The 118,864-nt window shown below is 37.7% G+C and overlaps 1 protein-coding gene, 1 long non-coding RNA gene and 1 pseudogene across 2 annotated transcripts; 2 read left to right on the forward strand and 1 right to left on the reverse strand.

Annotated features, from left to right (window-relative positions):
* Positions 1-23,670: 23,670 nt before the first annotated feature.
* LOC150016820 (uncharacterized) lies at positions 23,671-43,888 on the reverse strand. Its single transcript, XR_016510070.1, has 3 exons — positions 43,842-43,888; positions 43,039-43,149; positions 23,671-23,729 (listed from the first exon to the last, which is right to left on the reverse strand). It is a non-coding gene; the product is annotated as an uncharacterized LOC150016820 (long non-coding RNA).
* LOC150016821 (large ribosomal subunit protein eL36 pseudogene) lies at positions 24,899-25,141 on the forward strand (annotated as a pseudogene).
* An 18,198-nt stretch (positions 43,889-62,086) lies between the features above and the next one.
* NAA30 (N-alpha-acetyltransferase 30, NatC catalytic subunit) lies at positions 62,087-86,515 on the forward strand. The gene is made up of 5 exons (XM_090270918.1): positions 62,087-62,251; positions 62,523-63,273; positions 67,949-68,072; positions 70,038-70,093; positions 83,130-86,515. The coding sequence occupies exons 2-5, from the start codon at positions 62,524-62,526 to the stop codon at positions 83,265-83,267; spliced, it is 1,068 nt and encodes a 355-aa protein (XP_090127044.1). The 5' UTR covers positions 62,087-62,251; position 62,523; the 3' UTR covers positions 83,268-86,515.
* Positions 86,516-118,864: the final 32,349 nt, after the last annotated feature.

Below are 118,864 nucleotides of genomic sequence, written 5' to 3' on the forward strand. Positions count from 1 at the left end.
CTGACATCGGGTGTATTCTGTATTTTGGGTGATAGGGCCTCCGTACTACCTCTCAGATTACACCACGTCAAGGATTCCTTATTCATGTGGTCCACGCTGATAAAGTGACTTAGCCCAAATGATTACCTCATGGTTAAAAATGAGGAATTAGGGCTCATGAGCTTATGGGAGCTTCTATCCTGATGAGGACGGGTTTTCAAATTTTTATAAAGTCACAAGACTTCTATCCTACAACTAAAGACCCCCCCCCCCCGCCCCCTGGCCGCAGATTCTGGCAGTGTTTGTAGCTATGCAATCACAGCTACTACATTGTTTATTGTCAGTTTCCTCAGCTGAAAAATGTGGGAATAAGGGAAGATGCTTGGATGATCTCTAAGGTCCCATTCACCTTCTTTGCTTCTATTATGTATATATAAACCAAATGTTACATAAACTAAATTTTGTCATATGTAGCCATGTAATTTTGGGAAAGAGAGAAGACGAATTATTAATAACAGGAAAAAAGGATGGTGGTGAGAATGATTTTGGTGCTCATGGTTAGGAAGTCGTGGAAGTATAAAAATCTTTGCCTTATAGAACTTTCCTGGTTGAGTCACACGTACACACACACACAGATTTCGATAAATTTTCTGCCCACAGATTCTTCTTTAATTTAACACCTATTGACTAAGCATCTGCTATGTTTGGCATTATTCTAGGGATGGGGGATTCAGCAATGAATAAAATAAAACTCTCTGTCCCTATAGAGCTTATACTTTGTACAGGGAGATAAAAAATAAAGACGTAATAAATTAATGTTGAGTGTTTAGCTCAACTACTCCATATTGATGCTGAGGCATCCGTTTTGTTTGGCCAAGCAGCCTGCGGAGGACTTGACGGACACTAGCCCCTCCCCTTAAGTGCACACTCTACTTAACAGCCCAGAGTCACAAGTAAATCCAAATTCTTTATATGACTCCCTTAACAACCCTATGAAGCTTACCAAAACCCCACTCTTTTGGGTTTCAATCAACCTATCAGACCTTAGCCCAGGAACCCCAAAGCGCTCCACCCATGGACCCTAGTAAAGATGAGCTCCAGGTTCTGCCGCTCACTCTACCTGCCTTGCCCCTCACCCCTGTGGCCCCTCAAGGCTCTCTGTGTACCTCCTCCAGGACCTGTGAGTAATAAACTTCTCTATTTCACGTTTCCTTGTGGGCTTTTGTTGCACCTTCCGCTCACCATCTGACATCCTGGGGCTCTACTTAACAAATGCTAATTTAACAAAGTCGTAACAGTAAAAGATATAGTCTTCCAGGTAGTGATAAATTCTTAGGAGTTTTTTTGAAAAGAAGAAGAAAGAGAAGGATGAAGGATGAGGTCTTTGGGAGGGTGGAAGCGGATACAATTTTTACAACAGAATTCATAACTGTCACAGAAAGGGGGCATGGCAGGGGCAAGACAAAACCTTCTGGTAATCAGGAAAAGAGCACCAAGTGCTGTGAAAAGGAACATCCACACCATTGAGGTAAGAGAACTGGTCCCTGCTTGTCACAAGGACAGCAGGTGTCAGAAGAACTGGTGAAAGTGTAACTGAGAAGTGCTTCTGCTTCTCACACTCCTTATCTGGATACAAACTAAATGATATAAAAACAACTGCAGTAATTCCATAAAACATCTAAAGCCCAATTGCAGTTGCAAACTAACCTCTGACACACCAGCAAAATCAGACACTAAGCATTCTAATACTTGAAACACTATTCCACGGAATCCTCTTTCTCAATAAATTACAGTCTGCTATTGCACTTGTCATTTTTCTTTTTCAGCTTTCTATCAATAATGTATTGGATGTCAGAGACTGGAAATTTGCAATACAGGAAACCCCTCTGAGGGTGTTTTGAGGGTTTAAACTGAGAAGTTGCTGAGTTCCTGGAGGTGTGAACTCCAGGGAACGGCAGAGAGGGTTCTTAGCTGAACCAGTCCTGAACGAGAGGTACTGGGACGACTTGGTGCACAGGAGCAGACTGGTGTGATTAAGACCAGTGGTATTTTGCTTCATTGGGTGAAACTGAACTAAACAAAAGCCCCTTGTGCTCCGAATAATGGGGGTGGGAGGCGGGGCGGGGGCCTTATAGGCCCACATTTATCCATGTATTTATGGATAATTTGTAGAGCAATTCAGACATCTTCAAATTGCACAAATATCTTTTATTTGTTAAAAAGAGATGAAAGCAAGTGACTTTTCACTGTCTACCACCTAAGTAAAATTTAAATCCTAGTCTCCAGAAGAAAATTGTAAGAGTATTCATTATCCCATAAATATTTACTTAAATCAGACAAATTCATAATGTTCTAGGACTGATTCTGAATGTAGGTAATAATAATTAACAGTTGTTAAGCACTTGCCATTTTCTCTTTAATCCTCACAATAACCCATGGAGGTTTGGTACCTCCATTTTGCAGAAGAGGAAAATTGGAGCTTGACAAGATTAAGTGGTGGGGCCAGGAACTGAGCACAGGGCCCAATCTCAGGAAATCTCTTCTCCTTCTAACACAATGCCTCCCAGGAGGCAAACCTCATGCTGTGGCAGTTGGAGTGAGAGCCCTCACGTGTACTTTTTTTTTCTCTTGTAGTGTCCTTCCTAGCATAGGTTCATGGAAGCTAGATCAAGCACATTAACCCAATTACTCTTTTCCCTAATTAGGTTGGTGCAGACATTTCTCTGCGGTCATCTTAGCCCTCCCTTTTACTCACAATGCCATTCAGTTGACGTGTGCTCTCTAGCAAGTCTGCCAACAATACTTTAGAGTTATGTGTAAAATAAACTTTTGGTTCTGACTCACTTTGTTTCCACAAGCAAAGGACTCACTCAAATTTCATAGGGAAGAAGGGAAGAAAATATTAATGTGTTTCTTTGAAATATCTCCTTCAGGTTCAGGAAACGTACATTGTCAGGGCTAATTATTAGTAAGTTTAATTGTTAGCCTGCGTCGCAAGCTTCCCTTGTGCACATGGGTGCGTCACAGGTGCTAACAGTGAGAAAATTCGACTGGGTCTCCGCTGTGCTCTCTTCATTAAGCTAATGGAACATTTTCCTCTTATTTTCACCCTAGGGTGGCTGCAGAAGTGCAACCTTATAATTGTTGCTCTTGCTGTAATTGGTGGTAGTAGGAGCATATATAGTCTTATTGTTTTTCCTATGTGGTGGTAGTTTATTTATGACCTATTGATAATTCCCAGCCAGCAGCAGAAAACTCAGTATTACATTAGCATTCCCTCTTAGGGAAATGACTACTAAACAAAGACTATTAATTAACCACAAAGAACACATACTAGGGATGGCCCATCACACCAAATACAAACTTCATTACTACAAAGACTGACTCCTCTGGCTACCATGGGTGTTGATTTTTGTCACTAAAATTAGTGGAGCCTTAATCTTTACCATTCTTGAGATACAGGAACTGAGCTTCATGAATCTTTTAGAGAGGCCCTTGAAGGCTGCCATACACCTTTTTCAAAGTGATGGGGAGTCTTGCTTGGCCACTGTGAAGTCCTTGGAGTATAATGAGCAAGGAGAAAAACATTAAAATTCAGCATCCGCCATTCTGATTCAGGGCCACTAGGCTGTGCTGAGTACAGTTTGGATCCAGCAGGAGCCTCCCCAGGGCTAGTGGGTCACCCTGGGAACCTGGGAAGTACAAATGAGGAGATCTGTTGAGGCACAAACATCTGTATTGTCAGATCTTGACCTCCTACCACACCTTTTACAAGATGTAACACTCTTTAGGACACTGTGTATTCTCTGAAAATTCTCCACAACCTATGTGTTGCATTTAATCTTCATTAAAGAGTAACTGAAGAGAACTCGGATGTTGACTATTTTGCTGTTTAAAGTTGTACCATTCAAGGACAGTCATCTGAACTGTTAAAAGTTAAAAACTTCCAATTGGCTTTGGTCAAGTATCTATTATGTGGCAAGTACAATGCTAAGAACTTCACAGATATTCTTTCACTTTATACTACTGTAGTAGGCAGAATAATGGTCTCCCAAAGATGTCCATGTCTTAGTCTCTGAAAACTGTATGTTATTTTATAAAGCAAAAGGGACCTTTCAGGTGTAATTAAGTTAAGGGTCTTGATTATTCTGGATGATCTGGTTGGGCCAATATAATCACTATGGTCTTTATGAGGGTCAGAGTCAGAAAAGAAGATATGACAGGAAGCAGGAGTCACAGTGATGAGGCCATGAGTCAAGGAATGTGGGCAGCATCTAGAAGCTGGAAAAGACAAGAAAATAGATTATCTCTCTAGAGACTCCAAAAAAGAATGCATCTCTGCCAACCCATTTTCAACTTCTGACCACCAGAATTGGAGGTAATATATTAGTGTTTTTTTAAGCCACTAAATTTGTGGTAATTTGTTATAGCAGCAAGAAGGCACTAATTCAACTCCCAACAATTTTGCAAAACAAACCTATCATCTCCATTTACAGATGAGGAAATTGATATTTCAAGGGGATCGAGGGGCTTAGCTTACCTGAACTCCTCTCACAATGCATAGTGTATAGCTGTTTGTGAGTGTACCTGTATTCTCTCTTGAAGAAGATGGGTTCTCTCAAGGTTCTGAAAAAGTTGCAAGATGCATGAGTTAGGTAACTTGCTAACTGGACACCCTTTTTTGCCTTCAGTCATCAGGTCAGATGACTTTTTAATAAGCTTAGCTAAGGTTTTTATTTTCTAAAATATGGCAGGTTTGTGGAGATTAATTTAGCATTTATGATAGCTGAGCTTCTTGTATTACTCCTTCTTTGCCAACATTTTCCTTTGTGTCACAGTTAATTTTATGCTCAATAACTACTAATTCCAGGAAGGAATAAACAGTCTATGATGGGAAGGTGCTTGATGTGTTTCCCAGTTTGCAACAACCATAATCAGGTATAATTTTTTAAAAAAATGTTATATTCCAGTTTCGACTTCACTACCCATATAAATGGACAATGTCCAGAGCTGTTGTATAGTTAATGGTTATTTTCAATGTCTCTAGCATCTTGTCATTCACTGAGTTCTTCAGCAAGTCTAGACATGATGATCTGAGCCACAGGGATTTAAGTCTTTTCTGGTTTTAAGAATATTTGGCTTTATAGTACATAGGTGTTCGTTGCCCATCACTCCTGGCTTGGAAAAATGTTCCTCCCCTTTCTCTGTGGTACAAGTGAGAGCAATTTCACCATCCCTATGTTACCTAGGCCTGGGCCACCAGTTTTCTACCTCCTAACCACAATGAGCTTCAGGAATCAAGAAGGATACGTGACCCAGGCTGGTCCCGAGTTCTTCTTGGGACTTCACTGCCAGGGAAGGAAAGATGTTTTCCCTTCCTCTTTGGCAAGCTATCAAAATAATATAAGCCTATGACTCATGACTCTTGTGGCCATTTTCCCTGAACGTTGTGGTGGGGGCCAGCCATCTGCTGCAAAAGAGAATGCAGCCAACACCCAGGAGCTGAGAGTTAGAGACAGAAAACAAAAGGAAGTTCTGATTTACCCAGCCATGCCTTTCCAGCTATACCCTGCCACTGGGCTCTTCTAACACATAGCCAGCAAACCACTCTTTTCAAACTTCAGTTAATTGGATATGGATTTGTGATTAAAATAAATTTTTAAATTTTATTTTTCAAAAAGGTGATATTATTCCTGAAATAAAAGGTATATAGTGAAAGCTTCCTCTCTGGATTGTCCCATTTGCCCAGTTTCCACCCTGTAAGTTAATATTCTTAATTTTTTTAATGTGATCTTATAGATTTTCTTCATGCATATACAAGCAACTATAAAACTACATCTCTATTTCCCTCTATTTTAATACAAAAAGCATCACATTAAACATATCATTTTCCACCTTGCTTTTTTCACCTAACAGTGTAGCTTGTCAATCTTCTACAATGTGTAGGGAGTTTCTTTACTCCTTTTAGCAACTAGATAGTATTACAGGATTCATTTTGATCAGAACTTGGAAACACAGGTTGGTTGTAAGGAGTTGGGTTCACTCCATGAGGAAAGTTTCACTCCATAGCAAAGAACATACAGAATTTCTAGACCCATTTTTAAGTAAATCCAAATCTCATTTTTTTTACATCTTAACAAGTTTACTATTCCTCAGAGATTAACATCAAACTTTAAGGTCACATTTACCATGAAAAATTTTAATAACCCTTATATGATCTTGAAAAATGAACCCAGTCCAAATAGGTTGCAAACTGAAGACCTGCAATTCAATTGGTTTACAAATATGTTTTCTTTGTACATTATTTTTTAAAAAAATTTAAATTACTTGAAAATGTTAAAATTTTTAAATTGGGTTATTTCATATTAATATTTTAAAATTTCATTTTATGGTATCTTATTTTCATATTTTACATTAAAATATAGATTTCCCATTTCCCTGGATAACTTAGATTACTCATTTCCACAAGGCAACAACAGGCTGAAGTTCTGTAGCAAGGATTCACTTCAATAGGACATTTCCTTTAGAGTTCTCCACAGTTCCTACTAGTCCCCCAGGCTATAAGGTCAAAGGCTTCTTGCCATATATTTTTTTATTATATACTATTATTTCTCTGTAATGTGACTCAATAAGCACTTGTGTGGCTTCTATGGAAATTTGATTGTGTGGCTTTCATTTTAATATATTTGAATCCTGAGGAACTTCAAGAAGACCACTTCAAAGAAGAGTTATTTTTCCAAGACTGTGTTAGATATGTTCAGTGGATGGGGTGGAGGGTAGGGGGATGGGGAACAAGTCATACTTTTTTCCATCTTCTTCATTAATTTCCTTTCATCTAATAGTGAAAGAAATAAAAATGGAAAAAATACTACCATATAGAGAAATATCAATGCATAAAGTATTTACATAAAGGTTTTCTTGCTCATCCTAACTGGCACAATTATTGCATCAATCAGCTTTCTTTTCACCTTTGATTTGGCTCTTGGTCATGAAAAAATCATCATCTTGAATTACTCAGTCCTTCCTAAGGTCAAGCCTAGATTTCAGGTAAAAACTGAGACCAAAGAGAATATCTGCATATTCCCCACAATCTAGTACAGGGCAAGTACTCAATAAAGGCATGTTGAACTTCCACTTAAAGATGACAAGTTAAACATAAACATTTCCTCTGACACCCTTATAAACACAGACACACACACATAACAAGGATTTTTTTTTAAAAGAGGCATAAGTATCAAAGACAATGGGAAAGGAGATGACAGCAATAAAATATTGGAAGCTGGAAAGGAGGAGAACAGGTATCTTATTAATAAACCAAAGGAAGTTGAATCCTAAGACAAAAAACCAGCATCCATTCCTTCTTTTACCTGGCAGAGAACTGGGGCCTGATACCCTCAGACAGCTAAAAAATAATAAAGAGGGCCTATGGACTGGGGGCTTTAGAAATAGTTAATGGTGAGGACACCACACTGAAAAGAAGAGAATTAATTAAAATATGCATGCATACTCAATGTTGAAATCACCACCAGCACTGTTCCCCGATTTGGCTCCCAGTAAGCAGACAGTGAGGTTCATACCACCCACACAGGAGTGAAAAAGTTCCTTCTCTATAAATCTGACCCCACCAAGAAAAATGGCCTAGAAATACTGATGTGAGGTGGAAATCTTCATCAACAGAGCAGACCAACCATGGTATAGTGAATCCCACAGTCACCAGGCCTCCTTGGCTAACTATAGACTTGTCACTAAGCTTTTAAGTGATCCACTCCTAATTATTACCAAACAGGTAAGAATCCCTAGATATCTGAGGAAAACCTCCAACATAAAAGACAAAGTCCAAATATACAGAAGAAATAGAGATGAATTGCAACTTGGAAAAAACAAAGTCTATAGGAGATGAAAACTTTTTTTTTAAAGCTATCATTAAAATGTTTAGAGAAATAAGAGATGATATTGCAACCATGAAACTGGAGATTCTATTACAAAGAAACACTCAGAAAGATGTAAAAAAAATAGTTCTTGGAAATTAAAAGTATAATAACAGAAATTAGAAATTGAATAAATAAGTTAGAAGAAAAATTGAAAAACTCAGAAATCAGATTAAAAATAGTAAATATGAGTAGTCATAAGAAAATTAGAAAAATACAGGAGATTCAACACCTGAATAATAAGGTGACAGGGAAAATGAAAATTTCCCAAAATTAAATAAGGAATATGAGTTTCCACATCGGAAAGGTCCAGTACAATTAATAAAAAAATAAACTTATAATAGGTTTATAAATATGAGGTTTCAGAACTCAGAGGACAATGAGAAGATCCATGATGTTTCCAAAGGGAGAAAATAGATTAGATGTAAACAATCAAGTTTGAGAATCAGATGAGACCTCTCAGGAAAACACAAGAAGCTAGAAGAAAATGGAGTATTGCCTACAAAACTCTGATCGAAAATAACTTCCATTTTATAATTCTAGGTTCAGTCAAAATATCTTTCAAATGAGACATTTTTAGAGATTCAAGGTCCCACAGATTTGTTTCCTATGAATCCTTTTTCATAACTTTTGGAAGAGATCATTCCTCTATCATACACCCCAAAAATGAGGGGGAAGGACATGAGGAGAGAAAGCCAATTAAGAAAAAATCTGGAGTTCAATAAACTGAGGATCCTAAACACTTGAGAGGCAAAGGGAGTCCTCAGAACAAAAGTAATCGGATGCCAGTCTAGGTTATGTCAGAATGACAGTTCTACCTATATTTCACATGATAGGCATAGTCATAATGTTAACCATTAGCTTAATACAAAACATAAACTTCAAATCCAATTTACATTATGATCGCTAATATACAGATGGGAAAAATGGATGTGGGATGGGAACATTTTTTTACAAGTTACATATGCTTTTCAAAGGAAGGATTCGTTTTTAAGTCACATTTTCCTATTTCGCCACCCCCAACTTCCCCCAAATCTATAAAGACCTATGTAGCAGAAATAAAATCTTAAATACCTTTTGTTTTTAACAATTTTTTAATTTTAGAATACTTTTAGACTACCCTGGGGGACTTACGGAAAAGTTGCAATAATAGTGTAGAGAGTTCTCTTACACACTTCACTTAGTTTCCCCATTATTAGCATCTTACAGCAATTTGTTTGGAAGAACTATGGAGTCATCATCAGTACTTTACTCTTACGTAAACCTCACAATCTATTCTGTTTCATTAATTTTTCCCTGTCCTAGACCTCTTCTGGTCTGTGACAATGTCTCAGATTCTCCTTGTTTTGATGACTTTGGCCATTTTGAAGAGTACTGACTGGGTATTTTGTAAAATGTCCCTCAACTTGTGTTTGTCTGATGTTATTATCATGGTTAGACTGGGCCATGGAGGTGACATACCATTCTCTTCAATCATATCAGAGCTGCATGCTATCAATATGCCTTGTCATTGATGATATTCACCCTGATCCCCTGGCCCACATAGTTTTTTGCCACATTTCTCCATTGTAAAATCACTTATTTCCCTTCCCAGAAGCAAGTCACTAAGCACAGCCCATACTCAAGGAATGAAGAGTTCAGTTCCACCTCTTTGAGAGGCTATGTTGAATACCTACATAAATTATTTGAATTCTTCCTTAGAAAACATTGTTCAGTTACGGATTCCTGGATATTTACTTAATACTTTGGATTATAATCTATCTTATTTATTTTGTTGCCCAAATTGTTCTAGGTTTGTCCACTGGTAGTTCTTTTACGTTGATTCCTATTTCCCTTTAACACCCCTAATTTTTTGTTTGTTTGTTTGTTTTGGGGTTTTTTAAGCACTTCCTTACTCTTGGGATATAGGATGCTCCAGGTTCATAAGCAAGTCACTGCCTCAGCCCCATAATCAGCCATTATCTCGAGGAGCCTGCTTCCTTTTATTAGAAAATGTCACATACCCCTAATTTATTGTAAGTTTTTTAAGGACGCTTCCCCAAATCTTAAAAGCTCTTTGGAATACCAGGGAAAGGGAAAGATATTGATAACTTACCTCAGGACTAATGTAAATTTTATTTTAATAACTTATTACTAGACAGAGACTATATTAGTTGTTCCTTATACAGAAAAACAGTGCTAGAAATTGAAATTTTCAGTCTTAACCTTATACCCTTAGAATGTTACTTAACTAATATTTTATAATCCATCTAAAGAAGGCTAAACAGGTATTCCAAGAATGAGGTTTAGTGATATTAAGTACTTTAAGAGCAGGAATCCCATAAGTATATAGGATAGGTAGTCCTCTTACTTAGTCTTCGCATTTTTATTAGGAATAACTAACAGATTTTAAATCCTATACATATTCTGAGTCATTCAGTGTGTGCATAGCCAGTGTCATTTTTTAAAAACCTATACATAAAATGAATAACCAACACCAGTAATAAAAATCTTCTTCAGAAAGGGGCAGTTAGGTGGAATTAATCTGAAACCTATACTACATAAATGTGAATTCAAAGTTAATTGTATTTTCTTCCTAAAAGCTACATTTGTACTTAACACATACAAGGCTCAACTCAACTGTCTGTGTCAAATGACATAACATGATTATTAGACTTATGATGAGATTTAAACATTTTAGAAAAGGGGAAATAAAATATTTTTTTGTTAAAAGTAAGTTTTGCAATTCAGAGGGTTTGTTCATTTGGGTCTTCAAGTTCCTCCTTTCAGCATAAGAGAGTCTCTTGAAGGTAGTATCTTTGCTTCGAAGGATTTTGCTTTCAAATCTAACTTTTACTTTGAAATCAGTCAAAAAGAAACTGTAGGAGTCAGCACTGCATCAAGTTTATTAAAATTAAGCACTTCTTCTTTTTTCCTCCTCCCCAAATAGGCATCCGGTAATAAAGGCAAATCAGCTAGGTTAGGATAAAGGAGGCAATGTTTTTCCTTCACTAGTTCATTTGGAAAAGTTGCTTTGCTAATTGAGGAAAATTTAATGAATTTTACTTGTATTAAAAGAAAGGTGATTGCTTCATGGCACCAATGTACTCATTTGAGAAAGTCATTACATTTATGTATTGTGTTTTCATGTAAATACTTTTGCTAAAATATATTAGCAAGGAATATAATACTATGGTTCATGGTCCATGTAATATCTGAAAAGAATGATTGCCTAACTAATCAGTGAAAACAAAGTAAATGTTCCTCTTGGGTTTGTGCAATAAAATAGAATTAGAATTATTCAGGCTCAAAAATGTAAATATAAAGCATCTCTACCAGCAGAAAAATGAAAACTTAAACGCAAAACTTGTATATTAAGGTCAGTGCTTCAGTGCCTCTGAAAGTCTTAGTTTGAGTTCAGAGCCAATCTCACCAAAATTTACTTCATGCATTTTTATAAAGTAATCAAATATTTCACTCTTTTTAAAACAATGAAATTATCATTTATTCTCCTGAACAAGCTCACTAATATTCTGAACATATTTTGTTGGAAATTAATGCTAATCGATGCAGTGGCAGCAACCAAAATAGCACTTTCATGTATTAAACAGTAACATAAGATTAAATTCACAGTTAACTCAAGAGCAAATAACCAATATCAATTTAAACAGATTAAATCCTGGGAAAGGGCAAAGGTTAGAAATGATCTGAAGAGAGAACCAAATTCTAGCAAGAACAATAGGCCTTGTATTAGACAACAGCAGCCCCTACCGGAAGCTCGAGGCCACCTGGACAGGCATTCTTGGAGGCTGCAGGGAAGGATGGACAGGAGGACCAACATCTATGAGGATGCTCAGACCTCCATCTGGCAGGTGAAGCCCCCATGGAATTCAAGTGCATCATCAGTTCCAGAATAATTCTTCTCTATTGTGTGATCATAAACCTCGGGTTCATTGCCTAGATTTTTAAATTATTCTTCAACTATAAGGGAGTAAAAAATTGTTTCAGATGGTTTTATTAGTAAACATTTAGAGTGCCCTTTTTAAAAAAAAATAACTTAGTTATTTATTTGTTTTTTGTATACTTTATTTTTAGAGAGAGGGAAAAGGAGAAAGGAAGAGAAATATCACTGTGTAGTTGCCTCTCACTCACGCCCCCAACTGGGGACCTGACGTACAACATAATCATGTGCCCTGACTGGGAATCGAACCAGCGACACTTGGCTCACAGGCCGACGTTCAATCCACTGAGCCACAGCAGCTAGGGCTAGAGTGCCCTTTTTAAAGAAAGCTAAAATGCTGTGATAAATACTTGACATGAAAGAGTACTATCGGTTCATGCAATATTTTTATTTAGGTTTACTAAGAATTTCCCCAGAGCTCAAAATTGTTCCTGCTGTTAGTCAAGAATGTTTCTAAAGGTGTTTTGATCTGACACCTCAACAAGCATGTATGGTGGCTATCATTTGTATACAAATACATATGTACACATGTATATGTATATGTGTACATGAATATATACATATCACGCAATCTAAAGTAGAACAAAGAAAAGCCTTGCTAACTGGAAAATTCATCATCAGTCTGCTGTTTAGTGTTCTGGCTTAGAGTATTTTTTTCTATTTTCGTTTTGGGGGGGAGAATAATTAAACACCGTGACAGTCACTTATAAAGAGAGACATGAAAACATCTGAGAAATTATAAAAGGCAATAATTTGACAGACTAACCATCTATAAAACATCTTCATTTAAAAATTAATGTAAAATGCCCTGGCATGTGTGGTGAGTTGATTGGAGCATCCTCCCTTAACTGAAGGGCTGTGAGTTCGATTCCCAGGGCACATACCTAGGTTGTGGGCTGGATCCCCAGTTGGGATGCATGTGAGAAGGCAACTGATTGATGTTTCTCTCCCATGTTGATGCTTCTCTGTCCCATTAGTGTTTCTCTCTCTTCCTTCCTCTCTCTCTAAAAAATTCAGTAAAAAAAAATTGTCTTCAGTTGAGGATTTAAAAATACTAATGTAAAATGTCCAACAATATTTTGAATGTAGAAGTTCAAATAAATCAAATATTTAAACTACTATTGCTATGTAACTAAAGAAAACTTCAGTCAAGCTGACTTGCTAAATGTGTGTAAAATCCACAGGCAATAAGTATAGTGATCAGAGAACCAAGCTGAAAAAATTAAAAAATCAGGAGAGATCATTTTAACAGATGGGGACAGTGAGAGAGAAAGAATGGAAGAAAGAAGGAAAATAAAACAGGCACTAAAACCAGATTTGTCTTGAAAATTTTTTAAAAGCCTCAATTATTATGAAAAATGATCATGGAAACATCTCTCAGCTTTCCTTTTTACTTTCTGAACACCCACGCTACCACCTCCAGCACCAAATGCTTTTGTTTCATGACTTACTGGTGAATGGTTTTTATAAAAAGCTACCAGGAAGGCACATTACCCAGCCAAGTCAATCCTGTCTCAGACCCCAGACAGATGAGAGAAGTTGACTTTCCTCCCTCAGAGTTTCAGAACTGTATGGAGGAGGCCAGGGGCAGACAAATTTTCAGGTGCCCCATTTACCTCTCCTGCTTGAAATTCAGAGTAAAATCATTTCAGAAAGGAGTTCACTATTTACTGAGAGTTGTCTGAGGGTGGAAATGTTCATTTCCTGAGGCTAGAAGCACCCGAACACATTCCTCAAAGAAGTAAGATCAAAGTATTTGAAATTACAGTTGCTCTAGGGAGGCAGCTTAATAGTTGGGGGGAAAACACCAGGCCCCCAGGACAGAGCCAGGATCCTCTGTCAGCTTGGCCCAGCCATGTGCGCCTTTGAGCACCATTGTACCTTAGTTTCTTCATCTGTAAAAATGAAGACATTTGACTATTTTTCCAGTTTGATGGCAAAGTAAATTTTAACGAGGATATAGTATTCATATAAGACATGATTTAACAGTGTTTCATAGAACCATTATTACTCAGAAAGAGAATGGGTTCACAGAATCAGAGAACTGAAGTTAACTCGCATCATCCCTAGATTCACTCATTCACTTATTCATTCTCTGATAGGTATTTATTAAATAGGTCTACTGTGTATCAAAATCCAAGCCAGGAAATGGAATACAAGCCTAAATAAGATTTAATCTTTTCCCTAAAGAACTTGCAGCTCAGTGAGGAATAAGGACAAGAAGCTCTGTTTTCACAACACAGGGCAGTGAGTGCCCTGCTAACATGCCACCATACTGTGAGAAACATCCGGAAGGATCTCAGCCAGGTAGGCATTGGTGAAAATGTCAACAAAGGATGCCCAAAGAGGCAACACTCAAGTCCCATTTTAAAGCATAAACAGGAGTTAGCCACAAACAAAAAAGGGTACTTGATGCAAAGTGAGCAGCCTTTGCACTAAAGCCTAGAGCAAGGAAAAGTACACGAATGGTTCAGGCCCCTGTAAGCTGCTCAGTGTGACTGAAGGGCAGGGCTGTGTCCAGGGAAAGGGCTGCAGAAGGAGCAGGAGTGAGTCCTGAAGGGCTAAAGGGAAAAGCTCTTTCTACCCAGGGTGAGGGTGGGGTGGGAACAGGAAGAAACAGATTAGAGATTTTTAGGACTGGTGGCAAGACCAGTTATGAGCTTATGGTAGAGCTCTGTACTAAGGCCACAGCAGTGGAAATAGAGAGAAGGGAAGAAATTTGTAAATATTGATAATGCAGAATTAACAGGTTTTAGTGATTATGTCTGAAGGTGAGGGTGAGGGAGAGGCAGATATTAAGGATGACTTATAGCTCCGATGGCTGGTGCCATAGACAACAATGAAGGATGGAGGAGACTTCCGGTCAAGATGGAGGTGTAGACAGGCATGCTGCATCTCCCTCCACAACCAAGAAGGAATAGAACTACCTCAAAACTAGAAAAAACCAGAAGTTCCAGAAAATCAAACTGCATGAAAGTCCAGCAAACAAAGATATAAAGAAGAAATACTCATCCAGGTAGGAGGGACGGAGCCGGGGCAGAGAAGACGAGGTGTGGTGGTGGTAGCAGCAGCAGCGGCAGTGGGAGGCCAGCAAAAAGCACAGTCACATGTTTTAAAAAGTCAGGAGGGACACCTGGGGAGTGTTCCCAGCTCCTCACCGGACCTAGCAGCTCACGATCCCAGCACCAGGGAAAATCAAGCCTCATTGCTTCTGACTGTACAGACCAGTGGGGGTTGGGGTGGAGGCAGAAACAACTGGTCTCTCAGTAGAATCTGCTTGTTTAAAGGGCCCCCATGGTCCTAGAACATTCGCAGACCCACCCACTCTGGGAACGACAGCCAGGGCAGCAGCTAGAGGGGCGCCAGTCCAGTGCAGAAGTGGGAGAGGTGCCTGGAAAAGGGGCGAGTGCTGGGCTAGTGGCATTGTACCCTCTCGGACCCCTCCCCTACATACAGTGCCACAACGTGGTGAAATGGGTCGCCCTATACTAACAAATCCCTAAGGCTCCACCCCTTACAACGTAACAGAAGCAACACCTCTACCTGGGATGCAGAGGCAAACAAACACAGGAGCCTGCCAAAATGAGGAGACAGAGAAGTATGGCCCAAAAGGGGGAATGGATCAAGGTTCCAGTGGGAGAACTAAGTGACGAGGAGATAGCCAACCTCACAGATGAGGAGCTAGACAACCTAACAGATGAAGAATTCAAAACACTGGTGATAAAGATGCTCACAGGCTTGATAGATATGCTTGAGTATGGCAAACACATAAGAGAAGAAGTGAAGGCTATGCTAAGTGAAATGAAGGAAAATCCACACAAAACCAGTGGTGAAGGGAAGGAAACCAGGGTTCAAATCAATAATTTGGAACATAAGGAAGAAAAACACAGTCAACCAGTGTAGAATGAGGAAGCAAGAATTGAAAAAAATGAGGAAAACATCCCAAATTTTGCCAAGGAGGTGGACATACTGTTCCGGGAAGCAAAGAGGGTCCCGGGCAAGCTGGACCCAGAGGAGACCACACCAGGATGCATCATGACTGAGATGCCAAAGGTGAAAGATAAAGATAGAGTCCTGGAGGCAGCAAGAGAGAGGCAGAGAGTTGCCTACAGGGGGGTACCTATAGGATTGTCAGTTGATTTCTCAGAGGACACTTTGCAGGCAGGAAGGGACTAGCAAGCAGTATTCAATGTGATGAAAGGCAACATGCAACCAGGATTACCCTATCCAGCAAAGCTATCATTTAGAATGGAAGGGCAGATGAAGTGCTTCCCAGACAAGGTAGAGCTAAAAGAGTTCACCAACACCAAGTCATTATTATATGAAATGTCAAAGGGACTTACTTAAGAAAAAAAAGATCAAAACTGTGAACACTAAAATGACAGCAAACTCACAGCTATCAACAACTGAATCTAAAAAATAAAAACCAAATCCAACTAAGCAAACCAGAACAGGAACAGAATCATAGGTATGGGGATCATTTGGAGGGTTATCAGCTGGGAGTGGGGAGAGGGAGAAATAGGGATATGGTGCAGGGATTAAGAAGCATAATTGGTTGGTACAAAATAGACAAGGGGAAGTTAAGAATAATATAGGAAAGTGTGAAGCTGAAGAACTTATATGCACGACCCATGGACATGAACTAAGGGGGATGCAATTGCTGGAGGGAAGGGGAATACTGGGTAGAGGGGAGCAAAGGGGAAAAAAATTGCAACTACTGTAACAACCTAATCAATAAAATATACTTAAAAAAAAAAAAAAAAAGGATGGAGACCCATCTGGGTTGGGAAGAACGAAGAATTCTCTCTGGGCCATGGGTTAATGAGACATTCAGATGGAGACATTTAAAGGGATTCTAGAGAACTAAGGAAAGATTAGAGCCAGAGACATAGATTTGGCAGTGAATTGAAGCAATGTTCCAGGATCATATCTTCACTGTTCAATGCCCAAGAAAGAAACTCTCTTCTCTCGGTAGAAGAATTCTGATTGGCTTGGATGATAGGCCCAACTCTGTGGCCAAACGAGTGGGCTACATAGATTGGCAGCTTCTACCAGGACCATTTACATGGGAGGATTATATCCCAAAGGATGTGACGGTGCAAAGCCACAAATGTCCCTAGCACCCCTTCATCTATTATCCTCTGAATAAGAACTCATTCTCATGACCACATCCTGAAAATGTATACTTCTGGAATTCCTCCACCTCAGAAATTCCATTCTCCCATCACAGCCTTCTCTCCACATTTGCCTCCATTACTCTGTCTCGCACATGCGCTTAACCTAATCTTCAGCTTCATCCAGAACACCAGTCTGCAGTCCCTTGCTCATTTGTGCATTGTACAAGCCTCCTGCCAACTTTACTTCCTTCCTTTTCTAGTCTAGACCACAAGGGTCATCATATTTCGTCTGATTGCGGGTCTGTATAGAATTACAAGAAATTCACAGGTGACACTGACCAGCCTGAGGGTGAGCCATAGCCATCTTGATTGATCCCTTGAACTGAGACCTGAATATTCACGCAGTCCCTGACATGTCCTAATTCAGACGATACTCAGCTGACTTGTCCACAAGCACTCTGCATAGTCCCAAACCAAGTACATAGCTTTAAAGTGGCCCAAGGTTGTGTTTCCGGGCCAAAGCTTTTCCTCTCCGCTTAGGAAAGTCAGAAGATGCCAGTAAATTTTACCATAATTTTAAAATGACAGTTCCTCCAGGCCATTAGAGAAATCTACAGTTCCTGGACTTGATCAGTTACTGCACTTGTTTTCCAGGAAGTATTCAATAATATTTGTCTACAAAATAACATTCTCAAGTTATATTTGTTTCCTTTAAATTTTTATTCTATAAGTATTTTAATAGATAGGCTGAAACCTTTTAATTCTCTCTGCTAAACTGCCCCATCCGGCAGGGAGCACTGATAAATATGGCGATAATGTGAAATATGGTTACTCAGTAACCCCTAGAGTTAACCTAGTGATACCTACATATAATGAACATAAACAACCATCTGAGGAAGTAAACCAAGACTTTGTTGACAGGTGACTTAACACTCCCCCAATTAGGAACCCCCCAATTCCAATCAAGGGAATCTTGGAAGTGTGTATAGCAAGGAAAACATGTAGTGAATTATATGGTAGCAAAACTGAAGATAGACTGTATTACCTGTCTGGCAAAGAGAGTGATCTACCTAAATGGTAAGGCTGCATACACATTTAAATCTTATTGATTTTGTTTTTTAATAACCCTCTGATTTTCTTTTTGGTAGGTTGATTACATGAAGAGAATAGATTGCTTGTGCAGATGGAATGCACCATCTTTCTGGCAGTTATATTTATCATTGCCAATTAAAATTTAATTCAGCCATCTCTACTGGGTTTAGTAATCTGAGTTGGCATCTCCAAATTCTGACTATGTAGGTGGATGCAGGTTCTGTAAAACCTCAGGTTTGAAAACTTTAGAAAAGTAAATGCCACCTACAGAAAGAACCCTCTGGCAGAAGGCTTGCTAAACCCCCCAGCCATACTCTTAAACAGGACCACTGCAAGGCACCTTTTGTAACATTTGAAGAGCAACCCAGTTGATAAATCAACAAATAATTATTGATCCACTAAACTTAGGTGTGGTTGTTAGTGAAAATGATAATTCCTATCTGTTGAACAACTGCAATGTGTCGAGAGTAGTTCAAGGTACTTTCAAAGGGTATGCAAAAAAGTATGTAAATTTTTCCCTTAAAATCTTATTTATAACAGAGTGTTATGTACTGAATATTTGTGTCCTTCTAAAATTCAAATGTTGAAGCCCCAATCCCCAGTATAATAGTATTTGGAGATGGGGATGGAAATCTCATGAATGGGATTAGTGCCCTTTAAGAAGAGACAAGAAAGCTCTCTCTGTCTCTTTCTCTGCTCTCCACCATGTGAGGATGCAATCAGAAGGTGGCGATCTGTAACCCAAAGAGAAAGCTCTCGTCAGACACTGGATATACTGACATCTGATTTTGGACTTCCCAACCTCCTGAAATGCGAGAAATAATAAATATTTCTTATTTAAGCCACCCATTTTATGGCAATTGGTTATAGCAGCCCAAGTTAAGACAATGGAAAGCTGGAATTAACCTAAACATTCAATTTACATAAAGCACAATCCCAGTTGGTAAAAAACATATAAATGAAAAGACTGAAGAGCCACACATCAAAAAATTAATGTACAGGTTCAGGTATCTTCTTCTTTTTTTAATCATCTGCTTTGTTCTTTTATGTATTTACATTTTTTTCTACAGTGAATATATATTTTGTAACAGAAGTTTTAATTCAAAGTTAATTCACAAAACACTTAAAAATTATTGTATATCTTCACAATCTTCTGTAGATGTTATTTTAATGCAATGTAGAAGTTCTTATAAAAATCATATTGAATTTTTAGATGAAATACAGTCTCTTTGGTTTACTAAAGACTTAATTTGTAATTCTACTTGCACATATTTGGTCCCTCATTCAAAACAAAACCAACAAGAGCAATATCAGCCTAATTTTGCTTCATTACCATAGCAACATAATGGTGACAAAATCACACAGCTTCTTCCCTCCCCCTCACATACATGCCTGTTACTGTTTATTTTCACCTACTTTCATTCATCATCATTTTCTTCCATCTAATTTTTTCACCCTTTTTCATATGCTGGCTTCCTTCCTTCCCAAAATATTTGTGTATGGCAAGGAAAGAGTGGAGGTGACTAATAAAAACACCCTAAGTTCTAAATGCCCATTAATTTATTTGCCCTATTTTATTCTATTTAGGGATCTTCCTAGTCAACCATAAGTAAGGGACACATTTTTCTGAGACATTTATCTAATCCATACTTCTGAATAAAAATAACTTTAACATTCAGAACTTAATTCAAATGACCTCTTAGGTAGAATGAGAGAATGCCTGTTGGGGGAGCCACTAGCAGTAACTGAATTTTTTTTTAAAATTTTTTTAGATTTTATTTATTTATTTTCAGAGAAGGGAGGGAGAAAGAGTGGGAGAGAAACATAAATGTGTGGTTGCCTCCCACTCATCCCCAACTGGGAACCTGGCCTGCAACCCAGGCATGTGCCCTGACTGGGAATTGAATCAGTGACCTTTCAGTTCACAGGCCAGTGCTCAATCCACTGAGCCACACTGGCCAGGGCCAACAAATGAATTTTACTGGGCTTTGTTCCACTCCTTTCTCTCATCCCCCACATAAGCAGCTGTGAAGAAATGGAACAGAGGCAAGAGCCATCACAGATAAACATTTCAATGACACTAAAAATGAAATCAGGGGCATGGACACTGTTGTGCTCCATACAATACAAAAAGTGTGCAAGTGATCTTGCCGACCCATTCCACTCTGGGCTTTTTTATCTTTCAGCTTTGACTGGAGGGTGGCCCAGATCGATGAACTGCTCCATAGGTGCAGACAACAGAAACTTTCTGACCAGAGCACTGGGAACAGGAATCACTGCATGTCTTTCCTTGATTGACCTTTGAATCTACTTACTTGCAAATATTAGGTGCCTCATTGGCCCTCTTAAAACTGTGTTCCTTAAAACCAGAGATTTTCCCCCTCATTTTAAATAAAACAAATAGCAATGTCCTAACACCCAAGAAGTGTCCTCAATTCACTTATTGGAAACCTTAAATTTCATCAGTCATTCTCCCATGTTGCTAGCAACCACCACAAAGATTTCCAGTTTTAGCTAACCAAACATCCAGCCAATTTGGTCTCACAACCAGCAAGAATATCCAATCCATTGCTTCCTTCTGTCTACAAGGAAAGGACAGAAACGCTTGGGTTTTAAATATATAGGTGGAAGCAAGGCCCAGAGTGAACCTGTCTGAGTTTGGCCATTTCTGGTCTGTTTTCTTCCATCTCATGAACTAAAGGATTCCTGAGACTAGATGCCAGGCCATGGCTGATAATGATGGTCTCACTCTCACTGCCAACTGGCAAAAGAATGTGAGGAGGAAAAGAAACTGAGAAGCCAACACTGGACAAGAAAGAAGGCTGGTGTCATCTTCGCAGCAAAATGCTCATCAATCCCAAAAAGGAGCTCTACATCAGTGAGAAGATCGGCTACTCCTTGTGGTGCCCTCTCCTTCCTGAAATAAATTTCCTAATAATCATAACCCAGAAAAGGTATTCCTTTTCAAGTCACAGCCGTTGGGTGCTTTTCTTTAATAAATTCTAAGTGATGCTTATTTTCAGATCGCATGCTAAGATTGAAAATAACATTTAAAATATTTTCTATGTTTATGCCCTGGCTAGTGTGGCTCAGTTGGTTGAAACGTCATCCTGTGGACTGAAAGATTGTGGGTTCAATGCCCAGTCAAGGCACATACCCAGGTTGCAGGTTGGGTCCCCAGTAGGGGCATGTAGGAGAAGGCAACCAGTATATGTTTCTCTGTCTCTCTGTCTCTCCCTTTCTCCCTTCCTTTCTCTCTTAGAGCAATGAAAAAAATTTCCTCAGATGAAGATTAAAATAAAATAACCTGATTAAAAAAATACTTTCTATGTTTCAAGTGTATACATGATTGGTTTTTGTAAGTTTGGTGTTCATATTGTTTTAAAAATAGTCATTTTATCTGTAATGAGGGAATTTTTTTTTTTTTTAAGATTTTACTTATTTATTTTCAGAGAGAGGGATAGAAACATTCATTGGTTGCCTCTCGCACGCAACTGGGGACCTGGCTAAAACCCAAGCATGTGCCCAAACCAGGAATGGAACTGGTGATATTTTGCTTTGGTGGACAATTTGCCTGACCAACTGAACCACACCAGTCAAGGCTGTAATAATGAAATTCTGACTTCTGACACTTAAATAATTCATGCTTCTTTATGTTTTATTGCTTGTAAAGCAACAATATTCTGTCAAAAGCTCAAAACATTTTTGTAGACATAAAGAACAATTTTTTTTAAGGCAGTTGTTTCAGAAAATATCTGTTTGAACAAATCTTAAACTGGATTTGTACAGTATAGCAATGTGCACATTGATATTTGAACTACTTATAAAATTCAAACACAGAAAACTGAAGATTATTAAAGTTTTAAAAAATTATCTTTGGCCCGACAGTTTGTCAGGTGATTACATTTTGTCTAGTATACACATTGCTCCTAGTTTTCTGGAACAGAGGGGCTAGAAAATGTTCACAAATTAATAAAAATCAAGACCAATTTCAGGCACAAATAAGAACTGAAAAAGACTGGAGTTGTTAAAAAAAAAAACTTTCCAATGCATTCATGCTGACGACACTAAAACAAAATGATTACAATGTTTGTTGTGATGAAGAAATTGCAAATCAGTGAAAAGCAAGGCAAGTACGTGGAGAGAGCTGAGGTGCACTACCTAAGACTGAGTCTGCCATTCTGTGGGGAGAGGCATCGCCCAGGGCAGAAGGGCAGGGAGCCCAGGGGAGTCTGCTCTCAGGAACATCAGGTTGTCACCTAGAAAAACATCCATCTCTCTTATTACCCCACTGTCCTTTTCTGCCCCACATCAAACACCAGATGGACAGCCAGCTGTCAGAAAACACTGTGTGCTTGCCTCTTCAGTGAGAGTACAGTGTGTGGAAGGTACTGTTTTTTGAGTCTTGTACTTTCATGTGAGAAGTGCTGGTAAAGGCAGCGGGAGCTCGGGGTAGGGGTTATGTGTTACAAAAATGTCCAGAAACATCAAACATTACTCTCTCTGCAGAAAGGTAGGCTCCAGCTTTAGCAGCTGATTCTTTTGGCTCAAGCTGAGTCAAGCACTACACAAAGAACAGACAAAAGCCTACAAATGACTGGCAGTCACCGTGGGGTACGCCAAACCAATGACCTCTAACTCCCGACATTTTTTTTTCTCTGTGGAAGAGTAGCTGCACCTGCGTCCTCCTGAAGCTTGGACACATCTCCTCTCTAGACCTCTGGAAAACTCTCCACAGCAAGAAGACAGCACTCTGGTCATTGAAAGCCCTTATTTCCGTATGTGTTTGAATGCTTATTCATATGGAGATTTTATTCCTCAGGCTTCACCGATTTTAAGCTTGAGCTTTTTTTTATTAAATGAACTATAAAATGAGGTGTGACACAACTATTAAAAATAATTCCTTCTGCAATAACTGAACCCAAATGCAGTTTTCTTTTTCTGGAGGCATATGGAATTAGCCACATGCCTCCATTATTAGCACTTACATCTCCCGCATCACCCTTTGACAATCCAAACTCTTTCAATTATCCATTTACTGTTTATTGTAATACTAATCCTCACAGACCATTCTTTTGAGTGTTTCTTGCCAGTTGGTATATCAAAATTTTTTTAAAAATCACTATTTTCTTTCTTTAATAAGAAATAAATGAAAAACATTTTCTTTCATCTAGTATTATGGATATCAAGGATAATAAGATACTATGGATCTTAAGAACTGTCTGCCTGTAGGATTCATTTCTTAAACAAGTATAAAACATCCTATTGTGTAAGAAAGAGGCACCCATTACTCTCTCCATTTTATAAAAAAGAAATAAAGGCCAGTTGCATGATTTCTGCAGATCCCGATTATGTATTGGAGACGTGAAAAATTTCAGGAAAATCACTTATAAAATGGTTTAATAGCTATTCTATTGTTATTTTTCAATGCAGGAACAACATCAAGAAATATGCACATTTCAGTACTTTACAGAATGTAAAATTGTAGAAAGAAAAAAACACGTTTTTCACCACTGTCCTTTTTGGATTTCCTCCTGTGTCAGCTGTAGGATAGGATTGCTGACCACTGTTCTCCATCCCAGTGTGATGCTGGGCATCTCTGAAACAGGGCATCTCTGAAACAAGTCCTCTCTGAACGGGAAATGTCCACGGGTCTGGGAGGCCCTCAGCACGCTGAAAAAGCAGACACAAAGTAAACTGGTCTATCGTGTTAGGCTTTCTTTCTTATTTATAGTTATGTGGTTAGAATATCCTTATTCCAAGTCAGGTATCTGTCTATTTTTATGTTCACAAAACACTCTCTTTGAAGGTCGACCTTCAAATATCCTTGAAGTTAGAAAGGTAAACAAGTGTGCTATTGTTCACTTAGATGACATGGCACCTCCCAATGTTTGCTCTAATCTGTTAATAGCTGGTGGCAGGTGGAAACAGTCAAAAGAATCCCCATGAGAGCCACTTTCTTACTTGAACAAGATGGAAATGGCGCTGGATTAACTTCAAATATTTTCTGTGACTCTAGCATACAAAGACATTAAGTAGTTTATAATAACTGTGATGACTATACTTGCAACTAATGCTATCTCTTAAAATGTACCCCAATTGCTTATTCCCACAACTTGCTAAGAATATAGTGAAAGGTTCAACAACATACCTGTGTCGCAGTAGATTTAGTAATCCACATATGTTTAGTAAGTCATTCATAGAGTCCAATTTAAAAATTATAAAAATAGGTGAAAAATGACAGTGATTGTTTCAGGCATGGTCAATCACACAGTTCTTTAGTATGGGCCATGACAGTCATCATGAGACATGCACAGGGAACCAATGGCAGTGATGGAAGCAAAGGCTCTGGAAGATACAAGTCAATCACCTGCCACAAATGATTTCTTTGAAAAATCACAACTGGGTAATTGACACACAAATGACTTCAGGAACAAAGTAGTAGGTAATATGGTTTCCGAGTATGACTAGACAACTGCACATATAGAATAGAAAATGCACAAATCTTGAACAGTAGGTATTATAATACTGATGAGATTATAAATTCATATGACTTGTACAGTCATAAACCAACAGACCCCAACACATGTTCTAAGATTTTATAAAACCAATAATTTTGAAGAAGTAGCTGATATCACTGTCTTTGTAAAAACCTCACAAAAATAAACAAGGCAAAGGAAAAATTATATGAAGAAGCACAAAAGTAAGACAAGATATCATGTTGGCAACTGTCTGGTTTCATACAGACATTTTAATGACAATTCAGCAGATAGTATCTAAAGAATAGTTTTTGCTTGCTTCCTTTCGGCTGTGGCAGCTACTGAGGAACAGCAAGCTACCCTATGGCTGTGGGCCTCAACAAGGGCCACAAGGTGATCAAGAACATGAGCAAGCCCAGGTACAGCCACAGTAGGAGTCTCACTGAGCACACCAAGTTTGTGCGGGACATGATCCACGCCACGTGTGGCTTTCCCACTGAGTCGTGCCCCATGGGGCTGCTCAAGGTCTCTAAGGACAAGAGGGCCCTGAAATCCTTCAAGAAAAGGTTGGGGACACACATCCATGCCAAGGAGAAGAGAGATTAGATGAGCAATGTCCTTGCAGCCATGAGGAAGGCAGCAACCAAGAAGGACAAAGCCTCATCCTCTCTGTGCGTAATAAAAACTGTACAGAAAAAATAAAAGAATATTTTTTGGTTACAACAGCAGTCATTAAGTATATACTTTTATACACTTACAGTTGTTTCAACTAAAGAGCAACTGTAATAAAAACATGAAAATATGAAATATGGTATTTCTAATATCCTAAATGAAAATAGAACATATAGATACAGCCTTTGTTATAGAGCAGACACAACTAATTTTAGACTTAATTCCTTTTTAAATCTTTATTATCTTTCCTCCATGTTCTGAATGAAAAGTACAAATTGGAAAAATATGGAAAATAATCTGAATATTATAATACATCTTGCTGCAAAACACTATGGTGTTATAATACAAAGAAGAATACTCCTTAGGTACCAAGAAAGATGTTAATTGGTGCTAGTCAATGGGAAAAGGGAAGAAAAAAATAAAATAATTCTGATCATGAGGATAAAGATTTTCCTGAGGTAGCAGTATTCCAGAGAATAAAACAAGGGAAAATAGAGACTGTGAAATAGGAGTTAATAGCAAACAACACTTGATTATCAACTTAGATTTTAAAATAATTGGTAGAAGAGTATGTGAATATTTGGTTAGTTTTTCGTCAATGGAAACAGATTTTTGAAAAGACATTTTTAATTATGTGAATACACAGAAGGTATAATATGTCATCATTTTAAAATTGAGACTAAAAGGATATAATAAATGTGAAAACACTTTGATAAAAGAACTATGCAACTGCAAAGTGTATTTCCATGATGTTTTGTGCTTGTACTGCCCTGTCTGGTGTGACTCAGTGGACTGAACACATCCTGCAAACCAAAAGGTCACCAGTTAGATTCCTAGTCAGGGCATATGCCTGGGTTACAGGCCAGGTCCCTAGTTGCGAGTGTGCAAGAGGCAACTGATTAATGTATCTCTCACACATTGATGTTTCTTTCCCTCTTCTTTTCCCTCTCTTCACCTCTCTCTGAAAAGTAAAATAAATAAAATCTTTTTTAAAAAGATGCTTATTATTTATGATTGTCAATAATGTAATGTTGGGTGTTTTGCCAATAATAAGCTATGCATATTTAAACATATACTTGACATTAATGGTAAGACCAATATAAATATAACAGTGTTCTATTAGAATTTTTGAATAAGGTATTATTTGTTTGTATATGCTTAATTATGCAATTGTTTTCAGTTTTTGCTCAGGTGTATTAATTTCAATAAGTAATTTTGAAAAATTGTTTTGCGTATTCAATAATAATGAAATTGTCTGACCATAATCTTGGTAATTTTATAGTATTCCAGGGAGGTTGTCTAGCATAATTTATTTTTATCCCCTCTTTATCTTAGGAAAATGAATATGTGATCATCGTTCACTGTAAATAATCTATGCCTACAAATAGTTGTATATCTGAAGCATAAGAACTAGTTGATGGATTCGGTCATCTGAAAATTTAGAATTTAAAAATTCAGTTAGCCAATTAAATAAACTCCACTGCTTTAGTTTACTTGATAGAAACACAGGTACTTACTTGTTTTACTTTGAGGTCAGTCTCAATATTGTATTTTATCTATTTGCGACTCTGTTATTTTTTCTCCTTATTATTTATCCAAGAAATAAAAAGTATAAAAAGGATCCTATATGTTAATATCTTGAATTTCTTGTTTTGACTCCTGACTAAGCCTCCATCTTATATTTTTTCTAATTTATGGAAACCTAGAGACTGTGCTACCAAAATACATAATTTAAATACATGCTTTTACTTCCAGGTGAGAAATGAAACAGTATTACTGAGAAAATTATTAGAAATATGAACTACATCTCAGTTGTGATTGCCTTAAAATCAACATCCTTTTATTTGAACAAACAGCAGCAAAATTATTAAGATAGGACCCTAATAAGTCAGGTTAAATTATAGCTCAATCATGAATTTGTTAGATCATTTGGACAAATTGTTTCAATGATTTCCATTTCTGCTCTTGTAAGTATAATAAGCATAATCATCCTTGCTGGAAACTATGGCATTGAAGAACATGTTTTCTGAAAACTTTCCAGGTTCTTAGGTATCTAATACAAAAGAGAAAAGATACTATTTACAAAAGTACTATCTGTCAAGAGGCAAATTTTTATTACATTTATTTGAAGCCATGTCCATATGGCTATGTGGTAGCATTCACATAAAACTTCAGAGAAACAAGTACTGCATGAAATAAAATCCAGAACAGGCTTAAAAAAAATAATATGGACCTGAGGAATAAAGCAGATGAATTGATTTAAATGTCTGAATCCTCAGGACTCTTTTATTTATTCCAGATAGAATCCAAAACATTCCAACACCATAAATAAGTTCTTTTGTTGGTCTTGCTTTGAATTTCTTAAGTGAAAAACATATGCAAGAAGCAAGATTCAATTTAGAGGTTAGCTAGACTGAGAGGCATGGACATGACTGGTCATGTTCTAATACTTGCCTGCTTCTGCCTGTGCGTGCTGGCCACCCCACTGCCCTTCATAGCACCCAGTTGTCCCAGAGATGGTGTTTCCATGGCTATCAGCCACCACCTCTCTGCTTCTGCAGCCTATCAGGCAAAAACCCTTCACTGTTTCTGAGTAATAGAGTGCTTGCAAAACCACGTGATTGTCTCTCATAGCTTCAATTTTCCAAGAATTAGACCTCTAGCTAAAACAGCCATTTACCTGTTTTCATAAATAAATTTTTCACTTTTATTATTTTTAATGTTTTTTCATATTATTACATCTGCTACACCTTCCTTCACAATGCACATCTTATTTCCATTAGCTTTTATCTAAGTCTGCTTTAAATCTTAGCTAACAAGATTGCTTATGTATGGCTAGCCTTTCCTTTTCTTTGGATGTTCAAGACAGCAAACCCCTGTGAAGACACACTCTGGCTAAAAGTGCACTATCAGGTGATCGTACCACAGGGAGCAACTGCTAAGAAATACTAGTGGTTAAAAGGAAATTCTGTTCTTCAGACCCAGTAAGAAAACAACTGCCTTATAGTAGCACAGAGTCAGTAGATGTTAAGTCTCCAGCCATTGCTAGAGGATGTATTACTAATAATTGACCTTGAGGAGTTCATCAAATTTATCAGAATATTTTGGTCTTTCAGTTTTGCCTGGTATATCCCCAAGAAGAGAAATTAACTACAGTTTAGGTTTAGAACTAAAAAGAGACTTGTAGATTCATAATGCTTTCCCTGTGTCAAAAACTTTAAGTGGTAAGTTTTTTTGTTTCAAAGATTATTATTGAGTGTTTAGCAGTGTTAAATACATCTTTTAAAAAATCAGACCTTTTAAAAAGTGCAACATGAAGTTTGTTGGTTATTAGAATCCTTTTAAAAAATAAAATGTCTTTTCTTTCTATATTTCAAGTTTAAAAACTAGACCTGGCCAGGTAGCTCAGTTGGCTAGAGCATTGTCCCAGTATGCCAAGATTGCGGGTTCAATTCCCAGGCACATACAAGAATCAAACAATGAATGCATAAATAAATGGAACAACAAATCCATCTCTCTCTAACTCTCTCTCTAATTCTCTCTCTCTCTCTCTCTCTCCTTTCCTTTCTCTAGAATCAATAAATAAAAATAATTTTTTAAAGACAGTCAACTAACAAGTATTGGCAAGAATGTGAAGAACTTGGAACCTTCATGCACTGTTGGAAAACAGGTTAGCAGTTCCACAAAAAGTTAAACATAGAATTGCCCCTTCCTCCTACACTGTTTTTAAAAAATTATTTTATCGCCCCTATTCAAGATTATAAAAAACCTTTCCATTGGTTATAAGGACTTGAGAAAATAAGATTCACATTTTCAGGAACCTTTTTCAATTGATTTTATAGCAAGAGAGAGGAAGGGAGGGAGGGAGAAACAGAGAGAGAGAGAGAAAGAGAGAGAGATTGATTTGTTCTGCTTATTTATTCATTCATTGGTTGATTCTTGTACATGCCTTGACTGGGTGTAGAACCTCAACCTTGGCATATAAGGACAATACTCTAAACAATGGAGCTACCCAGCTAGGGTATAGGAATCTTTAAAAAGACATTATTTATCATTAGCTAGGTTCAGTACAACATTGATTGTTAACATTTTTGGATAGTTATTCAATGAGTAGAAGATAAAATGTACGAGAGTTTAATTCAGAACACAACTTTAATAGAATATTGATAGACTTTAAAATAAAGTAATATTGAGTAATTTAGTAGCTCTATATATGACAGAAGCAAACATATAAAAATAGGATGCTGAATTATAAAGCTACAGAACTTCACTGAGATTTTAAAAATATGAACAGGGTCAGTATGAGTATAGTTATGCTCAGCATTAAAAGAATAAAATCAATCTATGATTCTATTACTCCAAGACATTGAGATGATAGAGAAAATAAGATTGTACAAATTCTTACCCGAGGAAAAATGAACCATTCAAAGGGAGTAGAATTGTGGACAATTAATAATCCTCCTATATTTTCCAAAGCAACTGACAGAGAACCAAATAGAGTAATGATGCAAATAACTACTCAGAGCACAATGTCTTAAAGTATTGGAATTTTTGTTTTGTCAAAATTTTAAAACTTCTTAAGGTCCTGAGTCCTTAACCCTGGAGAAAAGTAGTGAAAGTAATGGTGGTTCTGAAGATGATACACATAATGATATTCAGGGTCTGAGTAAGCAAATGTAAGACACATGTGTGGCATTTCTATGGCCCAGATCTGTCCTCAGTATCTTTTTCAGTACAATGCCATAGGCAGCCACTAATTTTCCACTGGATGTGCCTCAAGAGAGGCATTCCATGGTGTCCAGGAGGTGAGGGAAATGGAGTAACTCATTAAAAAGGGAGCCAGAGACTTCTGGTCAAGATGGAAGCATGCCTCACCTCCTTGCATAACCACAGCAAAGATAACAACTAGACCACAAAACAAATATCACCCAGAATCATCAGAAAATCAAGCTGTATGGAAGTCTGATAACCAAAGATTTAAAGAAGCCACATTCATCCAGATGGGTAGGAGGGGTGGAGATGTGGAAGGAATGGTCCCACATCCATGTGTGGTGGGTAAATATTGGGGAGGATACCTCAGCAGCAAGGGATCCCAACCCCAGACCAGACCACCCAGCCAAGGTTCCAGCACCAGGAAGAAAAGTACCTGTAATTTCCAGGTATAAAAACCAGTGGGAGTTGGGGCAGTGGAAGAAACTGTGAGATTCTCAGGAAGATCCTCCTACAGGGCCTCCAAATGGACTTAGGACTTATGCAGACTCATTCCCTCTGGGATTCAACACCAGGGCAATAACTGTAAGGGGACCAGTGGCATACAGGGAGAAACTGAAATGACTGGCACCAGAGCCAGTCTGGAAGAGAGCTTCCTCCCAGGCAAAACTCCAGACACCAGGCAGTGGCACTATCCCCTCTCCAAGCGTTCCCCCACACAGAGTCACAGAGCAGAGAAATGACTTGTCCTGCCCTGGCAATTACCTAAGGTTTTGCCCTATGCTACTTACTGATGCACTTTTCTACAATAGGCTATCCTAGTAAGACAGGGAGTCAAATCAGCTCTACTTAATACACAGAAACAAACACAGAGAGACTGCCAAATTGAGGAGACAAAGAAATAGGGCTCAAATGAAAGAACAGAACAAAAACCCAGAAAAAGAACTAAACAAAACAGAGATAAGCAGCCTATCAGATGCAGAATTCAAAATGCTGGTGATCAAGGTGCTCAAAGAACTCATTGAGTATGGCAACAGCATAGAAAGACCTGGACAAAAATGAAGGTTGCATTAAGTGAAATAAAGAAAAATACAGGGAACCAACAGTGAAGGAGATGAAGCTGGGATTCAAATCAATGATTTGGAACATAAGGAAGAAATAAACATTCAACCAGAACAGCAAGAAAAAAAAAGAATTTAAAATAACAAGGATAGGCTAAGGAGACTCTGGGACACCTCCAAATGTACCAACATTTGAATCATAGGGGTGCCATAAAGAGAAAAGAAAGAGCAAGAAATTGAAAAAGTAATGAAAGAAAACTTCCCTAATTTGGGGAAGGAAGTAGACATATAAGTTCTGGAAGCATAGAGAGTTCCAAATAAGTTGGACCCAAAGAGGACCACACCAAGACACATCATAATTAAAATGCTCAAGGTTAAAGATAAAGAGAGAATCTTAAAAGCAGCAAGAGAAAAACAGAGAGTTACCTACCAAGGAGTTCCCATATACTGTTAGCTGCTTTCTCAAAAGAAACTTTGCAGGCTAAAAGGGACTGGCAAGAAGTATTCAAAGTGATAAAAAGTGAGAATCTACAACCTAGATTACTCTATCTAGCAAAGCTATAATTTAGAATGTAAGGGCAGATAAAGCACTTCCCAGACAACATAAAGCTAAAGGAGTTCATCATCACCAAGCCATTATTAAATGAAATGTTAAAGGGACTTATTTAAGGAAAAGAATAATATCAAAACTATGAACATTAAAATGGCAATAAATCCACAACTATCAACAATTGTAAAAACCAAACTCATGGAAAAAAAATATCAGATATCAGATTTGTGGTTATCAAAGATGAGGGTGGGAGGTGGGGAAATTGGATGAAGATGGTCAAAAGATACAAATTTCCAGTTATAAGATAAATATTGGGGCTATAATGTACAAATGATGACTGTAGTTAACACTGCCATATGGTATATTTGAAAGTTGTTGACGTTTTTACAAAAGTAACAGTCACTTGAATGATCTCTGGGCTCTCACTAAACCATAGGTATACCAAATGGCAATTGATCACATGTTCTCTTCATCCACATCTGTAAACTCTCAACACACTGCTTGCACACCTTGATTCCCAAGTTTTACTTTAAAATATGCAAAATAGGCTTGCCTGATAAATGTTGATGTTTGTCCTTTGGGAATGGTGAAATTACCACAGATACAGCAAAATGAATTGGGGTTGTTTAAGTACTTACGACGAGAAATAGCAGAGGCAGACATGATCTGAAGGAAAGGAAATAAGTACATATGTAAATAAAAAAATAAATTCTGCTAACTCCTTATATACAGACAAGAACTCGGACTACACTTAGGAATATGATTCACTATATAGAGCGGCACACAACCTCTCACCACACTGTCTCATGTGTAACTGAATAGCCTAGACAAGTATGAACCTGTCGCTGGTCCTCAAGGTCATTCCCCACCTCTGCCCACTCGAGAGAGGTTTGCTCTTAGCCAATAGGAGAGCCCTGGCACGTCCCTCAATCCAAGCTCAATCCAGCCTAGAGTGGTCGCATTAAGATAAGCTATACAGAAAAAACTTTACGTGATAGAAGAAAACTAACTGCAGTTTTGATATCAGCATGCCTATTTAAGTCTAAAACAGCTGAAAAATCAAACTCAACAGGAATTATGTTAAAAATTGTTCCCCTGTCTAATAAATACACATAAAAACTCAAAGGAAAATGCCAGGAGAACCAGAATAGTTAGTTAAAGTAAAGCAGGAATAATATTTGGTCTCCTGACTTCAAGTCTACTGTGCTTTTTCTCCCTCACTCCCAGTTTTACTTATATAACTGACATTCAGCATTATATAAGTTTAGGGTATACAGCATAATTACTTGAATTATATATATTATGAAGTTATTACCACAGTAAATTTAGTTAATATCCATTACCTCATATAAAAACAAAAACATGCTTTTCTCTTATGAGAATTCTTAAGATTTACAAGATATAACAAGAAAAATAAATGTAAAATAGAGTATCCTAGTCTACCATCAGCTATACGTACGCCCAGTGCCTCATTCAGCTGAAATCCCAGTGCCAGTTTTTATTGAACTACCCTCTTTTGGAAAACAGGCGTATGGTGAAGAACTAAGTGACAACAACGATGAATATTTTGAAATTGAAGATGACTCAGTTCATAAGGGATTTGATCAATATGAGTTGAATGAGTTGGCATGAGATTTGGGACTATACAAAAAGGCTTCTGAAATCCTAGCATCAAGACTACACGAGAAAAACTTGCTTGAAAAAGAAGTGAAGGTATCCTACTTTCGATCAAGAGAAAGTGCATTTCTGCAGCACTTTTGAAGTGATGGTGGCTTTGTGTATTGCCATAACATACATGGTTTAATGGAGGAATTGGGAATTCCAATCTATAATGCAACTGAATGGCAACTGTTCATCAATAGCTCAAAACGAAGCTTGAATTGTGTCCTCCTCCACAATGGCAATTTATTTGGTGCAGTCCCAATTGGCCATTCAGTTTGTTTTTGTGAAGAATATGAAGACATAAAGAGAGTCATTGATCTGTTGCACTGTCACAAGTGCAATTGAATTATCTGTGTTGACCTTAAAATGGTCTGCTCCCTTCCTGGTCAGCAACACAGATAGTATCCCTGTTTTCTGTGTGTGTGGGACAGAAGAGCTCATGAGAAGCATTGGGTGCAGTCAAATTGACCTCTAAGATCTGACCTCAAACCTGGTGATCCAATCATTCTACATGAACCACTTGTTGAAAGAAAGAACATTATATTCCCCATCTCTGCACATAAAACTGCAACTCATGAAGCAATTTGTTAAAGCTTTCCCAACTAAAGGAGACTGTTTCAAGTATCTCATTTTGGCATTTCATAGCCTGTCATTTGAAAAGATAAAATACCTTAATATGCATGTTTGGTAGCAAATAACAAAGCTATTAAGATAACCAGTGACTAGACAGAAAAACGAGCCCTGGCTGGTTTGGCTCAGTGGATTGAGCGTCGGCCTGCGAGCTAAGTGTCGCTGGTTCGATCTTCCAGTCAGGGCACATCAGAGAAGGAAAACTCTGACTCCAAAAAACCTCCGCTGCCTTGCGGCATACCTCTTCAGGGGAAAGGCTAAGGGAGTAAACCCCGACAGAAAATCTGGAGCCGGAGTCCCTAAGGCGGTTTGACATTGTAGTCAACACCGGCAACTCCTGCGGCGCACCTGAAGCCAAGCTGTATTGACTCCGTCTTTCCCTTGGACCCTTCAGCTGCGAAGAGAGGGGGGGTCTGCTGCATGGGCAACAGCAGACCCTCCATATCACCCTGCCCAGGCTCTGTAGCTTCAGCTTCGCTGGAGAGGACACTCCAGCGTCATCGCAAGATGTCGATTCAACACGGGAGGAGACAGATACCGTGTCACTCCCGAGTCGGACTGCACAGCCATTCTCGGCGGTGCAGATAGACTCTTAAGAAGCTACACCATCGTCTCTCGAGACGGACGGCTGCCAACGACAACGACAACGGTAGCAAAACTTTACTACTTGTACACAATTTGACTTACAGTAACAACATATAGCCTTTATATGAATAAGATAACTCTAAGTAAACAGTATATTCAGGTAATTTTTTCTTTATTTTCCTTTGAATGTATATTTTGTATGACTTTTGGAACAAAGGGAGGGTATCCTGTACCTTAAAAAGTTGATGTGATAGAGAAAAATTGGGATCATTTTTTGTATTCAGATGTCAAAAGTTAGTCAAAAACAAGCATCAGATCTAACTCAATGAAAATTGTGTTCCCCAGTGTTATATCTGTATGTGTGTGTTCCTGCTAACAGAAGCAATTTCTTCTTTTTTTAAATATTTTTTAAATTTATTTATTTGTTTGTTTGTTTTGTGTTTCTCCGTTTATTTATCTATTTTTAGAGAGAGGGGAAAGGAGAAAGAGAGGGAGAGAAACATCACTGTATGGTTGCCTCTCACTCACGCCCCCAACTGGAGACCTGACTTGCAACCTAGTCAGGTGCCCTGACTGAAAATCAAACCAGCGACACTTGGCTCGCAGGTCGACACTCAATCCACTGAGCCACGCCAGACAGGGGTGAAGCAATTTATTCTTAATTTGAAAATTCAACTGTTAATAAAATATATAATGAGGACAATTTACCTCATTGATGAATTATTCTTGGGCAATTGATGAGTTGCATTACAATGTGAGAGCAAGGAAGAAGAAAGCCCCAATGCACAGTCAATCAAAATTACATTTTGCAGGGAAAGGAACAACATAGAAAAAGGCCCTTGTAAATCTTAGCAGGTACATGCTGGGCACACAGCACAGGCTAAAACTCTTGAGGTTTGTAGAAGAAAAAATGGCATCACTGAGACAAGGGAAGAGAAGAGAGAAATTGATGTTGAACGCACAAAGGGAAATGAAGATTTTTTTCACTACGATACAAAAGTATATTGTGTTTGTACTGAAATATCAATTCTGAGCAATATTTAATGTGCACCCCAGTCTCACAACAAAAGTATTATCCTTGGAGCATATTGAAGAAGTCTCAGAAAGTGAGCAGTTACAGGAAAGATGATAATGAAGCAGCATGATGCAATATGAACAAAAGTAATGAAAGAGATGAAGAGGTGATGAGGCATCTGTGCAGCAAAACCTAAAGGAAAGAATATCAGGTATTGTTGGTGTGATCTTTGGTATTTAATGCATTTACAAATTAGAATCCCTCTACATTTGCCATTCTTCCTCAGTTTGAACATTCATAGTTTATGAAACTCTGTTCCTGAACAAAATTTTGAGCGTTCAGTCATGCTTTTATCTGAGAAAACAATTCCTGGAGAAAGTAATATCTCAGAAATAAATTTCTGGGCTTTAGGTTTCAAAATATCCTTCTTTTCGGGGCCTTTAATTGTTTACTGTCAAATTGGGAAGTTAATCTGGAATATTTTCAGGATGCTCAAGTTCCTGCAAGCTTTATACCTAAAGCAGCTTCACAGTTGTTCAGAGAACAACCTTTGAAGTTACAGTGCCTTGCTAGTATCTAAAATGCTTTGCTTTGATCTTTAAGCACCATTTCTCTGAGGGGAACTTTCTTGTGATTGTTGTATTTTCTGTCACCAAGTATTTTTATTCTATGAATGCCACTATTTTTTATGAACCAAGGGTGACAGATGTGGGCAAATATTTTGCCAGATGTGCTATCTTTGTTAATATAAAGGGAAGAGAAACAATATCACTAAAGCTATGTGATTTATTTTAAATTCTCTTTATAACTGACTTTGATTAAATAGTAACTTCACATTTCTTTTTATTTTTATCTTCTGGTATTTGAATAAGAGAGGTGGAGTCATTTGTCTGTAAATATTATGAAAAATGAGAAACAGGCAGAAAAACAATTTAATTTCATGATGGATTCTATTTTTTGTTACAAGCCTGAGTTCTGAGAAGATTTTATTTAAAATTTTATATTTATTTAACATGTTTAATACTTAATGAACTCATGATTATGTTGCATATAAAGTTATATTTGTAAAGTAATGGAAAAAGAGAATAAAAGTCAAGGAAAAAGAGAAAGGAAGGGAGAAAAATATTGTCACAAGGGAAGATGAAAGTAAAAGGGAAAAGACTGAAAATCAAGGAATAGCATGAAAGAAAAAGAAAAGAGAAAAGCAGATAAAAAAGATAAAAGAGGAGGGAGTTCTGGCTCATGTGGCTCAGTTGGTTGGGCATCATCCCACAAACCAAAAGGCTGCAGGTTTGATTCCCAGTCAGGGCACATGCCTTAGGTTGCGGGTTCAGTCCCAGGTTGGGGTTTCTCTCCCTTACTTTCTTTCTCCCTTCCCCTCTCTCTAAAATCAATAAGCATGTCCTCAGGTGAGGATAAAAAAAAAAAAAAAAGAAATGAGGGAGGTAAAAAGGAAAAAGGGTACACGTGAAGTGATTATTCTCTACAAATCTTACTACTGTTGTTGCTATTATTTAAAAATATATATACTTCCTTTTAAATATATTTTATTGAATATACTATTACAGTTGTCCCAATTTTCCCCCCTTGCTCCCCTCTGCCCGGTACACCCCCTTCCCTCAAGTAAACACCCCCTTAGTTCATGTCCATGGGTCATGATATAAATTCTTTGGCTTCTCTATTTCCTATACTATTTTTAACATCCCCCTATCTACTTTGTTCCAACCAATTATGCTTCTTAATCCCTGCATCCTTTCCCTCATTTTCCACCTTCTCCCTCCTAGCTCATAACCCTCCCAATATTCTCCATATCTGTGCTCATTGCTGTCTGGCTGTTTGCTTAGTTTATTTTTTTAGATTCAGTTGTTGATAGTTGTAAATTTATTGCCATTTTAATGTTCATAGTTTTGATATTCTTCTTTTTCTTAAGTAAGTCCATTTAACATTTTATGTAATAATGGCGTGGTGATGACAAACTCCTTTAGCTTTACCTTGTCTGGGAAGCATTTTATCTGTCATTCCATTCTAAATGATAGCTTTGTTGGATAGAGTGATCTACATTGTAGGTTCTCATTTTTCATCACTTTATACTTCTTGTCTTCCCTTCTTGCCTGCAAAAGTTTCTTTTGAGAAATCAGCTGACAGTCTTATGGGAACTCCTTTGTAGGTAACTCTGTTTTTCTCTTGCTGATTTTAAGATTCTCTCTTTATCTTTAACATTTGGCATCTTAATTATTACATGTCTTGGTGTGGTCCTCTTTGGGTCCAAATTTTTTGGGACTCTCTATGCTTCTGGGACTTCTTTGTCTACCTCCTTTACCAAATTAGAAAAGTTTTCTTTCATTATTTTTTCAAATAGGTTTTCAATTTCTTGCTCTTTCTTTTCTCTTTATGGCACCCCTAAGACTTGGATGGTGGTACATTTGGAGATGTCCCAGAGGCTTCTTATGCTATCCTTGTTTTTTTAATTCTTGTTTCTTCTTGCTGTTCTAGTTGAATATTTATTTCTTCCTTATTATCTAAATCATTTTTTGAATTCTAGCTTCCTCCCCTTCACTATTGGTTTCCTGTAGATTTTTCTTTATTTTACTTAGTGTAACCTTCACTTCTTCCTTTATGTTGTTGTCATACTCAATAAGTTTTCTGAGTATCCTGATCACCAGTGTTTTAAACTCTGCATCTGATAGGGTGGCTATCTCCATTTCATTTAATTCTTTTTCTGGGGTTTTGTTCTGTTCTTTCATTCAGGCCGTATTTCTTTGCCTCCTCAATTTGACAGCCTCCCTGTGTTTGTTTCTGTGTATTAGGTAGAGCTGTTTTTACTCCCTATTTTAGTAGTATGTCCCATTGTAGAAAAGGCACCCATGTACTGTTTGTGGCAGATCCTTAGGTAACTGCCAGGGTGGGATACCTGCTTCACTGCTCTGTGGCTCTGTGTGGGGCAGGAGCTCAGAGAGGGGACAGTGCCACTGCCTGGTTTCTGGAGGTTTGCCTGCCAATCACACCACTTCCAGTCATCTCACCCAATTCCTGTATGCAACTAACACCCTTCTAGCATTTGCCCTGGTGCTGCATCCCAGAGTGGGTGCATTTGCATATGTTCTAAGACCATGTGGGCCCTTTAAGAGAAGTCTCTGAAAATCTGGCAGTTTCTTCCTCTTCCCTAACATCCACTGGTTTTTAAAGCCAGAAGTTGTGGGTATTTATCTTCATGACACAGGACCCCTGGGCAGTGTGGTGGCCTTGGGCTGGGATCACTCACTCTATAGGAACCTCTCCCATTTTTTATCCACTACACAAGAATGTGGGACCACCCATTCTGCCATTGCCACTGCCTCTCTGCACCATGCTGCATCTCCTCACCTCTCTGCCCACCTCTGCTTCTCCACCTGTCCTATCTGTCTAGATGAATGTGTCTTCTTTAAATCCTTAGTTGTCAGACTTTCAGTTTGATATTCTGGCAGTTCTGGGTATTATTTGTTTTGAGAGTTAGTTGTAATTCTCTCTGTTGTTGCACAAGGAGGTGAAGCATGTTTTCCCACACCTCCATCTTGACCTGAAGTCTATACAAATATACCTCTTTAAATAAATGTCTTTATGTTCTGAATATGCACAGTACTAAGAAAGAGTGGTCCTGAGTGCTTTTCTTTCCTGTTATTATGTTTTGAGGGAAAGAGGCTTTTAGAAGTGATCTTTATTTCTCAATGTTCTTTAATACAACAATAATGTAATGTGGTTATTATTTATGGTTAAAGAAAAGCATTGCATGTATAGATTTTCCTATGCTTATATTTTCTGTTAAGGTGTTCATGTAGTTGTTTATTCTAAAAGATAATTGAATAACTTAGAGTATACTTTAGCTCCCACCAATGGAAAGTGCTAAAAATGATGAATGAATAAATAAACTGGAGATTAGGTTCTACAAAAGCCATTTCTATCTTAAGTCAAATTACTTGCTGAAGAACTTATATCTAACTCTTCTGGAGGGCAATGAATACATCTGGGGTTGTAATTTATATCAGTGCATTAAGAAAACATGATAATCAAGAGTCCTAATCTTGATACAAACATTTTTTGTGTAGTTTTTATGTTTTGAATTATAAATGCTATCTATGTTAGCAGTTAGATCTCAGCCTACTGCATTCACTTCTATCTATATGATCAATAGCTTTTTGGTCTATTGCATACCTTGAGCATATACACTGGCTGCAATGTGTACAGAAAGGTGCATTGTGTCTGACCCAGCACATAAAACAGCTTTAAAACGAGTATTAGCCCTGGAATTTGGATTTCAATTTAAGTTGCCTTTTCAAGGGTTTCTCCTTGCAAATGGTGGCCCTTTGAAAATCAGGCAGCTACTTGCAACAATGCATGCTCAGGGTAACATATGTCAGGCTTATAAAGTTTTGCTCCTTTTGTTCCCTACCTCTGTGTTGGCACATTGTGTTATGTTCTTGCAGCAGAAGTAACTAGGGATCAAGCCAATTGGCTACATGACATTGAAAGTCAATTTCTGAGAAAGATGAGCCAAGTATAGCTTTCTCTAAAAGAAGAGCCAAGAAGATTCTAAATGTATTTGTGGATCTCAAGAGAACCAGCCCTACACAGGAACACTACACAGTCTTTGTGGATAGCTGATACTTTATTTGTACCCAGTTTTGCTTTTCCTTGGAGCAAAACAGGACATCTTGAAGTGTGCAATGCCCTGCTCCTGAATATAATGCTACCTTTCATCTATTTCTGGTGACTCTTATTTTCTTTTGTTGCTGAATCCCCTACATAATTGTAAGCATATCTCTGGGAAGCACAATGGTAAACAGTGGGTGGACACTTCCTCTGCAGATGCGAACAATATCTACCTGGCTGGCACTGCTTAATTCAGCCATTAACCCACTTCTATACATTCTTTTGAGCAAAAGGTGTGGAAAATGTCCTAAAAAAATTAAAGGAGAAGATGCTTTCCAAGTTTCATTTTTCTGGTCCAAGATGTTTTAGTGAGTCAGTCTGAAAATGCTAAGGGAAAAAGCAGAAAGAAAAGCCTTCCAAAGACTCACAAAGAACCCTGGGGCCTCTTTTAGAGTGAGCCATATGTGTAACCTTTGTCAAAGTGTAACACTGCCACTCATAAAGCAACCCAGTCAGATGAAGAAAAATATCAGTATTTCAAGCATTTTTTTCTGATGGGGCAGGGCAATCTCCCTGCATTATGAAAATTTTCAAATCAGAGTAAGCAGCAATTTTGCACCCCAGCTAGAGAGGATCTAACCCACTGTCGTAATTACAAGTTCATTGTTTGCTGCCTGACCCCTCAGAGGCAGCTGCAATAGTTTCCTCTCTAGTCTTCCTGCCTATACTCTTCATCCAATTCATCCTCCACACAGCTACTGCATAATCTCCCTAAGGCCTCAGTGACTGAACCAGGCACTCTGATTGAAAGCTCCCTGGAGAGTTGAATGGGGTAAGACCCTATCCCACAGTTTCCTTACCTACAGCATGCTCTCAAAAAGCTGGACAAAGTATTTGATGTTTTCAGGACATGCTAGCTGTGCTTCCTGCTCACAGGTCTTTACTCATTTTATTCTCTTCTCTGAGGATACCTACACTACACGCACTGCCCTCCCTACTCCATTCTCTTCTGTTGCAACTTTACCCACTGTACGGATTAAAATGGAATTCCTCCCCTCCCCTACCCCAAAATATGTTGAAGTCTTAACCTTGTACCAGTAAATGTGACCTTACATGAAAATAAGGTCTTTGCAGATGATCAAATTAAGATGATGTCATTAGGGTGGGCCCTAATACATATGACTGGTGCCCATATCAAAAGGGGAAACTTGGACACAGCCACAGACATGTACAGAGGGAAGATGATGTGAAGACAGCCATGTGATGGCAGAGGCAGAGACTGGACTGATGCAGCCATGAGCCAAGGGATGCCAAGGATTGCTGGCCACCACCAGAAATTTGGAAAGGGTAAGAAAAGATTCCACCCAGAATCTCAGAGGGAACATGGCCCTGCCAACCTTAATTTTGGATGTTTAGCCTCCCAAACTGTGAGACAATAAATTTCTGCTGTTCTCAGCCACTCAGTTGGTGGTACTTTATTACAGCAGCTCTGAGAATCTAATACACTCATCCTTCAAGGCCCAATTCATATGGCACCTACTGCATTAAAACTTCCTCAACTTCAATCTGTCTAAGGTAATCTCTTGTGCTCTCCTATGGCCTCATAATATTATTTTAAGAGCATGTCTTTTAACCTACACTTTCTGTATTAAATTGCGAGTTCCCTGAGATAACCATTTTCCCTTTAATCTTTTTGTTCCCCCAGAGCATACAATTCTGCATTTGGAAAGCTTCCCTTAGATGTTTACTGACCTGAGTAAAATGGAATCTATGTATTTAAAGATACCAGTGATAAACAACTTATAAGAAACTAGTTTTTAAAAATGTTTTATCATTATCTGTTAACTCATTAACCACTTTGGGAAGAGCTCTTAAAAATACGATGGAAAAAATGAGAAATGGACAGTAACTGGCAATTCTTAGAATAAGGTATGAAAATTTTGGAAAGATATCACATTACTCATAATTAAAGCAATAGCAATAAAAACAAGCTATCATTTTTTACCTCTTGTGTACATAGAAGTTCCAAGTTTGCTAATATACCATGCTGGCATAAATTTGATAAAAGTAGCATTCTCATACACGATCATTGAAAATTAAATTAGTATAACTTCTTTGGAGCGTAATTTGAAAAATGTCTACCAAAATTTTAAATGCACACCCCTTTGACCTAACAATTCTGCTTCTAGGAATTTATACTCTAGGAGTATTTATACAGGTGCTCAAAGATATATGAACAACTGTATTCAAGGTCACATGGTTTGAAGTAGAGAAAAATATTTTGGAAACATAAGTGTCAATAAACATGGGACTAATTGAAGAAGTTATTGTTCATCCATAACACTATCTATGTAGTCCATAGATAGAATGGAATAGAACTACATGAGCTGATAGGAAATTATCTCTAATACATACTATCAAGAGAAAATAAATAAAAATATACAATGCTATATAGTATGCCTCTACTTGGGAAGAAGAACATGCAAATACATATATACATGTATATATCATATGATGATTTTGTAATGATATGCAAGAAACTAGTGATTGTAATTGTCTTTGGGAGGAAGACTGGAAGTCTCAGATAAGAGGAAGATTATTTTTTATTCTATACTCTTTTGTATTATAGGAAATTTTACTAAAAGCAAATAGAATTATTTTAATTTAAAATGTTAATGAAAAGTTTTCTTATAGAACTAGTATTAAATATATTCATAAAATACTATTTGGTGAAACCTACTAGATTCAGTTTGCTTATTATAGTAAATAAAGGATTCATCTAAAATGGTTTGTTAACTTTAATTTTATAGCTGCTAAACGTTATAATTTGCAAATGAACTTACGTACCTGTTTTAGAATCAGACATCTTAAAAACCCACAATTTTGTTACAAAAGCAATACAAGATCAGCCGTGGCTGGTGTGGCTCAATGGATAGAGTGCCAGACTATAAACTGAAAGGTCACCGGTTTGGTTCTCGGTTAGGGCCCATACCTGGGTTGCCAGCCAGTTTTCCAGTTGGGGGCATGTGAGAGGCAAACAATCAATGTTTCTCTCACACATTGGTGTTTCTCTCCCTCTCTTTCCTCCTCTCCTTCCCTCCATCTAAAATATAAATAAATAAAATATAAAAACAACAAAACAAAAACAATACGTGATTAATAAAGAATTAGAAAATGAACAAAAATAAATGTCCTTATTTCTACCACCCAGAAACTAGCAGGCAACAAGTTGGTGAATATTCTTTTTTAAAAAATGTTGTTTTATTACAGTCATCCCATTTTCCCATATTGTGCTCCCCTGTCCTGCCCACCCCCACAAGTTGGTGAATATCTTTCCAGAACTTATTTTATATTAAAATACATATGTACACAAAAAGGACTTACATATATTTATAATTTTTCATTGATAATATATCAGTAATGTATTTCCATGTTTATAAAAAGAATTAACTTTTAGAGCTAAAAGAAACCTTAAAATTAATTTAGAACAGTTTAACCAAAAAATGGGACCTACATATACCATCACACATGTATCACCATCCTCCCTGCATGCCCGTGACAGATACTCTGGGTTTTGACAGCACCGTCTTACAGAGTTGAGACAGAGCCTCCAAAGCCTGAACAAAGTACTATCAAAAACCACAACCAAAAGATTAAAATCATGCAAGTTGAAATTGATTATTTTAAATTAAGCTAAACCAATAATGAGGAGTCCATTGATTTCTTTATCCAAACCACACAATTAGCAATAGATCCAAGGCAAGAAACTTTCTTTCCTTCCATGATGCTACTCACATATCTTGGGAATAACTGCAGAGTAAATCTCTGAGGTCTGGTCCCAGTTTGCCCAGTTGGGCAGGTGGTGAATTTTCAGAGACACTTCTGTAATGAGATTACAGAACCTTGAAATCACTTTTTAAAAGCTAAAAGTAATTATATTTTTATAAGATTATAAATACTATTTTATGAAACATGTTTCAAAACATTCATTTTTAAATACTGAAATATGGGCAAAAGTATGAAATAATTAAGTACAGCTTAATTTCGATTCATTCTGTGTTTAAACCATATTTATACAATGTGGCAATCCCACTTCTGCTGTAACACACTGTCAGAGGAACACAATGCGCTCTTCTACTCTCTACTTCATAGTTTGAAAGACTGCCATAAATAGATCTAAAGGCCTTTCCAAACTCCTGTTTATGAGAACCATCGAGGACTCTGAAGCCCATGGTGTGCTTTAGAAATCTGCCATGGAGTACTGTCACCTCTAACCCTGAATTTGGGAACTCTGGGAAAAGAAAACTGTGCATGATTAATATCTTAGGACTCCAGAATTCTTAAGGCAGGTGGCCTTCACGTGTGACTTGTAGTGGTGTCTTAGACAGGCCACGTTCATATGCTTTACTACCAATTTGTTGCTGCCTGGAATATACATCCTGGGACTGCATTCTACCAACTCAACATAACAAATACTGCCCAGATGAGTTAACAATACTTAATAAGGATTTACTGAGCACTTGTTTTGTGCCAAGCACTCTAACAGGTTCTGAGGCTACAGAGATCAGGCAGACACAGTTTCTGACCTGAAGGAGCTTGCAGCAAAATCAACAAGACAGATATGAACAAGATTTTTTTTTCTCTTTGGATGTTTTTTATGATTTATAGTTCTCCCATGGATAAAGAAATAAGAAGTAATATTTATAAATCAAATCTATGTAATAACCTACTTTTCCTTAATATTTAACAAATAAATGACAAACATCAAGTTATAAAACAATGTCTTTTTGTTCTTATATTATTTGTAACCTATATTATTTTATTTTTTATTTATATGTATTAGATAGATGAAAGGTGGATCTCTTAATACTGGTTATTTCAGAGGAGAGATATTGTCTGCAACTGGGCAGAATGGCAACTCATGCTTGTTCACTATTTTATTTTTTTGTTTGATTTGTAAATAAAAATATATTATTTTAGACTTTTAAATAATAAAAGATATCTGTAAATAATTTTGATTATATCAAGAATAATGGTGTATTTCTTACAATCCTTTCAAGTAAAAAAGCAAGTTCTTTAAGAGGTTTAGCTAATTCTGAAAATTATGAATTGGGGGATTTTCCCCTTATAAATCAAAATACGAGGTCTGTCCAGAAAGTATCCATCCATGTAACATGAAAAATAGACATTTACTGAAGAAGATACAGGATACAAGAAACAATGTACATAGGACAATGATGCCTCAGTCCCCTTCAAAGCAGGTACCCTGGAACCTCACACAGTTCTCCCAATTGCCATCAGCTGCCCCATCATATTTTCCTGTATCTCATAGACAGTCTGAAAATCTCTTCCTTTTCAAAGGTGATTTCAGTTTTGGGAAAAGCCAGAAGTCACAGGGCACCAAATCTGGGCTGTAGGGGAGCTGAGCTACCTGGGTGATTTGATGTTTTGCTAAAAATACACAAGATGTGATACATGAGCAGGTTCATTGTTATGATGAAGCTATCAATCACCAGTTACCCATAGCTGCGGCCTTCTGAATGACCCAAATAGTTTCCATGTAGGAATTTTTAAGCATAATGCAAAATTTGATGCAGATTTGTTGCTCTACTCACTCATTTTGGTTGTAACAGCCACACAGTACACATGCTCACTCAGCAGGGTTACCACCCCCACTGAGTAGTACAGCAGAGTCATCATTGTTAACACATGTGCTTTCCAGTCCACTCTCCTTGGCTGCTAGGCTACACTGATATTGCACAAACCATTCTCATTATATTAATAACGGCTAGACTTTTTCCAGACAGACCTCATTTGTCTCCCTTGCGCCCAATGTGTAGCATAGTAAGCATATTTTGTGGTGATTAAAATGTTTCTACAAGGCCAAGTATTAGAAGAATAAAGGGGTTTTGCATATGTTTCCAATAAAAACATGTTTTCTTGTATTGGAAGACCATCTTCATCTTCAGTCCTGTAGTTTTTTTTGTTTGTTTTTTTGTGGACCTCTTCATATTTCAGGCATCTTCTCAAGGTCAAGAAGGGAAGAACAAAAGCTCAACAGAGTCAGAGAAAACTACTATACTGTCAACAGCACTATCCTATCATACTCTCCTTTTACTCTACATTTTACAAGCTCATACTGGGTATGTCAAGTTCTCAATATAAATGGGACATCAGGACAATGGAAACAATCCAAGAATAAATAATAACGATGAAATGATAATACTGTATTACTTACATGCAGAAAATTCTGTGGATGACAAAATAAAGCAACTGTAAGGTAAATGAAAGAGGTGAAAAGAGTGAATGTGGAAGAGGAAAATTAAGGAATTTTGTTTGTTTTTAGCTTTATAACAGAAACAAACAGATACACAAGACATTAGGCATCCCGTAGTGATAGCATCTGGACAATTTTCACATAGTTTTGTTTTTGTATATTTTTATTGTGGTGAAATATTCATAACATAAAATACACCATTTTAACTATTTTAAGTGTACAGTTCAGTGGTATTAAGTACATTCACAATGTTGTTCAACTATCACCAGCATCCAGCTCCAGAACTTTTTCATCTTCCCAAACAGAAACTCTGTACTCACCACTCTCCTCTCCCCTCAGCCCCTGGTAAGCTCTCATCTACTTTATGTCTCAATGAATTTAACTATTCTTCTACCTCATATAAGTGGAATTATACAATATATATCCTTTTGTGTCTGGTTTATTTCACTTAGCATAAGGCCTTCAAGATTTATTCATGTTACAGCATGTATCAGAACTTAATTCCTTTTTAAGGCTGAATAATATTGCACTGTATGGATATAACACATTTTGTTTATTCATTCATGTGTTGATAGACATTTAGGTTGTTTCTACCTTTTCACTATTGTGAATAATGCTGCTATGAATTTGTATACCACTGCTGGGTGGCTGACTTCTACTACTTTATTCTAAAGGCACAGGACTTTGATGACAGCATACATTAACTCCTGAATAGTTTATTTTGTTTTTGCCATGAGTATTTGTAAGGGGTACTAAATAATGCACAAACTCAGAGACTCTGACTAATGACACATAGTAAAAGACAAGTCTCTGAGGCTGAAAGAATTTCTTTTATATAACTTGGTCTGTGGTATTAGCATATTTTTTAAGTGCCAACAATTTAAAATGACTTGTATAAAAATATAGAAAAAGCAGAAGTTGAAGATGCAATTTGAGATTGGAGAATCCCAATAAGCAAACTATAAATTATAAGTCTGCAGAACAGATATCTCTACTGTGGATACAGAAACAGCAAATTATTATGATAACATATATTCAATAAATTTTTAAAAGGCCATATTGTAAACCTTAATAAAATGTCTTTCCTCATGATTTACTTCATGGTCATACCCCATCACATGCTTTATAGCTCCTAAAACATTTTCACTCAGAGATTTTAATTTATTAATTAGTTGTACAATTATTTGCTGTTTCTCTTTCTTAACCCCAGTAAGGATGGAAATTGTGTTTTTCTTTTGCACAGTGCTTATTACATTTATACATCAGTCTCATAAATTTGGTTGGTCTGATTCATTCGAACTAGAACCTGGAAATTAAATGCCAAAACTTGGAAAATCAAAGCTGTAGACTTCACGTAATTCACCAAGATAAAATTACCTTATAATAATGTCAATCAGGTAGTCTTTTCTGGCAACATTCTTCTAGCACACAGCTCTTAAACCTCAAAGGCACTCAGAATTGCTCAAGTACCATGAGGCTATGCTAGGAACTTTCACTGATATTTCAAAATGATCTCTGTAGAAATGTGCACAAGCACTTAAATTACTACAATTATTTCTTTGTATTAAGATATTGCAAAATTTTAACCTTTCTATCTAAAGTGGAAACTAAGATATAGATGGAATAACACAAAGGAGAAGAACAATTATTGTTAATAATTTTTTATGACTCATTTACCTTTGTACTCAAACTTTTCAAACTACTTAGAAGCCTTGATAATGGAGATGAGAAATTCACCCAAAGAACAGAATCTGGGAGAATTCTTTGCCTGATCTCAAAATACAGCAATGGCAGTGGTAGGACTAGAACTCATATGTCTTGGGCTTCCAATTTTAGTTTGTCTTTTTTTTTTAAAGAGACTATTTTCAGAATATGAAAGTGATCTGGCTGAATAATCTTCCACTGAAGGTCACGTGGCATATGACAGAAATAAGCTTTGTTAAAGTACTTCCTTCTATAAGATGTTGCTCATCTCATTTGCTCTCTCAGAACATCTATATCCTAAAATCCACCATTCAAATAATATCTATCAGTTCAAATCTTATCAATAATAACACTGAACCTGGAGGGCTCTTAATAAAGAGTTTCATGAGCATTAAACGAGAGTGGTTAGAATGCCTAACCACTTTTCATAGTGGAAGAAAAAGAAAGTTTGGTTTTCTTCATAATTAACATAAGCAAAACTCTTGCAACATTCAATACACTGCTATTGCTAGTTGTCAACTCCCTCTTCCTAGGAACCCAGGGAAAAAAACATGAGCCAAGTATAGTTTGAAAATGGTTACAATATGGTTTTTATTTTCTTTCTGCTTACTCTTCTATTAATCCAATAGGGTTCCCACTTGTATTTCAGATAATGATACCTGGGTTCTTATTTCCCTTAGAGATTTTCTTAGTCTCCCTAGCATAACAGCAAATACTTATATAAAAGCTTACCTTGTACAAGACACTATTCTAATATATATCCATATTCTTATATATTCATTTAAGTCTCACAAGATGTGTACCATTATAACTGCTTTATACAAATATATATCACAGAGAGATTAAGAACTTGCCCAAAGTCACATAGCTAGTAAGTGAAAGAAACTGAAAAGTCCAACTCCATGTGATTAACTACTGCACTGTATTGCTTTTCTAAGTACCAGTTACTTGATCACAGAATTCTTAAGCCTTGCTCTTACCAGTATGATTAGAAAAACACCTATTTCCACTTCTTTTTCTTTTTTTCCCTATACTGATTGGCACTCTAAACTCCATATCAGTTTGAGGCGTGGTTTGGGAGTGTAGGAAATATGACCACACATATGCTATCTTTGTGTTTGCTTTGTAGATGAAATCAAGATCTGTGAGAATTTACACATGCAAAAGTACATGCAGTTGTCTTAAATCTCCTATTTTCTCATGCCCTTGATTTTTAGGGCCTAGCAATTTAACATAAATTATAGTTCTATTTAAGTGTAAGGAAATTAAAATACGGAAAAGCTCATACATTTCCTGAGATAATCATGAGACCATGTTCTTCCTTTAACAATTTATTCATTTTTTTATTTTAAAAAATAGTCTCTTTCATTGAGATTTAGTGTATCACACATTCCTAATTAAAAAAGAAAACAGTTTCCATTTTCAAAAATATATATAATGAATCCAGGAGAAAAAACATATCTTGGGGGTATCTTTTGTATAGCAGATCTAGTTCCTCATTTTTCTATAAACTGAAATCACGCAATATGTAGTGATCAATGGAAAACAGGCTCACTTCTTTTCAGGATTAAAAAACAAAACTCAAATACATGCAAAATTTATTGCATGGATGTTGACACTACATTTCTTTGTTAATGAAAAGGTAATACATGTGACAAGTCTTTACATTTTATTGAACAAAATCACAGTTGATTAAAAATGCTGAATTATTTTTCTTAGGCAAACATATTTTATTGTGCAAGATTGCCCTCTTGTGTTTTCTCTAGTTACGTCATCATTATTTTTATCAATTTAACATTCAGCTTTTAACTTTTGCATTCAAAATTAACTCACTACTAAATGAACTTCAAAGCTGTATATTCAAAACCATATAGATCATACATTAATGTTAATATTTGGGTTTGTGGTACACTCTATTCTTTTAAATCTCAGAATTAATTTATAAAACACTATGACCTAAAGTTAATAAAAAGGAGACTCAAACAGAAGTAAGTACATAAAGAAAAATTTAGAATAATGTCAAGGAATACTAAAACCCTGGTACTAACTACCCTTATTGCCAAGTAATGAAAGATGCAGCCAATTAGTCTATCAGTATAGAACTGGCTTAACATCCATGCAGTCAGTTTCTTCCTTTAGCCTACTTAGTTATTATAGGTATATAAAAACACAATTAACTTCTTTAATTATTTTGAAAAAAATTCCTCATTTATCAAGCTAGCAAAGTTTTTTTTTTTTTATGTTGCCTAATTAAAACAGGTACTCTCAAATATTGCTAGTAAAAATGTAAACTTGGTACATCTTTTTGTAAATCAAATTGGCAGTATATATTAAAAGACTTTTAAAAAGGATTATTAAGTTTACTTCTAGGAATTTATCTCAAGAATGCAATCCTAAGTACCCAAAGAATTTTGTGCCAAAACTGCTCATCATAGCATAATTTACAGCACGAACATCAGTAACAACCTAAATATGGCCATGTGTTGAATTAGATTGGAATACAATCATATTGTGAAGTCTTTCACAGCTATTAAAAATTTAATGTAATATTTAAGATAACATAACATTTTTCTATGTTACAATTTTAAATATTTTAAAATCTGGACAAAATGAAATGTCACAAAATATTATAGTGGTTGTCATTTGGGGGGGCACTATGATAGCTTTTCTCTCTCCTTTTCACTTGTCTGTATTTTTCACATTTTTTATGTTGAATATAAATTACTAATAGGGGAAGTCCCCATGTTTCTAACATCAGCAGAATCCAGGTGCTGCCCTCTTTACAGAAATCAGGACTTTTTTGTGGACTTTCTATGCAAGCTCAGAAAACTTTTGTAAAGAAAACTAGGACTTCAGCAACTAGCTCAGAATAAAGCACCCAGCTGAGCGACTGTAGAAAAGTGGAGGGGCCCTAGGTCACAAAAAAAAGTAGGAAATGTTCTTAGGATGGATACTTTTTCTCCCAAAACTTTATTCTTTGGAAGAAGAAAAAAACAGGTGATACAAAAGAGCAACAGCTACCTATTTAATGCTGAATGCGAGTTAGGTTGGTTGAAAGGTTCAGAAGCAACTCTGTTGTTGGACCCTCCCTGTCTCCAACTTCTGCTTACTTTTCAAGTCTCTGTTTAAATACTGCCTTCACTGGGGAAACTTAGCTGCCACCACCATGTGCAGCCATTATAATCATTCTTTCCCTATCATAGCCCTTTCTGTCTGTTATTAAATTCTCTGGTTTAATTGTCCTCATCTGGACTGTAGGCTCTAGGAGGGAAAGGGCTAAGTAGACCCTGTTCACCTTGGTACTTACAATGCCTAACAGGGGAGCAACAGAGGTTTATTTAATGAATAAATATATGGTTGAATATGTGAGATAGTTTAATTAAATTTAACTTCCCCCAACTTTCTTTAAAGAGGTACTCTGATGCAAATGCATATCAAAATAAAGATATACACATTTTGATGGTGGTGGTCCTGGGATGCTGTGAGTGCTTCATTCAGCACTGAGGTCCTAAATTTTGTTTTCAATTCACAGATATATGTGTACGTGTGTATAAATGTCAAGAGATTTTTCATATTATTTTTTTCAAGCCCCTCATGGAAAATAATCCTGAATTATTGACCAATTGCTTGTAATCCTTAAAAAATTATGACATCTTCATTTAACAATAGGGAGTGAATAAATTATAATTTATAAAAGAGCTATAAAAACTTTAAAGGCATGGTAAAAATAATAATATTATGTTATTATTAATAATAACATATAACCCATGAATACAGACAACAGGGTGGGGATGGCTGTGGGAGAAGGGGTCAGCTGGGTGGGGGGTAGCAATGAGGAAAAAAGTGGGACAAGTGTAATAGAAAAGCAATAAAAATACAATTAAAAATATATATAATGGTAAAGTTTTTAAAGTACACAATCTACATATACAAAATAAGCTATCTCCCACATAAAAAGAAATGTACATATTATATATTTACATAATAAAGATAGTGAAAGGAAATACATCAAAAATATATTTTGATTATTTCTGAGGGTCATTTCTTCCTTAAACTTTTCAGTATTTCTCTTCAAAATAAGTATGTCATACTTTTGTTAAAACATGAAGCATTATCAAAAACTCTTTATACTAAAATTAATTCCTCTATGTATAAGCAGTTGTCTCAAAAATTGTTTTAAGACTAAAGGATAGGCATGAATATTTTTTCAGAGAGCACATATATATTTTCAAATGCTTTATACTGAATAGATTTAATAATGCAATGACCTTTAATGCAGATGTTACTAGAAGACTATAATCTAGAACAATACTACTAGAAACTATACCATCTTGAATTTGGCTTCTTAAATATCCTTATGTTTAGAGTTTTTCATATTTCTCAAGAGAAGACTATGAAAGAGTATTTTTTAAAATGTTTTTGAAAATAAATTAATGCATTTTATTATGCCTAGTACAAAAAAAATGACATTTTAAAAAACTAAAGGATAGGCTACAGGCAACTAACTAACTGTAGTTAGTTGCAGTGGATTGGGGAGAGGCTACTTTGGGCAGAATTACCTCTTAAAATACACCAAAAGCAGCAGTTCAGACAGCTAGTCTGGGAAAATTCCTCACCCGCACCACCTATCTCAATAGATCTAGGAAGTTGCTTTTTCTTTTGCTTAACAATAGGAATAGTGATAAGTAAAATTGCCCTCTTCCGAATCTCCCTGAGGTGCAAAAAGACTACAAAGATCAAAGGAACCATTAGCCAATCCCAGAACTTCAAAGGTTTATCCTATGGGAACTTTGAGAAGCAGCTGTAAATTTATAGATTACTCACAGTCTTCCATTACAGTTTATAAATATAACATTACACATATCTTGGTTACCATATTCTTTTTATTTCTCTATTATGGTTGGATTTAAGGTTTTAGAGTTTTGTATACATATTGAGAAACAAATCAAAATACATTAGGACTAGAGAGCTCTACACTAGCAATGAACACTGCAGCATTATTCTTAGCATTATGTTCTCTTTGTGCTTTCTAAACCTAGCTTTTTAATGTCTTGATTGTTTCTATATTTTCTCATTCAGGAAAAAATAAAACAAGCATTTTCTTTCACACAGTTTGTGCTTTAACATGTTATCAAAGTCTACAAAATCACTTACTTACCTTTCCTGGAATGGTTTTACAGACTCAGTCCCCACGACAATGAAATTGTCTCTTCACTAATGCATTTCTTTTGGGATGTGGTGACTTACAGCCCAGAAAATCCAGTCCATCATCTGTATGTAGACTGTGGTGTTATCATTGAACACGATGCCTCCAAGTGTTCATTTTAATAATAAAAAGTGCATCTCTACAGGACTACTTTAAGCAAAAGAATCTTAAGCAAAAGACCCTAAAAGACAGGACTAGACCCTTAAGACTCTAGAAGATACTATCACTTCTAGTAATAAGAATTTCTATATAAATAAACTTGTTTTAAGGCATTTACACCAAGAGAGAGAGCTACTATCTGAAAAGGTGTAGAGCAAAGTCAATCTTGGGAGTCATACATTCAGAATGATGTATTATGCATCTACCAGTTAAAAAAGGAAAAAAGACATCATTTTCACTCTTAAAAGGCTTCCATCCTAGAAGAAACCACAGATTAGTGGTGAGAAGGGGTGTTTGTGTGTAAGAGAGAGAGAGAGAGAGAGAGAGAGGTTAGGCATGGTGGGGGTAATAATTTCAAGGAGCAGTAGCAGCATGAGCACAAACACAGAGACCAGAAATCATCTTGTACATTCTGGGAACTACAAGTACTAATTTGGTTCATAGTTCATTCACTCATATATACAATAATCATTAATTGAATACTTGAATTAGAGTTGTGAATGGCAAAAATAACTTGTGCCTCAAGGTAAGATCATCAAGAGGAACTTGTTTATTCAGTGAACATAAAATGTGGTCTTCCCAGAATCTACTCCCATTCTTTTTAACAGAAAGTTAATGTTATTTAGTATATATCTCTTCCCCACACACCCATATACCTCCAAAGAAGCTCACCCATGCTCAGCCCCAGGTAGCCTAAATGGGGGTACACTTAGTCTCTTTCTAGAGATTTAGTCAGGAATAACATATGACTAATTCTGACCAATGAGACACTGAGAGAGGTTTACTAGATGTTTCTGGGAAAGTAACTCATGTAAGTCACTGAAAGCCTCTCCCTTCCTCTCACTGAGCATGAATCAAGAAGCATATAGCCCTGCCCTGATTGGTGTGGCTGAGGGGTTGGGTGTCATCCCCCAAACTGAAAGGTCACTGATTTGATTCTGGTCAGGACACATGCCTAAGTTGCGGGCAGCCAGGTCTCCCACTGATGTTTCTGTCCCTTTCTTTCTCCCTCCCTTTACCGTCTCTAAAAAATTATATAAATAAAATCTTTTTTTTTTTTAAAGAGAGAAACACATAGCTCCAAATGTTTATGGCAACCATATTATAACTATGAGGGAAACCAGTTTTAGGATGGAGCTGACTCTGAAAATAGTGGGAGAGAAAAAAAAAACTAGATTTTCAATACTATCATTGAACCAACTAACCCTGAACTTCACACTGCCTCTGGTAGTGTTTTACATGATCTAATTCACTCCCTTATTGTTATTTTTTAAAGTTAGATTGCATTTGTTGGTTTTTCTGTTATTTATGGCCAAAACACCCTAACCAAAGTTTAGATTTTATTAGACAATGGGGGCATCACTGAAGATGTTTAAGCAGGAAACAGACATCGTCATTTTGCATTTTATGAGGACAGCAGGGGCAGAAATGCTGAGGATGGAAGGATGAGATGAGCAACTGGCTAACATTTATAAAAGACTTACTATGCACTTTGTACTAAACACTTTCATTTATTAATTCATTTAACTATTCTAAAATCTTATGAAGCATGTAATAGTATCCACATTCAATAAAAGGAACCTGAAGCCCAGAGACATGAAGTTGTCCAAGAACACAAAGCTAATAAGTGACGATTTTACTATAGACATTACTTTACTCTCAGCCTTATATATACATATATATCAGAAGCAGCTCACCTTACTGTCAGTCTAAAATACACATCATTGATAAGAGTAAAACCAGCCGGTTCCAGTGATTGCCTCAGGAATAGGCTGGTGACCCAATTCTGGGCCGGCTTCTAACCACAAATTCATACTGTATACTTTATAGGATTATTATGAGAAGTAATTAAATATTGCTTATAACATATTAATGCATGATAGGCCCACATTAAATGCTTGCTACTACTATTATGATTATAGTTACCATGAAAAACTGAGAAGAAATATTCAGAGAAGGAGGGCAAAAGAGAGTGGTATGACAAAAGCCAATGGAAGAATTTCCAAAAGGGCAGAGCAGCATCAAGTGCCAAGGGAGAATAAAGTGACACGAGAGTTGAAAAGTCTAATGGGTCTGCCCTTTGGGACAGAATAAGTGGCTTTTGCCAGAGTGGTGTTAGTTGAAGGGCTGAGGTGGAAGCCAACAGGTTGGTTGAAGAGTGAACTTTCACCTGAGTGGAGACAGTGGCTACCTACTATAGCTTAGCAGTTTCACTGTGATGAAAAGGAGAGGGAGAAAGTGTGGTAGCAGAAGTTTCCAGATGGAATATGTTTATATACTCTGAGGCAGTAGCTAGCAAAGGTACTGTTGAAAATTCAAGAGAGAAACAATGATGGGATAGGTCCCAAAGGAAACTGAAAGAGATGGCATCAAGCCTACAGGCAGAGGGAAGCCCTAGTCTTGAAGAATCAGGCCATCTATCCCCTTCTAAGGCTGGAGGGGAGGAGGTAAGTGTAAGTTCAGATATAGATGCAATTATAAGTATGGGAAAGGAGTGAGAGTTGAGAGTGTACCTATGGAATAGCTAATTTTTCTTAGTGATACGAAGACAGGATCATCTGCTGAGAGGGAGAGTGTGAAGCATGTAGTGGTCTAGAATAGTCACTGTGGGATGAAGCTCGCCTGGAAGATAGATAAAATAATTCCAGAGTCCCAACAGCAATGACATAGCTAAGTTGGAGACCAAGAATTTTCAATGGCTTTAACCATGCAGGAATATGATTCTCTCCAGTACCACTCACAAGCCCTGGTGAAGATATGAAAATCAGCCTGTTATGAAAGTAAGTATGAGGTTAAAAGTAATGGAAATGATGGGGATTGACTGTGGGAGAAGGGGTGGGCAGAATGAGGGGAAGCAATGGGGAAAAAAGTGGGACAGCTGTAATAGAAAAACAATTTAAAAAATAAATTAAGAAAAAAAAAGAGGGAAAACAAAAAAAGACTCATCGAGGATGAGAAGCTGCTAACATTGAAGGCAGGCAGCTGTCCTAAGATATTGACAAAACCTGTATGCTCACAAATTGCGGCTGGATTGAAAAAAAAAAAAAAGAGTTTGATCGTCTTTACCTGTCTTCCAATAATATTAAATATACTAATTATTAAAAAAAAAGGAATGAATTGCAATCTCAACCCAGGGTTACAAAATAACTTCTTTATAATCAATTAGAAAGGGCACTAAGAAATAGGTTCCAGGTTAGTTTGAGGGCCTGACATAGCAATTAGATTTTTTTTTTCAAAAAAATTAGCAAAAAAATATTTTTGAACCAAAAAGTAAACAAAAATAACCAAACAACAAAAGGAAAATTAACAGAATGCACTGACTATTAAATAATTGGTTGCCATGAGGAAAATAAACATACTGGAACTAGAACTACGGGGACAGCAAAGAGCAGTTCTTACCCAGGTCCCCATATACCCAAAGCAATACTGGCAGGCTGACAAAATTCTGAGTATTTTTCTTAATGCCTTCATATAGAATGAGAAACAAAGTGACTATGTGTATCATTATCTCTGTTTCTCCTCATTGAAGATACTGGAAAAACCTACAGTACACAAATCAGCAAAGCAAGGAAGTGAAAAACAGGGCTGTCTTCCGATGACAGAAAGAGACTCCTTCCTGCCTAGTCTCTGAAGTGACAGATGATTTAAAGCCTAAGCAAATCTTTCCCTGATGGGAATTGCCCACAGCTTCTAATAAGATAAAATTAACTTAAGTAGAAAATAGTTAACAAAACCTTAAAGAGAAAGTAAAACTTAGGTGTGCTAGGAAGCCTCCTCACCTATCTCTCCATCTCTTCATGATGGGCTATACAATATTGACAAAAACTAAATTGCAAAATTCAAACTAGAATTCAGAAAGGGAAGAATTAGCTTTGTATACAGCAGGGAAAAGGGAAGAAGACACTAAGCCAATAGGAAATCTGGGCAAGAACATTCTGAGCATGCTTATCACTGACCAATGAATAAATTAAAAACAAGATAAATAATAAATTTTTTTTTAAGTAATGGAAATGAGGACCATTTGAACAAAGTTCTCTCTGGTTCCTCATATTCTCCAGATGCCTCAGTTCTACACACAAAATCTGGGCATGTAATTGGGACTGCCGATCACTGTTCTCAAAAGAGAGTTAACAAGAACAGACTGTCACACCCCAAAATTCAAAGAGAAGAACCATATTGTTAATTAAAGCACTTTACCTGGGACTCTCACAGTGTTCCAGGATTACAGGCAGTAAAACCATATACTAAAATTCAGTCTTTGATAAAATTTTATGGCCCTCAAATTTGATGTATGCTCTTTCTTTCATTTAGGATAAAATGAAGTTAAGGGGACTCATATTCAAGGCTTTATATATAACAGATAGGATTAGTAACAATCACATGGCATGTAAAATAAAACTACACAAATATTTAAATTATTCAGTATGTGTGCCTATGAGACATGCCATCCTGCTGAGTCAAGGGAACGTAAAACATCTCTCCTTTATTAATGTCTTCATTCCTATGGTTACCTTTCAGGCCGGTACACAACTATGTTTCCCCTCTAAACCTAGACAATAAAAGAAAAATGTTTAACTGTTAGAAAGAATTAGGAAGGGAATTTTCTCCTTCCAAGCTAACTTTAGGAAGTTGCTTTAGGATTTTGTTTGTGAAATTGCTATTGGTTATTTTGATTGATTTAATGAGGAGTTATTTCTTTTTTTCTATAAGAGAGGGGGAAGGGAGGGAGAAACAGTGGGAGAGAAACATCAATGTGAGAAAAAAGACATCAATCAGTTGCCTCTAGTATGTGCGCCAGGGACCAAACCTGTAACCTAGGCATGTGCCTGACCAGGAATCGAACCTGCAAACTGTCCCCTTGTGGGACGACAACCAACCAACTGAGCCACATCAGTCAGGGTGAGGAGTTATTTCTTCCAAAAAAAATTAAGGTGTGTCCTTTTGATGTTCAAAAAAAGAACAAAGACAACAGTAAAAAAAAGTGGCTATGACATCATAGGATATTACAAAGCAATGGATATACCAATTATCCAGATAGAAGAATATCACTGGTTACACTTTACCTGATCTGAGACCATTAATTCTTATGAAGTCACTGCTCATGAGAGATGATTGTCTTTTCAGAGTTTCATAATAGGCAAATAAACCTAAATCATGAGTGAACTAATCTTATTTCTATTCCTAAAATAATGTTACTATCATATCAGTATATTACTCATAAACAGCAGTGGATTGAGCGTCGGCCTGCGAGCTAAGTGTCGCTGGTTCGATCTTCCAGTCAGGGCACATCAGAGAAGGAAAACTCTGACCCCAAAAAACCTCCGCTGCCTTGCGGCATACCTCTTCAGGGGAAAGGCTAAGGGAGTAAACCCCGACAGAAAATCCGGAGCCGGAGTCCCTAAGGCGGTTTGACGTTGTAGTCAACACCGGCAACTCCTGCGGCGCACCTGAAGCCAAGCTGTACTGACTCCGTCTTTCCCTTGGACCCTTCAGCTGCGAAGAGAGGGGGGGTCTGCTGCATGGGCAACAGCAGACCCTCCATATCACCCTGCCCAGGCTCTGTAGCTTCAGCTCCACTGGAGAGGACACTCCAACGTCATCGCAAGATGTCGATTCAACACGGGAGGAGACAGATACCGTGTCACTCCCGAGTCGGACTGCACAGCCATTCTCAGCGGTGCAGATAGACTCTTAAGAAGCTACACCATCGTCTCTCGAGACAGACGGCTGCCGACGACAACTCATAAACATGAGTAAAAAAGATTTCATAAGTACAGATTTCTTAGAGAAGTCATTTGACTCAGAAGTTCATTAATGGGATTAATACGGGGATATAAAGTGGAGTCACTGGAACTTAGATATCAGAACTCCTATCAGCTTATTAATTAGTAAGGAGGCCAGAATTTACTTTGGTTAATTATAAACATCCTGGACTGATGAATGAGAGAATAGAATAATTCAGTAAAAAATACAAACAAAAAAAAAACACTTAATAAGTTAAGATGTGAATACAAAGTGAAGATGACTCAGACCCTGACCTCAAGGTCTTCATAACTCTCATCTTTCTGAAAATAACATTGTGACATCAGGTCAGCTCCTTAGTGTGAGAAAGCTCCATTCCAAGTTACAATATGGAAAGAACATGAAGACTTGCTACCACTCATTCATTACAATAAAGTCACATTTTTCTAACGAGGTTATATTCCACAGTGAATAACAGACATTTCTCTAAGTAACAACTAACCTTAAACATGTCTTAAGGAGTTGTGTGGGGCCACCTTGATCAGTTTTTCCTGCATGACTTGAATAGATTGTTTCTTTTGCTGAACACTCAGGTTACATTTAGAAGCCATGTTGTTTGAGAATTTTGTATCTTTAAACAATGTATGAACATTTGGAAATATGGGTTTGTTTTGTATTTTTTATAAACCCTAAATGACATCACATTGCACTTATGCATCTCATTTATTTTACCCCCTTAAAGGTGTTTAAGAGGTCTTTCAATGTAAGTACCTGGGCAAACTTCTATTTTCCAAAAATGGCCACAGCAATTATTTCTGGTCTCACATGCTCTTTAAGAACTTTGTTTCTCTCCCATCCAGTTAGGGTCTATTTCTTCTCCTCTTAAACTTGAGTGAGGCTTTGTAATTGCGTGGATAAATAGAATGCAACAAAATTGAACTGATACTGTATGACTTCTAAGTTACTTCATAAAAAGTAATCCCTCCACCCCACTCTCATTCTTGGAACCCAGCCATTATGCTGTGAGGAAGCCCAAACCAGTCTATACTGAGACAGCATGAAGAGGTCCACATGGAATGGAACTGAGGTCTCCAGTCTGCAGCCTCCAGCCAGCATCCACCACCAATATGAGAGTGGAAAATTTTCAGATGACTTCCCTTCTCAGCCTTCAAATGTTCCAGCTAAGGCCCTATGCATAATGGGGCAAAGAAAAGTCATCCCTGCTATGCTATCTGTATTCCTGACCCACAGAATCTGTGAGCATAATAAATGATTCTTTTATACCACTATGTTGCTGGGGGGAATTTGCAATACAGCTAGAGTAACTGGAAGAGCACCTATATATCTATTTCAATATTTTAAACAATAACAATGAACGTTATTATTCTATAGTATTTGTGTGTCATAGTGTATTTAGTCATTCCTGTGTTGATACTTAGGTGGCTGGAAATCATTTTTCCTATTATAAACAAGGCTGAAATAAATAAGTTTTTATGTCTACATGTACATAAATGTCAGTATGTCTATAAAAACCTACAAGCGAGTTTTTATATAAATGAGTTAATAAATACATGTAAGATACTTAGAATAATATTGTAACAAAAAATTTATTATTACTTTTGAATCAGTATAAGTTGAACTTCTCTATAGAAAGGGGTTGTTTTTCCTTAACATCTTTAGTGACAAGGACCCTCACAATTGTATATAGCAGCAGCTATGTTCAGTGCATACCACTTTTTACAGTTTAGATTATGGCAAACCCTTGCAAACAGAATAAGCATAGAATTATATCCCTGAAAACGCCCATCTGCTGCACACCTGACCCGCTGTACCAATCACTTGTTTAAAAAGTTAATTTGCTCCGCGTGCTGATGAGTTACACTACCTGCGTTCCTCTTAGAACAAATCTGCTGAAAATCATTAGTGCTGGACCCGAGTGGAGAGAACGAGCCACCCGCTCTGGGGTGCCCGCAGGTCTATCCTTTCTGCATCCGCCCTGCGGGGTCCCGGGGCGAGAGCGGCGGCGGCGGCGGCGGCGGCGGCGGCGGCGGCGGCGGAGGCGGAGGAGGAGGAGGAGGAGGAGGAGCTTCAGGACGCCACTGCAGCGTGGTTTTGGCCCTATTACAACTCCTCTCACAAGTTTAGGAATCTGCTTTAAAAATTTTTTTTAAATTGAATGTATTGGGGCGACATCGATCAATAAGATTATATAGGTTTCAGTTGTATATTTCTATGGCACATGACCTGTATATTGCATTGAAATGTGCTTTTTCAGTCCTTTTCACTCTTCCAGCCTAACTCTTCCCCAGGCGTGCTTGCTGCCGCCCGACACGTGTTAATCACATTTACCTCCAATTTTCCTGGGTGGGGTGAATGAGGCTGTCTTTATAGAAGAGGACTACCTGTCCACCGTCTCGAGCCTTAAAAGGGCAAAGCCTAGTTAAACTTAAGTCACATTTTAACTTCTCCTTTTCGATTTTTTCCCCTGATGTGCTCCATGTTTAAGAGACTCGGGTAACCACCCCCCGCCCCACTCGCCCTCGGTAGGACAAACGTTAAATGAGATACAGCTGAGGAAAAGCATTTTCAGGAGTCTTGTACGTGGCGGGGTCGCAGGCCCGGAGCGCGGGATAGGTGCGGCGGGGACGGGAGTTGTTTCGCCGCAGCTCCGCAGGGGCGGCGGGCTTGGAAGAGTGAGCGCCCGTCCGGCTCATCCCTCTCCGGCTCCCCACTGCAAACTCCGCGGATTGAGTAGCCCCAAAGCCGGAGAGAACGGGCTGGAAGTTACTCCAGATCCTTCAACAACTTCCCCGCCCCATAGCCTCACCCATTTACACGCACCTCCCCAGAAGCCGGCGGGAGACACCTTCATCCCCGCCTCTCCACAGGTCACCTCCCTCCACGCCCCTTTCCCTTGGTCCCGGCAGCCGGCAGGCAGGGAAGTGTCGTAAAGCCAGGCCCAGGAAACTTTACCCGGGGTAACAGCCGAAGTGCTTTACGGCGACGGCGACTGAGTGTGAGCCTTGGCGGTGGCGGCGGCCGCGGCGGCGAAGGAGGCGGCGGCAGCGGCTGAGGAGAAAGAGGAGTGGCGGCAGTGGCGGCCGGGACCTGTGCCGGGTGAGCCTCGTGGAGGGGACAGGAAGGGGCAGCGGTGACAGAGCTGGCGGATGGGCCCGGGCAGACGGGGACGGTGACCGGCTGAGCGGCTGGGCGGTGCTGAAGAGCGTGAGGGGGTGGGGGAAGCCGCGGAATCGGGGGACGCCTCGGTGAGGGACGGTTTCTGCCTTTGTTTCCCCCCACCTCCGCCGTCCCCTGCCCTCCGCCCCCTCTGCTCCGCGCTCGTCGGCCGGGTCTCATGGCCTCCGCTCTCGGTTTGTGTCGCCTCTAGGATGGCGGAGGTACCGCCTGGGCCTAGCAGCCTCCTTCCACCACCGGCACCTCCGGCCTCGGCGGTGGCTGAGCCCCGCTGCCCCTTCCCGGCGGGGGCCGCCCTCGTCTGCTGCAGCGAGGACGAGGAGGACGACGAGGAGCACGAAGGCGGCGGCGGCAGGAGTCCGGCGGGCAGCGAGGCGGCGGCCAAGGGGCATCCGTGCCTCCGGTGCCCTCAGCCACCGCAGGAGCAGCTGCAGCTCAACGGACTGATTGGCCCCGAACTGCGGCACCTCCGGGCGGCCGCCTCCCTCAAGAGCAAGGTTTTAAGCGCGGCCGCGGCGGCCACGACCACGGCCACGGCCGCCTCTGACGGGGGCCCCAGAGCGACTGCAACAAAAGGATCCGGGGTCCACTCGGGCGAGAGCCCCCCTCACTGCCTCCCCAGTAATGCGAGAACTGCGCTCCCCAGCCCCGCAGAGGCAGCGGCGGCCCGCAATGGACTGGCGGAGGGCACCGAGCAGGAGGAGGAGGAAGAGGATGAGCAGGTGCGACTGCTGTCTTCATCTCTGACCGCCGGCTGCAGTTTAAGAAGCCCCTCAGGCAGGGAGGTTGAGCCTGGGGAGGATCGGACGATACGTTATGTCCGATACGAATCCGAGCTACAAATGCCCGATATCATGAGACTGATCACCAAAGATCTGTCTGAACCCTACTCCATTTATACCTATAGATATTTTATCCACAACTGGCCACAGCTATGTTTCTTGGTAAGTGGATGGAATGAAAAGAGGGTGAACCCAGCAGAGAGACCCAGACCGTGCGGGGCAGGGAGTGTGAGGGCCGAGAGTGGCAGTGGACCTGCCCCTCAGCGTTTCCTAGTACCTTACGGGATTCTGAAGTGCAGGCGCACGCTCCTAGGTATTGAATGAAACTTCGGAAGGTAAGATTCACGATCACGGTGGAGTTCATCCTGATGTCAGTGCAACAAGCCTGTGCCTCGCGTGTTGGAGGTCTTGAATCCTCTCTGCATTAGCTTAGAACAGTGTTTAATCTCTGTAATTACCCTCCCTCATTCTCAAAGCACTTTGCAGTCATTTAATTTGAACATGATTCTGTTTGGGTGCAGACCTTATTAGTCTTTCAGTTACAGCTATCAGCAGGGAAGAGTGTATGCATAAACATGTTTCCGAGAACGTGGCTGTCAGTAAACTTACTGTGGCCACATTGGAGGATTAAATCTTACAAGCATCTTCTATAATTATGGAGATTGTTTTCTTTTACTTCAGCAGGACAATTAACACTTGTAGTCAGCCTCCTTTCTGGTGCTTGATTGCAGAAGGTGCTGTTAACACTTCTGGTGGCTGAAATACTCCTGAAACTTGAACAAAGTACTGTTTTGCAAAATGTAGGAAACTTAAGTGTGAAATTGTTTACTAACATAACTTTTTTTTTTTTAAGAAACTGTTCATAGATATGCCTGTACTACTAGTAATTCTGGTTTGTGTGAAGTAAAATTGACAGAAATTTTTTATTTATATGTAAGCTAAAAAGACCTGGCTACAAATAGCTGAACAAGTTTTTAAAACTATACATAGTAGTTTCTTTCTAGCTGTATTCACCAATTTCACTCTGAAACCTTTCACTTAAATATTAACCGCAGGTATATACTTTGTATCATGTACTCACAAGCATGTTGTTTCCATTGAATTTTACTGAAAGGCAACATGTTTTAAGAAGTATTTTATGATATGTAAAGGGAAAAGCCACTACCATTATTTATTATTTCAGCATTGATTTATTGCACTTGGTAATTCCCTGCAAGACGTTTTAACAATACTTCAGAAATGCATCCTTTTGATTCTATAGCTTAGTGATAATCTGAAAATATAGCCTCAGTATTGTAAATATGGTATGATAGTTCTGCTATTTCCTCTGTTCACTATGATACAGTTCAGTTTAGTACGTTTTAATCGTAGGAACTAGTTTATATTCTACAAAATTCTTAGGATTCTAACCACTGTATCAAAAAATGGAAAAATGGTTTTTTGGCACTGTTATAAATGTCATATCAAATGTCATTGTAATTGCTAAAAATTGTAGATGTATTTAACTGTAAATTAACCCACAGACGTGTATAATTGAGTTACACTTTGCATTGAAATAGTGTATGTATTTCTGTTAATTTCAGATAATAGTTGTGTACATACAAGGGTGGGCAAAGTAAGTACAGTTGTGGGTATGTGAAACACAGAGTTTATTGTATTATTTATTAATTATTGTATTTTTCATACGAACAACTGTAAGCCTACATTTACCCACCCCTGTATATGATATTTAGCCAACTTGTGAGTTCTGATATTACCTAGCCCTCTCTCAACTTGTCTGCCATTTTAGACTCCTATAAACCTAATATTAATCAACTTCAGTTTGGATTTTATATAGATGTCTCCCACTTCACCAGTTAATTTGTACTTTAGCCCTTAAGATTCAGTTTAACATTAAATTCTGAATATCTAGAAATGGAGATATGCACAAGTGGTTGACCTATATAGGGTTTACTAGTGCAAGTATGAATCTACTGGTACTGGACAGAGAACAATAGCAAAACAATTAGAGGCCATGTAGTGCTGGGGCCCTTATATTGGCATTTAAAATTTTTGAATTTCTTAGAACTTATTTAAAACATTTAACTATGTATGTTTATTTTAAATCATACCATTTTAGAACTAGAAAAGACCCTAGAGATAATCTAGCTCAACTTTATTTTTTAATGAAAAAAATTAAGGACCAGAGTGACTTTATAATGTTTAAATCTCTAAATATTTAGTGGCAGGGAGTTAAAGCTAGAACCTGTCTTCTGGCCTTGTGGAAACAAAAACCTGAAAAATGACATAACCTTGACCTATGCAGTGAATATCATTGTCATGACGTTACACTTCATCAAGGGAAGGATGTCCTTACCAACATCAGTCTCAAATGATTAGAAATCTTCAGACTGTTCCTGATTTTCATGAGTAACCTGTAATGGATCAAATAGAATAAATGAGGTTGAACCTTAGAAAACTGCGAATGCTTGATTATATTTGACTAACAGAAATTACATTTTGTTATTCTAATAATGGTAATATGTGAAAGTAAGAGTACTGCGCAAATGGGAGGCACTGCCAATTACCGTGTACTTACCTGATTTCTCACTTCATCTTTTGATTTCATGGTATTTTTAATTGTAGGTGTGTTTTCGAACTTCTTAAACTTATTGCCAGTTATGTATAGTACTTCCGTTTATTTGTTCTAAATTTAACTTTCTGGCTTCCTCTGGAAACACTTTTCAATTTGTTGTGTTCTGGAATTTAGGAATCTCTTTCACGCAATTTTATATTTTTCAGGTACTATAGATTAATAAGCCTTTGGCCTTTACAGTTAAGTCTTAATCTTGCTAGTAATTTTTCAGTTCACATCTGAAAAAAGAACCCATTTAATAGCATGAGTTCCAAATGTATGTACAGAAGCTTTTATTTGGAAAAACTGACAAGCAGTTTAGTGATTCTTGTAAGCATATATTCATCACCAATTTATTAGGAAAAAAATAGCATTGACCTTCCTCACTATTAACATCCTGTTTATAATGTATCATATATTGGGCTTTTATTTTTAAATGATGTGTACAACTTGATTTTTGCTGCTACAGATTCTTAATTAGGAAGAAATCAATGTAGTCCAAGAGGGAACTAATATGCTTTGTTTTCTTATTACTTTCTTAGTCAAAGGACAAAGAAGATTTAAAATTTCTATCTAATTTGAAAGTATTGACCAGCTGTATTGTATCTAGTGCTTTAAAATTTTTCCTCTTTTAGATGGTTTATTAATTGTGAAGAGGAGCTCTTCTACAGTATCACATTATAGATTTATATAGATTTTCATTTTCCCCAGCTAATGAGGTCAGGTCCAATTTTTTTTTTAATGTACTATTTGTTCTGTGACATGTACAGACGTTCACACAACCACACACATATATTGGAAGTGAATTTTCATATCAAAAAATGCTGACAGAGTTGTTCAAACAACTTTTGTGTATATTTCAGGTCTTAATACAGAAAGAAATTTTAGTTTTCAAAAGATTTTGAAAGCACCAGATTGATTTATCATGATTGAAAATGGAAATAATTTTAGAGGTTAGTTGGCCCAAAATAATTTTGGATTGTGTGATAAAACAGAAGTTAATTAGTGTGGATTGTTGAATTTAATATTCCTTCAGAAGGACTTTGCTGACCTAGTTGAGGTTGAGGTTTGCATGAAATGGATTAGAATTATCTAGCCTAAAAGATTTCTCCACAGGTTTCTTTTGTTTTTGTTTTTTAAGAAAAGGGCTTTTAAATCATTTATAGAATGATGAACTAAAACAAGCTCACAACAAATTTAAATTAAAATAGGTATTAAGAAGTATAAATTGGGCTTTACTTAATTTTTTAACCCATTTCTGTTTTTATGTTGTTGAAATAGTTTCTTCTGAAATGTCCATTTTGTTAAGAGATAGTTCGACGTTTTTATTTTTTTTAAACGAGGGCTCTTTACAACAATTAGGTATTTCTGGCTGGCACATTATTAAACAATTGGAGCTATTGCCCTATTTATATTTACCAGAATACAGTATTACTAGAACTTTCTATTAGTGACACTGGACATCTTAATGGCTCTGGAAAGCTGTACATTTTTGTTAAAATAGAAAGCTCTGATTTTGAGTTCTAGATATTCTTTGGGCTATATGACAATGACTCGCACTGTCAAGAGTGTCCTAAAAATGAGACCGTCATTATCTCTCATCTTTGTAGTACCTCAATAACAAAAACCTTTTGGGTAGGATCCAAAGAATACCTTAAATCAATCCTTTTTCTGAAAATCTTTTACATTTTTTTTTCCTGATTAAACTCTTAACTCTACCATTCAAGTATAAATCTTTCACTAATGCTTTATTATGATTAAATTTTAAATTATTGTACTCTGCTGATTAGCAAATTTCACAATATTTTATATCCTAATGAATAGACTTTTTCTTTAAGAAATTCTTTTCACATATTCCCCCTTTCCAAATTTTAAATATGTAGGCCTTTATTGCAAATAATTATAATAATAAACCTCTTTTTAAGCTAATTATAATTAGAAACCTTTTATAAAACACTTAAATGTTTACCTGTGGAAATCTTGCTTTTTCCCCTTATTCTTTGATAGTAAGCATTAGAAATTCATGTTCTAAAGGCTATTGAAACATTTTAAAACTAGAACATTTGAAGGAGCTTTGCAATTTAGATTTTTGAAATTTCTGCTCTCTTCCTAGAATTCTCATTATTTATTCCTCCCTCAAAAATGCTGACCAGTAGTTGCTGTTTTCCCAGGTGCGGTACCTGATGGCAGTATATTCTTCATAACTGTTTGTTTATTTTTAAGGCCATGGTAGGGGAGGAGTGTGTAGGTGCCATCGTTTGCAAGTTGGACATGCACAAAAAGATGTTCCGCAGAGGTTATATAGCCATGTTAGCTGTGGATTCCAAATACAGGAGAAATGGCATTGGTAAGAAAAATATTATGTTACTAAAGAATGCATTAAGTTATTTATCTTTTTGTTATTTGAAGCAAAAGACTTGTGTAAATATATAGAAATGAGAATGAGGCTAAGATTGTTTTTATTTCAAAATATTTCTAAAATGTTTTCAATGAAATTTTTATTGTTTTAATTGTTTTGAGAGATTATCTTTCTAATAAGTAGCAAGCAACCATTTAAAAAATTGTTTCTATTACAAATGTTCCCCAGTCCCACTTGCCCTGTGGCCTTTACTACATTGTTGTGTATGTCCATGGGCTATGCATATATGTATATATGTTCTTTGGCTGATCTCTTCCATTTCCCCCCACCCAACTCCCCTCTGAGATCTGTCAGTCTGTTCCTTTTATCCATGCCTTTAGTCCTGGTTTTAGACCATTTTTTACCTCCAGACATTTTTTTTTTATGTTCAAAATGCTTTTTTATAATAAGTCCTGTAGTTTTTGATAGCATTTTAGGGCACTTCACCATAGCCCTCAAGTAGTTATCTATATTTGGGTGACGTAGACATCAATCAAGGCAAAATTATGGAGAAATTGTCACCATTATTTAGTACCGCTTATCAAACATATTAACAATTAAAGGGAGACCAGAAAAAGAATTCTTACTACTCCAAATAATCTCTTTCTTGGATCTTTCTTTTCTGATATTTTTCAGTTAATCTTATAATGGCCATTAGAGTCATCTGGGTAGTTTAAAAACAAATACTTGGGCCCCTCCCCCTGAGAATCTTGTTTGTCCTGTTAGAAGTAGGGCTGAAGCTTCCCCAGGTGACAGTGATGTAAGCCTGTCCTAGTGTTTAGGAACTACTGGCTCTTTGTTCAAGATGGAAGATCCGGTAGACAAGCAGTTGTCTGAGTATGTCAAATTCTGGGATATACTGAAGCTAAGTTAGTATTCATGAAAGAATATTTGATGCATGTAGCAGTATTTGATTACTAGCAGTTTTGTCACTTATAGTTTTTTTCCCCCAACTATTAGTGTTACTGTCCAATTTAAGGCAGAATCTTAGATATCTTGAGAAATTATTTTGAACAGATTTACTTACTACATTATATTTAACCAACTTACAATGTTAATAGTTTACCACTAAGATTTTTAATGAATCAGGCTTATTATATACGCCAAGTTTGAGACATTGATGCATTAAAAAGAGCTGATAAGGACTTCTGGCAAATGACAGGCATTTGGCTCTTTGAGAGGGCAGATGCCAGTGGCTTGAGGGTTTGCATCCTAGCCCTTCAGCATTTTGTTTGATAAACATGTATAATGCATGTTTGCTCATGTTTTGAGAATTAAGAGATTTCTTATAAAATTTGGATTTCTTTCTTCTCTTAAAATCACATTTGGCAGTTGTTTTCCTTTAATGTACCAAATATATCTAACCCTAAACTAGAATACGTTTAGACATTTGCAGGCACACCACTGACATTATTTGGGAGTGCTTAAGAATGCCAGATTTTAGTGTGCCCAGGCTCGTTACAAGGTTTATAGGAACCAACCCAGTGTCTTGCGCCCTCTTTGGATCACAGCAATCCTGGTATAATCTTTGGCATGATTGGTTCAAGGGTCATAAATAGTGAGTTCTGGCCAGCTCAGACCTTACTATATCTTGCCTTTTTCTTTTTTTCCTTTTTACCTTCAAATAGGATAGCACAAACCCCTGCTTGGAGCAAATGATTACACCTGAGAAAAACAGGACTATGTCAGGACTCAGGTCTTTCAAGAGCAAACTTATATTGCTATGTGTAGGTTCTTTTGGCCTCTCATTTTAAATCTAAAATTTTTTTAAATTTTAATTTTAGATCATCTGTGTATCTGCATTCAAGGTAGAACTCAGCATTTGACATTTCTGTTCCTATTATGTTATAATTTAGGTATCTTTAAGAAACTAATTACATTTTTCCTTCATTAATACTCAGATCTGTGTTCTAGGTACTAACTTGGTTAAGAAAGCTATATATGCCATGGTTGAAGGAGACTGTGATGAGGTAAGTCTTTCTAAATGTTTAAGACCTTTAACCCTTGGCAGTATTCTACTGGGTATTTTTTATAAATGGCCCATTATAATTGTACTACATATTTCATTGCACTCTGTTACTATACAAATGCAGCTTGCAGTGAAATTATATATTATTTAAACACATGAATTTTGACCTAGAATAAATTTTAAAATGATAATGAGAGCTAAAATTTGTTTTGTGTCAAAATGTAAAGGTGAAATGTTAGACATTTTCAGTAAATAATTGATATTCAGAGGAATTGGTATTCAGAGGATTTATTATCAGTTATTTAAGATAGTTCTTACTGCAAACCTTATTGTAATTTACTTGCATGTTAGCCTTAGTTTCTCTAAATAAAACTTAAAAAAAACAACTGTTGGCTAACTCACCTCATATGTTGAAAAACATCTCCTTAGCATTCAGTAATAAAAAGGTTTTGGGGACAGGGGAAGACAACCATTTTTTAAATGTAGAGCTATCTATATATTATCCTAAGAGCATCTCTTCAGCTTATTTGTAAGGCCTGATGGCAGGTATAATTTCTTTTTATGCTGTAGCCCTGGGCTTTAAACATGGCAGATGTTCAGTAAATAATGGTGATGTTTGGGAATGTTAAGATTTACTATTGAATATTTGGGAGGGAATAAGTATAAATAAGGGGAAGTGTAGATGTCTACATAGCAATGATGACAAAGAAGGAACAATGTTGCGTTTTTATGTATAGTAAATTTGTGAACAATACAAGTGACAGTTGTCTTTATTATTGGAGGGCAGATGTACCTTAGAAAGTTCACAAAACACTTGAATTGAAATTAGGTTTTTTTTTCCAACCTCAATAAGTAACTTGTCTTGGTGACTTTTTTAAAGGTTTCTTTTTTCTTTTTGTACAAAATCTAGACACAATCGTTAACCATTTTGTGTGTGTGTGCATTTTTTTGTATAAAGTCTCTCACTGTCCTCATGCTCTTCAACTCTTCATTCATCTTTCCACTTGTAAGTACTATTAATCTTTCAATACACATCCTCCCATTTTCTAAGAACACCTGTATGCAAATGTGTAATACTTTTTTCATAAAAATAAAATCATTATTATTCTATAATAACTTCTTCCATTTAACAATATTTCATGACACATTTTCTTGTGAGAATATAGAGATTTATCGCAGAGTATTCTCATGATTCTTGTTCACATTAGTTTGTATTCTGACAGATCACACTAAATGGTGGTTGTGTGTGAAGGCCTACAGACATACTAAGCAACACAGAGAAGTCCGGGGATTTAAGGATATTTAAATTTTACTCCAAATAAGATACTTACACATGGTGGAGGATCTCATATTGTTCGCAGCTTTTAATGTCAGAAAGTAAAAGGTACAGTGACCTTGGTAATTTACATGGCTAGTAACTAAAACTTGCATATGTTTATGAGTATACATCTGTGTATTTGGACCATAGGCCATACTGGCTTAAACAGTTCATCAAGGAGAACGTCAAGCTTTGTAAAAGTAGAGAAACAGTTTGTAGAAAACTTTGGCATCATGAGACCATGTTTTGGTCCTCTACTGCTACTGAGCAGAATGGTTTCCAGTGAACCAGGGATGCTATGAGCAGGGAGTATTATGTTCCTTATGGTTAAGCCTTTTCTGAGTTATCCTAGTCAGCTACCTGTGAGACATGCTCTACTTAATTGTTCAGATATTTAAATAGTGTTTTTTCTTTGAAAGTTGGGAGGAATGATACAGAGATTTTGGTTATATTGTTAAGTCGCAAGTTTAAATGCTAAATTAGTGATACGTTTTATGGTAGAAATAGTCTTTTCATTGTGGGCCTACAAACTTAATTCTGATGCATATTTCTTACTTTTGAAACCATGAGTGATGCTTAATCTTAGACTGAAATGGGAATAGTTTCATGAACCTATTCTAGTTGTATGGTTTTAAATGGATTTTTTTGCAGTGTGAATAGCTCTGCCTCTGGATTAGAGAATTCTTTCATGGTTTAAAAAAAATGTTCAAATAAAGAATTTGCTGTACGAAGGGAGAGAACTCTCGTTTGCTATTTATAAGGGTTTTACTTTCCCTTTCATTGAGTTTTAAACCATAGCAACATACTCTTCTATCTTCCTTTCCCTTTTGTTTTTATTTTAATTATAGTTTATTGATTATCCTATTAGAGTTATCCCAAGTTATCCCCCCTTTGCCTCCCTCCCGTCTGCACCCCCTCTTCCCTCAGGCAATCCCCACACCATCGTTCATGTCCATGGGTCATGTGTATAAGTTCTTTGGCTACTCCATTTCCTGTACTGTACTTTACATCCCCATGGCTATTCTGTAAACTACCTATTTGTACATCTTAAACCCTTCAACTCTTCACACATTCCCCTAACCCTGTTCCCATCTGCCAACCATCACAACCCTCTCTGTTTTCGTGATTCTGTGTCTGTTTTTCTTGTATGCTTAGTTTGTTTTTTAGATTCAATTGTTAATAGATATTATTTATTGCCATTTTATTGTTCATAGTTTTGACCTTCTTAAATAATTCCATTTAACATTTCATATAATAATGGTTTGGTGACGATGAATTCCTTTAGTTTTTTCTTGTCTGGGAAGCTCTTTACCTGCCCTTTGATTCTAAATGATAGCTTTGTTGGGTAGAGCTGTCCTGGCTGTAGGTCTCTGCTTTTCATGACTTTGAATATTTCTTGCTAATCCCTTCTAGCCTGCAAAGTTTCTTTTGAGAAATCAGCTGACAGTCTTATGGGAACTCCCCAGTAGATAATTAACTGATTTTTTCTCACTGCTTTTAAGATTCTCTCTTTATCTTTAACCTTTGGCAGTTTCATTAGGGTGTGTCTTGGAGTGGGCTTCTTTGCATCCATCTTGTTTCAGACTCTCTGTGCTTCCTGGACTTGTATATGTATTTCCTTCCCCAAATTAGGCAAGTTTTCTTTCATTATTTTTTCAAACAGATTTTCAATTTCTTGCTCTTCCTTTATTCCTCTGGTACCTTTATGATGCGAATGTTGAAACTCTTGAAGTTGTCCCAGAGCTGCTTATGCTATCCTCATTTTATTGAATTTTTATGTTCTTATTGTTCTGACTTGTTGTGTTTTGCTTCCTTATGTTCCAAATCATTGATTTGATTCTTGCTTCATCCACTCTCCTGTTGTTCCCTTTAAATTGTTCTTTATTTCACTTACTGTATCCTTTGCTTGTGACTGGATCTTTTTTATGCCGTTGAGGTCTTCAGCAAGTTCCTTGAGCATCCTTATAACCAGTGTTTTGAACTATGCATCTGAAAAATTGCTTATCTGCATTTCATTTGGCTCTTTCTGGAGTTCTGATCTGTTATTTTACTTGGGCCATGTTTCCTTTTCTCCTCATTTTGGCAACCTCCCTGTGTTTGTTTTTAATGTATTAAGTAGAGCTCTATGACTCCCTGTCTTGGTAGCATGGCTTAATGTAGTAGGTGTCCTGTAGGGTCTATTGGCACAACCTCCTATATCACCCAAGCTGGGTACTCGAGGTGCACCCTTCGTGTCAGCTGAGTACAACCTCCTCTTGTAATTGAGCCTTGGTTACTGTTGGCAGGTAAATGGGAAGGATTTACTCGGGCCAGTCAGCTGCAAGTACTGACTGTAACCACTGACCACCAGCCTCACCCTCCATGGAATATCAGCTATGCTGGGGCAGGCTGGTGGTGCGCTGATGTGGTCTATAGCTGTCCACTGGGTGCGCAGGCTCAGGTCAGCCTCCACCTGTGTTCTGCCCAGAGTCACCTTACATGAGCTATAAAGCAATCTCAGATGGCTGTTACTTGTGCTGGGCTTGGAGATTCCCAGGTGAAGCCACGCTGTGAATCTAAGCTGGCTACTGCTAGTACCAAGCCTGGAGCCACTTAAGAGGTATGGGGAGCTGGAGGCTTACTGAGGCAGGCTCTTGCTTGTTTGATAGGATTTAGGAAGTTGTGAAGCATGAGCCCAAGACCAGCCATTCACATGGAAAAGTCACAGTTAACAGTTTGAGTGGGCCCGTAGTTTGGGATAGAGTCTCAGGATCTCCAGGGCAGTGCAAGCAGAGTTAGCCAGGTGATGGAGTCTCAGATATGGCACTGCCTGCTGACTCTGTGCCTCTCTCGGGTGAGGATTCAGAAAAGGTACAATGGCCCTGCCCACCATTCTGTCTGGGAGAAAGCTGTCTCCTAGCTCCTGCTTTGATGCCAGATTCTTTAGTTCCTCCTTGTATGCCACTGCTGCCTTTCAAGCTGCTACCCCAGTGCTGAAGCTCAGAGGGAGCGTATCTGAGTAAGTCCGTATGTGTGTTCTTTAAGGGGAACTGCTTGTGACTTCAGAAGCTTCTTCCACTGACTGAGTCCCCACTGGTTTTTGCAGCCAGATGTCATGGGGGCTTTTCTTCCTGGCACTGGAACCCTGGGCTGGTGGACCTGGTGTGGGGCTGGGCCTCCTCACTCCCAAGATATCCCCCCAAATTTTTATCCACCGCACATGGATGTGGGACCAACTGTTCTGTGTCTGCCCCTCCTACCAGTCTGGATGGATTGGTTTCTTTAATTCTTTAGTTGTCAGACTTTTGTTCAACTTGATATCTGATGGTTCTGAGTGATGATTGTTCTGTATTTTAGTTGTAATTTTCATGTGATTATATGAGGAGGTGAGCCGTGTTTATCTTTGCCACCACCTTGACTGGGTGTCTCTCCTTTTAATTTTTGATTTAGTATGTTTGTTGGTTCCACTTTATATTGCCATTTCATCCCCTTTAGTTTGGTTTCTTCCCCCTTCACTCCATTGTAACTACTTTCTAACTGATTGACCCAGTAGCTTCTTGGTCCTCCTCTGCTTATTAAAATACTTCTCAGTGTTTAATACTCAGTTCAAGTAACAAAAGCTTCCTTAATTTTATTTTAATCCTTCTGAACAGAATCAACTTCACCTTTTCTGATTTTCTTGACTTCTCTTTATGTAATATACTAGTCCCCACTTATCTGCAGTTTTACTTTCCGATTCCAATTACTATGGTCAGCCATGGTCTGAAAATATTAAATGAAAAATTCCAGAAATAAACCATTCATAAGTTTTAATTTGCCTACTTTTCTGAATAGCATGTTGATATCTCACACTGGCAATGTACTGCTCCATCTGAATCATCCCTTTGTCCAGTGTATTCACGCTGTATATGTTACTTGCTCTTTAGTCATGTAGTGGCCATCTTGGTTATCAGATCGACTGTTGCAATATTGCTGTGCTTGTATTCAGGTAACCCTTATTTTACTTATAATGGCCTCAAAGCACAGGAGTGGTATGCTGGCAATTTATGTATGTCAGAGAGAAGCCATAAAGTGCTTCCTTTAAATGAAAAGGTGGAAGTTCTCAACCTAAAAACATTGTATGTTGAGGTTGCTAAGATCTGTAGTAAGAACAAATAATCTACCTGTGAAATTGCCTAATTTATAAATTAAGCTTTATCATAGCTATGTATGTATAGGAAAAAACATAGTATATATAGGTTAGTTACTACCCTGTGGTTTCAGGCATCCACCAGGCATCTTGCAAAATATCCCCTGTAGGTCCGGGGGGACTACTATACTTCGCCTAAATTTTCTGATTCAGAGTCTGTGTCTTAGCAGCTAAGGAGAGCAGAGAAACTTTTTCTTGTGTGTCATTTATGATAGAGTACCTGGTTTTTAGATGTAATTTGTTGAACCAGTCTTTGTTGAATGATTAGTTCTTTGTTTCCAGTATTTTATGTGAACCTCCTTTCTAGGAATAGCAAGTACCTTACTTATTTTTGTACATAGTAAGGTGAAAAAATGTATCTGCAGGGTTAACTAAATTGTTAAAATACCTTTTGGTAAAAGCAAAATTACATGTAAAAATAGTCTTGTATATAATTAATTGTTTTGAGGAAAACTTAGAAATTATAATTATCTAAGAATACAGTAACCAATTATAAAACAATCAACATGTGATTTTACTTTCATTAACTTGACCAACTTTATTTTAAAGTGTTAAGGAAATTTGATAAATTATCAGAAAGACATTTGAGAAAGTTTTTAAATTACCGGTATTTTTATTTCGCCTTACTATGTCTTCCTTAACTTTTTTCTTTTTTATGTTTTATTGATTATGCTGTTACAGTTGTCCCAGTTTCTTTTCCCTTTACTCCCCTCCCTCCAGCAATCCCCCAGCCTTAGTCCATGTCCATGGCTTGTGCATAAAGCTCTTCTCAACATCCCCATCTATTCCCTACCCTCCTACCTTGCTTCTTAATTCCTGCACCATTTCCTTCCCTCTCCCCCTGCCCCCTCCCAGCTGCCCTCCCCCACATGCTCCCCATACCTATGATTCTGTTCCCACTCTAGTTGTCTGCTTAGTTTACCTTTGTTCCATTCCCTAGCTTCTGTTGTTGATAGTTGTGGTACTGTTTTCATTTCAATGTTCATAGATTTAATATCCTTTTTCTTAAATAAGTCCCTTTAACATTTCATATAATAATGGCTTGGTGATGATGAACTCCTTCAGCTTTACCTTGTCTGGGAAGCACTTTCTCTGCCCTTCCATTCTAAATGATAGCTTTGCTGGATAGGGTAATCTTGGTTGTAGGTCCTTGCTTTTCATCACATTGAACATTTCCTGCCAGTCCCTTCTTGCCTTCAAAGTTTCTTTTGAGAAGTCAGCTGACAGTCTTATAGGTACTCCTTTGTAAGTAATTCTTCTCCTCTCTCTTGCTGCTTTTAAGATTCTCTCTTTATCCTTAACCTTTGGCATTTTGATTATGATGTGTCTTGGTGTGGTCCTCCCTGGGTCTAGTTTGTTTGGGACTCTGTGTGCTTCCTGGACCCGTATATCCATTTCCTTCCCCAAATTAGGGGAAGTTTTCCTTCATTGTTTTTTCACATAATTTTTCAGTTTCTTGCTCTCCCTCTTCACCTTCTGGCAACCCTATGATTCGGATGTTGGCACATTTATAGCTGTCCCAGAGGTTTCTAAGCCTCTCATCATTTTTTTAAATTCTCATTTCCTCCTTCTGTACTGGTTGACTGTTCGTTTCTTCATTATGTTCCAATTTGTTGATTTGAACCCTGGTTTCCTTTCCTTCACCACTTGTTTGTATGGATTTTTTTTTTTTTTTTTTTTCATTTTCAGCCAGGATAGCCATCATTCTTTCCCCATCCTGTTTAATCTTTGTTGTCAGAGTTGTGAGCATCCTAATCACCAATGCCCTAAACTGTGCTTCTGTTAAGTTGTCTATCTCCTCATCCAGTTAGGCGTGCTATCTGCTCATTGCTTAGTTGTGCCACTGGGACCTTGATCTGTCCCCGCTTCTGGGTCTTACTCCTCTGTCTCATCTTTCTGTGTTTGCCTCTGTGATTTGGTCAAGGGCTATTGCTCCTGTTACATTGTAAGGAGCGGAACCTTAGGGACTCGTCAGTAGAGGGCAACCAGTTTCATCACATTATGGTGCTGTATGTGGGGAAGGAGTCCGAGAGGGAACGGTGCTGCTCGCTCACCACTTGCCCCTGTTCCAGGCACCTCTCCCACTTTCGTAAGGGACTGGCGCCCCTCTAGCTGCTGCCCTGCCTGTCGTTCCTAGAGTGGGTGGGTCTGCAGACGTTCTAGGACCATGGGGGCCCTTTAAACAAGCAGACTCTGCTGAGACTGGCAGTTCCTTCCTCCGCTCTAACCCCCACTGGTTTGCAAGGTCAGAAGCAATGAGGTTCGATTTACCCTGGTGTTGGGACTGTGATCTGCGGGGTCTGGTGAGGAGCTGGGAATGCTCCCCAGGTGTCCCTCCGACTTTTTAAAATGTGTAACTTCGCTTCCCGCCGGACTGCTGCTGCTGCTGCTGCTGCTGCTGCCACCACCACCACCACCACACCACCTCCTCTCTGCCCCGGCTCCGCCCCTCCTACCTGTCTGGATGAGTATTTCTTCTTTATATCTTTTTTGGACTTCCACACAGCTTGATTTTCTGGAACTTCTTGTTGTCTCTAGTTTTAAGATAGTTGTATTCCCTCTTAGATGTGGAGGGAGACCCAGAGTGTCTGTCTAGGCTTCCATCTTGGCCAGAAATTGATTTTCTTTACTTTTTGTATCAGAATTAGACCTGTTAAAACAGCTTATAGCTAAAGATCCTCTCCATTTTTATATAGTTTCAGCTGACCAAAAAGTTACAGCATCAAAAAAAAGAAACAAGTGGATTCATTGCTTCATGAATAAGAAATACATTACCCCTATTGCTGATCTAGCTTAAATTTGGTTACATCCTGTTGTCTGGCAGACAGGCTTGAGCTGGCTATTAGAACAAACATCTTGAGTTTGTTCTAATAGGGGAAGTATTAAGAAAAACATATACAATAACATGAGTGAGTTTTCTAAAATGTCATTTTTAAGTAGGTCTTGTGTACCTAAAATATCTCACGTAGTGGCCATGTAATTTTTTGTACTTTTAATTAAATAATTTGGAATAGAACAATTGATTAATCAACACGAATAGGGCTTTACTTTTTAAGCTGTAGATGTCATTGAAATATCATCTCTGGAAATTTAAATTTTAAAATTATTTTTAGACTTAAGGTATGATTACTATGATAGTAACACTCATTACTAATTCACATGATGTGAATACACTGGAATCAAAATTTCTTAATGGAATGAAAGTGTACACTATGTGATCTTAAAACATTTTTAGTTGACCAACATCTTCCATTCCCTTCTCCCAAGCTCCTGGCAACCACCATTCTCTCTGCTCTATGAGTTTGACTATTTCAGTTTTGACATATAAGTGAGATCATGCAGTATTGTCTTTTCATGTCTGATGTATTTCACTTAGCATAATGTTCTCTAGGTTCATTCATGTTGACATAATGTCAGGATTTCTTTTTTTAAAGCTAAAAAAATATTCCTCTGTGTGTGTGTATGTCTGTATACACACACACACACATATATGCTCCACTTTTTCCTTATCCATTCATATCTTGATGGACATTTTTAAGTTGTTTTCGTATGTTGGCTATTGTGAATAATGCTGTAAAATGGACACGTGAGTGTGGATAGCAATTTAGGATTCTGATTTCAGTTCCTTTGGATATATGAATATATACCTGAAGGGGGATTGCTAGATCATTTGATAGTTTATTTTTAATTTTTTGAGGAACCTCCATACTGTTTTTCATAAAGGCTGTACAAGTTTACATTCCCATCAACAGTGGCCTAATTTATTTAAATAACCTCTTACATGTTAACATTATCATACATCTTATAATAATGTGCAATGTTTAATAATCTATATTTAACATTTTTAGTTTAGCTGGAAACATATTTTGACTGTGAGACTGAGGCTGCTAGGTAAAGAACAGAGTAAAATGGGGTTATTTAAGCTGTAAGGGTTTTTGGTTGAGTTTAGCTTAAAGAACTGGGTATGAAAGAATCCTGGCTTTCACATCTATCTTCTGTCAGTTTAGTGTAGTTGTGTGATTGTAGGCAAATGATTTAACTTTTTATGGTCTTTCTCTTTGTCTCTGCAATGTGATAGTAATTCTGATCTTAAAGGGATGTTATGAAGAGCAATAAAGGTGTTTTTTTCAGCAATATCAGTGTAAGTAGCCTGTGAGGTGCCAGACACTGAGCTAGTAGCCCTTAGGTTCTAGCAGTGAAGAAGCCTGTTCTCCCTCCAGCAACTTCCAGCTTATAATATTAAAAAAGGCTTTCTAAACTCTAATGGTTTGGCTTAGTCTACATTGTTGCTAAGAGAATTTGTGGAACTTCACTGTAATCCTTTTATTCTGTTAAGTAGAATTAAACTTTGCCAAGTTTCTTTAGAACCAGAATAACCTCATTATCCATTGGCTTCCTATGTAATACTCTCATGATGTGGACTAAAAGAATAGTTTTATAGTGAATTTCCAATATAAACCCAGATTTCCCTTTAATATAAGAATATAAGTAATTAAGTATTAAAAAGTAGTTACGTTTTTCTGGCATTTTCTGTTATGTTTAAAAATGTGAATGTGCAAAGAGAATCTTTTCATTTTAACTAAGGTTAGCCCTTTGTGTAATCTTTTCTATGTAATTCAAAACCTCTGTGTATTTTATATAGTCATAGTTAGCTGTACATGTTCTGAATATTTTAATTGCCAAATATTAATGAATATGGACTTAAATCTCCTTTATCATTTCTTAAGTAGGTTAGAGTTTCCACTTGCTGCAATGTTTTTACTTTGGAAAATCATGAAGGGGAGGTAGAGAAGAGTAAATACTATTAAGCTCTAGTTCAAATTTAGAGACTGGCCTTGAGTTTCATTTATTTGTAAATTGGAAATAATATTTATTAGGGTTATTATGAAAGTAACAATGACAAATGCCCTGTAGAAATGACATAATGCATGTAAAATGCTTTACATAGCACTTAGTAAGCCTTTAATAAATATTAGCTATTTTTTTAAAAACTGTCACTCATTTTAATTTCTGTGAAATTAGTTCCAAGTTTTGTGTTGTTGTAGCTTTTTTGCTTCTCATATTAATTGTTTTGATTTAACATTTTAGCTGTAATTAGGTGCTAGCCTAAAATAGAATTCTAGGAATTACCCAAGAGAGTTGTTCAAAACCAAAACCTTGGAGTGTTGGATAGCATACATTACTAAAAATTAAATTCTGTTTTTTTTTTAAGAGCAGAGAGAAATTGTTGACTTTTTATTCTTAAACCAATATGTTTGCTGTACAACTTTTATTATGTGCCTTCTTAGGAACATTTTCTCTTGATCCTGAACTATTAATTACTCATTTTTAGATCTTTTAAAAGTTTGTATTTAGCATGTGATTATTTATGTAATATCATAAAAGGTGCTGAGAATATATATTATAATTAACAAATATTTAGGAGATCTCTATATGTCACACAGTGTGCTAGGTGCAGAGGAATAAGCTGTGAAGGAGGTATCCATGATCATTACCCTTGTTGGGCTCACCAACTAGGAGAGATGACATACTCCTTAAATGTTAAATGAGAGTGCAGTTGAATAAGGAGCAGTGCAGTGATGTGACATTGTATAAAAGGAAAGGGATATACTCTGCTCAGTCTGGAAGTGATGACCCAAGGCTGAAAGCAAGGAGGGAAGGAAGAGCATTGTTTCTACACAGAGAAAACAACTTAAGTGAAAGGTGTAAGGTAAGAAAGATCTCAGTGGATTCCAGAATCTGAAAGTTTAGTGTTGATAGTGGAGAGCAAAGGGAGAGATGTAAAGTTGGCAAGGTAGATAAAGGCCAAATTTTTTGTTGGCCTTTTAGGCCTCTTTAGATTATCTTTAATTTATGGACTTTATCTTGAGGACAAGCAAGGAGTTAACAAGAGCATTAATCACACTACTTACAGAAAATGGGAGACTTTGAGTTAGGAGGCTGTTGTATCTTGTACTTAAAGTTGGTGGCAGCTTGGACTAGGATGTGGTGTCAATGGGGATAGAAAAAAGATCAATTTGGGAGAGATTTAAAAAAGAAAACGGAAAATACTCAGTGCTTGGATGTATGTATGGGGGTGGACAGGAAAGAAGTTCCAAGATGACTCTGAGGTTTCAGGTTTGAAGCATTAGTGGGATGGAGATCTTGTTACAGACATGGGATTATGGAAAAGGAATTGATCATGAGTTCAGTTTTGAATATGATGAGTTGAGGTAGTCCTTTTTTTCTAATTTGCATCTTTTGGTGGAATTCTTGTCAGTTTTTTATAACTTAAGCTGGAATAGGAAGATTCAAAGGCTTCACTTGAACCTCTGTTTAATTGTTTTGCCCTTTTTATCCAACTCCAAACACCTGAGGGTTATGATATTCTGACAGTAACTATAGCTCGCAGTGTTGATAATTCTCAATGAGGTAGGTTTCGAATCAATAAAAAAGCAAATAGAGCTATGAATATGAAAGAGGGGTTGGATAAAGGATGTTTTGGTAGAGGAGGGTAAAATAAAGAAAATCACGTAATATTCAAAAGTATCAGTTCTTTGTTGTCAGGGCCATTGGTTCAATAATATTTTAAAAGACCCAGAAAGACATTAATACTTTGTGTTTCTCTGTTTAAAGTGTTGATATTTATAATGTCTAGATAGTGGTTCTCAGAATTTAGTTCCCTAACCAGCAGCATCTGGCAACTTTTTAGAATGCAGATTCTTGGGCCCCATCCAAAACCTACTCAGAAACTTTAGGTGTAGGGCGCAACAATCTACACTAATAAGCCCTCCAAGTACACTAAAGTTTGGGCATCTTTGGTCTAGGTTCAGCAGATTTTCTCTGCAAAATAGTAAATATTTTGCAGGATAGTAAATATATTTTTTAAGGCTTTGTGGACCATAGGTCTCTGGTGCAACTTGTCAATTCTGTCATTGTAAATTGAGAAAGCAGCCATAGATAGAGCTCATGTAAACAAATGGGGTTGACTGTGTTCCAATAAAATTTTATTTATAAAAACAGGCAATGGGCACACTTAACCCAAGGGCTGTAATTTGCAAACTCTGGTCTAGATTCTAGACAAGTCTGGTAGTTGTCACCAGGGTAATCATGACAAATAAAGGAAAATATAGAAGTTGGAGGTCAATGTGAATATTTCCCAATTCTGGTTTATTTTCTTAAATTGTTGATTGTTGAATATTTTTCTTTTTGTCTTTTTGTCACACTACTTTTCTCCACAGGGAAATAATTTAGCTTTGTTTTAGTATAAAACATATATTCTCATTACTAAAAATTCTGAACATCACAAAATCAATAGAACAGAACGTGTCTTAGTGTTCCCACCCCTCTTGCCCCAAAAAAGAATTGTTATTAAAATCTTGATGACTATTTTTGTTTTTTTTCTGTATATCATTAATAATAATTGTTCGCCATCAATTTTAAAACAATTAACTATGGTATGTTTTTAAAAAATATTTGAGCTGTTGTTCATAAGTGATTTGTCAAATTATGAAATTATAAATTAGTTTCAAATATATAACATTATAACTTAGTTTCTCTTATTTTTTGAAGGTTGTTTTGGAAACAGAAATAACGAATAAGTCTGCTTTGAAACTTTATGAAAATCTTGGTTTTGTTCGAGATAAGAGGCTGTTCAGATACTATTTAAATGGAGTTGATGCACTGCGACTTAAATTGTGGCTGCGTTGAGAAACTGACATCAAGGAACAACTTTCCAACCACGCAGAATCGACCTTTGCATGCAATGCAATTTGTACAGAATTGCTTTGCAGGTGGATTTAGTAATTTCCATGCAGTTCTTATCTGTCAGTGTCTCATTGAGTGTCGCACAATATTTGTTGCACTTTGGCATGGCGCATTTGTTCTGAATTAAAAGAGATTGTTTTAAACTTAAAAGAGTTTTTTTGGTACCAACAAGATGTGCCAGTGAATAGCCAAGATTTGTTTGTTCATTTGCAAAGTCTGCTGACAGTGTTATTGACACAGTGATCATTTTACCACAGAACCAGTAAGTGGAACATGATTTTTGTTCCTTAAAAAAGCCAATGTAGATTGTAAAAATCTCTTAAGTATTCTAACATTTCACATGAAACCTGCCATAGCTTTTTGAAGGGGGTGGGGGAAAAGTTTCAATTTTAGGTTTTATTTTTTTCGATATTAAGTTTTCCATTCTTGGATATTGGTACCTCAGTGATTAGTGAATGAAAAATTTAGGGTTGGTTGTGTCTTACAATGAGTAAAGATAACAATTAAATTGCGTCTGCCAGTGCCTGTGTAGATAAGTATATTTGTCTTCATCTCTAGTTTTTAAATGCATGCTACCTTTTCCTTTTCCTTTTTTAAGACCTTTGCAAGCAAACTTTGTTTTTATTTAAATTCTAAATTTGATAAATTATTTCAGATTTATATAATTTGGATGCTTTTTCCAGGTGAGTGACAGAGTGGTTTACTTTAAGAAGTTGAATCTACTTGGAAAATCTTTGAGAAATGGCTCAAAGGGGATGAGAAAAGTTGGTGGAGCCGGGAATTGCTGGGTTTTAGATGCACTTTTCTTTTTTGAGAATGAGGGAATTTTTGGAAAAGAATAGAAAATTAATGTAAACTGGTATGATTTTATTTAATCAAAATTATTGCTAAGCTGTGAAGAACAGCTTTTACAATGTAGTTGGAATTTTTTTCCCACTTGATTAGGATTCACATTGCTTTTATTTCTTAACATGTTTCACTTTTGGTTCTTGGTCTTGGAAATTAATTTCAAGGTGCATTGTATCCATTTTAAACTGATTTTATATACTTTCCACTTATTGAGCAAATTCGTGGGAGAACTTAGTTCCTAGAAAAACAAAAGGGAGAAATGGAATTTTCTTTTTCTTTTTTTTTTTTTTTAATGAGTTCTTATGGGTTTTCGATAGCCATCACCATGTTCATTAGTTTTTATCATGTTTGGCCAGTCTGTGCACTGTAACGAATCTTAAAGTTAATTGCTTTTAATTGAGTCAGGAAACCTGTGATGGATAATTTATTTAACTGGAAAACCTAGGTACCCATGGGAAAAAAGAAAAGATTTGTTCTCTGTGAAAAATGTTTTATAGGAATCTATGTTTTTTTCTTTAATTTGGATATGATTTACTTCTGCTCTAGGATTTGGTTTGAATTTTATTTTATGACTATAATTACTGTATTTTTAAAAACCCTACCTCCATTAACAGTTGGTAAACGCCCCCTTTCAGGAAAGTTTGCTGTCTTTTTTTTTTTTTTAAAGGAAAGCTGCTCTTTGCTCAGTGTAATGTCTTGAAAGTGAACATGGTAACAAGTACTTTTAAAATAAAGATACACAGATTTGGTGAAAAAGTCTTTTTGCTGGTGGGATCATTTATAGTTTCTTATTTTTAAAGAAAACTTTCTTTCCATTTTACATTGCTCTTGGAAGTTTAATGGGCAGAATATTAGTTACATTAAAAATATGATGACCACACAGCACTCAGCTTTCCAGCTAACCATTTTGAGTATGTTTTTGGTTAAACTTCATTTGTGCTCTGGCATTTAAGAATACCAATCATTGTGATGCTTCTGTTATTTTTATTATGAGGGGAACTGAGCTAAAACGATTCAGTACTTTACATTATCAGATTTTATCTCACTACTTTATGTTTGACTTGCTGGTTCATAGACTGATTGTTGATGAACATACATTTGCTTGACTCACTAATGGAGACAGTTCTAAAGTAGAGACATGCTGGATTTTCACTTCAACCATTATGTTTTTGGCGGGTTGTCAATGAAACCATCACTACTGACCTTTCCCCCCAGAATGGACAATGTTTGCAGAATTGACTGGGTGTTTGTAAATATGACCTTAACCATGTGACTAAAAAGTCATAATGGTTGCTATATTGTAAAACTGATGTGTGTTGAATAACAATATCTACTTTATGTCTTTAATTGGGAAAGCAAAAATTGTTTACCAAAATTTTAACCTCTAACATGATAACCCAGTACCAGAACTAAAGCTATTCCAGTTGAAGGGCCATCAAACATTAATTTACTTTTTGGTATTGGGCTTTTATTTTTCTTACATAATCTTAAAACAGTTCCATTTAAAATTGATATAGTGAGTTCACTTGGCTAAAACTGAGCAAAATTGGTGCAACTTTCTTTAAAGGGGTGCTGCCTCTTTAAGACTGACTGTACTATTCACTGACACTGGTTTGGCAGTTAATTCTGCCGAACATTTTTTATACATGCTACCATGAAGCTATATATGTTAGTATTGAAGAAGCTAACGGGTATACTAGTACCATTTTGATGTGTGGACTGGTTATAACTTTCCTTACGTTAAAATAAAACTACTCGAGAAGTCCACAGATCAGAAATCAGACAGTTTTTGAAGTTGAACCCAGCAAAATTTTAAAGAGAGAGGAAAAAATTACTATTAAATTGGTTTTTAATATTTTCTGCCTCTTTCCCAAATTACCCTCTCCACCTGCTTGACAAATCTATGTAAAGGAGTTTGTCACGTGTTTTAACTTTACCTTGCCCTGTGTTATGGTAGTGACTGACATGTATAAGACTGGATGTGTATATTATGGTGTCTAAAAATCATGAAATCCATCACTTCCCAGGAGCATAGATTAAAAACAAATTGGTAGTGCATCAGAATTTTCAGTGCACCATGACATCACTAAAATGAGTGCTATAATGTTACAGGGCTTTCAGGTTTGTAAAGATATAACCATAAATTATATTGACGTCAGACATGAGTTGAGTATCTATAAAATATCACATGTATCTCAAAATATTGGACTGTTTGATGACTGGATATTGCTGCATAATTTTCTTCTATTGTCCCATATCCTTTTGGAGAGAAAGATTTAATGGGATTTCAAATGTGCAAGCTGTCTAAATAAGATGCAGTCAAATAAAGTATGGTTACGTTGTGTTTGCATTTTTCTTTTAGATACAGCTGTGTGCATTTTATGATTGAGTTGTTTTACTTAACTAAGAACAAAACCTAAGGAATCTATCCTGTGCCCCACTTCCCATCTCTCATCTAAAAGTTATTTGGAAGAAGTGATATGCAGTTGTTATCTCTACTTTGTGTTCTAACAAAGTAAATTAGAAAATAACAACTTGAACTTGATTTTCCTAAAAGTATTCATTTGTCAACTCATAAATCAGATACCAATACAAATGAGCATTTTTAACCAAAACTTTTTTTGTCTTTGTTCCATAGCATTTATTTTCTAAGCCGGTTTTTATTTTAATTTTCTATTTTTGTTTGTACTTAAATAATATTTTTTTACCCTTACAAAGACCCCAAAGTAAAGTAGAACATTATATAAGGGGCTTTTTGTCCCATTCTTGTGAGAAGCTTTCAGTGGTATTTATGTATGCTTTCATTATCAAGATTTATGGACATTAGTAGAAGTGATCTGTTTTACTCTTGACTGTTAAATTACTTTTATCATGCATACCAAACCTTTTCTTTGTTTTTTATGATCATGTTGTGAAAATATCCAAGTTTATGTTTTACTTGGGCCTTATATAGAACTTTAAATACTTAATAAATTAAGTAAGGACCAGAAAATTGATACTGTTCTTTCCCACCTATGAATATAGATCAGTATTAATCTCTAGCCCAGAAATATAATGATACTTTTAAACAACTTTAAGAAAAGATGAGTTTGAAAAGTCTCAGGAGCATATAGCACACTTTTGTCAGATCAGTGCTGTCTAATAGCACTCTTTATGCTAATAGAAATGTTCTTCGTGTTTTCCAATATGCTAGCTCTGAAGAGTAGCTAGCATGGAGAACTGAATTTTTAATTTTAGTTGATTGAAATTTAAATGGCTACATGTGGCTAGTGGCTACTGCATTGGACAGCATAGCTAACATTTAAGCAGCAAAAGCTGAGGAAAGCATGTTTTGAATAGAACTTTTAAGACCATACTATATTGAAATATGAAACACAAGGATCATGATTAAAAATTGCCTTTGAGCAAAAGAGTATAGCTGCACTGTTTATGGTGACAAGCTTTCATTAATATAATATCTGACTGACACCACCTCTTCCTGCCACTGTTGTTAGGTAGTACTTCTGAGGAAGGTAACCTTTTCCAGTTTTTATTATTTGGAAATTCCTTGGGTTGCAGAGATGCACACATTCCAGTGCCAAAAATTGGTTTCTGATGAGACTGTCATTTCTTTTTAGTGATCAAACATTTTACATAGTTAAACCTAATTTTCATTTTAGATGAATTTGAAATCTTTTGATCGCTACATGAGGTTGATTTTTCATTACCAGTGGTCAAAGTGGAACATGGAGGAATATCATATTTATACTTTAATCATTTTTTAAATCCTGGAAGATTGATCATGCTGATAACAAAGACAAGTGTTTTTGTTTCTGAGAGAACCAGATTAATTCTGCTGTGTTCTCTGGCCATGGTGTGTCGCCCTTTATTCTAGTTGGTCACCTAGTAAGTGATTCATCAAAAGGACAGGAGTGGGAATGGGAGTGCCAGGCTTGGTACAGCCTGTTAACACTGGTGGCTTATGAAGGCACATGTTCTATTGAGAGCAATCAATGTTTAATCTTAACATAAAAAAGAGGAATAACAGACCACCAAAGTGCCAAAATATATCTTCCACTTTAAATAATGTAAACAATGCACGCGTTAGAATATGAAGTTTTAAAGTGCTAAGAAATAAGCTCATTGTTAGTTACAGTTTTTCATGACTACCTCTTTGCTGTATGACTATATATCCGTTTCCCTGAGAATCTGTATGTACATTTTTGTAAATAAAGTAATTTACCATATGCTAGGGGAAGGACCTGGCTTTTAAAGAAATTGTATAAAGATGGTCAATTTGAAGTTTCTTAAAAAGGTCTTATAGCCTTTTCTGGTCCCCTTGACTAAGGTTTCTTTTACAGTAAACATATTTAGTGAGATTTGTGTTCCAGGAAGTGTGTACCCCCATTTATTCACTTACAACTGCAAAGATTTGTATGTTTCCTATGTTTTACTCTTCATGCCAAAGAAACCCTTTTTAAAAGCCAGCAGGTTGCACTAACTGGGGGGGGTGGAAATGCTCCTTAAGAAGGCATTCTTAAGAAGTTTTGTTTCCTGGGATTTAAGTATTTTTCCAGAGGAAAATAATCTTCAATAGTTTAGTTAAAGCCATTAGTAATAATTTATAAAATGCATGTGTTTTTTGGAATGCACTATGAATTCCATTGAGGAAACAATATTGACGATTTTAAGGAACAGTTCTGATTTACAACCTACAATTGCATTAAAGTTTTGGAAGCTGATATAAAGTAATTGCTAAGTTTATATATGTTTGTGAACTATTCAGGATTCAGTGCCGAGCATAGAGTGGATAATCACTTATTTTTAGGGCCCGATTCCCATGATTGTACATGGTTATTTGTTTTAAGGTGGCTAAACGTGCTGTCTTAAAGCTAAACCCGCTGCCTTTAAACTTTGCTACCTCCTTTCCTCCCTCCAATAGTGGCTATTAATAGTGACTCTTCGCACAATTAGCTAGCATTATACTTGATTTTATTGTGAATGCAAATAAAATTATTGTAAGTCTACCAAGTATTGACTTAAACTAGGTAAATGTAAACTGATTTCAACCTTGTCTTTAGCCAAGTGAAGTCCATTGTTATGGATGTGAACATTGTGTTTGGGTAATTGTGGGAATGATTATTTTCTTCATATTGGGAATGGATAATGAACATTGAAAGGGTTTGTTTCCATACTGATGATACTGGACAAGTTTTTTTTAACCTCTCTGAGCCTTTATTGATAACTACCTGGTAACCGTATTGTAAATAATGAGTACATCATTAATGTAAATCACCTTAACAGTGCCTAGTAGCATAGAACAGAGTAAATAAATGATAACTATTACTAATATACTGTATAACACTAGTATATAATTTGTATTTTTGGTATTAGGTTTTATAGAACCATTTAAATGGCAAGTCATTTAAATATTACATTAGATCTTATGAGAATAGCCCAGACTAGCAAATGAAGAGAAAGCATTTTGCCTTTTTATTGTGGAGAATATTAAAGTAGGTAGACAGAAATATATAATGAACTCTCTATGTACTTAACCAGGCCCAATACCTATGGCCAATCTGGTACCATCCATTCTTCACCCACCCTTCTGATATTATTTTCCAAATGAATCCCAGAGATTATATTTTATCTATAAATATTTTAGTACTAATCTCAAATAGTAAGGCCTGATTTTTATTTTTTTAATTAATGTTATTAATTTTACAGATAGCAAGGGAGAGAAAGAAACATCAATTTGTAGATTTATGCATTCATTGGTTGATTCTTGTATCTGCCCTAACTGGGAATGGAACCCACAACTTTGGCATGTAGGGACAACAGTCTACACAGCTGAGCTACCCAGCCAGAGTGTAAGGGCTAATATTTAAGAACAAACGCATGATACTATTACACACACAATAATCATTATATAACCAGTATTAATGCTCCAGTTTTTAGGAGATGGTTTTTAATAGCAGTACTGAGAGGCATAAGAAGTGGCAAGTAGGGGTACTTATGGTCAAGGTGGAGGCACAAGTAGACATGCTTTGCCTCCCTCCACCACCATAAGAAGAAATATAACTACCTCAAAACTAAGAACAACCAGAATTATCAAAAAACTGAACTGCATGGAAGTCCAACAAACAAAGATATAAAGAAGTAATACTCATCCAGACAGGTAGGAGGGGTGGAGCCGGGGTGGAGAGGACGCGGTGTGGTAGCAGAGGTGGCAGCAAAGCAGTGGCTGTGGCTAGCCAGCAGAAAGTGCAGTCACTATAAAAGTTGGGAGGGACACCTGGGGAGTTTTCCCAGCCCCAGACCAGACTGTAGAGCTCATTCCAGTGCCAGCACTGGGGAAAATAAAGCCCCATTGCTTCTGACTGAAAACCAGTGGGGGTCGGGATGGCAGAATAAACTGCTGGTCTCTCAGCAGAGTTCATTTGCTTAGAGGGCCTCCACTGTCCTAGAATCTCTACAAACCCACCTGCTCTAGGACCAAAAGCCAGGGCAACAGCTAGAGGGGCACCAGTCCCATATGGGAAGTGGGAGAAGTGCTGGGAAAAGGTAAGTGCTGAGCAAGCGGCATTGTTCCCTCAGAACCCTCCCCCAGATACAGTGCCACAACATGGTGATATGGGATGCCCCACACTGACGAATACCTAAGGTTCCATCCTTTATAATGTAGCAGGTGTGACAGCTATACCTAAGATGGGCAAACTCAGGAGCCTGTCAAGCTGAGACAGAAGTATGGCCCAAAAGAGGGAGCAGATCAAGGTTCCAGTGGGAGAACTGAGCAGTGGGGAGATAGCCAACCTAACAGATGCAGAGTTCAAAACGCTGGTGATAAAGATGCTCACACTTGACAGTTATGCTTGAGTATGGCAAATGCAGAAGGGAAAAAGTGAAGGCTATGCCAAGTGAAATGAAGGAAAATCCACACCAATGGTGAAGGAAAGGAAGCCAAGGTTCAAATGAATGGTTTGGAACATAAGGAAGATATAAACAATCAACCAGTACAGAATGAAGAAACAAGGATTGAAAAAAATGAGAAGAGGTGTAGGAACTGCTGGGACAACTTTAAAGTTATTAACATCCGAATCATAGGGGTGCCAGAAGGAGAAGAAGAAGAGCAAGAAATTGAAATTTATGTGAAAAAAAATGAAGGAAAACTCTGATTTGGTGAAGGAAATAGACATTCAAGTCCAGGAAGCACAAAGAGTCCCAAAGAAGCTAGCCTCAAAGAGGTCTACACCAAGACACATAATTAAAATGCTAAAGGTTCAAGATAGAGAGAATCTTAAAATCAGCAAGAGAAAAGTAGAGTTACCTACAAAGGAGTTCTCATAAGACTATCAACTGATTTCTCAAACTTTGCAGGCAAGAAGGACTGGCAAGAAATATTCAAAATGATGAAAAGCAAGGACTTACAACCAAGACTACTCGATCCAGCAAAGCTATCATTTAGAATGGAAGGGCAGATAAAGTGCTTCCTAGACCAGGCAAAGCTAAAGGAGTTCATCATCACCAAGCCATTATTATATGAAATGTTAAAGGGATTTATTTAAGAAAAAGAGGATCAACACTATGAACATTAAAATGACAACTCACAACTGTCAACAATAGAATCTAAAAAATAAAATCAAAAACTAAGCAAATAACCAGAAGAGGAACAGAATCATAGGTATGGGGATCATTTGAAGGGTTATCAGCTGGGAGGGGGAAGGGGGAGAAAAGCAGGAAATGTAAAGGGATTAAGAAGCATAATTGGTAGGTACAAAACAGACCAGAGGATGTTAAGATTAGTATAAGAAAGGGTGAAGCCAAAGAACTTACATGCACAACCCATGGACATATAAAGTAAGCAGCGTGGGACTGCTGGGGGGAAGGGGGTAATGGATAGAGGGGAGCAAAGGGAAAAGAACGGGACAACTGTAACAGAATAATCAATAAAATATACTTAAAGAAGTGGAGAGTAAATATAATGACTAGAGAGGAGGTTACTCTTTCAAGGAGGATGAAAGATTTCTGTTACAAAGACAGTCAACAGTGGTAAGTTTGGAGGTACAGCCAGACGATTAAAGAAAAGAAAAAAAGTGGAAAAGTAGAGGTAAGTTTTCAAGGAGGGGTTGTGTCTCATATATCCCAAGTATCTCGTCTTTTCCTATATTTATTGGGCAAAAATGGAGTTGACAAATGTGGTAAAATTGCCAACAGTGACAAAGGAATGATTTTTAGGAGAAGGGGTTGGGTTTTTGAGATGTCAGTGAATCATGGCAGAAAAAAATAATGAACAGGAGAGAAAAAATAAGTGGTAATATAAGGACACCATTTTAATAAAGATGGTCAAGGAAGTGAAGACAGGTATTTTTCTTTTGGAAAAAAACAAGGTGGGGAAAGAATAAGGACCACTCTATATTAAAATAACCCCAATATTGTGGTTAAAAAGGGATCAATAGAGAAATAATTTAGGATAAATTCATCATAGCCATTATTTGAATTTATAAAGAAACCCTAAACCATATGGTTGACTAGAGTTGCCAGAAATGCATAAAATTGGGAAATGATTTTATGAGTTTTTTTGTATGACAGCTATACTAAATATATATGGAGTATGGAGCTACAGAATTGTATTTCTCAAACCAGTGAGTTTAATTTTCTTTTTCTTCAAAAGAACACCTGATTGGAGACAGAAGAACACTTAGACATCTTTGCACAACCTACTGGGCAGAGGATCACTGTGGTCTGACCTGATTACAGGTTGCTTACAGCTATTGGAATGTGATCCTTCAGCTTGTGGTGGAGAGACTTGTGATTAATGTCCTCTTTTCATTGCCAGGAGAGCAGTAGAATAATAGTAATAAATAGCCTGCAGTGCGGTTGCCTTCTAACAGTTTTCAAAGAAGGTTCACCTACTTTTACTCAGTCTTTAAAAAGATCCTTTACGATGAAGATAAACCAACACTCAAAAATGACACCCTTGTCTTAGGTCACAGCAGTGATGAGACCTGGACCCAGGCCTCCTGAGTCTCCTAGATCTATTCTTCTTCCCATCATATCTGGAACGTGATGAAACCCAGAAAGGACAGAGTCCAGTATGTATAATTCTGCTGCATAAAATGAAAACTTTAATGAATCCCACTAAATTGTTTAATAGGTCAGATTTATAAAATCCATTAGAACATTTAGGATTAAGTAGTTTTTCTTAACATCTAATGGCTTTCTAATAATTAGGTCTGTAATATGTTTCAAGGGGACTGAAATTGATGTGTTTTTAAAAGCAAACTTGCCTTCCATATTGTCTCGTATGAAAATTGAAATGAATACTCTTAGATATTTCATTAATTTAAAATTTTTGAAGTATCATGCTCTAGCATGTAACTCTTGCTGTACTCCCAGTAAACTTTTACTTTGTCAAATTTCAAATAAGCCCACGGAATTTTTTTTTTTTTTTTTTTTAAGGGAAAGGAAGGAGTTTATGGAAAAACCACCTTGTTATTAATCGTTTAAAGTCTAATTAAAATATGTAAAATACTTTAAAACACTATGTAAAATTACATTATACTAAATTTCTTTATAGCGCTAAGCCTCAAAAATGCAAACATTAGAAAATTATTTTTGTATATGTGTGCATATGTGTATGTGTATATATATATAAATATATATATATTTTTCCCCCCTAATAGACCTTTTACCTGGTGGTAAAAACTTAACTTGCATTAGCATATCAGCTGCTAGTGATAGAATGTTAAATTACTGTGTTGGTCTATAAAGCTGGCTTCAAATAGAGTAGGATGCTAATATGCAAAACTTGTGCCATTTAAAACACTGGACAGTTTATTTTCCTAATCATAAAAATAGCATCACCAATATTCACATTTTAGGGTAGTGATGTAGGTTCCACTTGAATGTAATTCCATGACAGTAGGTAATTTATTCATGGCTATATTTGTTCACTGCTTTAATCAGTGCCTGGAATATACCTGGCATAAAAGAAATGCTATAACAAAAATTATTAATTGATGCAAAATGCTTTTTAAAGTGCACTACAAAAAGTTTTCACACTTAAAATCATCAGAGGTATCCAAGGTGTGAACTTGAGGAACTCTGTATTTCCATCCCCTCCTTTCTCCCTTCTTTTCTGTATTACTGATGCAAGTATGCATCCTCTGCTAATGTTCCTTACTGAGAACCTGCTCTAGGCTAGGCACCATGCTAGGCACTGAGAACAGAGAGCCAACTGAATAGCTCTTGTGGGGCTCACAGACCTGCCTAAAGCTTTGTGATATGCAGAGGTAATCACTAAATTATTTTTATGATGCCAAAGATGTTGACAAGGCAAAATTCTGGAGATCAGTAAGATCCTAGATACCTTTCTTTCTGAATTATTTTTAAAAAAGCAAAGATCTTTATTTGTTATGAATGTAAAGATATTTTTATTGTGTCAAACATTTAAATGCTCAGACACATAAATGCAAACGCAATTAACCCTGGTTGTAAATTTGAACAAGAAAGTTTCGTGGAAATTGAGATATCAACTTTATATATTTTAGGCCTCAAAGAAATAATTTTCTATATATCTAATGCAGTTGGACACTTTGTTTTAAAGTTATTTGCATATGCCTTCAATTATGAAGAATTAATTTCAATGCTTTAAAACCAACAGTGCTTTTAAAACCTTACATTTTCAATTTTTTAAATCTGTAACCTAAATTTGCCCATTCCTTGTCCATGATATACCACTTCTTCTGTCTTCCCCTCTCAAAGAACCTTGCCAAGTCAGCTGTAAAGTCAATTTACTGGCAAAACCAAGAAAATGAATGCACTCTTCAATCAAAGCAGCCTACTGACAGCAAGGAGAATCAAGGCCAAAAACAAGGTCACATTTATATATAGAAAAATAGAAGCAAAGGGCCAACAGTCTGGTTATTTATTTTCTTAGTCTACTTATTTAAACAGGCAGAAGAAGGGGAAAGAATATTAGAGATTTTGGGGGGCTCAAGTAGAAACTTCTGAGTCTTAATATAGAATGACTTTATTTTTACAAAGAGAAAATTTTAAATGTTACAAGGATATGTATTTTTTTACCCAAATGCTATGTTAGCCAAAATCATTACATCTACTTTGAAAGATAGGTCACTTCTTTGGGAAGTTTAATTTGCCTTTACCAAGGGGAAATGTGTTTGACTTTTGTGTATGTTTGACTTAATTGCAAAGTACTCAATTACCGTTTGAATGGTTAGGTAACTATGTGAGCCTCACCTTTTTATTTTTTTATATTATATATATATATATATATTTAATATATTAAATGCAATAAATATTTAACATATTAAATACACACACATTTTTTTTTTTTTTTTTAAATCTCGGGGATTTGACTGAATTAACTACCAGTTTATGTATTTGGATACTAAGGTAGAGGGATGCCTGGGATGTAATCTTAATTCTTCTGGTTCCAAGTCTGAGCCTAACTCCTGGCAAATGGATCTTCGCATTGGGCAGTCAGGGGGAAACCATGCAGCACAAACACTGGTAGAACGTTGCTAGCATCCGAAGAAATGTTTAAATTCGCAACTAGAACACACTGTTTAGTCATTTGACCAATGTTTACTGAGCACCTAGTATGTGCCAGAAATTGCACCTGGGACGGTAGACGAAAACTTCTGCTCTTAGCATCAAATAGTGTGAGAAGTCCAAGACAGCAGAAGTCTAGGGAAGGGAAGAGAAAGCATTAATTGAAGGCTTAAGGGGCCCTGGTGTCATCTGTATTCTTTAAGCAGACAGAAGTCCCCAAATTTAAATGGGAAGCTTGGGAACACTTAAAGAAGCATTCAGATGTATGGTTATAGCTATGGAAGGTGAATTTTGAAAGATCAATTAGGAAGCAAGGGAGAAGCCATCCTGCTTGTAAGCAGTTTAAAACAGGGCGATATGAGTAACAGAAATGTGGCTGAATCTTTTCAGCAGCCTAATAATTTTCTCTTTTCAGCCTTTTGTAGCAACTCTCTATCTCTCTTCCTAAAAATAAAAAAAGAAAAGGATATTCTAAAGGGCATTGGTGAGTGCTATGGATTTTGCGTGTGTGTGTGTGTGTGTGTGTGTGTGTGTGTGTGTGTGTGTGTGTGTGATTGTTGGGCTGCGATGCTGCTGGCAGACAGTCCCTCAGCTGTTGGCAAGTATTTCAGCCAAAGAGAGCTGCTTGCCCAATGTGATGCCCCTTCCCAGAGCAGCCCATTTTCAAAGCCTGGTTGATATGGGCCTGTAAAGGTCTGACTGCCCTGCCCCAATTCTAAAGGGCCTGGATGCCAGAACTTGCGTGGGATTGCCTGAGCCTTTATGGAGTCCATATCTCAGTTCAGCTTGCCTTTCATTGAGCTGCTTCCTTAGAGTGCTTCCTGATGAGCTTCCTGCATGCTGATCTCCATCTCAGGGTTTGCTTCCCAAGGAACCACATGCAAACACACATATGGTACTCCTGGAAAGGACCAGAGACTTGCAGAGAGGCCCCTTTCATAAACAGCTTCAGCACCAGCCATCTTTGTCTTTCTTCTCAGCAAGGACTGATGGAGTATCAGGGGCTGTGGTAGGAAAATCAGAGCTTTGGCCACCAGGGTCTAGGTTTAGGAAAAGGTGAATGAAATGGCTCAGCCTGATCAAAACTAAGTTTTGGAGTTAAAAGCACTGCCTGGGAGTCAGAGGGATTTGGGGTCAAAATCACCTTGACTTTAGATAAGTTATTTAAGTACTGTAAATCTCAGTTTTCTCGCCTGGAAAAAAAGGAATAATAAAAGTTACTTTATATGTTTATGATGATAATTAAATACCAGTCACTGTAACACAATGTACTCAAATTTATTTTCATTATCATTATTTAAAGCATTTAAAGCCTATTTCACACAGGGAGACAAAGGACAGAGTTTGAAGATGGCACTGTGGCATCAAATTGTCCAGCCTCTGGGGACTGAGAATACAAGGGGAGAATCCAATGATAAGAACACACAAGTGGGGCTGCCATTTGGGCTGAGGAACCCATCATTTGATCCTGTAGGACCTTGACTCCTGTCACCTTTGAGTCAAATGTGGTTACCAGGGCCTGGATCATGTTTTACAACCGGAGAAGTCCTGTATGTGGGAATTCTATAGACAAATACTGCATAATCTTACTTACTTGGGGAAATTAAAATAAGCAAACTCATAGAAGCAGCAAGTAGAATGGTGGTTGCCAGAGGCTGGACGTGTGTGTGTGTGTGTGTGTGTGTGTGTGTGTGTGTGTGTGTGTGCAGGAAATGGAAAAGTTTGATCAAGGTATGCAAAGTTTCAGTTACACAAGATGAATAAGTTCCAGAGACTTAATACAGGGGTTGGCAAAAGTAGGTTTATAGTTGTTCATTGCTGGCCTTCATTATTTACCCATTCTTGTAGTCTATTTGCTATACTCAAGCACACTTCAGTGCAGTGAAGACCTACTTTTGCCCACCCTTGTGTATACCGATGGGACATTATTAACAATACTGTGTTGTATACTTGGAATTTGCTGAGATGGGAGATCTTAAGTGTTCTCACCACATTAAAAATATAAAGAAAATAGTAGCTATATGGGGTGATGGATATGTTAATTGGCTTGATGGCAGTGATCATTTCACAATGTATATGTATATGAAAACATCAAGTTGTACACCTTAGATACAATTTTTCTTTGCCACTTACACCTCAATGAAGCTGAAAAATATTCCTTAGCTGTGCTCTCCACATCCCAGTCCTCACTATCCTTGTCTTCTAGGTGATGCAGGGCAGGTGTAGGCTTGATAAGTCTGAATTCTCAGGCCAGAGCAATTGTTAACAAACTTTACTGCTTCTGTCATCCTTCTCTCAGATTGGCTTGGTAGGGATCTAGTTAATATGAAATAATTGAAAAAGAAGAGAGGGAAATGAGATAGCCCTAAAAGGAAGCAATGATGAAATTTAACCTATAATATATACTAATGATATACATCATATAGCTACTAGTTGTGACTTATTACTGTTAGGTTTCACGGCTTGGTGGAGGTAGAGAAGACCAGCAGCCAAATGCTGAACAGGATGGTTTATTGAGTATGTGGCACAGGGGCCTGGGGTCTTGGAGTCAGATGCTAGCAGCTAGGGTCAGGGCAGGGTGAGATTTTAAGGAGTTCTGAGACTTGGAATGCATAAGCATCACAGGATGGGTTAAATTGCCTCCTTATATGGCCAGCAGGTTGGCGTTTGGTCCAGTTGGCATCTCCTGATAGCTTCCTGAGTCTAGGGCAGCTGGGGGTGGGGGGCGGGTGAGCTACTTCATGGTGGGCTTTTGAATGGCAGGTTTCTACCTCACAATTACTGATAATAGCTGACACATAAAAGTTTGCAAAAGGTACTCTTTTTCATAAATTAGAGTCAGTGGCATCCTATAATAATGTCACTCGAGCTCACTTGATTATGCTATTCTTTCCTGCATGAAGAGAAATGAGTAGGGTTCCAGCTGATCTTCCAAAAAATGTGCTAGGGTGTGTGTCACATTTCAACTATTGTGTATTGAAGCAGAAAGAAAGTTTGAGAGCTCCTGGGAGTGAACTAGGAGGTAGGGGTCATGATTTTCTGGATCTGGCTCTTGGATGTTCCCATTTTATTTTAGTAGATACTCTTCAGGAATAGCTATTTTACATATTTAAAATGTAACCGAAGAAGGAAGAATGATGATTGAGTCTGGTCTTTAAGAATTAAAAGGGAAATTAATTAATATTGGAGATGAGTATTTTTCATTGTCTTTTGTAAACAACCTCTCCCTCCTGCCCCTTAACCAAAGCAACTAAAGATAGCGAAACATTTACCAGTTTGCCCCAGCAATGTGGCTACCAGAGGCCTTTAACAATATAATGTGAGTCAGCTAGGACATAAGGCAGCTCTTTTTGGCAGAGCTGTCCCCTCTTTCTTGGATTTGTATCTAGATGGTTACCTTCCACTGTTTTCTATTTGAGCATCTCAGGATGATTTTTACCCTAAGTTATAAACTGGAGTCTAGAGGGAATCACAGAATATTGAGGCAAAGCACAGCATCTTATATAGTGGTTAATTATATGGGTTTGTGTCAGGGTAGCCCTGCTCTGAGAAATCGCCCAGACTTCTGTGGGAACAGATAACTGGTTTATTGAGGGAACTAAGGAAGGGGGAAGGGGGTTAAGGGGAGAGGCAATTCCCCGGACTGACTCAGCGGCCGGTAGGAGCAAGGGAAACGGCGGCGGAGGGGGTGGGGTTAGCTCCCGGTCCTCCTCATGGGCCCGTAGGAGCAAGGGAATAAGGGAAAGGTGGCTCCTGGTCCTCCTCGTGGGCCCCTAGGAATCACCACCGGCAATTCTGCTGGCACCTTTTTTATACACCTTTCGGTAAGGGGAAGTTCACTTATTGACATATTCAGTAGGTCATTTACATCTCATTGCCCCCCCCCCAGCTTAGTTAACATATCGGGCTAAGTCCATTAGCATTTCCTATGGGAAAGTTTCAGTCAATCAACATATCTTTTGGGAAATGCTAAGTCCAGGGCCAGGTTGATTACCAAAGTCCAGGTGTACATGTTCTGACAGTTTGATATTAGAAAGCCTGGGATCAAACCCTGATGCAGCCACTTGCAGCTTTGTGATCCTGGAGTGTTAAATTGCTCAGAGTATCTGTAAAATGAAGAGAATAATAACACTTCTTATTTCATAGGGAAATGGAGATGATTAAGCAAAACAACACATGTATATTTAGTACCTGTGAGCTGCTTATATTATTAGTAATAGTGGAAAATATAAGGACTTTTATTGTGCAAACAAGAAAAACAAGAACCTCTTATTCTAGTGTGAAGATCTGAACATTATGTTAGTTTCTAAGACAGAAATTTGGCAAGAAAATCAAACTATGGATACAAGGTCATCTTGGCAATAGGTTATAACTCAGAAAGCAGAGCCTTCAGCTAAGTGGTTATCTTACACTCAGCCTGAGATCTGTTGTCTGACAGGAAAGGCTGCATTTCTTCCTGAAGAGCTCTGAGGATCCTGGGATAATACCTGCTCCACCTGGATTGAGTTACTAACATTCCTTATAGGGCTCTCTTCCCCCAGGGATAGACACTTACTACTCACTTATTTATGGAAATTAAATCTTTCCTTTTACATTTAATCCACCCTTCAGAGTTGGCACTTCTTTAATAAAGTAAATGGGCTGGCAGTATTTTTTGAAATTCAATTCCCCATTTGTGAGGATGGGCTGTACATACTTTTAAAACTTTATTTTGAAATACTTTTAAATTTACATAAAATTTGAAAAAAAAATAGTACAGAGAACTCCTATATATCTCTCAGCAAAATTTCCCAATATTTAATGGAGGGACTGTTACAGAACCCTGCCAGTGCTGCTCTGGAACAGCTGTGGGTTTCAATTGCCTGCTGCCAAGAAGCATGACTCTCAGTGCAAGTTGCATGAAAAAGGAAAGGGGTTGTTTATTTAAAGGTTATACAGATTTAGAATAATGTAGGATTTCTGCTGTTAAGTCTCACTCCCTTTAAAATGCCCCAAAACACATAATCCTGCCTCCCTTTGCCAAACTCAGGCCAGTTTCAGAACATTCCAGGCAGAGGTACTGTCTTTCAAAAAAAGCAGAAGTCAGAGGCTCAGCACTCCCAGTCACAGTTCAGCATTCCTGGCATCTCCCACTTATCTGTGCTTGGTTAAGCAGGTCCCTGCAATTCCCAGTTCTATCAGCTCTGCTGCCGCTGTGTTTTCCAGGAAGGTTTCCCAGGGTGTCTCCCTTTTCTTATTACAGTTCTTAATTCAAAACTGCGTAACATCTCCTTTCTCTAAACTGAGTGGCATGTCCTTACACGCCAAACTTCATGGCAAACTGGGGGGTCAGGGGGCCCTTCTACACCCTTTCAAACTGCATGACTGCTCCCGCATGGCTGCCTGCCCTTACTTTAAATGCTCAGCCTGGGACTTCCTATGTGACCTCATATCTGGCCCCCTCTACAATGTTCTACATTTGTCAGTTCCCCTGTATCTTTTACCTTCTTTCAGTTGCCATCCTTTGTTAAGACAAGAGTTCTGAGTGGGCCACCTCCCCCAGCTATGTCAGGAGTCGATGAATGCTCTGAAAGCCATGCAGACCTTTTACCAGGGCAGCAGCACAGCTATTAACTTGCCTTTTGTTATGCAAAGTATCTTAAGTGTATCATCCACCCCCCCTTCCTCCAACCATGGGCTGTGGGGAATTTCTCCTATATTCTGGGGACCCCTGCTTTGCACCCCCATTTCATACCCACTCAGAACTCCAGAGTTGGTATAAATATTATTTTAGGGTCAGGACATTTGAGAATCAACAGGTAGAATGAAGTCTTCTTGGAGCTTTCCTTATCTAACTGAAAGCAATAGTTTTTGGGAAATAGGCCATAACTAATTTCTCCTGTGGGCAGATTTATGCTCACAAGGAAGAACATGAATAAAACCTAACTGCAGTTCCTTCTCTGGGGGCTGTTTTATGGCCCTGAAGTTGACAGAAAGATTTTTGTATCTGTAGACAAGCATTGTCCATTATCAACTAACTTTTTAAATCTTTTTTAGGATTATTATCCTAAAAACCTATTTGTCTTTCCTAAAGAAACCTATTCTTCCCAGAAAGGCCTTTTCTCCCCTCTCCTTTTTCCCTTCTAAGTTAGGTATATAAGCTTTTCACTTAAACTGTCTAAAGAGCTCACTACTTCTTTAGGTGCCTCCTGTTAATTTGTCTTCTGTCAGTTAAACATGCAGGCCTCAGTTAATAACATAAGGGGATAGAGGACAACTTTTTCTTCTCCTACATTAGCATTTTAAAATTTTTGCCTTATCATTCTTCCCTCTCTATATATATTTATGAATTTTCTAAACCATTTGAAAGTTATAGACATGACATCACATTGCCCCTTAATATTGTAATGTGTATTTCCTAAAAAGAACCATTACCTTACAATACTACCATCTAATCCCTAGAAACCACTAAAAATTGGTTTGATCCCAATAATTACCCAATAATATTCTTTATAAGCCAGGATCCATCTAGGATCATGTGTTACATTTAGTTCTCATTGCTTTTAGTCTCCCTCAACTGAGAACAGTTTCCCAGACTTTCCTTATTCTTTATGAAATTGAGAGTTTTTTAAATTTACTCTGTAAAATGTTTCTCAATTTGGATATGTCTGATATTTCCTCACGATTAGATTCAGATTATTCATCTCAGGCAGGAATACTATAGAAGTGATATTGTATTGCTCTTATTGTATAGTATGAGGAAGTGCATGATATTTGTCCTATTACTATTGATATTTACTTTTATCACTTGCTTAAGATGGCCTCTGCCTGGTTACTCTATTATAAAGTTATTAACTAGTATATACTTTTTTATTAATAAGCAATGAATAAATATTTTGTGGAAAGATGCTTTGAGATTATGTAAATATATTGCCTCTCATAAATTTTTCACCCATTTGTTTTAAAAGACGTTGACAATTAGTGATTAAATCAACTGTTACCATGACAGTTGCCAAATGGTCATTTTCTAATATTATTATTACCTCTTATCTGGCATTCTCTTGTAAGGTAGAGCTTTTTCTTTCCCTTCATTTATTTACATGTTCATTCACCTATTTATATAAACATGGACTTATGGACTTCTGTTTTGTTCAATGTGTTATTACTTGTTACTGTGATTATTCATTAGCACCCTTAAGTAGGCTTCTATGTCCTTTTGATGTGTCCCTGTCATTCTTTGAAGCACTTCCTTACTTTCTGGCTCAATGCGATGTTCCTGGTTTACCTACCATTTCCTTGTCACAGCCCTGGAATCAGTTATTTCTTTAAAGAGTCCTTTTTCCTTTTAAGGAAGATTGCAATTTAGAAACCATGATCTTGATGCTCATTGATATTGAGATGCCATTACTTTTAATTCTTCTCAGAAGACTAGGACATATGTATGTATACACATACCCACTCAAATATATATACACACACATCAATATCTACCCATCTATCTACCTACCTACCTAATCATCTGCATTAAAATACCATGACTTTACATTTATATCTTCAATTCCAATCTAACACCGCAGGGTTTATCCTTTCGTCTTTTACCTATTTGTCATGCTGTTTTCCAGCACTGAAAAACTTGGCTCCTTTAGCCTCAATGTTTTTTTTTTTTTTTTTTTTCAGATTTAATGTGTTTTATTGATTAAAATATTACATTTGTGCCAATTTCCCTTCCCTCTGCTCCCCTCCACCCGGTGGCCCCCCTCCCTCCAGTTGTCCCCCCCTTTTAGATTAAGTCCATTAGTTGTGCATACAGTTCCTCCCAACCTCTCTCCGTCTATTCCATTCCCTCCTACCTTGATCCCCAATTCCTATATCATCTCCCTCCCTCTCCCCACTCCCCCTCCCTGTTGACCTCCCCCCCATATGCTTCCCGTACCCACAGTTCCTTTTCCACTCTCGTTGCCTATTTAGTTTGCCTTTGTTTCATCTCCCTAGCTTCTGTTTTTTTAAACCAGTCCCTTTAACATCTCATATAACAGTGGTTTGGATCTAATGAACTCTTTCAGTTTTATTTTGTCCTGGAAACACTTTCTCTGTCCTTCTATTCTGAATGACAATTTCGCTGCATAGAGTATTCGTGGTTGTAGGTTTTGGATTTTCATTACTTTGAATATTTCTTGCCAGTCTCTTCTTGCCTGTAGGGTTTCCCTTGAGAAGTCAGCTGATAGTCTAATTGGGACCCCTTTGTACATAATTCTTTTCTTCTCTCTTGCTGCTTTTAAGATTCTCTCTTTATCTTTAATTTTTGACATTTTGATTATAATGTGTCTTGGAGTGGTTCTCCCTGGGTCCAGTCTCTTGGGAACTCTCCTTGCTTCCTGGACCTGCAAGTCTATTCCCTTCCCCAAGTCTGGGAAGTTCTCCTTTATTATATTTTCACTCAGTTTTTCAAGTTCTAGTTCATCTTCCTCATTCTCTGGCAAACCAATGATTCTTATGTTGGGCCTTTTATAGCTGTCCCAGAGGTTTCTGATCCTCTCATTGTTGCTTCCCATTTCCTCTCGCTGCATTGGTTGACTGCTTGTTCCTTCTCCATATTCCAGTTTGTTGAAATGAACTCTGGATTTTTTTTTCTCACCCTCTATCTCGTATGCGGTTTTGTTCCTTTCGTTATGAAAGTTTTTCGCTTCTTTCTTATCTTTTTCCTGCTCTTTTGTGAATTCTGTAAGCCACCTGCTAACAATGGCCCAGAACTGAGCCTCTGACAGGTTTCTTATCTGTTCATCTGTCAGGTTCTCTATCTGCTGTCTGGTGAGTTGTGTCACCGGGATTTCTATAGTTGTCTGCCTCATTTTGACAGATGCGTTTTGTTTTCTTGGGCTGGCTGTCGGGGGCAGTGCCTGTGTACGCGTCACAAATCAGCGACCGGCGCCTGCCTGTCCGCGACCTATTTCGCAGCCCTGTGGTGCTTTCTTTGGGGGCGGGGGTCCAAGATGGATTCACACAGTTATTCAGCTAGGAGACCGGGATCCGTCCTCCCGCTCCCCTGGGCCTCACTGTTCAAGGCGATGCGGCGGCCGCTCTCCCCAGCGCCGGAGTCGCGCACCGCCAGGGGCTTGCGCAGCTGGGATTCCTCGCCACCCCGCCGCTGTCCAGGTGCGACCGCAAACAGCACTGCCCTCTTTAACTCTTACCTGCCCAAATGGCACCGCTGGTTTATAACTTCATATGTTGGACTTCCGTGTAGTTTTATTTTCTGGAATTTCTAGTTATCCTTTGTTTTGAAGTAGTTGTATTCCTCTCTAGTTGTAGAGGGAGACCTAGCGTGTCCGTCTAAGCCTCCATCTTGGCCGGAAGTCCTAGCCTCAATATGTTTACTTAGTTTGTCATTTCTCCTGTGTTAACCAATGTTTTGACCATACAGGCTGCCTCTTTGGCTCCAGCCCCACAGACTATGCTAGCTACACCAGCCAAGTTCTTGACCTTGACTAAGGGAAATGGAAGGAGAAGAGAGAATATATTTTTTTCTTTAATGAAGCCTAACATAGAAGTTCTGCTACTCAGTATGTGTTTTTCCTACTTAAATCCAATTCTAAATTCAAAACAGACAAGTAAAACCCAAAGTGAAGGTTCACAGTCAATTGATACAGTTAATGATTGACTTGGCAAGTGATTATCTTATGTGCTTATTCTTACTATCAGAGACTGATGTAACACCCTATTGAAGCCATTAAAGTCGATCATTTTTTTGCATAATGGACAGATCTTCCCATTTTAGTTCAACCAATGTGCTTGATTAATGTAGGTAAAATTCCAAAAATTAGATTTTGCCACCAGTTTAAACTTCTCAGATTGCGCTCATTTTAAATCATTGAAATCATTGCAGTATACTTAAACATTGTTCTAGCTTCAAGTATTATTTATTAATGTAGCCTAAGTAGTTTGACTGATAGCCCTGGGTTTGCTTAATGAGTCCTCAACCTTTAATGGGCATCCAAACTTTAGTGGCGCTGGTTAACACTGCTGACACCTGGGCCCACACCCAGAGATTCGGGTTCAGTAGCTATGGGGAATGTGTCCATTTTAATGAGGTCCCCAGCAGGTTCAGGAGTAGGTAACTCAGGGACCAGACCTTGAGAAACACTGGATTTGCATGTTTTTATGCAAGACCAAGAGAGTTCTGGTTTGGAAGGTGTGGTCAATTATTTCCAGTCATATGCAAGGTTGAACTGGTTATTAGAATCCATCAAAGCTTTCATAATCAACAAGCAAATCAGTGTGTTGAATTTGGCCACCAACACCTGCAATCACAGGACAAATGTGTCAGTTGTTTATGAACATTTATGTGTCAAAGCTGTGGTCGTGTGTCTGAAAGGGGTAGCATCAAAGCCAGAAACCTGACCAACAAGGCAGAACTATAGCAACCCCCACCAGGATGCCAACATGATGGGTTAGGTCTTCAGGCCTTTGGGTTTGGCTGGCTGGTGTTTTTATTAAGACTGAGAAGTGACTGGAGACAGACCGAGTACATGTGCTTTCAATCCCTGTTGAAAGTCTGTTTCCTTTCTTCGGTTTTCTTTGTAGAACAAAGACAGATGACTGAAAAAATAAGCAGAAAGCAAGCAAGCTATTAACCAGCACTTATTTATGTTGAGTACCTTCACAAAGAGTGTTGTATTCAATGTTCATAAGCCACCTAGTGGGTAGGTGATCCTGTTATCACAGTTCCACAGACGGGGAGATACAAAGAGCATGGTTACTGTGCACATGATCACACATCTAATAAGTGGCCATGAAGAGTTTTAACCATTGGTCTTTTGTCTTTAAATCTAGTGCTTTGTGCAATAAACACTATATTGACCATCCTCTTGTATTTTGACTTTGTTTTCCATACTAGCAGACCTGTTCTTTGAATGTGAAAGCAGAATCTAGAAACAGAGATGAGTGATTAATGTGAACACAATTTTTCAGACAGTTAATGTCTCTATGCTTAATGAACTCTGGGGAAAAAAAATAGAGTGATTAGATAGGTTTATTTCACCTGATGGTAGGGATCTTTCATAGGTAGGTGGTCTTTTAGAATGAGAATGTACATGGCGACCACAGTATAGTATTTTCCCTGTGTTCTGGATGTCGATCTTGCTACTGTCTAGTTGCTGGTTTCATTGGTCCTTTACATGAGATACATGCTTTGTTAAATGCTTTTACTCTTCTTTTATAATCTATCAACTGTAACTTCAAATATAACCAGGAATTTCCCTTCACTGCTGCCAGGTTTTGGTTTTAAAAGCAAAGACCCTCTTCTGAAATGGAAATATTTCACAGAGGTTCCTTCTTTTACATTTGTACAATGAAAAGGACCGTTTGGGTGATTTCACAAGAAGAAAGGACCCGCTTGCTCCCAAAAAGACTACTGTAGGTCTTGTCACTTCCAGATCTAAACCACTACTTTTGATGCCTACCCCTCTCCCCAGATTCTTTCCCTCAAGATTTCGGCCCAGGTGCCTATTACAAGAGTCAAGAGGCCATTAGTCCATAGACCTCAATGGCAGCACTTGAGTGCATTGACCCAGATTGCATTGACCAATTTCTCTCAGCTTGTATGAGCCAGAATCAGAACTCATACCAGATCTCCTGACTCTAGTCTATTCCTTTGTTCTTACAGCCTGGGCAGTGGGCATGGATGTATGTGAGTATATGGGTACGGGTGTTGAGATGCTAGACAGCAGCCCCAGTTCTCTCCTAATAGTCTCCCCGGGATTAAAATAAAGTACTTAGTTCAGTTTTTTGGGACCAGCTCTTAGTCCCTTTTCCTGATACCCTACAACTCAGTGTATCCTGTGGTACACTGGCATAGCAGCCCCCAAAACTCGTTCCTTCAATGGATACCTGTTGGTTTGCAACCTAGGGAGATACCGTGGTGAAAGCCGAAACTGTTTCCTGTACATGGAAGGCGAGGAGGGACTGAAGAAAGAGTAGGATGACTCCAGATTGGTAGGTGGCAGGTTTAATAGGCAAGGGAACTTACAAGGAGGCTTGTCTTGGGCGACCACAAAACAAGTAGATTTCCGCATTCACCAGCCAGAATCTTAAAAGTTAAATAGGAGTCTTACCTGGATTCAGTCACATATTCAGCCCAGATGGTTTCGCCAACACTCTTACTTTCTCAAGGTTGTGTCTCTGAACAGGCTTCCGCTGTGGGAACGGTGTACAGGATGTACCTCCCAAGGACAGGAAAAGGTCTAAAGAGCCTCTGATTGCCTGGGTCCAGTGAGTGGGTCATCTGGCAGTCACATCCTCCTGAGGACTTCTTCCAACAATAGTGCAGAAATAATACTAAGAGCACAATATGAAACATACATATCTATCATCATATCTTACAATCACTGAGTTCAGTTCATTTTCCTTTCTACATATCTCTCGGTCCAATTCTCTCTGCCTCCACTGCCACCATTCTAGTGTAAGCCATCATTATCATTGGTGGGGCCACTGAAGGAATCCCCTAGTCTCCCTTTTTTGTGCACTCTGGTGTCCCCTTCAATTCACTTGTCGCTCTGCATCCTAAGATTGAGGCCTTCTTGCTTGACTACCCTAGAAGAGCCCTTCCCAGACCCTTTTGCCTAATGACCAATCACTCACCCCTCAGCTCAGCTCTGGCAAGGTTCACTTCCTTAGGGAGATTGATTTTGCCCCCCAAATTTTTGTGTTATTTGCTCTTTTAGAAAGTTCTTCTTTCACTTTATAATGCTTATCTCCACTGACAATTAATCAAACATTCAGTCTGTGTGACTGTTAGATTAATGGATGTCTCCTCTACTAGACTATAAAATCCATGAGAAGGGGATATATCTGTATTAGTCTCTCTCCCTTCCCTTCTCTATTTCTCCCTACTCCTCTTCGCTTCCTACCTCGCTTTTTCCTTAGGAAGTCTATCTTTTGACTGAACAAACGTGTGAACTATTCCACACTGGAAAGGAAAAATGGAAGTTATCTTCTTGAAGGGCAGGCTTCCAAAGATCTGAGATGTTCCCCTAAAGTCTAGGTTAAAAACTCTGCCAGGGCTCCCCACAAATTTTTATGTTTGTAGTTAATTTTTCTCATTTGGGGGGGTTCTGTTTTTTTTATTTTTCCACAGGTTTATTTATTAAAATCTTTAACTGAAAATGTCAACATTACAAGGAAGAAAATAGTATTATGAACTTTCATGCACTGTAACCCAGCTTTAACAATTAATAACATTTTGCTAACCTTGTTTCATCCTTTTCCTTCCACTTTTGTTTTTGCTGGTGGTGAAGTAATTTAAAGCAAATGCTGACAGTATATCATTTTACCTCTAGATTGTTCAGTAACTAACTGTAACATACAAGGATTTTAAAAGATATATCTCCAATGCCATTATGATCCCTAACAATAGTCTGTCATATAATTTTAATAATACCTGATTCCCTCATGCTCAAATCTTCTCCATTGTCTAAAAATTGTCTTACAATTGGTTTGTTTAGGTTATAATCAAACAAGACCCACACTGCATTATTTCCTAAGTCTCTCTCTCTCTCTTTTAAAGATTTTATTTATTTATTTTCAGAGAGAGGGGAAGAGAAACATCAGTGTGAAAGAGAAAGAAACATCAGTTGGCCTCAGCTGGCCATCTCTCGAAGGCCCTCAACCAGGAACCTGGTTCTCAACCCAGGCATGTGCCCTGACTCGGAATAAAACTGATGACCTTTTGGTTGATAGGCTGGTGCTCAAGCCACTGAGCCACACCGGCCATGGATATTTCCTAAGTCTCTTTTCATCCATAACTATTTCTTCTTCTCCCACTTTTAAAAATTCCACTGATCTCTTGGAGAAACTGGGTCATTTATTGCATAGTTTCCTATCTTCTTGATTTGGCTGATTGCCTCCTTGTCCAACTTGTTTCTGTTTTTATTCCCAGTATTTCCTGCAAACTGGTAGCTAGATCTCCATGTTTGATTAGATTCAAATAAACCTTTGGCAAGAGCATGTCCTAGGTAGTGCTTTGTACTTCTTATTGCACCTCATCAGGAGACATATGATGCCCCATTTTTAACGATATTAGATTGATAAGCTGTGTAGGCTGTTGGGTGACAATTCTCCATGGGGCTCTGCTTTCCTTTATGTTTTGCAAGAGGCTTTGACTGCCCTTTGTCTGCGTTATCTTCTCAAGGATGTTTGTGTAGTGAAGCAGCCTTGGAAGAAAAAGATAGTGTTTCCCACTGGAGCAAAGGGCAGACAAGCTTACTAGACAGTATAAAATATCAGAATTCCCTAAGCTCGAGGTCCATTTCCTCCAAAGCAATGGTTCTCAACCTTCCTAATGCCGCGACCCTTTAATACAGTTCCTCATGTTGTGGTGACCCCCAACCATAAAGTTATTTTTGTTTCTACTTCATAACTGTAATTTTACTACTGTTATTAATCGTAATGTAAATATCTGATACGCAGGATGTATTTTCATTGTTACAAATTGAACATAATTAAAGCATAGTGATTAACCACAAAAACAATATGTAATTATATATGTGTTTTCTGATGGTCTTAGGTGACCCCTGTGAAAGTGTCGTTCAACCCCCAAAGGGGTCGCAACCCACAGGTTGAGAACTGCTGCTCTAAAGCTTCCCACTATGTGTACAGGGTTACCTGACCCTCTTTGTTAGAATTGAGGCTCAGGGAACCAGTGAAAATGATAATACTCTGCCTATTGCTATAGCAATAGACAGTCCTTGGTCTCTGTATTAGTCCTGATTTTCCAGAGAAACACACACACACACACACACACACACACACACACACACACACGCTCAGGGGAGTGGAGAGAGAGAGAGAAATTGAGAATGATTTACTATAAGGAATTGGCTGACATGATTACAGAAGCTGAGCAGGCCATGATCAGAGCAATCAGCAAGTTGGAGACCCAGGAGAACCAATGGTGTACGTTCCAGTCCAAATCCAAAGGCCTGAGAAACAGCAGAGCTGAAGAGTGTGTTTCCATCTGGGTGCAAGTCTGAAGGCAGGAAAAGACCAATGTCCCAGCTCAAAGACAGTCAGGTCGAGAGAAGGAATTCTTTCTTATTCAGCTTTTTATTCTTTTCAGGCTTTCGCTGGATTGGACAAGTCCCACCCACATTAGGCAGGCAGTCTGCTTTCCTGTCTGCTGATTCAAATGCTAATCTCATCCAGAAACGCCCTCACAGACACACCCAGAATAATGTTTGACCAAATATCTGGGCACCGGCAGCCCAGTCACCTTGACACATAAAATCAACCATCACAATCTCTGACCCAGAATCTGTGTCTTCTATTAGCTTCCAGGAAATTGTGGCAGGTTAATTTGTTAGTTTACAAATAGAATAAAATCTCAGACCCTTCGCAGCTCTTAATATGTACTTAAATAAACAGTAAAAAGATCGGTCAGTGGGCTCAGGTGGTATCAGCCTGATGTCTCCATTATAAAACTCCCATTAGCTTTTCACTTAGAAGCTTTTAGCATCAATTGATGTTTATTGCTTACAGCCATTATTCTATTAAAAGTTGCAAAGTGGTGTCATTCTAATGCTACCATTCTGTTTGCATTTATTAGTAGGACTTTCTACAAAGAACTTTCTTTTATCAACTATTTGATTATGCTAAAATCCAATTTATACAGGAAAGACAGGATTTATTGCTAGTTCTTTCCTGTTAGTTATTTAATAACTTTTATAAAAATGAGTTGTGTGGTAGAAATCTCCAAATAATCAGTATACTCATCTTTTGGGTGTTATTATGAACTAATGAAATTTTACATAATTCATGTTTTAATCCATTGCAGTTATTTGTTTTTCATGCTCAAATTGTTCCATCTTTGATTAGTTGGAACCCCTTAGGTGGCTACTGTAAACTTTAAAGATAATCACAATAGTATTTGATAATTTTATTGCTTTCTTGAATAACAAAGTGGCCCACGATTATCTTGTACTTTCGTGCTGTTTATTGGAATCAGTCATTTCTCCAAGCAGTCCTGGGTCCTTACAGCTCATTTATTATAGCTATGCTAAGATGTTTTGAATCAACTCTGCCTTTGATTGACCTATCACCATAGAATTAGATGACTACAAGGGATTTCAGAAATCCTCTGGGCAAATGGACAGAATTTTTGTATCTTTCAATATTTACAAGGAAGATCCTAGCCTACAGAGTAAAGGGAAGAGATGCAGGGGAGCCTAACAGATTCTGCAGGGGAAATAGGAATAAGGAAAAGATTAAAAATGGGAGTGGCGAAGGAAGAATAAGTAGTGGAATAAGCTCCGCCCTTAGAATTTGGTGGGTGATGCATCTTGACCAGACGTTCACAGCCTGGTCTGCAAGGGGTCACTACGTAATAAGTGGGGATGGCTTTATGTGTCTGCTGCCTCCAGGAGCTCCCAGCCTATTAGTAATTAGGTAATATTTATTCTAAAGACTTGGTATTCCCTTTATAGACTAATTTTAGGAACACTTCTGAAATACTAAGTAAGGAAAGAACCCAAAAACTAGATAACAGAAATTTTGCAAAGAATCATGGAAAAAACCTGAAGCCAGCTCAGAACAAGAGAGAAGGTCAGGGCCAGATCCGCTGACCTATTTTCCAGAAAAGGGTCATAAGGAGTGTCTGGCAGCTGACTCAAACTTCAGGGAGGAAAGCAGGCAGAGAAAAAAAAGCCTGAGAGCCAAAATGTCAGGAAAAAAATGTGTTCACTGTTCCCAGTGTTTTGTGATTAGTTAACAAAAAAAAAAAATAACAAACACACTCCAAATCCCAAAAAGCTAAGCAGTACACATAATGAGAATTGTTATCAGAGGGCCTTCAAATAAACATGAACACTGAATACTGTTTAATATTTGTGGGGGATCTTTGAGGTTTGTGTTCTCTTCACTATAGAATTTTTAAAATAAAAAAAATTTAAATCCTCTACATTTTATTGGGAAATAGTTGCATACCTTCCATCTATGTTGCTGGCAACAAATTATGATGGTGAGCAATATTTTGAGGAGAGCAAGATAGTTCGGAAAAAGATCAGTAGGTGGCAAACTTCTACAACCTTAGGTTGAAGAAGGCCTATAATGGGTAGATCTCATTCAAAGAAATGGGATCTCTTTCATTATCTTTACTGAACTGAAAGAACGGTTATTTAAAATCATTCTTTCACTCTCAGATGTTTTCCTTTTAAAAAAAATTTTGTTTTTCAATTACAGTAGATATTTGTTTGTTTGTTTTGATGAGCAGAGACATTTATTGACGAAGATAGAAGATACAAGAAACATTGTACATAGGGCAATGACACCTCAGTTCCCTTCAAAGTAGGCACCTTGGGACCTCACACAGTTCTCCCAGCATCTCTTCCACTGTTCAAAACACTCTGCAAAATCCTTTGTTGGAATCACCATCAGTTGGCCTGTCATATTTTCCTGAGTCTCATCAATGGTCTGAAATCTCTTCCCTTTCAAAGTTGATTTTAGTTATGGGAAAAGCCAAAAGTTGCAGGGTGCTATATCTGGTTCATTGGTAGTGCTTTGAATTAAGTCATTAGCAACTGCAGCACAATGTTCCTTCTGCTCTGGTAGCAGAAACTGAAAAAAAAATTTTGACATCATGTTTCATGCCAAGTTCCTGCATCAAAATGACAACAGTTTTTGGAATCCCCAGATCAGCTTCTGGTTCTCACACTGTCAGTCATCAATTTTTGTTGATTGCAGCCTTTACACATTCAACACTCTCAGGTATTCTGCTTGTTGCAGGCCTTCCAGAATGTGGATTACTTGCAACAGATTCTTGACCATCTTTGAGGCATTTGTGCCACACTATTTTTCTGTGCCACACTCATCGCATTGTCCTCTGAAAGCCTTCTGAATCATCAATATAGTTTCCATGGAGGACTGTTCTAGCTCAACATGAAATCTGATATAGATTTGGTGGTCTACTCAGTCATTTTGAATGAGATGGCCACACAGTACACATGCGCACTCGACAGCATCTACCTCCGCCATTGACTCGTACAATGAAGTCATCATTGTTCACACGTACATTCCAGTCCACTCTCCTGGGCTTCCAGATTACATTGATGCTGCATAAACTGTTCTTGTTTTATTAAAAACGGCTGGATTTTTTCCAGGCAGACCTCATGCATATACAATACATAAACACATACACATACATGTAAGTGATTTATTTTGAAGGAAAACACATTTAGAGGCAAGAACTCACCTATAGGGATTCTGGTGAGAGCAAACAGGAATACATTGGTAGATGCTCCAAGAATAAGAACTCAGGGCACTGAAGAGAATGCACACCAGCAAGAAAAACTGCCTTCCAACCACATCACTCCAGTAATCCAAGCAGTCCACCAGGTAGACAAAGAGCAGGAAGAGATGTGCTTGCACAGCATCAGGTCGCCGCAGCCCCGCTTTTCAGATATTACTTTTTATTAGTTTCCTACGTGCAATGTAGTGGTTAGACAATCAGATACTTTACAAAGTGCCTCCCCACTCCATATGTCAAGCACCCATCTGGGACTGTACATAGTTATTACAATATTATTGACCATATTTCCTAGGCTGTGCTTTATATCTCAGTACCATTTTGTAACTCCCAATCTGTACTTCTCAATCCCTTTCCCTTTTTCACCTGTCCTCCCATCCCCCTCCCCTCTGCGATGGTGCCTCTTACATGCTCTGGAGTCTGCTTTGTCAAACAGTAATATGGACACTCCGGTTTTCTTCTGATTAGTGTTGGAATGGTGTACCTTGTTCATCTTCTTACTTTGAACCTTTTTGTGTCGTTATATTTCAAGTTTGTTTCTTGTAGATAGCAGATTTGGTTCTTGCTCTTTTATTCAATCTGACCATCTCTGTATTTAAATTGTGGGTTAAATTTACCACCTTGGTATTTGGATGTAGTTTTTCTTCTCTTTTGTCCACCATTTTCCTCTTTTTCTGACTTTTTTTTTTTTGCATTGAGTAATTTTTATGATTTGATTTTATCTCCTCTTTGGCTTATTAGCTATCTCTCTTATTTTTTCTTTATTTCTTTTTTTAAATTTTTAAATTTTTGTGTGGTTGCTATGGCATATCACAATCTACCTTGAAGTAATATTATAGTGAGCCCACTATTTATGCTTGAACACTTGTCTTTGCACACTGGTATTTTAGTCTCATTGGATAAATTTTGAGAAGTGGTTTGCAAAAGCTGTTGATTTTTAAGATATATCTTTTATCCAGATACCTACTTAATTCCATTTTTAATTCTAAAGGTTTTTCAGTTGATTTCTTGGGTGATCTGGGCCTATAATCACATCATCTGTGAATCATAGTAAATTTGTTTTCACAGTTCCATAATTATGTACTTCTGGCTTTTGTTTTATGTCCTGTTTAACAAATTAGAGTTCTAGAACCACAAAAAAATATTTCTTACTTTATTTCTAATTTCAAGAGGAATAATACTGCTAGTTAACTAACATGTATCGAGCAGTTATTGTGTGTCAGGCACTGTTCTTAGCACTTTGCCTAAATGACCTTATTTCACTGTCACAACAGTGTAAGGTCATTATCTCCATTTTACAATTAGGAAACTGTGGCCAGAGAGGTTAAGTAACTTATCTAAGGCGGAAAGCAGAGAGCTGAGATGTGAACTGTGACTCTAGGACCTGTTGGTCTTTACCCCTAGACTGCTGTGCTGGTAAGCGTTTGACACCCAGCTCTCTGAAAATAAGCCCTGGTTTGTCATGTTAGCCCATTTTCATGGTGTAAATACTCCCACCGTGGCTGAGTTGGCATCACTGAGCATGGATTTGGGGAGAGAGCCTCATGTTTCCTCTTGGAAGCTGGAACTCTTGCCAGTTCCTGTACACCACAGCCTTTAGTGTTTCACCATAAGGTAAGGGGGTGGTGTTATTTAAGATAACTAGTAGTTGAGCTTCTTTGGTTTAAGAAACAGAAATCAGCTGGAGCCAGCCCAAGCAGGAGGTGGAATTTACTATAAAGTCTCGGATCAAATGGCAGGGGAGCTTGTGAAGGTGGTAGGCAGCAAATGAGGAGCAGATATACTGGCGGCCTCAGTGAGTCCCTGGTCTCTCATTCTCTGTTTATTGCAGGTTAGTGTTCTTGAATCTCTGGCCCACAGGCAGAACACTACTACCCATCACTCCTGAATGTTCTCACTGAGGTTCCCACCACCAGCAGAGACTGAGGTCTTCTCTGACAGGCTCAGTCAGGTCAAGGGTCAGGCCAGGTCAGTCAGCTATGACCATGCAACTTTAGTGGGCCTGTTTGCCTCTGTTCATGATCATATTGGAGATCTCAGTCTAGAGTAGGACCAGCCCCTTCTGTCTTTGAAATTCTGTTACACTTAAAACCTATCTTCATACTGTGGTCCTTTGGACTCCTCACCATTTGGGTCCTGATGACTTTTCTGACATATGTCATCCCTGTCAGTTTTCCCTTTACTCACTTTGCCATCCTGGCCTTCCTGTTGGCCCTTGAATATTACGGGCTCATCTCACCTCAGGGACTTTGTACCTGCTCTTCTAATGTCTGGCAACATTTTCCAATGGTCTTCTCGTGGCTCACAGCCTCCCTTTGTTCAAGTCCCTCCCTGAGCATCCTGCCCAAAACAGTCCACGCCAAACTTGCCTAACCTCTTACCTGCTTTATTTTTCTTCTTCATGCTCGATATTATCTGAAATTATGTCATGTATTTGACTCTCTGTTCATGGTCTCCTCACTGGACTGTTACCCATGGGTGCAGGGTCTTTGTCTTGTTGATAGCTGTATTTTCGGGGTGCTGTAGATACTCAAACTCTATTCGTTGAATGCATGATTAAATGAACGAATGAATGAGTTGCAGACTTATTATGAAGTATATGTTGAAAAACAAAGATTAACTATTGACTTTATTTTCAAATGTGTTTTGTTATTCTATCTGGAATAAAATTGTATTTCTTTAAAAATGAGATGTAGTTCAGATTTTTAATTGTCTGATTTTCCCTAATCTGCTCCTCAATTCACTTCCTCCCTGGCCCTCCCTATAGTATTCTAAATAAGTGAGGTTATACAGTGATATGAAGAAACAGGCTTTTGTTGTTCATTTGACACAAGAAATAGTTGATATTAATTATGATTTGATGATCTGTATGCTTTCCTGGTAAGAAATAGAATGACCTGAAGAGCTGGTGTTTTGCTTTCTGTTTTTAAACTCTCTGGGCAAGCAGAAAACATCCATTTGTTTATAAACTGTTTCACAGATGACTCCTGCAAGAGTCATCTTTAGTTAAACCCAGATAAAGTAACTCAGAATTATCATCAAAATAGATAGATGAGGGAAAAAATGGCTCTGCCTGAAAACAAAATTGTGAAAGACATGTCTCCAAAAGTATGCCAAAAAGACTCTTATGAAAAATTTAGTGCAAGAGGAAAATACCATTTTCACAAGAGAAAGCATGCATTTGGCCATTGACAAGCCTTTTTTCTTTCCAAAGGTAAGGAGATTTTCAGTTGAAGAAAATTGACAACTTTGCCTCCAGGCTGAATTTTATAGCTTTTACTATTATGATTGATTCCCTTTGCAGCTAACATACTCTGATAAGAGTTTCAAAAAATATTTTGAGCTGTGGCACTCATTGGTGTACATATGTGTCCAGCTCCTGTATTCCAAGGCAATTATTAAATCATGCCATCCATTTAAATGTACACATTCCAAGAACTTTTGAAAAAAATTCCTTTCTTTGTTGTATAATCAACCTTGTACATTTCAGACTCTTGGGAAATGATGGAAATGAGAGTTAACAACAATTGCACAGCTGGAGGGAGACAAATGCCTCTCTAATTAACTAGTTAACACATCAATTAGTGAATTCAATAAATATTGAATAACAAACTCTGTGCCAGATGTTGTTCTAGGATATGAGGATACCACAGAGAGGAGACATGGTTCACGTCCTCACATAGCTCACAGACCAGTGAGTTTCTAGAAGGAGGTGTTGTCCAATTTCAAGTCACAGACCAGCGTGATAAGGACATGCTTAAGCTCTGCTGTCTTTAACATTGGGAGCTGATCACCCCACTTTGTTTTAAGCCTTCCAGATAAGCCATAATATTCATTATGAATAGGTTGGACTCATTTCTCCTCTCAAGGATTTTACTTTTTCAAGAAAGCTGACTGGTTAAACCATTATGTATTTCTTTGTAGGAAATATGCCATTACCTACCACGGAAAAAGTTAAAATACTTCTTGCAAAGAACTGGGAGAAACTATGCCCAGGGATGACTTAATGACCTTTGTTCTTGGAAGAAATGTACATGTTTATCCCCTTGACACAGCAGTCATTTTATGTTCTTAGCGACTGATCTGAATGCACTCAACATCAAATTCAGGGGGTATGTTCCTCTATGTTTTTTTTCTAGAGGTGGGGGTTCTAAGTAAGGCTTAAAAGGGTGTTTTTGTTTTGCTTTCTTTTAAAGTTTTACTAATATCTTTCTGGATGGCATAAAATTATTTTTAGAGCATGGTAAAAGTAGGCCTTAATTTTGCACAAAAGAAGCTCTTAAAATTACCTTAAAAATATAATATTTATAAATGAAGTAATTTTTGGACTGAACATTTCTAAAGTCCTTTTAGTTTTAAAGAGTTCTAAGATCTGCATTATACTAGACATTATCCCACCTCCTTCCTGTAGCCACTGTTATGAGATAATAAAACTGCTAACTCACTAGAAAGTGACTTGAGCTTAGTCTCTAATGTAGCATTACTGTAACTTTTCTTTAAAAACTCATATCAAATCTACTCTCTCATTTCTTTGTCATATAAGATCTAATTTGCTTTTTAAAAATATGGTGTGGGAGCAAGTGTCAAGATAGACCCCAATGGACCACACTTTGGAATTCATGCCCTTTTTCATTGACTGTGATCTGGCCAAAGAGTTGCTTCAACCAACACAATATGGTAGGAGTGATGTAGAACTCATTCCATGACTACTGTCTTCTGCTTCCCTCTTTTGGAACATTTACTTTTTGGAGCCCTGGGCTCCTAACTCTACCCTGCTGGAGAGACTACTTGGAAAAACCATGTGCAGAGTCTCTGAGACTATATGGAGACGGAGTGAGCTCCAGCTGTCTCAATGTCCTGGTCAAGC

Source organism: Furipterus horrens, unplaced genomic scaffold, assembly GCF_987537825.1.
Source record: "Furipterus horrens unplaced genomic scaffold, mFurHor1.1.pri manual_scaffold_3, whole genome shotgun sequence".
Classification (NCBI taxonomy): Eukaryota; Metazoa; Chordata; class Mammalia; order Chiroptera; family Furipteridae; genus Furipterus; species Furipterus horrens.

Excerpts from the sequence above, each read along its gene's own strand:
- NAA30 (XM_090270918.1), top strand. The coding sequence starts at position 62,524 with ATGGCGGAGGTACCGCCTGGGCCTAGCAGCCTCCTTCCACCACCGGCA. Across the intron at positions 63,274-67,948 it reads GGCCACAGCTATGTTTCTTG|GCCATGGTAGGGGAGGAGTG; the intron begins GTAAGTGGATGG and ends TTTATTTTTAAG. Across the intron at positions 68,073-70,037 it reads ATACAGGAGAAATGGCATTG|GTACTAACTTGGTTAAGAAA; the intron begins GTAAGAAAAATA and ends TCTGTGTTCTAG.